At 38.1% G+C, this 131,582-nt stretch overlaps 1 protein-coding gene and 1 non-coding gene across 2 annotated transcripts; both read right to left on the minus strand.

The window, feature by feature from the left end:
• Nucleotides 1–45,822: 45,822 nt before the first annotated feature.
• Nucleotides 45,823–74,344, minus strand: Mal2 (mal, T cell differentiation protein 2). Its single transcript, XM_042673140.1, has 4 exons — nt 74,137–74,344; nt 61,533–61,703; nt 53,670–53,825; nt 45,823–48,106 (listed from the first exon to the last, which is right to left on the minus strand). The coding sequence occupies exons 1-4, from the start codon at nt 74,266–74,268 to the stop codon at nt 48,035–48,037; spliced, it is 531 nt and encodes a 176-aa protein (XP_042529074.1). The 5' UTR covers nt 74,269–74,344; the 3' UTR covers nt 45,823–48,034.
• Nucleotides 74,345–96,930: 22,586 nt separating this feature from the next.
• Nucleotides 96,931–97,037, minus strand: LOC122102507. Its single transcript, XR_006146517.1, has one exon. It is a non-coding gene; the product is annotated as a U6 spliceosomal RNA (small nuclear RNA).
• Between the last annotated feature and the right edge of the window lie 34,545 nt (nt 97,038–131,582).

Raw genomic sequence — 131,582 nt, forward strand, 5'->3', positions numbered from 1 at the left:
AAATAACCTTTTGGTAGATAAATATTCCCTTTTCATTTTTCACAGTTAAAGTCACAGCTGGAATAGAAGATCCTTTTCTGTACCTCATAGATTTGTCAGGGGCAGAGCAAATGGAGTATGTAGGAAAAGCATGTGGTAATGACAGTAAAGGCAGTACGTACATTTAGATGGCTGAAATAATGACATAGAATTGTCATCAGAGAGTTGAAGAAGACAAACAAAAGAACAAAAATATCCATGCTTTTTTAGAGGCCTGAAGTAATCTAGGTCCAGTGTAGGGAATTATTTTCTAATAGTTCATGTTATCTAAAGATAAAAGGATTTTGTGTGCTGTTCGTTCATGCCATGAAAAAAGATGACTTCCATCTTTGACACTAATTATGTACAATAAGTGATGCATAACTAATAATAGAGTCAACTAACTATATAGTAACTCTTTGATATTAATTATGACAGAGAACTTGTTGAAAAATCATCCAACTAAAGTCTTATCACACACAAACCTTTCAATAATTATTTACTTTCATCACAAGGATATTTTTTCTATTGTTCCTAGTACTAACCCAGTATCTTAGTGTCATGCCCAAATCGATAGCTAAGAAAAGGGAATGTTTATGCTAATGAGTATGTGCATACCGGTATAAAATATGTTATTTATGACCAAATTCTAATCCTTTATATAGTTAACAACAAAATTCCTGCATTATTTTGTACTCAAACGATAGAGTTAAGGAAATTAGATTCTTTAAAAAATCAGAATAGTTAGGTTCAGAGAACTGACTTGGGAAGACCCAAGCAATGTCTAAGGCAGAACTGAGAGGAGATATCACAGACACCTTCTCATGAATGACAGGCTTGTTTGTTTTCTTCCAAGCAGAATATATGCTTAGACTACGGTGTCCAAAAGGGTGAAAGTTTAGGAACCAATCAGGTCACAGATCAGGACTTAGCATTTTAGAAATGATAATGATAATCATGGAACAGAAAAAAAGATCGTTGTTTACAGCTACAGTTAAAATTCATGTGATTCTTCTCTGGGACAGTTTTTACTTTTAACAGATAGTGTCTACTTCCTACCAATAAACAGCTGGATGTCAACAGCAGATCAATTTGGAGTTCTGTAAAAATAAAATATACTAACATAATGGAATGCAAAAGAATTGCATGCAAGAGGAATCTTTGTTGAAAGGCATTTGAATTACATTTGAAATGGAAGTGAAATAGAGCTGAATTTTATGGCACTGTCTAATTTACAAATTGACCCAAGTAAGGTAAACAAGACCAGAATTAAGACCAGTTCTGGCATGTGCATTTCAAACTCATGACATTTTATGTTGATTTTTTTCTTTTCAAAAATACCTTTTCATTTTTATTTAGAGCTGTGAATTAAAAATCACATTGTGTTGGGATACCTACCATGTAATATTTTCTACTGATTACCATCCTGCTTCATTTGAATTGTAGGGTTCCTTGTAGTTTTCTGGTAACTCTATTACAGTATCCTATGTCTCATTTATCAATCCAGTATTGATAAAGTATGATTCCTAAACTACAGTTAAAAATACAACCCCAAGAGGTGAAGGAACACGGCCAGTCCATATATTTAAAAATAACGTAGTTGATCTTACCTTATTTTTGGCTTGGCGTGGTGTCTGTCATGCTGAACAAACACATAGGGCTACGGTGCTAGAGTGCATCTTCACCTAGGGGATTCATATTCCCCCTGAGGTACCAAGAGCCATTAAGACCTCCAGGCTAGACTTAACACTAGATATAACACCAGAGGGCGCCATGTCGGCTTTCTTTTTACTTCAACCCCTAGTGCCTTTATGTTGTCCTGATGGAAGACTGAAGATGGAAATGGATGGAGGTGGAGACCATCATGTTAAGCGCAGGAAGCCAGTTCAGGACAGAGTTCCACAGAAGCTGGAGTTCCTGGCACAGTGCATACCCTGACGGGACAGAGATACTTATCTTTCATTTATTTATTTTTTAATTTTTTATTGTTAAAATACCATACAGAGGGGTTACAATTACATGGGCCAGGTAATGAGTACATTTCTTATCAAGCATTGTTGCCTCCTCCTTTGTTTTGCCCATCTCCCCCTCCTCCGTGCCCTCCCCTCCTTGCCAAAGTTGTAAAGTTTGTTTCTCTACATAACGATTTGTACATCTCATTGTTGCAATGGGTCCACCTGTATCCCTATTTAAACGATTTGTTTTTTCCTTTCCCCTCCACAAATTATACCAACATCAAATACAGTGAAACCTGAACACTGGATCTAATAAATGCTTCTTGGTACTTTCTATATTCCAGAATCTAATTCTAAATCTCTCTTAACTATAAGATCCTATACATAGCAATAACTCAAAAAGTGCAATATATCTAAGGATTTTTTTGAAGCTGGCACAGTTATTTGTTGAGTATGAGTGATAGCACTCAATAAAGAGAAAAGCAGACAGTTGGCACATATGTACCCAATAGAAGGTTAACTAATAAATTTTAGTGTATGTTCTTCTTACAGTGAGATAAGCAACAATATTGAAGTTTAATGAAAGCAAAATAAATGTTCTGAATATCTTCCCCTCCACCAATGGCAATAAAGGTAATTATGGGTGGTAAGGGATTTGTTATCTAAATTGTGACAATCACAGTGTATACACTTATAAAAATCATCGTATTATGCTCTCGAATTATATAACAGTTTTGTTTGTAACTGACACTTCAATTAGACCAGAAAAAAACAAACATTTGTGATGGACCACAAAAAAATAAATAAAAGAAAGTAACAAAACAATCACATAGAACACTACATTATCATTCCTGAGAATCTCAATTATAATCATGTATCATTTCAATGATGAGATGTGGGCTGAGTAATGTCATGTTCTCTTCATCATTGTATAAAAATCAAGAAGTATACTTCCAGCCTATTGGAAGAGGCCAACTAGTTCACATGGCATCTTTTTGTTGTTGTTGTTGGTTGTGGGGCCTGAACTCTGGGCCTGGGCGCTGTCCCTCAGCTCTTCAGCTCAAGGCTAATGCTCTACCACTTGAGCCACAGCATCACTTCCGGCTTTTTCTGCTTATGTGGTGCTGAAGAATCGAATCCAGGGCCTCATGCATGCAAGGCAAGTGCTCTACCACTGAGCCACCTTCCCAGCCCTTACATGGCAGCTTGATGTAATCAAGAGACACAGTACACGGAAAAGTCTTAGGCTTCTCTAGTATAAGATGAATCTATCTAAAATAATGACAAATTTATAGTATAGTAAATATCTAAGCTGGTTACACAGTCACTATGGTCATGATCAAGTATTATGTATGCACAGCAGGTTTGTTGACAGCAACGCCACCATGTGTGAATTGTATTGCAGGACAGCATTGAACCGCTATAATGATCCTCAGAGACAAGAATTTTCAGCTTGATCACAATCATACAGGCCCATGATCATGCAAGTGGCCAATCATCGATTGAAATGTCATTGTGTGGCATCCAATTAAACATCAATGTTCCATTTTGATGTTTATGAGTCTCCTCAGGGAAAATAGTGTGTTGATGGACATTCTGGGATTTTCAATCCTGAGGCTTTCCCAGTGACTGGGAAGAGCTTGATACATAGATTATGCGTGGAACTTCACACGGCCTCTTCAGAAGCCGAATCTTCCCATGCAAACACAGAGCACACGCACCTGAAGGAGCCACACATTCTCCATGATGGAAGCGGGCAGACCAGAGCCATTTCCAGTGGGAAGTCCTCTTCATGCCACTGCTGATCTTTCACACCATCTCCTTCTATCAGACAAACAAGCACGCAGGAACACAAGCCTCACCATGACCTGCTGTGGCCTGTTTCATTTATACCCATTCTAGGTAAGGATATTTTATTTTTGCTATATTAATAGCAAAATTACTTATGTGTGAACACCTCTCAGAGTCCTACCGAAATCTTCCTGGATTTAAATCAGTCTAAGAGCTCTGTTTTTATTTTTATTTTTGTCAGTCGTGGGGCTTGAACTCTGGGCCTGGGCGCTGTCCCTCAGCTCTTCAGCTCAAGGCGAGCGCTCTACTGCTTGAGCCACAGCACCACTTCCAGTTTTCTGGTGATTTATTGGAAATAAGAGTCTCACGGACTTTCCTGCCCGGGCTGGCTTTGAACCGTGATCCTCAGATCTCAGCCTCCTGAGCAGCTAGGATTACAGTCGTGAGCCACTGGGGCCCGTTTTTTTTCTTGTTGTTGTTGTTGTTTTGGAGCTCTTTTTTTTTTTTTAAATAACTATCTTCATACCACACTGTGGATTCCTGAGACATTTGTTGAGGGGCGCTATGCATCTAACTTACACATTGATCCTGCCAACTCCTTAACTAAACTGGAAAAACAGATGGGTGTCCAAGGGGAGAATATGGAGCCCTAAGCAATTAACAGATGCACAAGGTTATAAGAACATGGAGAGTTGCCACCATTTGAGTTTGGGGAGTCTGAGCCAGGGCTTGTAGCCCAGATACAGATGATTTTGATTTCCCACTCCCCGCTCTCTTTGATGTTCTTGTTGACAGATGATGTGAAACTGGTTCCCCTGGGTCTACTTTGTCTGCATTTACAAGATTTGCAGGTGTTTGGCTTCATTCCAGTCATGGAAAATGATACAAATGATCTCTCAAGGCTCACTCAGTGTGCACAAATCTCATGTATCACAGAAAACCAGAACATCAGAGTGGGTAGTGAGTTCCAAGATGATCATCTTCCTCCGAATATTATCTATATTATAATTTTATGTGATTTTATATTTCAATGATAGAATACAGAGTTGATCACCTTGCTTACTGCATCAACATTATTTTTAGTCTTCATGTCCATTCTTATTTGATTCCCTTTTAGTATTTTTTGCCTTAGTACAATCTTCACTCAGCTCTTCCCAGAATGGGTGCCCTAATGTGCTCATAAAAGGTATATGATTCCTTGAATATTATGTTATTATTTCATATGTACAAGTGTTTTACATTTTACAAATATTTTATATTCTCAGTCCTTTTCCATTGTATATTTGTGTTGTTTGTTTCTAACTGCTGCATAGTAAGCCTCGAAACCTCTATTACTTTCTACCCACACATTCATCAATCCATCTGGAGATGCATTCCAAGTTTGTTATCAGTTTCTCACTGATATAATGCTGAGATGAACATTCCTAGATGTGTCTTCTTATGGACTTGGGGATGGATATTACAGAAGGCTTCCTTGCATTTAGTAAAACTTGATTTGATCTCTTCAAATTTCTCTCTAGGATGATTGTGTTAATCTAGGTTTCCACCTGTAAGTTTACGCTGTCCTATATTTAAGCATTACCCTTATCCTAATTTTTGCATACATGCACAAATAATATGTATGATAATTTATACATACAGATAATATATATTTAATATATGATATTACATATAGTAGTTTAGTAGCATTATGCATCAAAGTCCTCTGATTACTTCAATTTTAAGCATTCTGTGTATTTGTTGCTTGTAGGTTTCATTTTCTGGGAATTGCCTATTGAAATTCTTTGCCCACTTTTCGCTTAGCTCAGTAGTCTGTCATGTACCTTTGCAATAACTGTAAAATTTATGCTAGGTCCTAATCTTATGTTGTGTTGGACATTGTAAGTATATTTCCTAGTAGAGCTGAGTAGTTTTATTTTGTTTTGGAGGTCTTTTACTTTATAGACATTTGTAAATCTCATGTGATATTTCACTTATGGTTTTGTTTGCTAAAGTTCTTCTTCATTATATGGTCATAAAATTTTTTCTATTAGCTACAGAGTTTCTCTTTCAATATTAAGTTCAAACTACATATACTTTTCTGTATGCTGTGAGGTAGACATCTAATAGTTTTGCCCAAGGCTAGCATTCTGCCACTTGAGCCACAACTTCACTTCCAGCTTTTTTTTTTTAAAGTAGTTTATTTGAGATAAGAATCTCATGGGCTTTCCTGACTAGCAGGTATCAAACTGGGATCCTCAGATTTTAACCTCCTTAGTAGCTAGTTTTATAGGTATGAACCAGGTATGGTCCAACCTTGGTGTTTTGTTTTGTTTTTAAAACAATTCATCTATCTTCATTTTTAATGAGTGTCACCTTAAAGATAAATTAGTTCTCCATGTACATATAGTTCTATTTTGAGCTGATCATTATGTTTTATATGTTTATTACTTTTTCTTTTGTATGGCACAGTAATTTATTTCTATGGCTGATAGTAGTTTTTCTGTCTGACCAGATTAAGCTCCTGTCCTTAATTAAGAAATGGAGAATTATTAATTTATCTTTATATATACATATATATTTCTAAACATTCAAATGATTTTTTTGTGAAATTTTCAGTGGGATAGTATTAGGTCTGTAAATTACTTTGTGAAAATGTACCATGTTTGTTTTTTCCTTTTTGAACATATGGCATATTATCATCTTATGTAAATTTTCTTTTAAGTATTTTAATAGAGTTTAAATATGTCTCCTCAAGTTCTTAGTGGATTTTCATAAAAGAGATGGTAGGAGTGTTGCTATCTGAAAATAATTTGGTTTCTATTGTAGTTTTTTTTTTTTTTTTTGGTCGGTTGTGGGGCTTGAACTCTGGGCCTGGGTGCTGTCCCTCAGCTCTTTAGCTCAAGGCTAGTGCTCTACTACTTGGAGCTACAGCACCACTCCTGGTTTTCTAGTGGTTTATTCGAGAGAAGAGTTTCATGGACTTTCTTGCCCAGGCTGGCTGGAACCGGGATCCTCAGATCTCAGCCTCCTGAGTAGCTGGGATTACAGGCGTGAGCCACTGGCACCAGTTCTATTGTAGTTTTAATGGATTGTTTCTGATAAAAACAGTATTTTTTGTACTCAATTTATTGATTCTTGGGAGACAATTGTTATCTCTCAAAATTAAATCCTGAAGGTCAAGGAATGGAAACGCATATCTTTAATCCCAGCTAATATAGAGGCAGAGTTAGAAGGATCAAAGTTTGAGTCTAGACCAGAGGGAAAATATTAGCACAACCCTCATCTCAACGAAAATCTGGGCAGAGTGATATGTAACTGCATAGCAGTCTTAACTAGGTAGAAGTAAAAAACAAACAGGATCCTAGTCCAAAGCCAGCCCCAGAGTAAATCCTGCCTGAAAAAAACGACTTTGGGTGGTGCGAGTCAACTAATAGTCTGTCTAGTAAGCATTGTGTCTGAATTAAATCCCCAGTACTATATGACCATATAAGATGATATTAAGCGAAATGAACTCCAAGGTAGGAACACAAATATCTTTTTTCTTTCTTGCTATTGTTTCTAACATATTTATAATATACCATGTGATTTTTAAAATTTCTTTGTATGTTCCTCCCCCCATGGTATAACCCCTGTTTTCACTGTATTTGATGTTGGTGCCCTGCATATTGTATGTACACTTCTCTAATTCGGGAAGGGGAAGGGAAAAAATGCTTAAATGGGGATACAGGTTGACCCATTGTAACAATGAGATGTACTAGAGACACTGTTGAAAACTTTGGCGCATGCGGGGAGGGGGGGGTAGTTGTGGAGGTGGGAGGGAAGGGATGGTAGGGGGAAAACAAAGGAGAAGGTAACAATGCTCAATAGGAAATGTACTCATTACCTTGCTCATGTAACTGTAACCCCTCAGTATTTTTACAATAAAAAAGTACAAATAAAATAAAATAAATCCCCAGTACTGTCAAAAAGTAAAACATACTAAATCCTCAGCATGAACCACATCCCAATAAATACGAAATATTTCTGTCTTTATAAAGTTTTAATAGTTAATTTCTTACAAAAAGATTGCAGACATTTTTATTTGCTCAGCACTTAGATAATGCAGTTGTAAAATTAGCTATTGTAAATCATGTTGATTTCTGTATATTCTCATTGGTCACTTTTTATTGATTTCTCATTATTTCCTGTGCTATAGAGGGACACTCTCTTTGGATATGTATTCCATGAGTCCATGGGATGTTGATTTTGCTAGTTTTTTTTATGTCTGCAAAGACCACAAGTTTTCCTTCAATCTTTTACATCTCTATTTTTCTATTATATTATTCTATCTCTATGTTATTAAACCCTTCATTTCAAAATTCAACAATAATTGCTCATCTTGTTGAGATCCAGACTGACAGCTTTACAACAGCTGAGAGCCCTGGTCTCAGGAATCCATAATTTTCAGAAGCTGTGCACCCCACACTGGTCTTTTTCCTCTAGGTACACTGGGTGCTTAATTACTCTAATTCCTGAAACAAGACAGGTACTGTTTTACCTCATGGGGTCACCTGTATTTGTTTGACTTGTATCTTACAATCTACGTGTCTCCCTTACCTCAGTCTGTTCTAAGGTCTTCATTACATTTAATTTTACATCTGCCCAGAACTCTCATACTTCAAATATCTTTGTGGTTTGCTCCCTCACCCCCCTTAAAGTCTTTGGTTAGTTTTCTCCTTCTTGGGGCATTTAAAAACGGACATGACATGCCTGTGCAAATATTTCTTGTCTTGCTTTCTTGCTTACTTTTTTCATGGTAGAAAAACGCTTATTAAACAAAGCCTGTGATTTTTACATAGATATATTTCCTTTTGCAACTTATCTTACCATTAGACTATAAATACCATCCTACAAATATGTAACGGGTACATATTTGTCTATTTTCCTCACTTCCAGTACTTTCAATGCTTAGATTTGTGTCTAACACATTCAAGAAGCCCTAAAACTATTTGTTGAAATGTAACTATATGAGTGAATACATGAATAAACATTATTGGCATGCTTGTCATTTTCCAGATAAAAGAAAGAATGCATCTCATATTTGTTCAGTGAATTGTAGGTTTCCTGTAGGTCTTTGATATTCAGTCTTGATCAAACCAAGAACATTTTCTTCTATTTTTAGTTTCCTAAGAGTATTTATTTTTAACTAACATATTGGTGTTTAATTTATGCAAATATTTTTTCTTTCTATGATGTACAACATGCAATAATGTGATCTTTACGAGTTAACTCCATTAATGCAGAAAATTTCATTATAGATATAACAAAAATATGAATTTTTGAAATGCACTATAATCTTATTCTAACACATTTTTCTTGGCAAAACCCATTGCTATATCTATTTTTCAAGAAAAATTTTAAATTAGCGTGCTATTGCTTTAAATTTAGTTTGCTCATTTTCCTTAGATTCTTTAGGATGCTTTTTATTGTACCATAAATTTTCAAGGGTGAGAGAAAGGTTTCAAAAGAAGTTTCATAGTATATTGAAGATGAAATATCATATTTATAGTAAATAATTTTATTTCTATGTGTGAATAATAAATCGGTATTGGATTTTTCACTTACTCACTAGTCCATCTCTTTACCCTAGTAATGGTTCTTTGTTGGTCAGATCTTTTGTGTGTGTGTGTGTGTGTGTGTGTGTGTGTGTGTGTGTGTGTGTGTGTGTGTGTTAGTCGTAGGGCTTGAACTCTGGGCCTGGGTGCTGTCCCTCAGCTCTTCAGCTCAAGGCCAGAGCTCTACCGCTTGAGCCACAGCACTACTTCCTGTTGGTCAGATCTTTAATTTGATATAATCTCATTTTTCTATTGTTGATATTATTTCCTGAGCTACTGAAGCCCTGTTAATAAATTAGTTGAACTCTGCCTGTAGTTTCAGTTGTTATATAGCTTTTTTTGTCCATCTTGAATATATCTTTATATACGTTGAGAAATAGATACCTTGAGTCTCGTTCATGTGTATATTCAGTCTTACTGGAGCTTTTGATTTTACTCCAACATGATTTTGGCATCCTCGTTGAGAACCATGTGGCTGTAACCAGACAGGTTTATTTCTGGGTCTTATATTCTATTCCATTGGTTTAAATCTCTGTTTTTGTGCCAGTACCTTGCTGTTTGTGTTATTATGGCACTATAGTATGTATTTTTTCTTTTCTTTTTGTGGCATTGGTGACAGGACTCAGGGCCTTACCCTTGCAAGGCAAGTTCCATGACTTAAGCCTTGCCTCCTGTCCCTTTTTGTGTTGGTTGTTTCTGAAGTAGAGTCTTCTCTTATGCCTGGGCCAGCCTGGGCTATGATCTGCCTATTTGTGCTTCCTGGGTCACTAGGAATGACAAGAATGCATCTCTAAACCTAGGAATTCTCTAGTGTAAATTGAAACTGGGTAGTGTAGTACTTTCTAGTCCTGTTCTTTTTGCTCAGACATGTATTAGCATTTCAGGTGTTCTTTTATTCTTCCATATGAATTTTAGGATTGACTTTCCTATTTCTATGAAGAAAACCATTGGGATTTTGATGAAATGGTATTCAATTTGTAGATCAATGTGTTTGGTAATAAGAGTTTAACAATATTAAATCTACCAGTCAAACCCAAGCTCAATGTTGTAAGAATTGACTAGGAGGTAAAGAAGGGAAAGCAAGTCATCAAAGTGTACATATCCCTAAGTGCTAGGTTTTATAAATTGTCCTTTCTTTTTCTTTCTATTTGCTCTCTTTTCATTGAAACATAGGTTCAATTTGTTCTGCGCCCCCCTTTCGAGATTGATCACAATGTCGAACTCAGTTGTTTATAAAGGAATTTTGCTATATATTAACTTTGAAATAAATCTTATAAAATGGTAAAAATCATAGGTCTGCCATACACAATGTTTTTCTTAAGGTAAGCAATGGAAAACCAATTCAGTTAAATTCAACTTCTAGAAAATATAGACAAGAATATTACATCTAAGAAAAAGGCCTCAAAAATATGAACATTAAATCCAATAGATTAAATAGTGGTTATCTCTGGGTTGTGGCATTTTTATTGTAGTCACATATTTTCTACATTAAAAATCAATGTCAAACAAATAGAAAATAACCCCAGAAATAACCACACTGCTAAGCAATTAAAGTATCCATAACCTTCCAAGAACATTAACTTCCATTTTATTCCATTTATTCCCAGTTAACAATCTTTTATTGAGCAAAGTCTTGGGCTAGTTACTAGGAAAGATACAAAGATGAATAAAACACAAGCTGTCCTTAAAAGAGTTTCCAGCCTGATGTTACCAGTCGTACAAGAGGAAACAGCGCGGGTGTGTGTGACTAGGGAACTCCTGACCCTCTCAATTACAAATTGGAATGCTGGCATTACATTTAAGCCTTTTACAATTCCATCCTAGGAGTGAGGTTGACGTTATTCCTCCCTGGATCAAATCAGAGTTTCTGTCTAGGAAGAACACTTAAGAACGATCCCAACAAGTCTTTTTTTCAAATGGAAGAGAGAGAAAGGAAGGTTGGTGGCTTTGATTAGAAGATGACCTGACCATCTGGGTTGATGGATGACGGAGGATAGACCGATGGTTGAGGAGAGCATGCATCAGCCGTGTGGACCAGACAAAATTTAAGAGCCTGTGTTCTGTGCACAGAGGCTGAGAATGAAACTTCCTTAGAAAATATGATCAAAACTCGTGTCTTCAAAGTCATGCTATCAACACAGGCAAAAAAAATCACAGCCAAACTACAGATTGCTCACTAGCGCACTGACCAGCATTGACACAGATGTTTTTAAACAGCTGTCAACAGGTTGACTCATCACTCTTGAAAGCAGATGGTGTTCCAACTTCCATTTCTTATAGAAAGATAGTGAGACCTTAACTTGTCCAATATCACAAGCTAATAGGAAAGAGGAATAAAATCCAAACTCAAACTCAACATTTCTGGTTTCTGACATGGGAAAAATTATTAGGTGAAGTAAGTCAGGCTCAGAGACACAAAGGCTGCATGTGTTCTCTCATATGTGAAAGCTAGAATTAGTTTATAAATACATATGCAAATATAAGGAATAAGTACCTTAGTAAATATATGGTAAATAACTAAGTAAATGGGTGGTGGGAAAGTGAACATCAATGCATTAACTGAAACATGGTAGATTCAGGGGAGCTCAGTGTCCTTTAGAAAGACAAAACCAAAGGTCAACAAAATAAACATAGGAAATGGGTACTTGGAAAGGGTAGGGTCAGGCCAAGGAGAGGAGGAGATAGGTGAATGAAGAAAAGACAGTGGGAGAATGCAATGAAAAATGTGTGGGTCAGAATGGGTGAGAATGGAAAAGAGTGGCTGAGAACTCGTTGGAAGGGGTGATGGTGTTCAAGATGCACTATACTCAGAAACTGCTTTGTTGAATGGCAACTCCTTTGTGTACAATATTAATATTCATTAAATATAATAAAAATGAATCTGTGTGTGTGTGTGCGTGTGTGTGTGTGTGTGTGTGTGTGTGTGTGTGTGTGTGTGTGTGTGTGTGTTGGTCATGGGGCTTGAACTCTGGGCCTGGACACTGTCCCTGAGCATTTCAACTCAAGGCTAGCACTGTACCACTTGAGCCACAGTGCCACTTCCATTTTCCTGGTGGTTAATTGTAGATAAGAGTCTCATGGACTTTCTTGCCCAGGCTGGATTTGAACTGTGATCCTCAGATCTCAGCCTCCTGCATAGCTAGGATTACAGGAGTGAGCTACCGGTGCCTGGCTAAGCTATTTACTGCTGTACTCTTTTGCTCCTCATAAAAATGCTCCTAAGCACCACACAAAGAAAGAAAACCTAATATCCCCCCATGGACAACAGATAAACGATCTATCTATCTATCTATCTATCTATCTATCTATCTATCTATCTATCTATCTATCTATCTATCTATGTCAATTTGAGGCTTGAACTCAGGGTCTGGGTGCTGGACTTGAACTCAGGGCCTAGGCACTGTTCCTGAGCTCTTTTGCTCAAGGCTAGTGCTCTACTACTTTGAGCCACAGTTCCACTTCTGGTTTTTGAGTGGTTAATTGGAGATAAGAGTCTCACAGGGACTTTTCTGCCCAGGCTGGCTTCAACCCGCAATCCTCAGATTTCAGCCTCCTGAATAACTAGGATTACAGGTGTGAGCCACTGGCACCTGGCTAAGCTATTTACTTTGTCTGGGTCACCTCTCTCTCTCTCTCTCTCTCTCTCTCTTTTTCTTGATGCTTATATTGAACTTGAAAATTGTGCTAAGGCTACCCACCAATATTCTCATTTCTATCTGTCACTAGTTTCTTGTTTTGGAAACTAAATTGTCAGTAGGGGTGTAGGGTGTGGGTGAGTGCTGGATGAATAGTGCTGAATCAGCTCTGATAAGGGTTAACTTTCTTCTACCACCATCTCCTTCAAAATTGCTTCTATATCACAGAAGAAAAAGTGGAAACTATATTTGATACATCTTCTTCTGAAATTAGTTCCAGGGTAGAACTTTCTAGTGAAAGGCATATAGGACTTGAAAAGGTGTCTAGAGCCATTATTCACACAACGCAGATACCATCAGACTCATAGCAGACATGAGATTCAAAACAGTTCAATACAGTCCCCTCAAAGAATAATGCCATGGGACCATTTCCAACTCTGTGGCTAAAGCTTAGTCATTCAAGGACATTGCTGACATGAAGCTCACATGTTGTCTTCATTTTCACAGCTGAAGTCATTCTACTCATGCAATGCTGGGGTAGGCAATGGCTGCTCACAAGTATTAGCTAATGTCTATTGATTAAGACATTTTCTGGTCAGTTATTCTGTGTTTCTTCCATGGTGGATGCTTTATAGAAAGTGTTATTGCATCATAAAAAAATCCTCTTTAGCCAGGTGTCAGTTACTGGTGCCTTCAATCTGAACTATTCAGAAGGCTGAGATCTGAGGATCATGGTTCAAGGTCAACCAGAGCAGGTAAGTCCATGAGAATCCTATCGCCAATTAACCACCAAAAAGCTGGAAGTGGGGTTGTGGCTCAAGATCACTAGCCTTGAGCAAAAAAGCCGAGACACAGAGTCTAGGCTCCGAGTTTAAGTTCCAGTACTGGCACCTGAGCACCTCCAAAATATCTTTAAACTTAGTTCTCCCCAACACAACTCAAGCCTCATGTTTCCACAACTTTTCTCTCTCACCCTTCCTCCCTCCCTCCCTCCCTCCCTCCCTCCCTCCCTCCCTCCCTCCCTCCCTTCCTTCCTTCCTTCCTTCCTTCCTTCCTTCCTTCCTTCCTTCCTTCCTTCCTTCCTTCCTTCCTTCCTTCCTTCCTTCCTTCCTTCCTTCTTTCATTCCTTTCCCTTTCTCCCCCCTCCTCTTCCTCCTCCTTTTTGTTCTTCTTCCTTCTTTCCTTTTTTCTTTTAAAGAGATTTGGCTTACAAGAAATGTGCTCATCACCTTACTTATGTAACTGTAACCCCTCTGTAAATCACCTTTGCAATAAAATAAAATTAAAAGAGTAGATGTTACTTTTTTAAAAATCAGTTATGGGGCTTGAACTCTGGTCCTGGGCGCTGTCCCTTAGCTCTTCAGCTCAAGGCTAGCACTCTACCACTTGAGCTACAGCGCCACTTCTGGTTTTTCTGGTAGTTAATTGGAGATAAGAGTCTCACAGACTTTCCTGCCCAGGCTGGCTTTGAACCACGATCCTCAGATCTCAGCCTCCTGAGTAGCTAGGATTACAGGCGTGAGCCACCAGCACCCAGCAGATACTACTTTTCTAAAGAGATATTTTGAATTCACAGTAAAATTGAACAGAGGTGAAGAGACTTCCCACATAATCTTTGCTTCCACACAAGACAGCTTCTTCCATTATCAGAAAGCGCCATTGTTCAATTGATGAACTTGCATTCACACGTCATTATTGCTCACTATCTTTCTATCTATCTATCTATCTATCTAACTTTTTTGTCGGTTGTGGGGCTTGAACTCTGGGCTTGGGTGCTCTCCCTGTGCTCTTCAGCTCAAGGTGAGTGCTCTACTGTTTGAGCTACAGCGCCACTTCTGGTTTTCTAGTGGTTTATTGGAGATAAGGGTCTCATGGACTTTCCTTCTTGGGCTGCTTTGAACCGTGATCCTCAGATCTCAGCCTCCTGAGTAGCTAGGATTACAGGTGTGGGACACCGGCGCCCGGCCCACCATCTATATTTATATTAGGGTTTACTATTTCTATTGTGCAATCTATGTTTTTTTTTTTTACAAATGCATGGCACACATTCTCCATTGCTGTTTTATTGTTCAGAAAAGGATCATGGTGATCAAAGTTCTCTGTGTTTTGCTAATGGACCCTTCAACCTCTGGCCATCACCAATATGTTGACTGTCTTCCTATTTATGCCGTTGACAAAATATCACGTGACTGGAATTATGAACTGTATAGCATTTTCAAATTAGCATCTTTAGTAATATTCATCTAAGCTTCCCCTCATCTTTTCATGGCATGCTAGCTCTTTTTCAGCGCAGTAAATAAGCCAATATCTGGATATATCAGAGTTCATTTATTCATCCTCCTACTGGAGGACATTTTGGTTGCTTCTGAGTTTTGGCAACTCTGAATGAAATTACTATAATCATCCATACGAAGGATTTTGTGAAGTCATGAATTTTCAGCTCTTTTGGATAAACATGAAGGAGTGAAATGCCAAGTTACATGGTAGGAATATACAGTAATTGTCAAAGAAGTCACTACACTATCTTCCATTGTGGATAATACTTATACGCATCTCCACCAATAGTGGAAGAGGGTTCCTATTTGACATATTCACTGTTAGCTCTGGATTTAGCCATTCCATTAGAAGCACAATGGTATATGCCATTTCAGAATTTGCATTTCTCTGATGATAGATGGTGCGAATCTTTTGTCATGTTTGTTTGATATCTATATGCCCTTTAGGTTGCTGTCTGTTGGGGTTTGTGCTTTTGTACTTGGGCTGATTAAGTGCCCTTCTGCTTTGAAGTTTTGGGACTCAGTAAGTGAAGTCTATAAACATGTATTAGGCATTTACTTTTCACTCATTCCTCACCACTTGCTCTAATTTTCACTCACCACAGAACAAGTCTGTACATTCCATTTAACTGAATTACAAAAGCAAAGTGTAATGTATACAAAATTCTTATAGCTTCATTGTGTACTGAAATAAACATATCCACTGTGCTCATTAAATGTTAGATAATCAGACAACTGCTTCTTTGTATGCTTTGTATAATGTAAGAATGTTTGAAACATTATTTTATAAGTAGCTATTATCATTGCTAGACCAGCTGGGTAGAAGGACACATTTTAAAGAAAAATTCTGATCTCACACAAACATAATATTACAAAAATTAAACATAAATCAGTAGGGCATCAGGATTAAGTTGATTGACCTCCAGAAGTATTTTGATAGTAGTAATCCTCTTTGTCATTCTTCTGCTCCAAACAACCACCATAGAGCTCCTGGATATCATCAGATCTCCATCATGAATATATTTCTTGTGTCCTTGGAGAATAGAATTGTCTCTGAAACTGTAGGGGTGGGTCTAATGTCATTAAGGGTAGGTGAGCAGATTTTTTAGATAATTCTGATATCTATCTATTATTGATGCAGCTATTATCTATTATCTGTGTGTGTATCTATCATCTATATATCATCTAACTGTCAGTGCTAAGGATCAAACACAGGGATTTATGCATTTTAGGCATACATTCTTCTTCTGAATTACATAAGTAGATCTGATAATTCCACTTTAAAATTACAAAAACATTTTATATGCTAAAGACACAAAAGCATACCACAAATTATAGCATATAAAAAAGTCTGGCACTAAATTTTCTTAGTGTAAATGCAACTTAATAAAAAATTAGAGCCTGTTACAAGATGAAGTATAAAATAATCACTGATAGATTGGTATCTTTAATGATTTATATAATTTTTTAAAAGTTCAATGGACTATGTGCCTTATTTGTAGGCTCAGATATGTGGAACAACTTTACAAACTATATAGTGATAAGTATTTAGGATAGTAGTTATTTCTACAAGGGAGGAGAACAAGATCAGAAAGGTTTATACATCTATCATTGTATTTCTCTGAAATAAAAAATTATGTATAATAATTGAAGCAAATATTGCAAAACACTGAATTTGACAAACTTGGGAAGAGATACAATGCTTATTTATTTATTAGTAGAAATGTTCTTGAAATTTTAATTACATATATAATGCATATTTATTTTTATATTATATTTATTATAAGTCTATCTATATAAGTGTAATTATTGAGAAATTCAGACATATGTGGTATTCAGTGTAAGTGAAGCCATGAAATATTAGCTCCTTTGGGACGCAGCAAAGACAGTACTCAGAGGAAAGGTTATCGCTATGAGTGCCCACATCAACAGATTAGAGGAAGCCCTTGAAATCTCTTGAATGATTAGAAGTGTTTTTTAATTTTTTGCATTCTAATGACATAACTGATGACTGAGAGGCCCTAGGTAGTTTCTTCATAATGCTGATTGGTCATCTTAAAAATGAATGTATGATTAGACTTTCAACCCTACCTCCCAATCTCCACAAATGGTAGAGCCTGAACTTGAGCTGATCACCAATGACAGATAATATACAATCATATAATGAAGACTTCATATAAACACCAATGGATACAGTTTCCAAAACTTCCGGGTACACGGGACATAGGGAGGTTGCTGAAGCATCGTGTGTACAGAGGGCATAGAATCTTTACATTCTTGCTCTCATACTTTGCTATGAATTGTTCTCATCTGGTGACCACTGGAATCATTTGTAAACTCCTTAAAAATAAGTGTAAACAAATTATTTCTTTGAGTTCTATAATCTGCTCTAGAAAATGAATAAAACCCCAAATGTAATGGTGAGAACAGGCTGGGCCTGCTTTATGTTACTCTGTGTTATGTAAAACAGAAGATTTCAAGGCTGTGCTTAGCCTTGAATCAATCTGAATGTGTGTGGGGCAGGGAGGGGGGTGGCCTTAAACTCAGTCCTAGGCACTGTCCTGGAGTTTTTTTGCTCAAAGCTAGTGCTTGACCATCTAAACCACAACTTTACTTTTGGCTTTTTGGGTGCCTAATTGGAGATAAGAGTCGTTATACAGACTTTCTTGCCTGGGTCATGGCTTTGAACCATGATCCTCAGATCTCAGCCTCCTGAGTAGAATGAATCCATTTTTATAGAGCAAGTTTTATTCCATTTTGACTATAAATGACAAGGCAGAATGTGTCTACATCTTCCTTATATGAGCAGACAACCATTATCAGCCTGCATACCACAAGGCACAAATTGATAAATATCTGTGCCAATTAATCATAAGTATACTAAATCATAATAAACAGCAGACACATGAGCTTACCAACCACACCATATATAATCTTCTGACTTGGATCATGAAGATGGAGTATATTAAGTCTAAAACATGACAGACACCCAGACCCATCACCCTGTCATTTGTCATGAGCCACAACCAGGAAAACAGCCGTAGCCAAGGACCTCATCTCTTTCACTAGGGTCCAGTTCAAGTATAGTTTTGTCTCTATGACACATAGCCACATCAAACAGATGCATATAATCATCTGTTATCCTGACCTGCAGTTTTCAACTCTGCACTCTGAGTAAATTTACACCTGCAGCTTATAAAATGCCTTATCAGATTCCCCTACACGGTCTTATTGCTTGTATTTCTATCAGTTCTCTGTCTATGCCTTCAGTTATGTATAATATTGTGTATAAGGGATAGTCTGATAGCTCATATTAGTAATTCAGCTTAGAATAAAAGAAAGCATGTTTACTAATGGCTATGGATTCCAAATGAATTCAGGAGGACTTGGTGAATGAACACTCACGCAATTGACATAGATTGTGAATTTTTTCACGAAAAATATTCTGACTCTGTGGAAAGACACAAATGTGCCCATTTATGTTTCTGACATAGCTTGCTCAAGACATGTAGAACACTCAATCTGTAGCTGACAGAGCAAAAAAGAAGGTTGCAATTTAAGGATTGTGATCAGTATTTGAAGTGGAGGACAGATTTTGTGAGATTTGAGTCCTTAGTCTGTGAAATATGATACCATTTCTAGGTAGAGACTATGAGAATTGAAGTAAATTAGAAAAATACTCAGTAATACCCACTTGAAAATCAAGGCAGAAGAAATCTCTATACATTGTGAAGAGAAGAAATTAACTCTCTGTGTTGAATGGTATGTGTGAGAGTACAAAGACTATTCATCTCTTCTTTCCTATTTCTTTAGAGCAACTGAGGGAATTCGGACTCAGAGAGGTAAGTATGTCGCAAAGAGGAGAAATTATTTTCTGATTTTTTGAAATTCCTATTGGCTAGTTAAAGGCAATAGAGCAAGTCTGGTTCAAAACTTGTTCTTCAGATACAGACTCCTGAGCAGCTAAGATTATAGATGATGCCCTTGTGTGAACATGCATCCAGAAGGCCACTAGATCCACAAACTATTCTGTAGTATACTAGAGAAAAACTAAGCATTTGAGAGAGAGGCTTAGCCATTTTGCTTTACATTAACTGAAATTACTATCACGTGTGCCACATACTAGGGACTTAAGAGATATTTCAATTGTATATGAAGCATCTTTTAAACACCCAAGATGTGCACAGGTGCAAATATGATGACTATTTTGTCCTAATAGACACCTCAGTGTGATCTAGAAGACAGTTGAACAAGGCTCAGTATAGAGATGTTGCATGAAAGTATTCTGGGAAGGTAACCAAAGAGTAAGTTGCAGAACACATCCACTAGAAGACCAAGTTACTGCCTACTACTTTCCACAGGGCAGGAATGGTGAATAGATTAAAGAAACACAAATGTTTCTTTAAATGGTTAAGAAAATCATCAGATGGCTTAACATATTATCAGCAGCTTTCTTAAGCTTTTATTTTCTTTTCATGGTATGAAAGATGGGATAGGCAGGTGGTGGTGGCTCAGGTGTGTGTAATCCTAGCTACTCTGGAGGCTGAGACCTAAAGATCAAGGCTCAAAGCCAGCACAGGCAGGAAAGTCCATGAAACTCTTTATCTCCAATTAACCACCTTGAGTTCAAAAGCTCAGGGACAGCACCTTAGCTGAGTTCAAGCCCAAGGACTGGCTCAAAACTGAACAAACAAAATCAAAGAAAACCAAAAGGAGATAGATGACTAGCTGGGTAAACACAGAGATCGACCTTGTCTTGCTACTGCCCAAGTTTGCCTCACATTTAAAATTTCCCTGAATATATCTGTAACTAGTTATAAATCTGGAGTGGTTTGCCTCTTTCTCTGGGCTGGACTTGACCAGTGTATATGGATGGTGGTATCCCTCCTTGCAAAGGTCTTTCAAACTAAGTTATTCATACTTTTGACTTTTGTGTATCTACTGTTATGATGTTCTATGGTACAATGCACTAGGCTTAGTGCAACACAATGCCATTTTCTAGTTTGGGAAGGTTGAGTCCTTTCTATAGGTCAATTTTATCAATAGGGAAATTGTGAGGAATGGCTACAAAAATTTAGAGTTTTCCCCTTATGGAAGGTGTGCCTTTGTCTCATGTAGGTTTGTGCTGTGAGCGCTGGAATTGCCTCTGGAGTTTGCTCTGTGGAGTCATCAGTGAGTTTGAATTTTACATGCATGAATTCCTTCTCACTCTCATCACAGTTCTTGGCCTGCTTTCTGTAAGAAAGATTCATGGTGTTCTTCAGATTCTATTTGACATTCCAAACAGATTTAAAATAAAGCTCCAGATGGAGACACCTACATGAATCTACAGGATGAATGACTAAAGAAAACAAGTGAATGTCATCTCTACTTTACATGTTAAAATTCTGTGAAGAATGCCATTTATATTTTAATAGGGATTGCATTGAATCTATTGATAATTATAAAGTGGTGTGGACATTTAATAATATTTAGCCTTCCAATCCGTGAACAAAATGTTTCTTTTCAATTTGGTTTACCACTGTAAATATTTCATGTTATTTCTGTACCATTGTAAATGGAATTATTTTCTTGAATTCTTTTTAGAATGACTCATTCTTATATATAGAATCTACTTATTTTTATGTATTTGTTGACACTACACCCTGCAACTCTATTGAATTTATTTACTGGTTCTAAAGTATTGTGTGTGTGTGTGTGTGTGTGTGTGTGTGTGTGTGTGTGTGTGTGTGTGTGTATGTCCATGTATGTGTAGTCTTTAGGGCTTTCCACATATTTAAAGATTTCATGAGCAAAACAGTTTAATTTCTTTCTGTGCAATTTTGATGTTTATTTTTTATCAACTGCTATAACCAGGAATTTTTTTAATTGAAAAGGTAATGAGCAGGGAAGTTACAGTTACATAAGTAAGCTAATGAGAACATTTGTTTTTAATCATTGTCACCCAATCTCTCATTATCTCCCACTTACCCCTCCCTAATCTCCTCCCCCTCACAGTTGTAAGGTTCTCACTAGACATAGTGTTTAGTGAGTATCATTGCTGCACTGGTCTATCCTTTGTCCTGCTGTTTCTGTGATTCTCTTTCCCTTCCACATATTGAACAGTCTTACATACAAAGCACATGGTACCAAAAACTAAGAGAAACTAGAAAAAAATTACATACAGGACATATTAATAACCACTTATTTCCATTTATTGGAGTTCATGTTGATATGCTTCATTACATAGGGTCCAAAGCACATGGGTTATTGGGATCCCCTGTTAAGAATATCATAGACATATTCTAGTTCTTACAAATAAGGGATATCATGCATTCTACTTTTCTTTGGGCATAGCTTACTTCACTTAGTATAATTTATTCCAAGTTTTTCCACTTCCTTACAAATGGGGTAATGTCATTCTTTCTGATGGAAGCATAAAACTCCATGTGTATATATTCCACATCTTCTTGATTCATTCATCTACTGAGGGGCGTCTGGGTTGGTTCCATATCTTAGCTATGGTAAATAATGCTGGAATGAACATAGTTGTGCTGGTAGCTTTAGTAGGAACTTGTTTGTGGTCCTCTGGGTAGATGCCCAGAAGTGGGGTTGCTGGATCATAGGAGGCTTCTACGTTTAGTCTTTTGAGGATCTTCATATTGCTTTCCAGAATGGCTGGACAAGTTCTCATTCCCACCAACAGGGTAGCAGTGTTCCCCTTTGGCCAGCCGTATCTGTTGTTATTAGATTTCTTGATTATAGCCATTCTAACTGAGGTAAGGTGGAATCTCAGTGTTGTTTTGATTTGTATTTCTTTCATAGCCAGAGATATTGAGCATTTCTTCATGTGTCCCTTGGCCATTTGTATTTCCTCTTCAGAGAAGGCTCTCTTAAAGTCTTTAGCCCACTTATTAATGGGGTGGTTGTTTCTTTGAGGATTTGTTTTGGGAGTGTTTAAATTTTTGAGCTCTAAGTATATTTTAGATATAAGGCTCTTGTCTGTTGTATGGCTAGTGAAGATTTTCTCCCAATCCGTGGGCTTTCTATGTATCTTGCTAGCAATGTCCTTTGCCATGCAGTTCCATGCAATCCCATTTATCCAGTCTTTCTTTGATTTTTTTTTGTGTTTCTGGAACTTTATTAAGAAAGTTTTGATCTCTAGTGTTTCTCCTATTTCTTCCTGCAATATTTTCAGGGTGTCTGCTTTTACCTTGAGCTCTTTGATCCATTTAGAATTGGTTCTTGTAACCAGGAATCTTAGCACAGTGTTGTATAGAAGTGACTATGCTTTCCCTAATCTTAGAAAAGTTTTCAGCTTTTCACTATTTGGTATAATGTTAACTGAAGATATGCCATTTTTGGCCTTTGTTGTGTCGGAGTCCATTTTTTACATACTTATTTTGCTTGCTTGCTGTGCTTTTTTTTTTTTTTGCCAGTCCTGGGGCTTGAAGTCTGGGCCTGGGTGTTGTCACTGAGTTTCTTTTGCTCAAGGCATGTGCTCTGCCATTTGAACCACAGTTCCATTTCTGGCTTTTTAAAGTAGTTTTTTAGTGATAAAAGTCTCATGGAGTTTCCTGCCAGGGCTGGCTTTAAACTGTGACCCTCAGATGTCAGCCTCCTGAGTAGCTAGGATGACAGGTATGAGCTATTGGCACTCAGCTGGTACATTTTTATTTTTTAATCATGGAAGGATGTTGAATCTTGTCAAATACCTCATAGCTATTGCAATGATCATAATATTGGTTCACAGTTTTTAAAAGTTCACAATTATAGATGTGTTTATGTTGAACCATTCATGCATTGTTTGAATAGATCCCTTTTGATCAATAAAAATTATCTTTTGAACTCAATTTGCTAGTATAATATTGAGTATTTACATTTATGCTTATCAGAGACAGTGACCTACTATTTTTTTCTCTTTTTTCTTGTAGTGTCTTTGGCACGATAATGATGGCTTCAAAATATGAATTTGAAAGAATTCCCTCCTTTTCAAGTTTTTGGACAGGTTTAAGGTTTGGTTAAGGACTGATTAGGAAGTGATGGTTTAAGAAGGCTTGAAGTGTTTGGAAGGTTTAAGAAGGTATATTTAAATGGCTGGTAGAATTAGGCAGTAAAGCCACTATGTCCTTGGCTTTTCTTTTTCTTTCTTGTCTTTTTTTTTTGGTTGTTCATGGGGCCTGAACTCTGGGCCTGGGCGTGTCCCTCAGCTCTTCCGCTCAAGGCTAGCACTCCACCAGTTGAGCCACAGCACCACTTCCGGCTTTTTCTGCTTATGTGGTGCTGAGGAATCAAATCCAGGGCCTCATGCATGCAAGGCAAGCACTCTACCACTGAGCCACCTTCCCAGCCCTGGCTTTTCTTCTTCTTACTGATTCAGAATCCTTCGTCACTCTTATTATGTTCAGATTTTCTATTTATTTATGATTCAGTATTGTTAGTCTGTATGTATCTATGAATTTATTAATTTCTTCCAGGTTTTAAAATTTTTTGGTATATATTTAATTTAGTCTCTTATGATCCTTCATAAATTTTGTGTAATGTCTCATCTTCTATTCATGGCTTATATATTTAAACTCTCTTTTTTTCTAAAGGTATTTTTGGTCAATTTTGTAGGGTTCTTACTGGGAGGATGAGGCTGGATGTACAGCTGGAGTTTGGACACCAAGGTCCCTAAGACACCACACAGAATGAGGAGAGATTGTTTTCCTGCTTTTGTCGCCTTGCCATGACATCTCTGTCCCCTCTGTTGAAAAGTCTAGTGTGTCACAAGCTGATCATGAATACTTAATAAAGTCTTCTAAAGTTGAGCAGTTATATCACAGTAAGGGCAAGGAAGGGTGGATTTGAAATTGAGAGCTAGTCAACTAATGCCTAGTACAAGAATGTCATGTGTAGATACACTGATAGATTGTTCCAGTTCATCTCTCAACTGACCAGCAGTTCAGCTATCATCTGGAGAAGGCTAGGAGTTAATGGAAAAAAGAAGTGACTATTTTGCTCATCATTTCCATGAATGCAGCTTGTGTGCCTACTCTACGTTCCTTATCAGCCTAGTTGTCTTTCTCCATTTATTGTGTCCAGTTGTAAAACTGAATGGACAATTCTCTAACACTCACTTTCAGCCACATTTGCTACTCATCTTCCTCTGTCTAATATTTTCCCTTCACGTTTGCATTATTGGCTTCTTCTCGGCATCTCCCTTGATAGGGAACCCATTTCTCCAATCATCTGAGACTGTTTGTGTTCAGAGCTTCTACATTCCCATCTTCAGCATCATTTATTTTTTTCCTGAGTTTCATGTACATACATCCAATTCCCCATTTGACATTTACACTTGCTTCCTCCAAAATTATTTATGTCCTAATTAAAGGCATGAACGTCCCTGGCAAATGTCTCCTTTTTCTTACTCTGGTGAATGCTCCCTTGTGTACTCAGTTGTCCAAACCAGAGATCTGGAAATTATTTTTTATACATTTGTCCTTCTCAGCTTTTTACTTCTAGTCTATTACCAAGTCAGGATTTGTTCTACCATCTAGCATCCTTTGAATCTCTCTCTTTTTTTCTATCTTTCCACTACCATTAGCCAAATAAAAAATATTTTCATTTCCTGCTTGCTCTACAACAAGTAATGTTCTGTATTGTGTTTTATATCCTCTACGGCTCTAGCTATAATCCCATTAGCAAATGGACTGTCAGTGTAATCTTTAAAAGTCACAAATATGAACACGTTTCACCTCTTTTAAAAGCCTTACAATAAATTTCATTACTCTTCTGGTTAATATTAGCATCTCTAACCTGTCCTAAATGGCCAGCAAGAGTTTCTGATGGTTTTGCTCATTCCTCACATTCCTTATTTATGGCTTTATACTAGCATCCTTTAGTCCTTTCCCACTTTTTACTTGCTCTGACATACTCTTGTATATCAGTTCAGTCATCTAGTCCAGAATAGTTCATTCTCTTTATTTACTTACAGAATAGCGTTTCTTCTTTATGAACTCATTTGCATTTTAATATATTATATTTTGTTTACTTTCTCTAATAGATTTGAAAGCTCCATGAAAGACACCATCCTTACTATATCTCTACTGTTAGGCCATGACTGTAGAAGAAAAGATAATAAAATGCTGGAATTTAAAAAGTTTATCATCAAATATGTAAGGCATGTGCCCATTCAAATAAAAATTCAATTTATCTGTCCAGTGGACAACAGGAATCCTATTTATATCAAGAAAGTTGGAAAGCACATCTTTGGTGAAATGAATGCTTATAGAGATAGGAATAAAATAAGGCTTTATTACAAAGAATAATCTTTTTTGTCTCAGCAAGTTGTTTCACTAAGCTTTACCCAAATTAGTTATGGCCTATGTAAAATAAATAAGTAACAAGTAAAAAAGACGGAAAGAGATCTGGGGTTGGGGAAAAAGGAAAAATCTTTTTTTTTTTTTGTCAGTACAGCAGCATTCCTCACACATACTTTGTTTTCTGTCCCATTACATCCTCTGAACTCAGTTTGGTGAGGAAGACATATTTTCTCTTGCATCTGGTATGCAGAGGAAAAAACAAGGAAAATGCTATTTTCCCCCCAAACTGGGGATTGAACTAAGACCCTGCTGCTAGTTAGGTAAGTCTACTTCTTGAGCCATGCCCCTGGTTCTTTTGTTTTTAATTGTTTTTTTTTTTTTTTCAGGTTAAGGTCTCATATTAACTTTGCCTAGGCCTTGAGTCATGATCATTCCTGTCTGCTTCTCAAGTATCTAGGATTACACGTATGTACCGCTATACCCTGGTAACATTTCTTGGCTTTTATGTTCCAGGTATATTTGTATGTTGGATATTTATCCATGATTCTATTTTAATATTCATAAGGACCTGAGAGTGGGGAAGTATTATGAATATTTTTTTTCAGTTGCTGATATTTCTATGTCAGGAAGGGAAAGCAAAGTTTGATTTCTCATTAGGTTGGGCTGAACATGGGTATAATAAATAAAGATCATGTTTACTCCAGAGTTACAGAAATAATGGCAACATTGTGGGATCAGGCTGAGCCAGGTGTTAGAGAACTGACCAAGGACAGGAGAAGTTAGCCTTGAATTTTAAGAAACCATAACTTTACTCCATATTACAATATTGAATTTGAAGGTAAATAAGACCCTGAAGATCTCCGTTAAATATGCAGAAATGGGTACAATCTCAGGTTTTGCCCCAAAGTGGCAAAGAGCTGTCAGGAATACCTAATTCATATTTTACAAACCTCTTTCTTGTGATTATATTAAGAAACTCAAGATAGCAAAAATATAATATCAAAGAGACCAGTTAAATATTAAGATCCTCTAGGTTAGGGATGGTGATGTCTCAGGGATATTAAAAATAGTTGGTAAGAAGGGGCCTTATTCCTAATGGATTTTGAAAGTGCCAGTGGATTGAGGGTTGTTTATCAGAGACAGAAAAGAGTAAAATGGAACTCCCATGGCAGTGGCTTTAACTACTAGAAAGATGGAATTACTAGTTATTACAGTGTTATATTCTGGGACAGGTTTTTGAATGTAGACACCACCAATATGACAGGATCTCCCATTCTGAATTGTAACTTTTAATTTTTTGTTTATCATACCCCTAGGCATTATGTATGTTGAAAGTATACCCTGGTCTTTACCATGATTCTTCTAGTGCCTGCAAAGGTATGTGTTCAACTAGAAAAACTAAATGACACTAATTAAATGATGCTAAAATTAAACAGACTAAGATATATAGATAAAAATAGATAATACACAGATAAAATAGGTATAGGAAAGGGCTGGGAAGGTGGCTCAGTGGTAGAGCGCTTGCCTTGCATGCACAAGGCCCTGGGTTCGATTCCTCAGCACCACATAAGCAAAAAGAAAAAAGCCAGAAGTGGCGCTATGGTTCAAGTGGTAGAGTACTAGCCCTGAGCTGAAGAGCTGAGGGACAGCGCCCAGGCCTAGAGTTCAGGCCCCACGACCGGACCCAAAAAAAAAATAGGTATAGGATAAAATAGTTCAATCCATACTTACCTAAAAAATTGAATAAAGATTAAATGATCATTGGTAACTCTCCCTTGGCTATAATATTAATTATCCAATGTAGAAGTAATTAGAGAAATAGGAAAAATATCACTAGACAAAAATGACCATAATATTTTGCAAAGCAGTGATACAAGTCAAGATAGAAAAAAGATAGGAATTTGCTATTTTTGAAACTCTTCTGTCCCAAATGATGTCAAAACATAAAGCTCAAAAACATGTACATTTTTAAACTGGAATATTGCATAAGATCTTTCTGTTTTGACATCTTTAAATACCTTCAGAAGCTTTCAGAATGTGTATATGAGTTTTCCCTTTACCTAGTTTTAATTTCTGATTGAACTGCACTCATCATTAAAAAAGTTATCTGTAAGTAGTTGTACACAGGAGGTGCAGTTCATAAATACAACACACCTTGATCAACAGTTTTCAACCATGCTGCCTCCAATCTTGATGTCCACCTACTCATTTTCCAGTTGCCTTCTAATTTATGTTCTTCAGAGAGACCCTGCTGATTTATTTACAATCAGTTTCCTGCTACATGGAGATACAAAGCCTGGCAAAATTCTCATCCATGATACAGCCAGATGCCTATAGGCGAAATCACCGACAACTTCAATGTTTATGAATCTTCAACCTTGTCTGAGAGGTTTTCTTAAATAATAAAGCTAAAATTTTAATCTCTACAATAAAGCTCCTAAGAACAAAACAAGCTTCGGCTGGTATTTGACCTTTTATATGGCAGCCTTCAGCAAGGAACGGAAAGCATTTTATGGTGATGAATTGTGGTAATTAGGTTTGGCACTTGGGGCAAATACTGCAGGGCTTATGTTTTTATGAAGGGATAAAATACTGATCCCTGAACTTGAGTAATTCATCCAACACTTACAATAAACTGGCAACAGAAAAGGTGGTGGAGTCTGTCTTCTGACCTCTATGTCCCTGCCTTTATTAAGAGTTCAAACTACTCTCTCTCTCTCTCATATACATACATACACATATATACATATATATAAAATTTGTTTTTATTAACATGTTTATAGTCTAGAGGTGAATGATTTTGAAAAGTCAGAGGAAAGAAGTCTTGGCCCTCTCCAGCCTCCCATATATTTGAATGAGATGTGCAGATAGTTCATGCTGGTTACTCTCTCTGAGCAGCTCAGTTTTTCTGGTCAGAAAGTGGTTTACAAATTCATGTTTGCAGCCTGCTCGTCTCTTTCCTCAAGGACACAGCCTGTTTTTCTTTTCTCTTCCTCAACGAAGTGCATGGTATTAGAAACACTACTTCAAAGGCAATACTTGGATCAGGCTACACTAAAAATGTCCCTAGTCAACCTGTCATAAATTTCAGTACAGTCAATACTTTTAAATGCTAAAGATAAGAAATGTGGCAATGGAAAAATAATCAGCAAATGTTATTCCCTAAGGAGGACTCTCGCTTTCTCCTCACCCTTAGCCAGGCTTAACCCAAGGAATCCTTTCTATCTTCAAAATGTTGACAGTGGGAGTGAGCCAATAGGTACTAGCTCTAGTTAGAAGATGTCCATTTCTAGCTTATGTATCTGGGTAGGTCTACCTTTGTTATTTTCACATCCATTGGCCATGCTGAATTCTTCGAAGAGCTTCATTTACCAAGAATTCTGCTCTTGTTTTGTTTTTGTCAGATTGGCAACATTATAATCTAATGATTCCAAAGAAAATTTTATTATTTTTACATGCAAATTTCATATTTCTCCCTATGAGAGCAAACTGTATAGGAATGAAGTCTCTAAGATGATCACGGAAGAAATAAGTTCTTAAATCCTGACCAAACAAACTGAGATTGCACAAAAATCAACTAGAAATCTTGCTAAATATGTCAATTCATTGGTGCCAAGAGTTGGTATTTCAACTTAGTGATTCAAATGTGACAGCCTGGTTAGGAAGTGTTTATCATAAAAGCTATAAAGAATGTATTATAGTGGTTGTTTATAACGTTGGAGACTATTTATTTCTGTTTCCACTCATCTTGATTCAATATATGTTTATTAAATCACTTTCTAAATTCCTGATATATGCTAGGAATAGAGCTCTGTGATAGGTGTTACATGACTATGAATTATTGTGGGCTAGGTGTTCATGAGCACAGCAATACAGAATCATGACCCAAAGGGAAATCTAATCAGAGAGAATGATATATAAAAAATATAGGTAATCATGATATAGACCATTAAAACAATGCTAGTCAGGTTCCTGTGGCTCATGATTAGAAGCATGAGCCACAGGAACCTGACTAGCATCTAATCCTAGCTGCTCTGGAGGCTGAGATCTGAGGATTACAGCTCAAAGCTAGCCTGAGTAGTAAAGTTTGTGAGACTCTTATCACCAATTAACCACTAAAATGCTGGAAGTGGGGCTGTGGCTCACATGGTAGAATGCTAACCTTGAGAAAAAAAGCTCAGGGACAGAGCCTAGGCTCTGCTCTGCTTGCTCTCTCTCCCTCCCCCTCTCTGTCTCTGTCTCTCTGTCTGTCTCTGCCTCTCTTTCTGTCTCTGCCTCTCTCTCTGTCTCTCTGTCTCTCTGTCTCTCTCTTTATCTGTCTCTCTCTCTCTTTCACACACACACACACACACACACACACACACTGTGGGTATTGTGCTTGGTGAAGCAGATATGATAACAGCACTGAATCCATCCTTGGGAAATTGAAGATTTCTCAGTGGATAAAATCTCTAATATGGGATCTGAAGTAACAGAATTGCCTAGATGAAGAAAATCTGGTAAAGATGGATGAGTTAATTAGAAATATTTTAGCTGTATTTTTTGTCTGTTTTTTTTGGTACTGGGGATTGAACCCAGGACATTGCATTTGCTTTCCCACATTGCAGCCTGAGTAATACATTTTTTAAAGTGTAATTGATTCAGGGGAGATATGTGGTGATGCAGTATTACAAGAGTACAGAAAGAATTGAGTAGGAAGGGTGAAGTTGTTAAGAACAGGCCTGAATGTGTGCATAATAGGGTGGTTCACATGTCTCTACTTGTCAGCTGTAGTCCAGGTCTCTTCTATACAGCTTAGTGGCTTCCCTTTTCATTCTCCAAAACCGAGATGTTATGCTTGGATAATGTATCATATACTCAGCCATTTAAAGCTAATGCTCAGGAGTTTGTCTTCCTGACTAGAGGAAGACGTATTGTCTATGAAAGAATCCAGCAAGAGGATGGAGTGATGCAGTACACGGGATAGAGGGTTGAGGGCCAAAATTAGCCAACAGGTCATGCCACGGCAAATTAAAGCTTTCCTTTGAGTTTTAAGTTCACAGTAAAATGAAGCAGAAGGTAGAGAGATTCATTTCAGGAGTTTTGTTGTTGTTGACTCTTTTAGGTTTTTTAAAAAGAAAAGATGAGGGTGCTATGAACAAGGCGTTTTTTCCTTTTCCAATGTGTATACTTTCACTTCTTTATTTCATTATTCATGCATAGTGAGAAGTGACACTCTTTCTCTATTCCTGGTCATAGTGGGGAAGCTTCTATTTCTCAGTGACTTCCTCCTCCTCTTCTTCCTCCATCCCCTCCTTCTTTTCTTCCCTTTTCCCAGTTTTGATGGCATGGGAATTTGAACTCAGAGCGTTATGCTTGTTAGGCAAGTATTTGATCACTTTAGCCATGCCTTCATCCTATAATATTGCAATTATTAATGGAAATTAATAGAAGCTAAACCAATAAAGCATAGCTTTCTTCCCAAACCCCACCTAGTGTAGCTAATAGTCGAGCACATTAAGCTTCCCTTTGTAAAAATAATATTTAAAATAAAAAAATCTTGGTGAGAAAGGAAGAAAAAGGATCATGCTTGTTCAGTTGCATATGTTATTTCTTCACTCTCTTATTTATTACATAGGTACCTAGTTGCTATGACAAACAGTAAGTATTTATGGAACAAGTACTGTTTAGGTTACTGTTCAATATTCTGGAGATAACATCAGTGAACGAAAAAGAAAATTATCTTTCTCCTTGTACTAAAGAGGGATCATAGACAAAAAAGCAAGTAAGATATGTGTGCATATTATAAACAATTCTGAAGGAAGTTAGCAAGGTGATATGCGAAAGAAAGAGTAACAGGATATAAACTCCACAGATTGTATTAGCAATAAATGTCACTCTGAGATTATCGTGTAGACCATCGTGTAGAAGAGTCATCAATATAGAACTTTCTAGGCAGAGGGCATGGCTTGTGCAAAGACATTGAAATATGGAAGCATTCAAGCTCAAACTACAGAAAAGGTTATGGTATACTTCAAGAGGAGTTAGGACAAGGAGAATAGCATAGGTAAAATCAAAGATGCAGCAGAAACAAGAACAGAAAAAAGCCGGCAGATGATTTGGAAATGGAATACAAGAAGCAAGGTTTCCTTTCACCTTATTGAAGGAAAATGATGACGGACTCAGTCACTGCTGATGTCTTACTAATCCTTGTGCATTTCTCTGAAACCTCCAGCCATTTGATAACCTGTGGTTTGCCTTCAAACAACTCAGACAAGTTCCCTAATTGGAGCCCAGGGAAGGCATTTTGCCTTTGCTAATCAGGTAATTATTTAACAATGTGGACTACTTTAGTTTAGGGAAAAAAACATGTTAAATATTATCTACTTTCTCATGGGATTTTTAAAAATCAAATCTTTCTCTTTGGTTTATAAACTCGAGTGGGTTTGAAGACAAACAATCTGGCTGGTTCTGGTTCATTTACATTTAATTCATTTCCATGTCATTCTTTCACAGTGGTTTGAAGTTTAAGAAACCTCTTGAGATTGACTTAGAAAAAAAACCCACAACTAATTAACATTAAAAGGCCCTTTCAACTTTTTCTTCTCAAGAACAGGAAATTATGATTTCATAAACACAAATAAATGAAAACGTCCAATTCTACAGTTCAGTTTGAAGATAAAAATTTATGATGCTTGTGTAAATTTTAAATGAGCCAAATAGATTCACACATCCATGACAAAGAAAAATCAACTATGGTACCACAACCCAGGGTGCGGTTTATGTACAGTGGAAAACTGTAGCAGAGAACTAGGAAGCAAGCATTTTACCCGCCTTCATTTCCTCACTTAATTTCAGTGCAGTAAGTTATTGCTTTGCAGACGTTTCAGACCTTTGGGGGTAGAGGTGCGGGATCATCTAATCATAAACTGACACCATCTGAACAGTTTTTATGAGAGTTCATTTTATTGGCTAAAGCCCTGTGACTGCAAAAGAGGTTGATTGATGTGACTGAAAAAGTCAAAGGTGAGAGAGGCCTTTAGATTCGGGAGACCTTAGCCCCTCAAATGAGAATGTCAAATGCAGAGATTCAAGCAGAGTCAACAAAATTCTGCAACTCTACAGCTTTAAACTTTGGCTTCCTCTCCTGGTTTCACGCGATGACAAAATGGTTTTCTGTAACTGGAGGCTAGGTACTGCCTGGTTTAGTGGAAATCTAATGAGGGAGTAAACCGATGTTTGTGTGTTTCTCTCCCAGTCATTATAGTGAGAACCCCCCCCCCCATCTCTGATTGGCTCTGGGGATGATTTCTGAGCCAATCACTGTGCTTAAAAGGTCGTGATGCTCTGATTGGCTGGTCTTCCGCTATGTGCTTCAATGGAGACTGAATGAGTTTTGCCTGACCTACCAGGCAATGGACACGTGGCCATTTCTTAGGCAACCTGAGGTGTTTAGTGAAATAAACAACCCAACAAACAGCCAAATGAAAGTCATTACCATGCTTGACTGTTCACAAATAAATACCTAAATATTCATACTGCCTCCATTCTTCTGATGTCTGAATCTCTTTGTGGGGACAATTGCAACAGCAGCCTGGATTGTAGTCCATACTTGGTCATAAATTACCTTGCTGATGTGGCCAAGTCCCATCACATCCCTGCACCTCAGTATCCTTATTTCTAAAAGGAGGGGATTGACCTCAATGTTCTCTCCAAGGGTTTTTTTTTCTTCCAACTCTGAAATGGTAATGATCCCAAGCTTGCCAAATGAGAATGGGAAGATTCTCCTGGCCTAGAACTTCATGGAAAACAAAACGGAAGCGGCCCCAGGTGCAGGGCAGAAAAGGGAGCCAGCAGACCCTGGGCCATAGAGAGAAGGAAGCGCAGGCAATGCTCTGGGGAAGGAGGTCAATCCTAGGACAGGACGGCTCTGCAAGCCGAGGAGCGCCCTCCAGCCCTGCTGCTCTGCAGGCAGCACACTGGAGCAGGGTGATAGTTGCCATAGAGAGGGACAAATAGACGGTTGTTTGGTGCAAGAACTTGGCTTCTGCCACAAAGTTTTACACTCAAAATAAATATTATATATGGCTCCCATCAGCACTGCCTAATCAGGAAAGAAAAACATATATAGTGTATTTCTGAGGTGTTGTAAATGTTGTAAGAATTCTACATGCTTATAATTTCTCATCTGGAGTCCTTGAAATCATATGTACTTTGGGATTTAATTTTTTTGGATATCATGCACCATATATTACTAAGTACATGGTATAGCAGAGCACACTGCAATCACATACACGTATATACACATGTATGCACATATACACACAGATATGTATATATACATGTTCTTGTAGACATATACGCACGTATATGTGTAAAGTATTCCTGCAATGAAATGTATGAATATGACTGTTTTATTGAGAGAAAGACCAACAATTAGTCTCCCTTTAGATCAGTTCAGATTGGATTTTTAAAAAATAACTTTTCAGAGCTTTTAAGTTTTACAGTGGTGGTTAAGAAACTATGAACCTTTAGTAACTAGCTTTGGGATGGGTTACAGGAGGAGAATGAGAGAGTGAGGGAGAAGAGAGGGAGAGAGAGAAAATATCTGAAACATCATTGAATAAGTTAAACCTTTTTCTTGACATTAGTTAATGTCAAGATACGTGCAGTTTACCTCATTATCTTTTCCCTCTGTGCAGGTATGGTAGACATTTAATGGCTATTTGTGAAAAGGATCTGTTCCATCTATTTTTGCCATATTGTTACATATGTGTTATCATTCCACGCCTCCACCTCTCTGAATGGCCCATAGCAATTCAAAGAATGACTACAGCGTATGCTTCCTTGAGCACTTTCCCTGGGTCTCTCTTTTGATTTTCATCAATTCACATCACTCCCTTCTTGATCTGCTCTAGCTATTCTTCCTCTTCCTCTTGTGTTGTTGTGTTTCTCTTCTCTTACACTTCTGCCTATTTTCCATTGATGAGCAAATAGACCTCTGATGGTGTTTGACACAATCTCTGAGATGATCAACTAGAAGAGAAGAAAGGTTCATCTTGGTTCATGGTTTGCGAGCTTTCGTCCCATGGTTGGGTGATCAATGCTCTGGACCTCTGGCCAGGCAGCACATCTTGGTGTGAGGGCTTAGTGGAGGAACTTTCTCACTTCATGGCAGCTAGGACAAAAACAGGGTGAAAACAAGGGATAGGATCTCCATAATGTCTTCAAAGGTGTGTCCCTAATGTCCTAGATTCCTTCCAGTAGGCTCTACCTCTTACCATCTCCTAATCTTGCTACAGGCTGGGACCAAGCCTTCAACAGAGGGGCTTGGAGGTCTCTCCTTCTACTTGCATTTTCACATTCGTCTAACCTGTACCTCTAACTCATATCTCATCCAATCTCTAACTTTGGATCTTGACCTATACTTGATAAGACATTTATCAAATCAACTGTGTTAACTTGGTTCAAAACCACCCCTTCTGGAGAGGTGCTGGTGGTTCACACCTGTAATTCTATCTACCAGGAGGCTAAGATCTAAGGATTATGGGTCAAGCCAGCCCCAGCAGGTAAATCTGTGAGACTCTTATCTCCAAATAACCACCAGAACACTGAAGTGGAACTGTGGCTCAAAGTGGTAGAGCATTAGCCCTGAGCAAAAGATCTCAGGGATGACTCCCAGACCCTGAGTTCAAGCCTCACAACTGACAAACAAACACAGTTCTTCTTTCTTCCTACCTCTTGTCCAACACACACATACACATACACACCCCCCCACAGCCCCCTCACACAGCCCTACCCCTACCTTATCTTACTGAGAAAACACCATTTATCCAGGTAACTAAAAGAGACTCCTGAATTATTATGCTCTATTAAGTATATCTCATTTTAAATCATTACCATGTATTTATCTTATCCATCATTTACCTTGCTGCTAATATTTGGAAACTCACCACCTAGATTACTCACAAGCCTCTCAACTCCTTTGCTGTTCTCACCATTTTCCACAATCATTCTCTCTATGGCTGGCAGAGAAGTCTTTTGCAAACAAACATTGGATCAAGTTGTGGCCCTGCTTCAATCTGTGCCTTTCTTCATTCTTACGATTGAGTCCAAACTCCTTACATCAACATCATACTTCAAGCTACATGGATCCGAATTTCTAGAATATCATTCTGTACAGCAATCACAGGAAACCATTTGTAGTTCCCCTAGCATGCTAAAATCACATTTTACTTGTCCTTCTTCTCTGGTCTTGAAAACTACTTGGTCTCTCAAATAGCCAACTTATTTATATTTATGACTCAAATTTACTCTAGATATCTTTTCCTCCAGGAAGTTTTCTGTTCATGCACAGTTCATATTAAGTACCCTCTCTGTACATCTATAGAACAGTTGATGACATCTATTCTAGCTAGGAACAGGGGACAGGAAGTTCATATCCTCATTATTTAGAACAATATCTGATTTAAAATATCCTCAATAAACTTGTCTTGAATGAAAGAATGAACACACACACACACTCACACACACAAACACACACACCGTTTACATATTAAGGCTCTTATAAAGCATTTAATATCTTCCTAATTTCTTAAAATTCTGGTTAATGTAACCTGTAATCTCCAAGTTCATCTGGCCTCAGTTTATTCTATATGCACATCAGGACAACTTTATCAGTGCCTACAGCCATGGAGCATTTATAATATTCAGCAACCAGCAGGCTTTTTGATTTGGAGACTTCCACTTTGCTTTTCCACATAGAGAACTGTACATTTATGAGGAACTACAACATGGTTTACAATCACAAATTAGTTTGTAAAAATTACCTTCTAGCTTGTCCCACATCATCATCCGAAGGCTTTATTCTCTGAGCCCCTACATATTTAAAATATTATTATGTAATAATATACAGTTTTTATGTGCATTGTGATAATCTGATATAAGGATACAACATGAAAAGATCCAGCCAGTTCAGTTAGTATGTTCATCCCCAACATTAATTGTTGATTAAGACAGAGTAATTGAATATATTTATGAGATACAATGTGATAGTTCAATGCATGTATACATGTGTACTGATCAAATTAAGGTAGTTAATATTTGAATTTCCTTATCATTGTTTTGTGTTTAGAGAATATGAACTCCTCTGATCTCAAAATACATAGATTATTTGAACAGGAGAATATATCGCATCTGTTGGGTTTCAGTACCTATTGGCCAGCTTGCATTCCCCTCACCTCTGCCTCTGAGCTTCTAAATCTAGAGAATTCTCTCACTGCCATTTAATCCACCTTGATGGAAATGTTTCTTTTCCCTTCTCTCCCTGCTCCTCTTCCCTTAGCCACCATCTTCTCATGTCTGGATGGTAGCTCTAGGGGGCTGCTGTTCCCCTTTGTTCACCTGACATACGACAGCCTGGATAATTCTACAAAAGCAGTCCCTTGGGTTGCAGTTTCTCTGGAGTTTGCAGGAAGAAAATTTGAACCTCTAGTGTATCATCTAAGGACTGGGACAGGTTGTTTCCTGCTTCACTGAGATCTTGATTTCTCATGATCACCTCATGAAGATCTTTGAAAAGACATCCCCCATGTACCTTCTCTTCCTTATCTGACCTTGTGTAATAGTAATGGTCACTAACTCCTAGGGTTGTTTGGATGTCTGAATGAGACAATATATGAAAAGCCGATGTGATGTAGCCATGACATGCAGTTTGGCCCCGATATTAATTTGTCATACTGTTAAAAATACACATTATACCCATCTGAGACTCTCATTAGCAATTCCTTATTAGGTTACTGACAATAAAGAGTTTAGTAACACATGCACAAATGCCTGTAATTAATACTGAAAAATGAAGTAAATAACTAGAACTCAGTTCTTTGCAATGAATAACTCCAGTTCTTAACATTCAAATGACGATATGCTCTTCTGGTCTTTGTTTTGCTAAATTCACTGTGATTCCCAACAGTTAAGCAACATTCAAAGGTGGGAGGAGCTTGAAAATGGAACTATCTGCTTCTGGATCTCTTCATAGACTAATAATTTTATTTTGACATAAGATTTTTGTTTTGTTTTGAGTGTGTATATGGCTTTACCGGGGCTTGAGTGTAAGGCTTTGCATTTGCTTGAAAACTGAGACAAAAGCCAGAATTATTTGAGCTAATATCTGTAATAGTGGAGCACAACAAAGGCCTAGCTACTTTTGAAGGGAAGTCTGGCTGAAATGCTCAAAATGAATGACACAAACACCAGCTGCAGTTGTAGCTCCTACTTCAATTCCTGATGTACAATAAAGTCTGAACACACACACAAAAATAAGTTGACCTAGAAATTAAGAGACTTAGCCCAAATTTCATCACTGAGCTAACACATCAAATAACTTCTACCTTGTTCCCAGATGCATCATATTTCTTTCCCCAGAAGCACCTACATGAGCCAGTTGAGGGCATCATTGTGACTTCCATCCACGTGACAAAAACAGCAAAGAGACAAACAACTTTACCATAAAATGTAGCATTTTCCCCCTTGTTTCCCTTGAATGCATGGCAGCCTTAAGAGTGTGTTAGGAATAACTCAGTGTCTGTGAATGTTCTTAGTGAAGGATGAAGACAGTGGCCAATCTCAGCAGAAGGGAGATCTAAGCTTACAGAGGGAAGCCAGTTTACAAATTGCATCTGGAGTCACAGTAAATGATACTGGAAAGTGTTGAAAAGGTAGCTCTTAATTATAGCATAGCATCTCAAGGTCATGCAAGACACTCTGATTTTCAGTCTTCACATTCTCCCCAGCCTTTCCCCTGACTTACAGAAAGTCTGATTTTATTCATTGCTCTTCACTGAGTTTAATGATTGAACTTTGGCTTTAGAAAGGGCCAAAGCTCTCAGTTCATACTTAAAGCAGCATGCTACATATGGCCTTTAAACTTGGGTTTTCATGTTCCCCGGAGGAAAGGGACTCAAGAATACATCATATTCTAATGGAAAGTATTTCTGAACTTTCCCACCCTTGAGCAGCTGCCTAGAAAAATCTCAAAAACGTACTTTGATCGCCCTCTTCTGGTGGGATGTAAGAAGCGCCAAAAAGAACAGCTATAGTATTGCACATTCTTTGATGAAAGAATTTAAAAATATGGAATTGTCCTGGGTGGAATTTTATGGGCAAAATAACAGAGAAACAACGGGCTGATAGAATTCTCTTCTGTGACATAACACAAGTATAAGTCCTGATTAAACGAATTTTTTAAAAAGCTACATTGTCATATAGGTTGGTAAGAAGGCTTGGTCAATGTTCCATGGCTATTAGGAATGACCGTGCTCATCTGCATTCTGGTTAGGGTTGACTTTGACCCCACAGAATTCAAATGGAAGCTAGCAAAAATGGAAACACGAATGTTACATTTGTGTCCATTTATTTATATACTACATATCTGGTGCTCATTGGGGACAGTCTACTGGAAGATAAAAAGCCACAGATGGATCAGACTGAAGTGTAAGAAAAGAAGTGGCTGGAGATCTATGGAGAGATCTTCTTTTTCAATATGAAACCATCTGGCATTGATAAGCCAATATTTAAGACTGTGATAAACCCTAAAAAGTGTGTATGTACTTAGCATCTTGCCTCTGGTTCAGAATTGTGACTTTTAAAATTCTTCGGGCAAGTTGGCTTGGGTTTGATGTATGGCTGTACTCTTAGCTTACGTTCCTTTACACAAGACCCCCAACTTCCATAAACACCACTTAAAAGAAGGTTCACAAGAGTGTGATCATGACAGTATGTGATTATGAAGAGTAAATCTGCTGCATGCAAATTTCTTAGCTAGATTGGTGATAAGCACATGATAATTGCTCAAAAACGTTAGTGGTTAATGCTGTTCTATATCCAAAAAAAGGAGTGGTCAAATGCTCTATTCCCTAAAGGATCCATCAAGTCCTTTACTAAAAATTTTGCCACCAACGCATTCTGAATATTCAGACAGTAGAACTACAGTGATTTCAAAACACCCTGCATATCTTGGCTACTCTTCTTGATCTGCATTACAGTTTGTTTCCTGGCTGAGACTAACATAACACAGGAATAATTTTTCTTTATTTTGAAATAGGGCAAATTATTTTCTAAGTTTTTTTAGTACAGATTTATGGGGTCTAGTGTGATATTTCAAAATATGTATGTGGTTCATGATGATCAAAATAATTACCAGATTTATCAACTCAAATATTTGTCATTTCCTTGTAATGAAAGATTCAAAACCCCCTTTTAGCTCTTTGAAAGTGTATAATACATGAATATTAATTATTGCCGTCTGCTTACTGTGAACTAGACTACTGGAATTTATCAACCCTATCTAGCTGTTACTCAATATCAATGACCAACATTTTCTTACCTCCCCCATCCCAATCTCCACAGCCTAAAGTAATTACTATTCCATTATTTAAATAAATTCTTCCTTAAAATGTCTTCAGGTCAAGTATTCAATAGGTAGCTTGAAATGTCAGATGTGATTTGAATTTTATAGGTTAATGAGAATTCTTGTGAAAGGCTTAGATTGCTATATGCTATAACCTGTGATGAATAGGAATTCACCATTCACACTGAGGGAAAAACACAAATTGAAAATGGCCAGACAATAATGATCTCAAGTTTCCATATTTTCTTGCCTTTTATGTAGCATCAATGCAGTAACTGTGCACATGACTATACCATACAGAAGACGAGTCAAAAAATTGTAGAGGGGGGCTGGGAAGGTGCTCAGTGGTAGAGTGCTTACCTTGCATGCCTGAGGCCCTGGGTTCGATTCCTCAGCACGACATAAGCAAAAAGAAAAAAGCCGGAAGTGGTGCTGTGGCTCAAGTGGTAGAGTGTGAGCCTTGAGCTGAAGAGCTGAGGGACAGCGCCCAGGCCCAGAGTTCAGGGCCCATGACTGGACACCCCCCCCACCCACAAAAAAAATTGTAGAGGAAGATGGACTTTTGATGAGTTAAAATTTTAGAAATTAAAAAGAGGAGATCATTGTGCACCGAAGTGTTAGAATACTAGGCCCCAGAACACCTTCAAAATCGATTAGAGGATTATGAGTGTGAGCTGGTAAAAGAGAAAGAAAAGTGGTGTTAAAAAAGATTCTGCCCACTGAGTGGCTATGGATGAATTGCTGTATATGCAAAATGAACTACTAGAGTTCTATGGTTTAAATGATGGATCCAAGACTGGTGGATAGACTTACAGGACAGCTGAGAAAACTCCAAGATCATAGCCCTTGAACCAGGAAAAAAATCCACTGGTAAACAGACAGCAATTATGAGAAGATGGCTGGACAGATGCAATCTAGTTTTGGAGCAGCCTGGAACCTCTTAGGACAAAGCCCTGTTCCTTAGAACAGTGAGAAGTGTCTTTGTAATGAGTCCCTGCAAGTACCTGAAGCATGAGCCCTCCATCACTTTCTTATTCTTTGTGTGACAGCTGCACAAACCCACTTTGCTTCCTGAATAGATCTCTTCCTGAATACACTTCTTCCTTTTGAGCTTTTGCCACTGGATCCTTCTGCTTGGAACACCATTCTTCTTTCTTGAAGGACTCTAATGAATAGATATCTCATATCTATTGTTTACCTCACATTCTAGCAACACCAGAAACATTCTGCTATTACTCACTTCAGTACCAGATTGATAAACCTTCATAACATTCTATGCTTAGTTCTAAAAATCAACTGATCTCTGTTAATCATATGTTTTCTTGTAGGTCCTTCTCTTTAAGAACAGTGGCTAGGTTTAATTCACTACACTATCACATTCCCACCTCTGGCCTAAAACAGGTGCTCAAAACATTTAAAATAGTTGAAAAGACTTCTTGAATTTTGCTAGGAAGCATGTAGAACTTGAGGTGACTCTTTAGATATTACCTCAAGAAAAAACCAATACAAAATTTTCAAGTCAACCCCTAACATTCTTCTAAAGAAGCTCTACCAATCTATAATATATCAACTGTCTCAATGTAAGCTTACATTAGCTTAAATATGGTAAGCTTACATTAGCTTAAATATGTGATATACTAAGTACAGTATATTCTACAAGCATTTGTGACAACTATTTGATAGCTGAACTGGGAGCCATAGACAGTCAGAGGAGCTTTAGTTCACATGGTTGTTCATACTTCCTACAGCAACTTCCCATTCGGCACTCACAGCTCTTCAATTTGGGCAGGTATTGCATTTTCCAGTCTTATAGAGAAGAAAATCATGATTTCTTTGTGTTTTCTCCCAGGTTTACCCAGTAAATAAATATTTAGAGTTCATAAACAGTAAATATTTAAACTCAGATCTTTTATTTGAACTGCAGACTTGCTTCTCAATTCAACCAGTGTGTGAGTGCAATGCATCTTGATCAATGCCACCCTATCATCATTCTCTCCCAACCCCCAATTTTCCTACTTCTATTTTCACATATATATTGAATACTATGACTACATTCTTCCACATTCCTTTACTCACTGAGACAGATCTTTCTTTTTAAAAGCATACATATCTGACCAGGTAGATACAACCATTCTAACATGAGAACACCAACATTGAGGGGGACTGCTCTGGCAGGCGTGATGACACAGGCCTTAGAAAGAAATGTACTCATTACATGACTTATGTAACTGCAACCCCTTTGTCTATCACCTTTCCAATAACAATAAAAAAATGAAAAAAAAAGGTATGGTTAAAAAAAATAGTACTGAACAAAGAACACACTATCAACCTAACAGCAAACACTGGAGGCTAGTTTCACCCATACCCTCCAGAAGGATAATGAGAAACTCAGGGTTGCTAACAAAGAAAACTAAATGTACCAGTTTATATGTTCAATTGTAAGGAGGACTTTATCTTTTGCAATTAAAGGGAAACACAGATGAAAGAACACACTCAAGATTTGACAGGTTTACTGAACTTCTAAGATAGCATGTTCAGCCAAAGCAAATATATAATACTAAACTCTGTATCCTGGTGGAGAGAATGAAGGCCTGAATCACAGGATGGGGCCACTTGAATGATTCCTTTGAATCAGGAATCCATAATTCCCTTTACCCTGCAAAAATGTTTCAAAGAACTGTCAAAATATTTTCTATTGTAGCTACACCATTTTACATTCTCACCAGCAATGTGTAAAACGCCCAACTTGTTCTCCTTAAAAAAGGATAGCCATCTATGCCATAGGAATAAAGTGGGAGATCATGTGTTTTTTATTTTTTTATATTTTGTTGGTCATGGGGCTTGAACTCTGGGCCTGGGTGCTGTCCCTCAGCTCTACAGCTCAAGGCAAGCACTCTACCACTTGAGCCACAGCACCACTTCCGGTTTTCTGGAATTCTTAAAGATAAGAGTCTCATGGACTTTCTTTTCCTGCCCTGGCTAGCTTTGAACCATAATCCTCAGATCTCAGCCTCCTGAGTAGCTAGGATCACAGGTGTGAACCACCGGTGCCCAGCTGATCATTGTGGTTTTGATTCATGTTTCCCTGATGGCTAGTGATGTTGAACATTTTATTCCTGCATTTGTGAGGAATCTATATTTCTTCTTTGTAGAAATGTGTCTAGAAGTCCTTAGTCCATTTTTAAATCGAGTTATTTTTTGAGCTGCAACATTTCTTTATATACTCTACACAGTAAACCTTTATGAAATCTGTGATTTTTTTCCCATTCTGTATCTTGTTTTATTTTTTCCTACTTGCTTTATAGCATCCTTTGATGCCTAGTAGTTTTTAAAGTCCAACTTGCCTATTTCTTCTTTTGTTGTACTTTTAGCACAGCACATAAGAATCCATGGCTAAGTCCAAAGCCAAAGTGTTTATCTTTATGGGTTGTTTATTTTGTTTCTGAGTTCATCTCATGTACTGTTGGTAGAAGGAAAATACCTTGAGGAAGAATATGCACACAGGGGCTGGGAAGGTGGCTCAGTGGTAGAGTGCTTGCCTTGCATGCATGAGGCCCTGGGTTCAATTCCTCAGCACCACATAAGCAGAAAAAGCCGGAAATGGCACTGTGGCTCAAGCGGTAGAGGGCTAGCCTTGAGCTGAAGAGCTGAGGGACAGTGCCCAGGCCCAGAGTTCAGGCCCCAAAACCAACAAAAAAACCAAGAAAACATAAAACAAGAATATGCACACAGGTTCATGCACAGTGGATTTAGGAATTCTTGATTTGCAAGCCTGACAGCACACTCAACTCAGCATTCAGCCATAGAGCTGTCCCCTTGGCTGGAGATGGATGGTATCACATGGTACATCGCCACAAGCAGCAGCCTGGCTGTTGGAATGGCATGCCGAAGCATGGCTGAGGCAGCAGCATACAGGCAAGACTATGAGATTGAGGGCTGCTAAATAATTCCATATATCCATTGAGCCTGGGATTTCTTCTATAGAGCTTTGGGTCCTCACCAGGAAGAAGTCATATGTGGCTGTAGAAAAAGTGAGGGAAACAGGAAAGGCCCCATCAACCATGGTGAAGCCCAGAGTTGGTAGACATAAAAAAGTAAGGCACAGCACTGCATATACATTTTAGAACAATGCCCACCACTATTTATGTCCTGAAACTATTATCCATAGTCCTGTCGAGTTACAGGGAAGTAACAGCTGTAGTTCTCATTTAGAAATGATCTACAGTGACATCTTTACTTACAGAAAGGATGGAAATGATGACCTGTGTTCAGATGAGATGCCTAATTTTTTATCTGTTCAGTTCTTACAATATAGAGATTGATCTATCATATTTTTACAACACATACATTTAATTACCAGAGACTCTGTAAAGCTAAAGACATCCTGGCCTAGGTTAAAAATAGCTAGCTATTTCATCCTGGAAATTTTCAGATGCTACCAAGATGAATTTTGACAGAATACATTGATTGGAACTCAATAGGAAAGTATTGCCATTAACATTCACCCACACACTCACTCAATAAACATGGAGTGCCTGCTGTTTTCAGCGCTGGGTTTTAGTATTAGGGGTATGGCAGTTCACCAAACAAGTGATTCCTCTGTACAGACTTCACATTCTAGTGCAGAAGGGAACAAACTAAATATATAAATTGTACATGAACAAATTAAAATATCTTCATTGTATATATAGTAATGTCATAATACCTTGGAGGAAAATTCAGGAGGACAGATAGTGCTAGTGTGAGATTCAATTTTTAACTTGATTCTCAGGTGGGGCCTCACTCCAAAGGAGTCAGCTAAAAAAACCGACTCAAGGAAGGCGGGAGGGAATTGAGAAGAGTCCACTAGAGATCGGAATTAGGTACATCCCTTTATGAATGTGCTCTTTGTACAAAGTGGTACATTGTAAATATTTTAAAATAAGCCTATCCTAGAGATGGTCATCTCTCCCCATAGTCTCGTCCCCTCTGCCATGAATATTTTACGGTGCCCTCAGAACCACTCGCTCACTTGAAGTATAGAATTTTTGTGACAATGACTTAGAATTTAGATTCTGCAAGATGCAAAGATGGAAATTCATAGACCATGTGTAAAATCCCGAGGAATCTCAGACCAAAGAGCCCTTCTGAAATCAGAAAGGATGACCAGGAAGCCTTGATAATCTGACAAAGACTGTCTCAATGTAAGACAATGAGGCAGAATAAAGCCCCAGAGTCCACGCCAGAACTAACAGACTGGAGAACGAAACAGCCAAACACTCTGGGGACATTTGTTCTCTAATCCTCTTCATGCAGGTTTGGCCACATTCCTATAACTATCCCTGGTTATGACAAAACAATATTCTAAGAGAAGACATCTACCATAAATAACTAAAATAACTATGCTGTTAAACATTCTGCTAACAAGTCACTGGGGATAAGAAAGTTCAAGTGTGAATGTGTATATGGAGGAACTGAGGCTCCCACAGAAATTATGAGCCTGAATTTTAGAGGCCACTTCTCTAACGTCCAGTTTCCTCACTTAGTTAGTGGCCTGGGTGTCTTTAAAGGTGTAAGAGTTAAAGCAAAATAATAGTATCTATTCCTTCAGCTGTTCTGATAAAGAATAAATACTTAAAAAATACTTAGAACATAACCCAGCACGTATAAAATTATATATATATATATGCCTTGAAAATGAAATATGATATATTTCTCATTTAAATTTCTTTATAATGTTACTCCCCAAACAACTTCTTTATATTCACCAAAGCGAAAAAGATTTACTGACATTTTTGAGAGTTCTTTTACAAAGAACTATTTTAAACAGTTCTTTTATATGAGCCTAGAAGTTCTATCAAGTTTATATCAACCTTTAAATGAATTTCAAAGTGAACAGTGTAAAAAATTAATGACAAAAAGATTATCAAATGAATACTTTATTAGAGTCATAACACTTATAAAATAAATTTCTTTTCATCATGGAGTTACCAGATTTTTAAGACCAACCAACACTTTCTCATTTTTACAGCTAAGATATGTCAAGAAATTCTTAAATGTCATAATTCTTGTTCAAGTGCTTTGTCACTCAATTCACAAATCTAGAATGCAATTAATCTATAAATCTAAGTATTCACAGTTAGGTGAGCTTTAGGTTTGGTTCTCAATGATATAGAAGCAACCCATTTACAAAAATGTCACCAATACATTTTAATGAAATCAGTTAATGCCACCAAGCATGTCTTGTTTGCTCCTTGTGGGAAAAAAAACCAAAATAAAAACTCACCAGTAAATTCTAGTAGAATACCTTTACATGATTCCAAGTAGAATGCACAATATCTCTTTATGGCACATTTATAACTTTATAATATATAATTCATAATACAGGGTTAGGTGTGTGGTATGGAGCTAGAAAAACACCACGGGAGTCAGATATGATAGAAGAGAAAGAAAAGAAACAAGTGGGTATAAAGTCGCAAGACTGATTTCTTTAAGCCACATGTTTATACATGTCTCTTGTCTTTAATGTTACCACAAACCAGGCTCTAACAAATTTCTTCTTCATAGGGAAGTATTAGACAATCAGTATTTGATTCTTGGATATTGAGCATGATACTCATTCATAGTTTTTGTATGTTCCATGAAGTCCAATAGTTCAATTGTATATGGCTTTCTTAGGTGATGATTCACCCTGAAATCAAAGCCATGTAAAACCCTCTTTTCCTACAAATAGCCCTGTTAGGGAAATAGGAAATACCTTGTGTGGACAGTTGGGTGTGGGAACTGCAGCCTAACCCCAACTTGTTCTTCCATTCAAGTTATGTGGTATGTTTCCACTACCAGGGCTTCTACAAAGGGTTAACATTGTTCTACTATTTGGCAAGACACAGGTTTTTGTGTTAGCTCTGCTTTTAAACTGATTTTGTCTATCTGTCATCAAATTACAACAACGGCAACAACAAAAACATCCCATAGACTTTTTGACTATTATCAAAACATAGAAGAATCTATAGCTTTCTGTTATATTTAATAATGTACTCAAATTTAACTCAGAAAGTTAATTAGAAGTTACCTCTTTAGACAGCTCTATTTGGAAAAGCTTCATATACATAAATATTCATCTATTCATGCACAGGGCAAACAACTGTGTTCTGAAGCATAAATAAACCAAAATAAGACATAAATAGCTAGATTCCAGTTCCAGTAGTGATTAATGATCTTGGAGGATCCTGTTTTAAGAACTCTCCAAGGAGAGTCTTGCACAGCTGTTAAGATACCATTAGTTTAATTAAACAACTAGGGCTCACTTCATAAATTGCCTTTTCCTATACCCAAGACATGCTGGAATTAGCTTGAGAAAGTATGTATATGCCCTTCTAAGGCTAATTATTTGATAATTAACAAAAAAGTGTTATTGCAGAATGATACTACATATGATGTGGCTTGTCTAATGAGGTTTATATACTTTAATGATCAGTTCCATAAAAACAGGATATTTAAAGTTTTACACCAGAAGTTGACAAACTGTAGACTGTAGGCTAAATTCTGTCTGCCTCCTATCTTTGTAAATAAAGCTTTATTAGAACACATCAATACTTACTAGTTTACATATTGTCTATATAGCTGCTTCCATGATGCAACAGCAGAAGTGAATGGCTGTGACAGAGACTAGATGGCCTGTTAAGCTTAAATAAGTACCATCTGTCCCCTTTGTAGAAAAAGTGCACCTGTATCCTGTTGATATTAGAAATTCAGTGGGAAGTCCATTTGAAATGTGTTAAGATACTTATTAAGATCCTTACTAATTTTAAGGTTCAGGTCACTTAGCAACCAAACAAAAGGGATACTATTTTTTTCATGAAAAATATCTATATTTTATGAACATAGAGGGGAACTTCTTTTTAGAAATAAAGAAAAGAGATAAATGTAAAATAAAAGACTACATCTCTAATATAATAAAGTTAGAATCCCACCCATAAAATAATCCCAAAACTTCACTTAGCTTCCCTCTTTGTCTCTACCAGGTTAATTACTTATGGAATGTGGTTCCATCTGGACAAAACACTAAACAAATGGGTAAGACATATAAAGTTGACAAGGGAAACTGACAAATAGCTGTTAGTTTCCAAGGAGTGTTATGGCCGCCATCTTCGTAAAGCCAGACCCAAACTGCAACCATAACAAGCTGTTGTCATGAAGGCAAAAATCTAAGAAAAAGAAAGAAAAACCGGCATCAGACTCATGACACTGACTTGAGGAAAACTCGTAGTTTCTAAAGAGAAACTATGAAGACTGACCAACTTAGCTGAAGATAGTTTAATATTTACAAAACTGTTTTGTATTGATCTTTTTTTATTTTAATGTGTTTTATTTTTTATTTTCTTTTTTGGCTATTTTTATTTTCTTTACGTAGTTGTATAAAGAAATTGCCATTGAACGGAAGAGTTTATGAATGCAGTGTGTCTTGATTGATATATCATCTCTTCCAACCTTCTCACCCATCCCTTTCAACTCCACTGTTTCTCTTACTTTTCTTCATTTTTAGGCTATGTATGGAATTTTTTTGCCATTTAACAAAGCAATTTATGTATACAATGCATCTTGATGTGTGTCAGCCCTTCAACATTTTCACCCCACTTTGACCCACCCCTTCCCTTATTTTTCTCAGTTTTGTGGTGTATATACAATGAATTCTTCCCTGCATTCTACTCCTTTCCCCCATTCATTCTTCTACCGCCTGTACAAAAGAGTTGCCATTTAACAAAGCAGTTAATAAACACAATATATCTTAATCAATGCCACCTTTTTCAACATTCTGACCCATCCCTCCCCTACCCACTCCTCCTCTCACTCTTCTTAATTTTGTAGGATGTACACTGTATTCTTACCTGCATTTCCCCCCTCTTCTCTTCATTCATCTTCCTCTTTTCCCTTGACCCCACTCCACCCCTTTTCAGTACCCACTATCTGGTGTTTTATTTTGTTCAACTTTGAGTTTTGCCTTTCTAAGGAATTAAACTGAGATCTCCCTTTCAGTTCACACATTTGTATACACTTGTAAACCATCGACCTATTTACTTATCAGTGTGTAGGCTAACTTTGGCTTCTACATAAAAGGGAAAACATGGATCCTTTATCTCTCTGGGCCTGACTTACTTCAGCTAGCAAAATACCTCCCCCAATTTTTCCATTTCTTTACAAATGGCACAACAGCATTCCTTCTAATGAATGAGTAAAATTCCCTTGTGTGCATACACCATATTTTCAGATCCATTCATTCACTGAGTGGCATCTGGACTGATTCCATACATTGGCTTTGGTGAACCCTTGATGTGGGTTCTAGGGTTTGAACTCAGTGCCTGGGGGCTGTCCCTGAACTTCTGTGCTTAAGGCTAGCATTCTATAATTTGAGCCACAGTTCCATGTCCCCCATTTAAGATGGTTAACTGGAGATAAGAATCTCATGGACTTTTCTGCCCGACCTAGCTTTGAGTCATGATCCTTATATCTCAGCCTCCTGAGCTGGTAGAATTATAGGGATGAGCCACTGGTATCCAGCTGAGTTTTTGGTCATTTGTACTGCTTATTTTATCCCTTTACACCATTCATTGTACCTTCTTTTAAACATACTGGCTCATAATAATTTTCTCTCTGAAGACAGTCTTCTGTTGAACATTTGCTTATATCCTAGACTCAGTTATTAAGTATTTATAAATCCCAGGCACTGTATTAAAAATTCAATATGAGTTATCTATTCATATTGTGGCTTTATAGCTAACGAAGATAATAACTATCAAAACCTAAAGATGCAGCAAATCATTTCTGTGACTTTCGAAGTCAACAAATAAAACTCAAGAGATGAATCACAGGTCTGCTCTTTCCTAGGTGGGAAACAAGCTTCAAGCACAAGTCTGCAGCCAGCTTGTAATGACCATCCCTGGTGTTCACTGAAGATTCCTTTAGATCCAACTGTGTAGGTATCTACTATAAGCAAGAGCAGATAGTGACCATATCCTTTTGTGTTTATAATCCATAAAGAAATAGTTCAATATGGAAAAAGGTTATGATATAGTATAAAAATTCTTAGCAGGAAACTAGTACTCAGGAAAGGAATGTCAGAATCACCTGTAGAGTATTTTCCCAGCTTAATTACCTATAATTAAACTACTATTCTTTCCACTTTCTTTTAGTGGATGCTCTCTGATGTTTTTTAAAGTAATGCTTGGGATTAGACCCTTGGGCTCACAAATGATGGGCAAACTATCACTAAGGTACATTCCTAGCCCACTCTGATACACCTCTTTAAAATAATTATCTTTAAGTAGTTGTACATAGGAGGTTCCATTTAAAAAAGCAGTTTATGAATACAATGCATCTTGATCAGTGTCACCTCCTTCAAAATTCTTACCCCTCTCTGCTGTACCACTTCCCTTACTTGTCTTAATTTTGTAGTATATACAATGAACTCTGAAAGACCACATATTGAAAACTTGAAATTGAAGAAGATTTAAGGAAATGGAAAGACCTATGTTCCTAGAAGAATTAACATTGTAAAAATGGCAATACTTCCCAAAGCAATTTACAAATTCAATGCAATACCCATCAAAAATCACAACATTCTTCAATGAAGTAGAGAAAACATTCCAAAAATTCATATAGAGGAACAAAAATTCTGAATAGCAAAAGCAGACCTTAGCAGGCAGAACAGTGTTGTAGGACTAACAACACCAAACTTCAAACTCTATTACAAAGTCATACTAATGAAAACAGCTTGATACTTGCACAAGAATAGGCCTAAGGACCAATAGAACAGAATAGAAGATTCAGAAATGAACCCACAGACCTACAGCAACCTAATATTTGATAAGGAGGCCATAAACATAAACTGGAAGAACGTCAGTCCCTTTAACAAATGGTGCTGGCAAAACTGGATATCCACATGCAGAAATCTTATGTCTATTTTCCTCTGAGTGAGAACAATTGCTTTTGAGATCTATTACTAATGAAGAGGAATTTTCCTTTTTTTCTTAGACATACTAAAAGAGAAAGAAAAGTGAAAGATTTTAATGCAATGTCAAAAATGAATGGTTGACCAAAACTCAGGTTTTAGAGACTTGCCTAGACTTGAGTATATGGATGAAATGGGATTTAATATTGAAGCATGTGGAGATTTTTTCTTTTCTTTTTTTAAAAGGCATCTAGGAAGGAAGGACAATAGAGACAAAGTCAGAAAAGAGGTACAACCAGAAATGAATTTCCCTATGAACAGCTCTGAAAATTGGGTTGTTGGGGCAAAAGTGTGCTGTAAGCAATTAGTGATATCAGCCCATCAAACAGAGTACCTTCTATTCTTACAAAAGCAAGAAGTAAGGGTGACTTATCAGTGGACAAATTTGTGGCTACTTTCAATGGTCTAAGCAAGTGAGAATCTAGTTAACACTGTAGAAAAGGATGAGTTAGACCTTAAAAAACCCCAGGGAGAAAATTTGGTGGGAATTTTGATGGGAAACTGTCAACTCTAGTCCTTCTGTTTTGTAACATTGATAAAACAAGCATTTTTTTCCAGCTGAGATCCTTGGATCACAAGACTGAGAAAAATTTCATTCTGTCTGACAGGATGACAAGATGGTAGAGGTGGTTTCATGAAAATGAGAGAGGTGAGAGTTGAGACTCAGTGCCCCCACCTGTAGGTAGGGCCTCTATACTTTTATCTTGAAAATAATTGGGTATGACATACATTTTTATTAAATAAAATGATTTAATTTCTTACAAGAGAATGTTAAAAAATGACCCATCAGAAACATAAAGCTTTCAGAGCCAGAAGGAGACTGACTGTCTACCTTCATCATAAGTCTACCTTCAGTGTAATTCACTGTAGACAGACAATGAGTTCTGATAAGTCTAACAGACTTGGATGCTTATCAGAGGTGTGCAAATCATCTGTCTTCTGCCTTTGCAATGCAGACTCAGTCCTGTGCTGTCCAATGTAATAATCACCAACCATAGATGGCTATTTAAACTTAAATTTATTAAAATTAAGTAATATTGAAAATTCAATTCCTTAGTAATACTAAGACATAAGTGGCAAATGAATACCATCTTGGGTCACAAAGATAGAGTGTTAACTATGACTGTAAAAGTCTTATTGGAATGTACTCTTCTAAACAGATTTTGATGACTACCTGGGGAGTATAGGCTATCTATAGGCAACCTTGATAATATAGCAGAACACTAGAGTCATTAACATGCTAGCAAAGCATTTCAAAAAGCACTTTAAGCTTGTGATAGTTAAAAAATTATCTGTAAGGAAGCTGGGTGATGGTGTAATTATGCCTGTAATCCTAGCTACTAAGGAGGCTTAGATCTCAGGATTGTGTTTCAAAGCCAGCCTAGACAGGAAAATCACTGAGACTACTATCTCCAATCAACTGCCAAAAAAGCAATATTGGATCAAGGAGCTAGAGTGCTAGCCTTGAGTGAAAAGGCTGAGGGATAGCACTCAGGCTCTGAGTTCAAACCCTAGTACCTGCGGACACCCACACCAACACCCACATTCATACATTATCTGTAAGACACAAAATACGTCATTTCTTCATATTACCTATGCTGATACAAACTGACAGGTTCACTCTAATGTATGCATCCCGGAGTCTGAACAGTTTGGTAGCTTTCCACAGACCCTGTCTGTTGCAATGGCTGGCACTTTGTCCCTCCTGCTCCCTTGCATTCTCCTCAGTATTAGGACCTGCACCTTGCTCACCATATCCCCAGACTCATATGGAGGCTGCGGTAAATACTAACTCAATGTAAATAAAGTACAAAAAATGACACAGAGTACTAAAAAGAGCAAATTTTCTTTAACATGTCTGAAAAGCAAAAGAAGACCAACACAATTAGTTCTTTTTCTTTTTTTTCACGAAGCAGACTTTGCTGTCCAAGTCAACAAGCACTGACTTGCTATTATCTTACATGGCTGTCAAATGCTTTGTGCTTAGTGTTCAATAATGATTATTGTTTAAGGCTAATGGATAATATATGTGTATACACACATATACATGGACACACGTGTATACAGATACATGCTGGTCTTTGAGACAACAGTCCACCAGCTCTCCAATAAAGTGGTGGCTCCCCTATTTCTTGTAACTGAGTTCCCTTACCACATTTGGAAACTGAGTTCCCTTTAGAATTACAGATATATGCCTGTGTACATATTCATATATATTTACATACACTTATACAGATATTTTTATGTATGTATATTATCATTATAATTTTTTTTTCGGGTGTGGGGCCTGAACTCTGGGCCTGGGCACTGTCCCTCAGCTCTTGAGCTCAAGGCTAGTGTTCTATCACTTGAGCCATAGTGTCACTTCCGGCTTTTTTCTACTTATGTGGTGCTGAGGAATCGAATCTAGGGCTTCATGCATGCAGGCAAGCGCTCTACCATTGGGCCACCTTCCCAGCCCAGTATATTATTTTTTGCATGACTGGGGTTTCAAGTCAAGGCTTCACTCTTGCCAGGCAAGCACCTCAGCTCTTTTTGTTTTCATTATTTTTAAGACATAGTGTCTTATAGTTTTGCCTGGGCTGGCCCCAGATTACGATTTTCCCATCACTGTCTCCTGCATAGTTAGGATTACAGGTGTGTAGCACAATGCTCAATGGCTACATTAAAAGAGATCAATGCTGCCTGGGGAGTTGTTGGAGACCCAGAGAATGGAGGAGCAGTGCTGGTGAGCTGGTGAGCTGTACCCTTGGGATACTTACTGTGGCCGCCACATTGATGTTGTATTGGTTGTCATTCAGGAGAGGCTGCACAGTCACGGTTGCATTGCACTGCAGGTCATGCAGGGAGGTGGCTGCTGCTTCCAATAAGAAGGCTCCAAAGTAGAAGACAAACACTATAAAATGGTAGGCAAAATCCTGGGAGACAGAGGATTATTTTTTGTTGGTATGTTTTCTGCACTTTATTTCACTTGATGTTTAGAGAGCACAGAAGATGTCATCAATCAACCTTAATAGTATTCATTGCTTATTTTGGTTATTTCTATCATATCAGTGCATTGAATTCTAAGTGGAAATCAATGAGCCCATTGTATTTGGTATAGTGGCAAACCTAATGTAATAAATGTTTTAGTAAAATATATGATGGTAATTTGGATTAAGATGCACAGATCATATTAATTAACATAGGATTAACAAGGAATCACATGCTGTCTTTAAAGTTCAAGAAATATATCATGTAAATTATATAATTTTATTATAGTTACATATAGCTACACTTCATTCTTATGTAGCACATTTTAGTTACCCATTCATTCGTTAATAGACAGGTTGATTTCATATCTTGGCTATCGCAGTCACTTGGACATGTTGATTTCATTTCCTTTGGATGCATACTCTGCTGTAGAAGGCTGGATTAGACTGGTGATCTATTTTTCAGTTTCAGAGAAACCTCTATACTGATCTCTGAAACACCTGTACTAAATTTACCACCTCACCAATAGTGTCCAAAGATTCCATTCAAAGTCTACTTTTCTCAACATTAGAGACTGCCTTTATTATTGATAGGACATTATAAGAAGGAACAGTGTACTTCCTTTGTTAATGTCCCATGCAGAAAACAACTTTGTCCACGGAATTATTCTTATGCCTAGAATCATGAGTGAACAAAGTTATCTTATCACAGGTGAAAATGTCAAAAGCATAATGCTATTAATGCTTTCTACTGAACACTTCATTTATGAACTGATTCACTGTTGCCTTCCAAAGACTGAAGAACACTGGCCACATGTCTAAGTCACAGGAGATGCTCAAATACATGTGGCTGTGTAACCAATGCTTATCTGTGCAGGTCAAACTCCAGATCATTAGATTCGGATCACTGCTTTTGGAGATTAAATGTAATAGATATAATTAGTTGAAATAACTGAGAACTGGGGCTCATTAAGCACTTTAACATACCAAGGAGCCTCTTACTCAATACATATCCTTCCATCTTAAAGATAAATTCTGGTGATGTGGCCTCCCACTGTTGCATGATCTGGCCCGTATCTTTTTCCCTAGCTGACATCTTGAGTGTCAACCATTTTGGCCTCATTTTGGGTCCTAGGATACAGTCTTGAGGAACACCTTAAGCTTCAGTGGACAGGAGATAAGCTACAGTCTCTGAGCTAAGGCTACATTCTTCCTGGGCAGCCCCCAAATGAATCAGCACAGTCTGGCAATCAGTAGTTGCTGACTTGTGCCCAACACAAGACCTGAAAGGGAAGGCTATGCTCTGGGGTTTTTCACTCATGAGTTGGCTAACATCATACCCAAATCTGCCTTATTCTACTTACTTCTGCATTATCTTTTCTGGAGTGCTCTCTTCTCCCTCCATGTAATACAGGAAGAACAACAACAAAAAAAAGAGAACCCTCTTGCATTTCTAAATGTTTCTTATAAGGCCATCTCCTCTGCAGTGGGCTTGAGATTACACAGTGCTTCTCTGGTATGTCTTTCCTTCTTGGTCATTACCAAAGTCTAATCAGCCCTAGTTGAATGATTATTCCTTTACTGCTGTTTTTACTTCTAGACCTGGTGTACCATTGTATATCTAGGCAGGATTTCCAGTAAATATTCCCGACAGGTGGAGAGCTAGACCACATTGATATCCTGGGTCTTTTATTCCAACTCCTACTGTGCATGAAGTAGGCACACACAAAAAGATCTTCTGCCTGACACACATTTTTGGATAGGCCAGGTCTTTATGCTAAACTGGAGGTTGGCAAGTAATTCTATGCCTATGAACTTCCTGTGGAGCTTAGTCAAACAGATGACTACACTGTAACTCTGGAATTTCTGACTTAATAGACTAGATTAAACCCAAGAATGTGTATTTCTGATATGATTCCAGTTGATGGTGATGTTCTAGTCAGAGGCCAATCTCAAGACTTATGTACCCTAGAGCACTACCCTCTTGTCTTCAAAGAATTTTATTTTTATTTTGGGTCCGGTTGTGGGCCTGAACTCTGAGCCTGGGCGCTGCCCCTCAGCTCTTCAGCTCAAGGCTAGCGCTCTACCACTTGAGCCATATCACCACTTCTGGCTTGTTTTTTGCTTATGGGTGCTGAGGAATCGAACCCGGGCCTCAAGCATGCAAGGCAAGTGCTTTACCACTGAGCCACCTTCCCAGCCCTCTTCAAAGAATTTTAGCTTCAAACATTGCTTGGATTTTTTTTTTTTTTGTCAGCAACAAGTGACAGCTTGCACATTCTAATCTTTAGCCCATGTTGAAATTCTGTTCAGGGTAAGATTTTAGCCAAGTAGTCAGGATAAGAAAGACAGCTTCACTGTATATGGGGGAATCCTGGTTACATAACAGCGGTGTGGAGAAAGGGTTGACAACACTGTGATAGATTTTTCTCACTGTCTATCAAGAATGACAATAAACACCTGTCACCAATTTCAAAATATTGTGACAATGATTGACAAGTAAAGTACTCATTGTCTTCCTCATGTAACTGTAACCCCTCTGTACAGCATCTTTACAATAAAAATTTTAAAAAAGAAGTGGATGGGGTGGGGCGGCAAACACAGATCAGGATGTTTACAGTGTTAAATGATGTCTATAATAGGAAAATAATCAAATGTGGATCAGTTACACCTTTGAGGAATAAAGGAAAACATGTTTAATTATACAGCATTTGTCATCAGCTCTTAATTTTCTAGAAGACCTCTTCCTTAGCATACTTACTCCTAAAAAGGGGGAAGATATAAAATATGGAGTCTTTTCTTCAAAATTAGGCCAAATACTATTTTTGTTCGTTACAAAACAAATAATAACAGCACCTGACAATTTCAACATCAAAAAGCTTTTCTTCTTTTGTTTAGAATGGGAAAATTTTTAGCTTAATACTGAACATGGTACCTACTGCTGTGAATATGAACTTAGTTGAATGATCAATAAAACAAAAATATTATAGTAGGTATTCTTTAACAAATACTTGTAGAAAGTGAATCAGTAAGCCAGGCCCAAAGAAACATAGGTCCCATGGTTTCCCTTATTTGCAATAACTAGTATATGTCTGAGTCAAGCAGAAAAGGTCAGATAAGTTGATGTTAGGTGAAATGAGCCCCAAGATAAATATTCAAATGTTTTTTCTTTCATGTAATTGTTTCTAACATATTTATAAGATGATTTCTTTGTTGCTTTGTATGTCCCTCCCCCACAGTATAAGTCCTGTTTTCACTATATTTGATGTTGGTATAATTTGTGGAGGGGAAGGGAAAAAACAAATTGTTTAAATAGGGATACAGGTGGACCCATTGCAACAATGAGGTGTACAAGTCATTATGTCGAAAAATGAACTTTACAACTTTGGTGGGGAGGGGAGGGAGATAGGAAGGGATGGGAAGGGGAAACAAAGGAAGAGGCAACAATGCTTGATAAGAAATGTACTCATTATCTTGCTCATGTAATTGTAACCCCTTTATACAGTATTTTCACAATAAAAAAAAGAAAAAAAAAGAATATTGTTCTGGGCTGGGAAGGTGGCTCAGTTGTAGAGCACTTGCCTTGCATGCATGAGGCCCTGGGTTCAATTCCTCAGCACTACATAAGCAGAAAACCCAGAAGTGTTGCTGTGGCTCAAGTGGTAGAGCACTAGCCTTGAGCTGAAAAGCTCAGGACAGCACTCAAGTCCAGAGTTCAAGCCCCACAACCAACAACAACAAAAAGAATGTTGCTCTGCTCTTAATAAACATTTGTTTAATCAAATGACTTTAAGGAAGAGATTTTTTTACTTAAGCAAAATAATTACATGTATCTTATGACTGGGTAAATAAACAGTTATTATTTTCTAAAAAAAGAAATACTTTAATGTTATAAAATAGCTTTAAAGTATTAATAATTAATTAATTTTAAATTAATTAATCTTAAAATTAATATATTAAATTAAATTTAATTATCTTATAGCATTAAAGTATTACTACAGGAGAAAATAATTATTTTTCAAGCAACTGCTCAAAAATTTCTAAATAAGGAAGTGGTTAATAAAAACCTTGAAGGCAGGAATTGGCTCCTGGAAAATAGGCTTATTGTATTCTGAGCCCTGTATGTGACAATCACTATGGCACACAGTGCATGGCTGCTACAGGTTGAACATCCCTAAACTCAAAAGCCAAACTCCACAACGCTTCACAATCTGAATATTTTTGAGCAGTAAGATCCTGCCAAATATTCAAAAAATAAAAACAAACCAATAACCTCTAAAATCTGAAAAACTTCTGGTGCCATGACTTTTGGATATGACATATTCAACCTGAACCAGTTTTTTTGACTCACCAAGAGTAGTCTATTATAAGTTGAGTATATATGATATATATGATAGTTTTTATCATATAGTTATGTATACTATATGTAGTAATATTTTTCATATGTATATATGAGATCATTTTTGCAGATGACCTGTAGGACAGACTGATAAGTCTCCCAATTTTAAATGTCACTTGCATGTGGTTGTATGGTTGAAACAGCAAAAATCATTTATATTTCACTGAGCAGATGGAATGTAGATAGAATGCCATAAATTGGTGAAATACTAATTAAATTAAATTATGAAGGATGTTAATATTTGACTCAATTTCAAAGGTAATAAATACTTTATACAAGCCCAATTGTGTGTGTGGGAAGTTGGGACATATGTCTACTCAGATCATGAGTAATATTCAAAAATATATACATGTTAGTGCAGACATGCATTGAACAACTGAAAAAATGCTAGCTACTGTAGGTCACTGGAGACACTGCTTCTAGGGATTAACACCTTAGTTGTCAAGCTACGAGGAGATCCAGGAAGGTCACAGGAGGAAGGCCAGGACAGGGGGTGGTACGGCATTATGGGAGAAGTAAGTTATAGAAGGGATTATTGAGTAGTGATGCACCAGTAGGGCTACAGAGGTTCAAACTGGTCTAACAGCATTTTTTTTTAAGACTGATACTAAAAGTACCTGGTTTCCCTCAACAATAACACTACTTTATTATCACAACTTATGGGAAAGCCTAGCATTTAAAAAGAAGTGATTTGGGATCGATCTGTAACCTAATTATAGATCTTTGATCTTCATCACATGACCAAGTAATTTAAGGTGTTCTCTCTCTTTTTTTTTTTTTTTTTTGGGTCCGGTTGTGGGGCCTGAACTCTGGGCCTGGGCACTGTCCCTCAGCTCTTCAGCTCAAGGCTAGTGCTCTACCACTTGAGCCACAGCGCCACTTCAGGCTTTTTTCTTTTTGCTTATGTGGTGCTGAGGAATCGAACCCAGGGCCTCAGGCATGCAAGGCAAGCGCTCTACCACTGAGCCACCTTCCCAGCCCCAGGTGTTCTCTTTTTTTAAAGCATATTTTGATTATATTTTTGAATTGGCATGCATACTTTGGTAATATGAGAGGGTTCCATGTGGAGGGTTCACATATGCTCACAGTGCACTTTGAATAAATCCACCTCCTCTGCCATCTTCAAATTCCTCCCCTCAATCCTCCTCTTATTCCTTCCCCTTTTCAAATACCATTTGGCAGATTTCTCTCTCTCTCTCTCTCTCTCTCTCTCTCTCTTTCTCCCTCTCTCTCTCTCTCTTTCTCTCTCTCTGTAATGTCATTTGGTCCTCTCTGCTCCTCAGTATTCCTTACAGAAATATTTTCTCATCACTAATGAGAAAATAGGAGAAAATTTAGGAATATACTATTAGCAAATTAATACAAGTAAAAGGGCTATCAATGGTCTAAACTATAAGTCTTGGTGTGTTTAAGGAATTAGGATGATTATTGATTATTGATTGCTTATTATAATCCATTCCCCAAATCACTCATTATTTCCTTTATTCTTCAATGGTATCAAGTAAAGAAAGTATTAAAATTCAGAGATCCCACTTATTTGGCCTAACACCACCCAGAAATAAGAAAACAAATATAAAGTCTGTGAATAACTGTAACCTTTGAACTCTACTTCCTTCTTAGCTTTACATTAAGCTGTGCCATTGTTGAGAGGCTGGCTTAAAGTACAATCACCTTTGCTACAGTTCACTGAGGACAACATTTGAGATTATAGGTCTTATGCTGTAGAAATATACTTAATTCTGCCGAATAAAAAGCTAGTATAGTTGGGAGAGCATATATAAAGCCTTATAAAGGTCAGATTCAAGTTTCTACATACTGAACTGTGATTAGCACTCAATGGGAAAAATCTTCACGAACTTCACTAAAACACTCCCCACCATGGCCTGGCATCATGCTCTCGTGAGCCTGTCTGCAATAGGCCCAGAGAATTAATAGCCACAAACTTGAAAGACAGGTGTCATATATTACATGGAAAACAGGAAGTTGATCCAATTGAATGGTGTCATAATTTAAAATATGGTTTTGATTGCAAATGTACTGCTTCAACACTCAGTTTTTTTTTAAAGTCAGTTCTTACTGATTCGGGACAGGGATTGAGTATAAAATATGCTCCTTTCAAAGTATCTGGAGAATAGAATATAGAAAAGAATATGGTTTTCTATTAAGAATATGGCCCTGAGGGTCTATGGGTCCTGCTTGTAAGGAATCAATCAACCACGTATAGAAAAAGTTTAAAAATGATCCCTGTATAAACCATGTTCAGATCATTATTTTCTCTTGTTTCCTAAGCAGTAGAGTAAAACAACTATGTACAAAGCATTTATATTATAATAGGTTATTGTAAGTATATTGTAGTATATATTGTAAGTATTTATATTATATTGTAAGTATATTGTAGTATATATTATATTGTAAGTATTATATTGTAAGTATATTGTAGTATATATTGTAAGCATTTATATTATAATAGGTTATTGTAAGTATATTGTAGTATATATTGTAAGTATATTGTAGAATATAGAAAAGAATATGGTTTTCTATTAAGAATATGGCCCTGAGGGTCTATGGGTCCTGCTTGTAAGGAATCAATCAACCACATATAGAAAAAGTTTAAAAATGATCCCTGTATAAACCATGTTCAGATCATTATTTTCTCTTGTTTCCTAAGCAGTAGAGTAAAACAACTATGTACAAAGCATTTATATTATAATAGGTTATTGTAAGTAATCTACACATAGCAAATGTCTGTAGGTTGCACAGACTACAGATCCTGTCTGTAGGTTCTCTGAGGAACTTGAGCATCAATGGAGTTAGTACCTCTAAGGGTACTGCAAAGACCTGGGGGGACAACTGGACACATGCAACTGTCTAAAGAAGAGTTCAGCGGAAAATTTCAAAACAATATGATAATAGGCAGCTCTCAAAGGCATGCGTTTACATACTCAATTAATATAACGAAATTCATTTGTTTTGCATGATGTGAAAGTTTTGCAAAAAAACTTACGATTCAGATCGAATCATAACAGAGTAACAGAATGACTTCTCATTTCTACTAGTGCAGGTACTTTACAACCTGAGGCTCTGCTGTCTGGAGAGGCAGCCACGGGAAACCACAGTGGCTTCTGTGGTCTTACTTCTCTCCCATATGGAACAACAAACAGAACCACTACATAGACATTTCAGAACAGAATGAGGTACTCACGAATTTCTAATATTTTATTACAACAGATATAAAACAAATAAAAGTCCCTTACCAGGAAGTTCCAGTTGGCATTGATTTGAGTCACCATACCAGAGAGGAACATGGCCAGGAAGAGGAGGGAGAAGAAAAAGGCTGTCACAGAGACAAACATGACCCATCCTTGTAGCAAAGGTAGAGGGACATTGGAGGAGGCAACCAAAATCCAGACAAGACCTCCAAACAACTGAAAGAAAAAAAAAAACACAAAGAAAGGGGGTAATCAGCTTGTGTAAAATGGCTGCCTTTGGTGCCTGGATCAATTTCAGTATTTCTTTTTCTACAGAGATTCCTGTCCACATTTTTTACCATTCTGTTAGATACCATTTCTCTAATATGATGCAAGATACCTCCTTCCCCAAAGGACTGAATCTGACCATGGACCTGACCTTCCAGTGGAGTTCCCTTTCTCCAAGAGGACATCTGGCATTCAGTAATCACTTTCTTTAAAAAAAAAAACCAAACTTTCATTTATTTCTTATTATTGTTAAGTAGTTATACAGAGGGGTTTCAATTCAACATGTCAGTTTCTGAACACAATGCATCTTGAAGCAATCACTTTCTAATTTCCCATAGCCAATCATCATTTTCAGGTTTTTATCACGGCCTACTTGTACAACTCCGTACCATTTTGTACAGAATTCATAACAGCAATAAAAGCAATCATTGTAACCTACGATGTACTGGACATCTGATAGATAGATTGGATAGTTAGCACACAAAATTATAAGTTGAGCACGGTTCTAGGTGCTGGAAATGAAATGGTACTCGAGCAAGCTGCGCTTGGTCACTGCCAGCTCAGAACTCAGTTTATTACAGGAAAGGGACAACTGAGAACATGATTAAACATAAATGTCACAACCGAGCGATTATTGTGCACTGCAATTCCACACAGTTATGTTTAGCATCTAGATACATTCTAGAAACGATAATACCAAGGACAGGGCAGGAGTAAAACAGACGAAGGTGAGAATGATCCAGGGTCAGATCGCAAAGTCTAGCCCAGGTGAGGACCACAGATCGGCAGTTGCGAACAACTTGTGCCAAGTGCCAGCAGTGAGAGAGCTGGCTAGGGACTGAGCTGAAGCGGCATGGAGATGAATTTCTGCTGAGAGACTAGGAGGTCATGATCAACTTCAGCAGGAAGTAGGGTGTCAAGCTTACATTTCCCAGTGTTTTGGGCAGGATTGTGAGAATGGACTCGAGAAGAAGGTACACCGAACTGGAGATGACACCAGAGACTGACTACAACGATGTGTATTTATTAGCACTAGGTTGCTGCGAACACAGAGAAGTGGATGGATTTCTGGCGTGGGTAACTTTTTCAGCACTGGGTTTGAATTGAAGGCCTTGAGCTTGCTTGGCTAGGACTCTGCCTCTTGAGTTATGCTTCTGGTCCTGCTTTTTGCTAGTCATTTTGGAGCTGGAGTCTAGTAGATTCTTCTTCTTGGACTATCTTCAAACCATGATCTTCTATATCTCAGACTCATGAGTAGCTAGGATTATAGGTGGAAGTCTTAGCACCCAGAAATTGGGCAACTAGTTATAAGTAGAAGAATACAGAAAGAGAAATAGGGGATAAAGAAAATGGGTTTTCCACTCAAAAAGAAATGTACTTAATTATATAACTGTAACCCCTCTGTACATCATCCTTACAATAAAACAAAAAGAAAATCTATGAGGAAGTGGCGCTGTAGCTCAAGTGGTAGAGCGCTCGCCTTGAGCTGAAGAGCTGAGGGACAGCACCCAGGCCCAGAGTTCAAGCCCCATGACTGACAAAAAAAACAAAAAAAACAAAAAAAAAAAAAGAAAATCTATGAGTTATGAATCTAAAGCCTTTGGTTTCCTCTAGGCGACTATAAAAGCAATGCAAAATATGCATCCTTTGCAGGGCATTAAAGGCCTTCAGTTATTCAGTTATTTGTCTTATGTTATTAAGTCCATCACATTTTGTATTATAAAGGAAAAAAATCTACAGCTCAAACATAAAGCTGTTTCACAACTATGTGGCCTGCTATTTGCTGTTCCAGAATGCCATTCTTCCTGTGTGTATTTGAGAAGCTCCCACTCATATTTATTCTTGAGCCCATCACCTAAAATAATCTTTCCTGCATTTCGCCTCATGCTCAGGTACCCCTCCTTTTCCCAGCCCCTCTCCCTATTAGGGATTGCTCACACTGATGGGTAAGACATACAGTAATCAAATACCCCCAACTTCCATTCAATCTGTACTAATAGACCTTCTTGGCAGCACACTAATTTTTGTTTCCACATCCCAAACCATTTATTAATTGTCAAGTACTCTGCTAGATTTGGTAACACCAAAACCTCAGCTCTATACTGGCTCTGAAGATGCTTCAGGTAGGCTGGAATATCTCCCTCCCCCCTTTCTCTCTCTGTTTTTCTCTCTCTCCCTCCTTTTTATCTCTCTTCCTCTCTCTCTCTCTCTCTCTCTTTCTCTCTCTCTCTCTCTCTCTCATACACATCCAGCACTATCAAATGCATGTTTAGCGAAGATTAGTGTTCACATAACAGTTTGAGCTTATTAAGTATCTATATACTTAATAAAAATCACAAAAATCACTGGAAGCCAAAAATACAAGTTTTAATTAAAGATTTTTTTTTAAAAAAAGGCTCAGTCATATAACTTGCTACTACTTTGTAGAAACATTTTCAGACATAATAAATCATTGCTTGACTGGTAATGTAATGATAATTAAAACATCAGTTTAACAAATTTATAGTTATAGAAATATCTCAATTTCAACTTTCAAATGAAAAATTAACAATCAACCCAGAAAGTTTTAGAAAATAACTCTGAAGTAATGAATATTAATGCATATTAAAATTTAAAATTATCACTATCAGATATTATTAAAGAAATAAACTTGCTCCTATTGATAGACTGTATAATTTTTATGCCACTTGATGAATATTTTATGGTAATTACAATGTCATTAATGGATCAGTCTAGGACTGGAGGTATGTCTTAGTAGAAACCTTGAGTAACCTATGTAAGGTCCTAAGTTCAATTCTTAACAACACAAAAAGATGCTGTTGTTTTTAACTCTGCCACTACGGATGTACACTGCATTAAATATAGTTTAGGAAATGTTCATCATTATTTGATATCAAGAACCATTTACTGGGAGCCTATGTGCAAGTCCAACAGGTTATAAAGAATAACTGGGCATGGTTTATCAGGCCAACTAAATAGATAAACACAAATAATTCTCTGGAATGAAACAGCATTTAATAAACCTAGACTATAAATAAAACAGACCAGCCTCAAATCTACTTGGGATTGAAGAAGAACTTTTAGGAAAAAGACAAGAAGGTGCAAAACACCAGAATCAAATGCAGTGAAAACAGGGGAGGGAAAGGGATCTAAAGGAATGCTTAAATGAGGATGCAGGTTGACCCATTGTGAGCTGTACAGGGCATTGTGTTGAAAATGAACTTTACAATGTAGAGGGGAGAGGGAGGAGATGGGGAGGTGGGGAGGGAAGGGAGGTAGGGGGAAAACAAAGGAGGAGGTAACAATGCTCCAATGTACTCAATACCTTACTCATGTAACTGTAACCCCTCTGTACAGTGTTTTTACTATACATCTATATCTAGATCGTGTGTGTGTGTGTGTGTGTGTGAGAGAGAGACTCAGCACAGGGTGCTCTGCAAGCTTGGGAGCAGAGAGTAGAAATATAAAGCTGGGAGTGGGGTAGGGCAGGGAGGCAGGAAGGCTGGTGTACAGTCAGCTTTCAGTACAGACCCATGTTTGGCCAGAGGAGCTTACAATGTACAACAGTATGGATGAAGTGAAGTGTTCAGTCATACTCACTACTATAGCCCTTCCCACACCTCAAAGGCTTGGAGAGGAACTCAGCGCTTACACGAAAAGCAATCAAACTCACCTCCTCATTTGTGATGTGTGTGTGCAGTATGACAAGGGAAAGAGGAGAGAATGTGTAAACGGCCTTCCCTCTCCATTAAACCGGGGTCCAGTCCTGTCAGAGACTAGCTTTGGATGACAGAGGATGAGCAGAGAAAAGAACGAAACCCATGTTGGAAAGCCATCTTCCTCATTCAAAAACATCACACTAGCTTTCTGAAACAATTATTTCTTTCCTATTCCACAACTTCCTTTTGACAAAGGCTACTTTTCCTCCCAATTTTCCTAACGTGGCTCAAGATTAAAAACTGAGTTTAGGAGAAAGCAAATACACAGAACATTGATTATGCGTGTGTGTATAATCAATGTATGCATACACATGTGAATAACATTACATATGTCTATTTATATACAATCAATGTTCTGTGTATTTGCTTCTCTCCAAGCTTTGGAAAGTTTAGATATTTACCAGCCATAGCTATCAGACGCCTGTTTAGTATAAGTGACTCTGGAGGGAGTCCTGTTTTAGAGGTGAAAACAGAGATTCAAATGATTAAAACCGAAGGGAGAACAGTTGATAAAGTGTCATAGCAGCAGCAGAGTGCACACAGCACAAAGAAAGGCACTCAGAATGCCATTCTTCACCCACATCGCGCCGCCTTGGACCTGAGTCCACACTGACTGCTGTCTACCTTTCTTACATTACTTCCCAGGGTTCTGAAGAGTCTGAGAATTATGTACCAAACAGCCAACTACACTTCAATTTGGAATGTCCCATAGAACCTAAGTCAGGGATCAGGACTCCACACCTCCAAATGTGATTTCCTTCCAAGTAAGGCAAAGGGAAAACCCTCCTAGAAGTAGGTACAAGCTTCCCCTGGGATTGTTTTTCCCTTTTCTTCTTGGCCCAACATTAGATAGACTAGCACATACATCACAGGTACTCAAATGTGCATGTTCTGAACTGCAGCTACTACACTGATACCCATTCCCAAAAGGAGTCTTTTTTTTTTTTTTAAGTTTAATATATACTTGTCACTTTAGTTTGGCTTCTGTAGATCAGGAAGGAATGGCTTTTCCATATCTCTTCCATGAGAAGACCAGGGGAAGTATTCTTCCACAAATCTCAGCAAGTTGGTGGTAAAGATACATCTATGCCTTCTCTCCCCCCCCCTCCCCCCCTGGAAAATATGCCATTGGGGAGCAAGTAAGGCTTGATATTCAGACTGTATTCTGCCTTAGATATCTCAGTTTGTCTCCTACATGAATGGCCTGCTTCGTCTCTCCAGGTATTCCTTTCACAAATACCCCTTTGCTTTTCAACTGCCACTTATTACCCAAAGGACTGCTATTAAACGTACAACCTGACTTCCGCAAATACTCTGCAAACCAATGTAACACCTCTGTCTTTTGTATACATACATTATAGAACTGAGTAAACATGTTAATCCCTGTTCAGATCTTTTTTTTTTTTAGTTAATGGTTAGAATGAGACTATAAAGAAGTATGTGAATTTGAAGAGATAAAATACCATTTTAACACCCCCAGAGAGAAAAATACTATTTAGCTTTTTCTGTGTACAACATACAATTTCCTAATTGTCTTGCCATTTATTACACATTGGACATTTCAGGGAGAGAAAAAAACAGAGGAGAAAATCCAGCAAAACAAAAACCTGGTATGACTTGTAGAGTTTTTTTTTTTTTTAACAGTATGCCAAACGTAACAAGGATAACCGAAATATTAGCAAACATTTCTTATGTTACGAGCATTCTTTATGCTCCAAGCACTCTTCCAAGGATGTGCCAATTTGATACCTATAATCCCATTTTACAGATAAGTTAATTGAGGTACAGAGTCAGTAATGACTTTTTCTAAGACACACACTTAAATGTTAGACCTAGGATTTGAGTCTGGTAATAGGTTTCCAGAGTTTATGAGTACATATTCATTTTTCTAGGACATAGTCCACAACTTTCATGTCAATCATAATGGGGTTTGTGGTCACTTAAAATTTCAGAATACCTTATCTATTAAGCATTCTTATTTTAATGAATGCTTACTTACTGGGTACCTACTCATAAACTACTATGGTATACAAGTGTTCAAGATGCCCAGAAGTTTCTTACTTTCTATAATTTCTATAATTTAGCTTCATTTTTATCCTAAAGGACTTTTTTTTTTAAGAACTAGAAACGTACTTCAGACAACAGATACTATGTTGTAACTGGTGGGTACGTTTTTTTAAGGCAAGCCATGGGAGTAGAAGTTCATTCACGATGTAGTGCAGTCCAGAGGGAGCAACACTTTGGAATACTACAGCCCGCCTTCCCCAGCAAGGCAATGCTGCTCTCCCTCCCATATTCTTCTCCACTCTAGCTCCTGCCTGTCATCCTATATCCTGCAAAGTCTCCCTTCCATATTCTTCTCCACTCTAGCTCCTGCCCGTCATCCTATATCCTGCAAAGTCTCCCTTCCATATTCTTCTCCACTCTAGCTCCTGCCCGTCATCCTATATCCTGCAAAGAACGGATCACATTCATTGATGTTTCTGACAACCATCCTTTTTCCCTTTTTTACTGTCTAACTAGGCTTTAGTACCATATCTTCCAGTAAGACTCTCTTGGCTGGATACCATACTCAGTGCTTACATGTTTACTGATATATGTATCCTTCTTAACATTTACACATTCTACACTAAAATGATAAGACTCGCATGCCTTTCACCCATGGATGGAGAGGTCAGAATTGGTGACATTGTCTTAAATGTCTTGGATACCTCAAAACTCAAGACATTTATGTACTCCTTGAAATGAACAGAAGCCAATCGGCATGGGTAATGAATGGTTCCACAGCAAATGGAAGTGTAGCTTGGAATGCTAGGAACACAAGTCTTCTGGAGCCCAGCTGGTTCTCTGGCACACAAAAGTTGCTCAGAAGAGAAGTAGTGAAGTAAGAAGTCCCTCTCAATTTTCAAGTAGTTATTGACAAGACCACCTTCCATAAGATCTTAGGAGGTTAGAATGGAAAATCAAGAGTAAGTTGGCATCTCTAGAATGCTTCCTTCATTAACAGCACTTTAACACCTTCTTAAGGCCCTGGATTTGTCCGGATAACCTACTATTACAGACACTGCCTTTGGAATTTTTTTTTGGGGGGGGGGTCAGTCGTAGGGCTTAAACTCTGGGCCTGGGTGCTGTCTCTCAGCTCTTCAGCTCAAGGCTAGCGCTCTACCACTTGAGCCACAGTACCACTTCTGGTCTTCTGGTGGTTTATTAGAGATAAGAGTCTCAAGTCTTTCCTGCCCAGTATGGTTTGAACCTTGATCCTCAGATCTCAGCCTCCTGAGTAGCTAGGATTACAGGTATGAGCCACCAGTGCCCTGCTGCCATTGGAATTTTTGACCAAGTTGTCTTCTTTTGTCCTACCCATGCTCTCTTGATCCTGTAAGTCTAGCTCAATGGCTTACATTTGAAGTATGTCTCACATATAAGATTATACTTACGTCCTCACTATCAGACCCAAACTTTCACCTTTTTTTTTTTGCTAGTCCTGGGGCTTGAATTCAGGTCCTTGGCACTGTCCCTGAGCCTCTCTCGTGCAAGGCTACAACTTGACCACTTTAGCCCAGTTACATGTCTGGCTTTTTTGGTAGTTTAGTGGAAATAAGAGTCTCACAGACTTTCCTTCCCTAGGCTGTGTTTGAATGCAATCCTCAGACCTCAGCCTCTTCTTACAGGCATGAGCCACTAGCACTTGGCTTCATTTCAGTTCTTTAAATACATGATGCTCATCCTAAAATGGGAGGCACATATCATAAAGAAGAAATGTGTACAGGCTCCTTTATGTTCTTCTTTATATTTTCTCTTGATTTTCATGCTTATAAGTAATTAATTGTCATGTAGGTTAAAAATATCCCTGCCTTATTTGTCTATGAGCTGTACAAATCCCTCTGTTTATTCTCTTTGCCTCTTTCCTTCTGAAAGTCATTATATAAAATCTGCCTATGAAAAGGCTTGGTCCTCTTTCATGAAATAGGACACATGAGTCAAAGTGTAGCTACCAGGAAGAATGATTACATGTTGACTTGGGTAAGACATACAGAGTGTAACTACTCCAAAGTTACCTTTATCCACTCTAGCCAGTCCTTCTAGAATATTTTCACACACCATCCATGCTGTACCATAGATCATAGAACATTCATCAAGAACTGCATATAGGTAATATCTACTCAGTTCCTGTCCTTTGCCACTGTAGGTCCTTTATTCAGCCATATCTCTGTAGGAATACCGTATCTACTGCCTTTAAGATCAGGTATATTTCTACTGGGCTATATAAACCAAATAGAAATCTCACTTCTTTGACCTTTTCTGTTGAGGCTCAAGGTCAACCTTCCCCTCAACTTGGTTTAAGATTTTCCGAATTTTGTTTCTTCATTTTTCCTATAGGTCTATGAGTCAGAACAAATGTTTGGTAGGAAGAAGCTTAGGTGAAGGCATTAATGTATTTTCTCTCATGAAAATTGAAAGGTTGTTTCCATGTGGATGGAGATCTTTAATGAACAGGCCCAGGACAAATCTTATTTATGGGATTAAGATCTACTTAGTGAGGAAAATATATTCATGGAAACCACCCTCTTGCCCACTGCAAGCATACCAGGTCCCTTTGCAATCAAGATCTCACTTTCTGGCCAAGAAAAGAAAACTGTATATATCAGAACATTTATGTGAGTCTAGTCTCTAAGATTTTAGTTGAAAATATCTTGAAATGCCTTCAGCTGCATGATAGTCACCTTCCTCCTATACAACCTCAACCCCTCACCATTAGCCTTTAACATTCTATTTTTTTGTGTGTGGGGGGCAAGGTACATGGTTCAAGTTCTTACCATCCCTCATCTCCAGTAGAGTAATTAGCCCCTTAACCAATCTACCTGCTGTTAGCTCTGTGTTTTTCATACAAACTTCACTAAGGATTCCTGAGGCAAAACGCTAACTAGGTTTATCTCTGTCCTCCATAGAGGACATCCTCCATCCCCCATCATAGACTCAAAGCTGTGACTCTCAGTGAACCACAACCTCAACTCTGGCTGTACAGTTTCTTGACTTTTCTGTCACCCCTGCCAGGCATGTCAAGAAGGTCAACAGTCAATAGAAGCTTCCTGCCATGCTCTCTCTGAGGTTTGTACATGCCCTCATTTATCCCTGGAATTGTCCTCCTTTTGTGTGGTTAAGGAACTCTTGCTCATCCTATGTGGCTTCACTCAAATGCTATCTTCTTTACAGCTGTGTCCTGGTTCTCTGTCAGATATTCTGTACCCAGCTTTCCGCTAACATATACAAGAACTTATTTTAGCACTTCATATATGATCATGTATTTCTTTTTTGACTTGATATTCCACCAGACAAATTCTTCTAAGGACAGGAATTACCCTATTTCCAGGGTGTAAAAGTAAACCTGGCTAGGCACCAATGGTTCAGGCCTGTAATCCTAGCTACCCAGGAGGTTGAGATCTGAGGATCTCCAGTTTGAGCTAGCCCAGGTAGGAAAATCTGTGAGACTCTTATCTCTAATTTAGCACCAAAAAAGCCAGAAGTGGAGCTGTGGTTCAAGTGTTAGAGTGATATCCCTGAGCAAAAAAGCTCAGGGACTGCAACTAGCCCTGAGTTCAATCCCCAGAACTGGCATGTATGTGCATGTGACACTGACACACACACGAACCACCTGTGGCCATGCCACAATTTTGGAAACACTGTGTAGTTTTACGAGGGAGAAAAGCAGGAAATGACTTACTCAATATTCCCTAGCCACACCCCTACCCCCTCTCCCACAGTGGTTAGTTCTCAAATCTTGCTGAATTTAATAAATGGGCAGCTTAAAAAAATACTGTTGCCATCCCATACTAATTAAATCAGAATCTCTGGGGAACCACCTAGGGTCAGCTAAGTCTTCCCCTGTAGATTGAAATGCACAGCCAAGGCTGGCAACCACGGGAGGCTTGTCCAGCCTCTGTAGAGAAGACAGTTCTATAAATGCAAATTATCCCTGTGCTGGCAGAGAGGGGATGGTCGGATCCAGTCGATTCCTGTCATTGTTTTCATGTCCTCTGGCACCTTACCACCTTTAAAACCGGTCTCAGACGTATATCACTTCCCAGAGCTATTTTACTTTACCTCCTTTACCTTTTTCGTACATCAGCCGCCTTGTTAGTTTATAACAGAAGGTTTCGCTGCGAAGCCCAGGCTGACATCTACTCAAGATCCTCCTGCCCCAGGAGCTGCAGTGCTGGGATTACAGGCACGCACCAGCACTCCTAGTTTAACTACGTACTTTTGAGGCACTTTACCCCAGCTAGCTCAATTCACCTTCGAGAATCCTTTCTGATTCTTAAATCATAGTCTACTGTGGCTCTTTAGACATTCTTTACTCCGTTGGTTAAACATGTGAGAGTTTGTCATGCATAGTTCCAAATACTAAGCCCATTTTGAAGACCAATTATTTTAGCCTCTGCCAGTGTATCTGATGTCTTCAAATTCACTCATTTTGACCTTCCATCCAGATTCATATGTCTCCAAGATTTCTTCATCTATGTCCAATTGTCCAGTAGGAATGGGTTTGAGTATTAATGGAAGACTACGCTGATGATCTTGGAGTTTCATTCTCAAACTAACTCGTTAATTGTGCTCAAATCGTTCAATTCTAATCTCCCCAGATATACTACACTCACAATGTCACAGGTATAAGCCATTTCTTGGAGAGATAATACAAGAGATGCAAATAGTGATAGCCTATCAGAACTAGGTAAAATGACCCTGGATTCTTAAGTGGAGAATATTGGTATGTGCCAGACGTTTGGATTTGGACCTCAGCTGTACTTACCAGTTCATCCATGCCACAGAGTAAATGTTAAGTTAGTATTGCAAAGCCAAGCCTTCCAGTTTAGGATAGAAAACACAATCCGTTTCTAAATCTCTTGGTGTTTTACTGAATGGATGTTTCCAAATCACTCACTGAATACCTACTGTGTGCAAGGCATTCTTCAGGGAGCAAAGGTTCTTGATCAACTTTGGGATTTCACAATGGCTAACTTTAAAGAGGAGTTTAAATTTAAAGATTGCATGAATATTTTGCAAATTCTGGCACAGGTGGAGTGTAGATATGAGCGTGAGGTAAACTTCTAAAAGAGGCAGGCAAGCACCTGCCGTCTGCCCAACAGGGATGGAAGAGAAGCCCAGAAAGTAGGAAATCTTTCTGTGAAGATCTTCCTGTTCTGAAGGTGTGTCCCTCACAGCTGCACAGCTCACCCAATACCACCCTTTCCTTGTTCTACTCCTATGGACATGGGCTGCTCATCCTGAGCTCTGTGACTGGGGCTCACACTCAAAACAGCCTCTTGCCGCTTTGCAGTCACCATCCAGCCAACTTGCTCTTGTCTTTCTTCAGATTCAAATCTAGGCTAACCTTAACTTAGGGTGCCTTGGGCTCCCTTGGCATAATAGGGCAGAAAATCAATGCCCGCAAGGTGTTCCAGCCCCACAGGTACAAAAGTGAAACCGGAGTGACCCAAATCCAGGTTATGCAAACTCACTGGAGAGGAGACAGGAAAGAGAGATGGCAACTCCAAACCTAGCAAACAAAAATGAGCCTGCTCGCAGCAAAGTCACTGCCTTGCTAATATTTCACTCTCCTTGTCATTCCCAGGGCATGATGCAACGCTGGTTGCCCAATTCATATTTGCACATCCCCACCCCACCCCCCTCTTGTCCATAAATAAGGAGCTTCAAAAGCTTCCAAACTCCAGAAAATTCCTTTTTAAAAAGCTCAAGTGTCTAGCTGGAAGAAGGGAGCCAGGGGCAGGCGGGATGACCTCCCCCTCCCCGCCCTCTTCCCCCTGGTGGGTCTAACCCGGTTGCCGGGGTGGTTTGGGATTCGGTTAGGTCAGCTGGGAAGGCAGAAGGTGTAGAGATGGGGAGAGAGGCAGGCGGGAGCTTGGCCACCACCTTTCCCCCACCGCTCTCAGCCGTTTGATTCGAAGCTGCCAAGCGCCAGGCGCTCACCTCACCCTTCTTCCAGCCTGCTCCCTGCCTGGCGTTTCCGTTCCCTAAGCCAAAGGGCACTCCGGATGGCAAGGGTGCGTGGAGGGGGTGGGGAGCCAACCGTGCCCAGGTCTCCAGCCTCCTCTTCCTGGTGCCTCCGCCCCGGTTCCCTCCCTCCCCCTGCCTACACACACACACACACACACACACACACACATCTTGGCAGTGTCCTGGTCACCCCAGGGCACGGGGAAGGGGGGGCTTAACACACCTTTGCACCAACCCCAACAAAATGGCAGGTTAGCAACAGGCCAGCCAGGCCAGGAGCGCCCGTGCTTCCTCCAGCCCTGCGCTGCCCCTGGCGAAGCCCCGAAGTCCCCGAAGCCGCTCCCAAGTCCAGTCCTCCCTGGCCCCCCCCCAGTCCCCTCCAGGTCCCTCGGCGCCCTCGGCCCCCCGCCCCCCGGGATCGCTCTTTAGGGGTGCTCCCCATAGCCGGCGGCCGAGCAGGTGCGGGCGTAACAGGTGCCAGGCCGGAGGCCCCAGGCGGCGGCGCCCGGGCCGGGAGAGGCACCGGACCCAGGAAAGGTCAGGTCGAAGGGAAGGAGGGGGGGCACGGGGGGGGTACGGGGGGGTGCCCGGCCCTCGTCCCCCGGCCCCCGGCCACACCCGGCACGACCCTCGCCCGGAGCCCCACTTACAATCTCCAGGCAGACGAAGGCGCCCGAGTAGGTGCGCAGGATGTCGGGGCCCGCGGGCAGGGTGACCCGGGGCGACGGGAAGGACACGGCAGGGTTCGGGGGCGGCGGGATCGGCGCTCCACCGGCCGACATGCTGCCGACGCCGTCGCTACGTCTCCGCGCGCCGCTGCCGCCGCCGCCGCCGCCGCCGCCTCCCGGGGTTTCGGGCCGAGGGCGCCCGCGGGGTCCCGGGCGAGGCGCGCGTGCGGGAGGGGGCGTGGCCGCGTGGCCCTCCAGCCGCCAGGCCCCGCCCCGTCACGTGGGTCCGGCCAGGTGAGCTGGGGGGGCGGGGGGTGGTGGAGGGAACCTCCCTCTGCCCTCCCCTCTGCCCTCCCCAGATCATTAGTTCACCTGCTTCAGAATAGCCCGGCCCACCTGTTCCCTCTACCTGTCCATCCCCCCCTCTCCCTCCTCTCCACTTCCTCTCCCAACTTTCCACAGCTGGGTAGGAAGATCTTGATGCTGGGATTCAGAGGCTAGCTGGAGATCACGCGCCCCCCTGCAAAGTGGGGTGCGTATGTTAGACTCTAATAAAAGAAAATGCTGTTGCAAGTTGGGGGTTCAGATGACTGGGCTCTCATACTTCAGTGGCCTGGGTCTGGCTGCTTTGAGCCCTGTGGTCACCTCTTCCCCAGCGCGATCTACCACATGCATGTAGCAAACACGATGTAACGGGGTTGGGTCCGTGGTAAGTGCTCTTCATGTGGTAGTTGAAATGATGACAACTCTTTTTCTAGCTCTCACACACGAATCACTGCTCTGTGGACATGCATTTGTAACATAGATGATGTATTCCGCAGAGAAATTGAATCTATGTTGTGTGTGTGTGTGTGTGTGACTTGAACTCAGGGCCTTGTGTTTGTTGGGTTGGTGCTCTTGTACTTGAGTCATGACTCCAGCCTCGCTTTTTGCTAGTTAAAAAGTCGAGGGGACTTTTCTACCTAGATTGGCTTCTGAACATGCTACTATCAGCAATCAGTCTCTTGAGTAGAACTACAGTGTCCAGCTAAGAACTTTTAATTGTTGATTTCACCCTTCAGAAATTTACCTCTTTCCATGGCTATTTAAATATTTAAAAAAGGATTTTACCTTATGATTTAGGTCCATACTTGGATTTGTCTCTGTGTCCCTGTGTTATTTTTGACTTCAGTGTCATTGCTTTATAAGTGAAATAGAAAATGATATTCGTTTGCTCAAAGATCTGTTGGAAATAATACACACGTAGCACTCGCACATACACTAAGTTTGAAAAAAAAATTAGCTAATATCAGACATTCTCCAAATTGAATCCTGTTCTTGTCATTCCAGTTTTACCTTTGAGGAACTGTGTTTGCTCTATGCAGTAAAACCTGACTGTCAGCAGGGTTTACCCTGTCTCTTTATTATTTTAATAAGCGAAACTCCTAGGTGTGGTAGTGGCTACAGTGTAAAAAACCACAAAACAAGGTGTGGAGGAAACTTTTTGTGTAATACCTCCTGTCATATAAACCTGTTGCTCATCACTTTCTGGTGTTTGATGTGTGCTGTTTGATGGGAAATTTTAAGTTTTCTACATTAATATGTTTGACCATTCTTTCATCAGACCTGCTTGGCCAAGAATTGTCTTTCTGTTTAATTTTAAGTCTAAAAGTTCTCCACAATCAATTTTTTAAAAAACCTACAAAGGGAGATCAAAGAATTTATTATGAAGATGTTTGGTACCAGGATGTACCCAAAACATTGTAGTAAATGAACTTGAAATGACCTTGGGGGTTTTAAGAAGTGCTAATGATTCAGCTTTAAATGAATTTATTTTTAAAAATGCCACCAAAGAGAAAATGTGTCATAGTACTCTTTTTGTTCTGTGCTCACAGATGCCCTGGATCCCTGTTCATACCTACTTTGTCTCTGCTACCTGCTTTCAGTGATCAGTACAATGAAAAAGACTGACCTGGACATGAACTTTTAACACCTTAACCTTTTACTCTTTTGTCATCCATGACTGTGGCTCACTGAGCTCCAACGTGGAAGATATTCTTCGAACTTCTTTTCTTGAAGTGTTAGATTGGCACTTTCAACCATCTTGCTATACATCTTGCCACTTGCCACCTTTAATGCAATGAAATCACAACTGGATCCACTGTATATACCTGGGAATTTTGCTGCTTCAGTTCTTATTGGTGATTTTCCTTTATTCATCTATTTCTCTTTCATGACCAGTTCTTTGATCTCTAGCTGTTTATCCTCTTCCTATTCTCTCATTGGTCCCATTCTAGAATTTTCTGGCTGCCCTATCTAGCTGATTCTTTGAAGCGGACACCTTGATGATGCTTGAGTTAGCCCCAAAGGCTGCTTTCCATCATGTATTTAACTGTGATCTCACCTTTGTGGCTCCATAGTCTTCAGCCTGAGTTCAGCCCACCGTGAACATCACTTCTAACTGATCCTGTCATTGTCCAGAGTTGCTGGACAACACTGAAATCCACTCCTGATCACATTAGTTAGCATTAGTTGGACCTGAAGAATTGCCAGGTGTCATTTTCCTCAATTTCCCTTCCCTTATTTCTCTTCCTTATTTTCATACCTTTTTTCATTGCACAGTCTTTGCACCTAACAAAAGCAGACAATATCTTGAATGAATGAAAACAAAGCCAGACCATTCCAACCTGCTCTCCTTTCTCTCTTTTTACAAAGGACTTTCAAACATCTAACCAGTAATACTTGTAATGTTGACGTTCATTCAATTTTCCAGGACAAACACCTGGGTGTTTCCTTTGGTACCACCTTCTTTTGTCACATATCTAGCCATCTGCCAGGTTTTGCAGTTCTGCCATTTCCATCCTGGAATACACCCACTTCTACACTCTGCATCACAAAGTACTGTCCGTGCTCACAACGAATATACTCCGTGTTTTCTTCCCTTGGATTCTGTCTTCTGACATAAAAATGACTTCTAGACCCAACCAACTTCTGTTATTCTTCTACTTGAAACTCACCTAAGACCCCCTTACCTTTCTTAGGTTCAATTCCAAACACCATAGCAGGCATTTAAAGTATTTCTTGGGTGTGACTTTGGATCAGATTTTCCACACTCATCAATCCACTTACAGTTTCAGCCCTCTTCAGCTTTTAACCTTTACACATTCTCCTCCCTTTGGTTGGTGATTCATTCTTTTTACTACTTCCATACCCCATAACCTATTTCCTGCCCAATTCCTTTGGTTCAAAGGGCCTGTGCTTTTTATAGCCTATTTCTGCCTATTCAAGATGGCATAGGTCTCCTTCCAGCCTCTGTGTTTCCATTTATGCCTTGTTCACACTGTCATACCTTATCAGATTGAAGTGATATTTTTATTTATTTCCTGTCTCTTAGTGTTCTGTAACAGGACAGGAAATCTCAAGGTTCAGTAGAAGTAGTAAGAAAGGACAGATATCAAATATGAATGTCAACTGTATATCAGACCACAAGAAGTTTTAAAGTGGGATGATTACAAAATTGTTAGGCAATCTATAACTCCTTAAGTTCTGTCAAAAATATGAAAATTTTGGGAATGAGAGGATTGGAAAAGGGGATTGGAGGGAGTGGCGAGGGATTCAGACTGCACTCTCCCTCTCAGTGCATGAAGTAGATGAACTTTAGTCACATTACATAATACAAATCCAAGTAACAAGTGAACTCTAATTTCTCTGCTTCACCACTTTCTCTCTGTCTTCTCTGTCTCTCTGTCTTTCTTTCCTTCCTTTTCCCTCCTTCCCTCCCTCTCTCCCTCCCTCCCTACCTCTCTCCTCACTCCTTCCTTCCTTCCTTCCTTCCTTCCTTTCCTTTCCTTCCTTCCTTCCTTCCTGCCTTCCTGCCTTCCTGCCTTCTGCCTTCCTGCCTTCCTGCCTTCCTTCCTTCCTTCTTGCCTTCCTTCCTTCCTTCCTTCCTTCCTTCCTCTTCATTACATGTCTCTTTCCACATGCAAAGTTCAGCACTATTTCATTTTGTTATTATTTCTCATTTTAAATATTCTTGGGTGGTACTGGGGATTAAACTTCGCTAGGCAAGTGCTCAACCCCATTTTGCACTGGTTGTTTTTGAGGTAGGATTTCAGGAGTCTCTTGAACTTCTTTTCCATACTAGGCTGGCCTTGAACTGAAATTCCTTGATCTCCAAAGTAGATAGAATTGCAGGCATGGGAGAGCTCATCAGCTCCTTTAGTAAACAAATTCACAGATTTTTCCCTTTTTTCTCTCTCTTCACTTTTTAATTTCTACTATAAATTCAATTTTTGCCCCTCTATAGACAGGTATACATTTTTCTTTATCACCTAAACCAGAAACACCTGAATTCTGTTTCCAAAAGAGTAACCAAAATTTGTTATTCTCTATTTACCTTTCTTGCACAAAACATTCTAAAACAACTATCTATGAAATAATAGTTTTCCAATATTGCAAATCAAGAAATACAAGAATTATGTGATCCACTGGAGATGGGAAAGTAACAAAGACCACTCCCTGTTCTTCCCAGCTTGGAGGGAGTGTTTAGAGCCTAGGGAAGGGAGATGCTGGTAGAATCCAGCAAGCCCAACAGGTTGAGGAAGTGAAGATGTGAATTAAGGGAGTCACAGGAGGGGAAATCCACAGAGTATGAGACAGGGAAGAGCCACATCCAAGTAAAACCTGAGCAGTGAATAAAGGGCCCCACAGATCTTCAGCTGGGTACTGACTGGTACACAAAGGAAAGTAGCTTACCCAGGGCTAGGGGAGAACACGCCAAAGGAGCAGATGTACAATCGAGTTCATAGAGGGCCAAGAATACTTCACCTCTCCATCATCGAGTGAAAAATTTCCTAATTAATGGAGTACTGAATAGAGTATTCAGAATGTTTTGCTTTCCTTTCTAGGGGCAAAGTCAAAAATGTTAGACCAAGGCTGCTGCAATTCTGTACTGCAAAGCATTACAACAACCATAAGCAGGGCTCAAATGACTCAGATAGATCACAGAATTATACCCACAAATATTACGGGAACACAAAATTGTCTAGCAATCAACATAAATTTCACAGTGTCTTGAATCCAGTCATACAAAAAAAAATCAGGAACTGGGAATCATGATGACAATGTAGGGAGTTACTATAAATAGATGCAGAAATAACCCAAATGATTTTTTCAGTAGCAAGACCATTAAGACAATGATGCATAGTACATGCTCAGAATAAAGAGTGAACACATCATGCAGAACATAGAAGATATAAAATAGACCCAAATTAAACTAGCAGCTATCCATACTGAGAGATAAAAGTACTCTGCAGAAGATTAACAACAGCTTTTAGATGCTGTAGAAGATAAGATTAGTTAACTTGAAGTCAGAGAAAACAATATGAAATTCATGCGGGGGGCGGGGAAGATATACAGAGTGAGCAGAACATTCTGAAAAGTAGGATAACTTCAGTACTTTAATATAATTTTGATTACACTATCAGAGGGCAACAAGCAAGGAAAAGAATGAAAAATATTTGGAAAATCAATGACTGAAGTGTGTCTCTTTTGGTCAGTTATAGTCATATACGCAACCTAAAATTAGGAACATGAAGAAATCTAAGCCAAGGAATGCCATAAATTACTTAAAAGCAATACGAAATAGAAAATCTTTAAGGGAATTAAAAATAAAGATTCATTTAAAAGCCAGACATAGTGATGCATTACTGTAATAACAGCATTTAGAGGGTGAGGCAGAATCCTAAATTCAAGGCCAGACTAAGATGCATAGCAAGACCCTTATCTCAAAACAAATCAAAACAGAACAAATAACACCCCATCAAGCAAAAAGCCACATTGCCCACAGAACATCAAAGATAAAAGAAAATAGTAATGAATTTCCCAAAGGAAGAAATTTAAGAAGAGAGTAGAATAACACCAGTAAGCTACTGAACAAAAGATATAGAAAAAACACAAACATTGTAAAGAAAAGAGTATGCAACAAATGCTTTTGGTAAAACTGGAACAAAGAAGAGAGGTTAGCACCCTGTAGCTCACCCTGTGCAAAAGTCAATTGCAATTGTATCAAATATCTTAATGTAAGGCCGAAACATTGAAACTCCTACAGGAGAACATGGTAAGAGGCATAGGTAATTACAACAAGACTCCATTTGCCCAGGAAATGAGAGTAAGGATTGGCAAATGAAATTGCAGCCAATTAAAAACCTTCTTCATTTTGTAGTAATCACTTATGAAAATAAAGAGACAATATACAATAAGAGAAAAAAATCCTCTGTAGCTATTCATTGGACAAATGATTAATATCCCCACTATATAAATAGCTCAAAAATGGAAAACCAAATGTACAGATAATACAATTAGTAAATTGGCAAATGAACAGTTTTCAAGAGAAGACATACAAATCTCTAACAAATACATGAAGAAATGTCCAACACCCTTAGTCCTAGAGAAATACTGGGATTTCATCTCACTCAAATCAGAATAGTAATTATCAAAAAAACAACAGCAAATGCTGGCAAGAATGTGAGGGGTGGGAGGTGGGAAGGAACATGGTTGGTGCAATGTAAATTAGTTCAGCCAAGATGGTAATCAGTTGGAAAATTCCTCAAGAAACTAAAAATAGATCTTCAGGATGAACCTATGTCATTTTTTTGGGAATATATCTGAAGGAATGTTAAAACAATGTCTAAAAGAGATACCTGCACACTCGTTTATAGCAGCACAGATGCCTGGGAATCTTTGGAACCAATCCAGGTAGCCAACAGTCAATGACTGGGTAGAGAAAATGTGGTAAATATATACATTATTATTCAGATTATCATATTCACATTATCATTACATATGCACAGTATTATTCAACACTAAGATTGAATGGAATTATGTTATTTGCAAGAAAATGGGTGGAATTGAAGATTAATTATCATGTAAACAAGATAAATCCAGATCAGAAAGGGAAAATACCTCATATTTTCACACATATGTGGATCTAAACCCTTAATATTATTATTATTATTAAGATTAGTATTATGATATTCTATTCTCTTCCTCCTTTCTGTTGGTTCCCTCAATCATCCTACTTTTACAATTATGTCATAGTATTTACTATGATGTAAAGTCCAGGCTCCATTTGGATCCCATTGACTTTCCTGTTGCTGTCTTCTTTCTTCTGTTCCAGGATCCCATCTGTACTACCTCATTATGTTTAGTCATTCAACTTCCTTAGTCTCCAGCCTGGGACAGGGACTCTAACTTTTCTTGGTTTTCATCATCTTTGACAGTTGTCAAAGATTTGTATAAGGTCTGAAAATTCAGGTTTGTCTGATAGATTCCCAGTGATTAGCAAAGTCTCCAATATTTGATCAGCAGAGACTAACCGACCTCCTTCACAGGATAGGTGGAACTCAATGAGCTCCTATAGTTTAAGACTCTGTCTCATCTTCACTAATCCATGGATTACTTGGCACATTAATTATAGTCACTTCCAGCAACTTGAGACTTTTGATCAAAATTGACCATTTAGTTACATTTAAGTACATAAATTTCATACTCCTTCTTTCATAGAAAACTTGTATATGTCACAGTTGAACTTAGGATTTTTCAAGAGTAGAACAGATGACTAAAAATACAGTTTTTGAAGTAGAGAGAATAATTTGCTGGAGAGTTAGATAAAATGACAGATGGCATATGTCATACTACCCTTTACCCCCATACCTATAGCAGACATCAGTAATTAATCATAGCACTCTTCCTCAGAACAGATGGCACTTGGGTTTCAGGTGTTCATACAGGGGATTTACAGGATGAAGAGCTGAAGTTTTGACAGAGGAATGAGATATTCTACAAGGCAGAAGGAAAGGCAACAGAAGGCCTACTTGATTAAGAAAGAAATCCTTGAACTATTCCATGCCATGGACACCAATTAATCTGGGTTGATTAACTCATCTCACAACTGGGAGTCTCCAAGAGATTCTTAGAGAATCCTGGTATTATGTCAATGCGTTATAAGGATAAACTTGTCTAAGACAGGCCTCCCAAAAAAGTAGCTGCCCTGTGCACAGTCCGTGGTATTTGGCTGTGTCTCCATTTCTTAGGCTAAATCCATTCCAGGCTAATGTAAGCCTTGGGCTCCAGCCATGATTACAGCAAAAGAAGAACTGATGTACCTCCAACCATAAATCTGTTGTGATGATGCCACCTCTAATTTGACATATCATATAACAAGGCATACACCCCAATGCCCAGTGCAGACTTGTCTTCCACCACCATGATTAAACTGGAAGGGTACAAATGGAGCCAAGTGTCTGCCACATCTTAACAGGTTATCACACCAAGGAGGGGCCAGTGTTTGTCAAATTCTGCAACTTCAAAGTTCACAGTTCAAAGTTTGGTTGTCTTCTGAACAACCTTCCACAATGAATGAACAACTTGGAACCTATGCATATACTACTAATTCTAATAGTACTTCCCCAGGAATGCTAGTCTAGTCAACCTGGTGTGTGTGTGTGTGTGTGTGTGTGTGTGTGTGTGTGTGTGTGTTGTGGGTGCAGGCATGTGAACATGTATTTGTATGTGTATGCCTTCACTCCGACTTGATGGTATTAATCATACGGCAGTGTAAATTGCTCTAATTTAGTTTCCTCACTTTTTATTTATTGTGACATCAGACATGAAAGGGTGAAGAAGAGGGAGAAGAGCCCATTTTAGAGAAGCAAAGTTTGTTAAGTGTGGAAATTAGTGCTTTTCCTTTTTAGTGTTCCTTCCTTCCTCATACCTGCTATCTGCCCTATCATACCTGTTAGCTACTTTTGTTGAATACTTTTCTGTTTCACTGCATGTCTTCTACTCCATGTGCTCCTGCTTTTGTTGGTTTTTAAAACTCTCATTGCAAACTCATAGCCAGAATCTTGGTATCTCTGCCTCACTTTCTCAGTGGGACAACTCATGGAGATTGCCTCTGATGGGTTTGTTATGAAGCTCACCTCTTCTCATTCCATCCAAAAGCAATCAAAGAGCTGGTGTCATTTTCCAGTCGTGGGATCTATACAGCATGGTTCAGCTCCCCATACTGACCTCTATTCAATGATATCCTAGTGACGAGTCAACAACTACCTAGAGTAGAAGGAAGCTCTCCTTTGTAGCATGTGCTGATTTCCATGATGTAAGTATTTTCAGCACAGTCAAATTCAAGCTAGTAATGTGAGCTCCCTGCAAGTTGCAGTGTGTAGTATGATTTGTTCCATGGATATGGTAGTTCTAGATACCTCGTAGAGTATACATAATAATCACTGGGAAGTAATTAGCAATTGCTCAGTTTGAGTGATTCTGTCACCTTTTTTTTTTTCTTTTGCCGGTGGTGGGGCCTGAACTCTGGGCCTGGGCGCTGTCCCTCAGCTCTTCTTATGTGGTGCTGAGGAATCGAACCCCGGGCCTCATGCATGCAAGGCAAGCACTCTACCACTGAGCCACCTTCCCAGCCCCATGGTCATTTCAACATAATGTATCTACTTTATGGCTATATAATTTAAATTATAGTAATGGTTCTGCATAATAAGTGCTCAAAAAATTACTTAAAAATTTGATAGTAAATTCTTGCAAGCTGGGAGTGGGGGATTCAAGGCCCAGAAAATGTATTATTATGTGTTTTGCCCAGATTGAATTTTTCTCGAAGATATATACGAGAGTAATCAGAAATAAAAAAGAAAAGCATATACCAAAATTCACACATACACACATGGTTGACACAGTATGTAAACATACTGTTACACAACACACAGAGACAGAAGGAAGCATATTTTGGCATCTCTGTACTGCAATTCCTGATTCTTCTACTCTTGGTGATGCTGTAGGGTCCCCATTTATTGGGACTCTAGTAGTGACTGGGGGTGAAACCATGCTTTATTTACCCTTTTCAAGTCATACCACAGACTACAGGTGCACAGTCTTGGTTGATATGTTCACTTTGTGAATAGATTATGGCACTGATTACCTGAATGAAATTTGCTATAATTCCACATTTTGAGTTTTAACAAACTCAATATTGAAAACTATCTTTTCCAAATTCAAATTTAAGCATATTAAAATGCTTCTCCTGGGGCTGGTAAGGTGGTAGAGTGGTAGAGTGCTTGCCTTGCATGCCTCAGGCTCTGGGTTTGATTCCTTAGCACCACATAAGCAAGAAGAAAAAAGCCAGAAGTGGTGCTGTGGCTCAAGCGGTAGAGCGCTAGCCTTGAGCTGAAGAGTTGAGGGACAGCGCCCAGGCCGAGTTCAGGCCCCACAACCGGACCCCAAAAAATAAAAAATAAAATGCTTCTCCTACATCTCTCCTTCTGCCCTATTTAATAAGACACTCCCTTAAAAAGCCAGGGGATCTTATGCTAAAATGTAAGCTATCCTTGGATTGCTAGGATGATAACTGTAAACCATAATGATAAATTCATCTGTCCTTCTGTAAATTTCCCCTGCAACCTTTGTATGTGTTGTCTTTAAGTATCATTGGGGTTTTACAAACTAGTTTACAGTCCATATAATCATTAGAAAACAGACTTCTTTTTAATTAACCATATTTCATGACAATAATTAGTCTGCTATGTACTCATTAAGTGGAATTACCTATCATTTTCTCCTCAACATTGCATTTGTTTCCAGGCTTGAGACTGTCTCAGAGCTCCTCCCACGCTGGTACTCATTAACCTTCTCTCTTCAAATACACTCTCATTTGAACATTAATGAGCTGTCACTTTACCTCCAAAGAAACACTATCAAGAGAAGCAATGGCACCTATAGTTTTGACTCATCTGATAATTGAGTTCTAGCATTCTATAAGAACTGGCTTTTCAGCTGTTATTACTGGTGGATGTGAGCCAAGTTGAGAATATTTATGTATCGATATCCTCACAATTACTATTTTGATATCCACTAATAAAAACAGTTGAAAAATAAATTTCAATGAGACTCTGGGACTAATGTTCACCAACAGGGTCAACATTTACATCTATTATTGATAATCGGCTGTAAAGTTTATGCATAAATGTTCTATTTAGAAAGGGTATGCTATATAGTGTATAGGGGATATATAGACTATATGCAAGCTACAAATACAGTTATGGAATTTTACAAAATGACACTCTCCTCTCTCTGTGCATATATAGATGCTGTCATGTAAATAGCCTGTTGTAGTTAGGCCAACTATTAAATTACACCGAGTTTGAATCCTAGTGCTACTAATTATCAGATGTGTGGCCAGGTACTTGCCACAGCAGTGTCTTTCTCTGTAAAATAGGAATAGTAATGGTACTTTCCTCTAAAAGTCGTAGTCAGTATTAGTTAAGCATTTAATGAGGCAAGTAGAAAATTCATGACTGTTATGAAATAAAGTATGTATTTTAAGCAATCAAATTTATACAACTGTGGGAGGAATATGGGGAAGGAAAGTTCTGGAAAGAATCAGGAAAAGTTGTTAACCAGCCCTGGCATGGGTGAATGAGTAGGCAATTTCCAGAAGCTGAGTAGATCTAGCTGCTGCAGAAATCTCTGAAAGGTGATTGGCTCTTGATAGGTACTGCCTCTGTGAGTTCTTAGTAAAGCATCTAAGTGTGTGCCTGTGGTAGTTAAATTAATAGTTTGACTCTAGGTTTCCTGCTAAGTTTGAGTTTTAGATAACACATAATCTTTTTGATGCATGCATTCCAAGTATTGCATGAAACTAATACTGTAAAAACAATGGCTGCTTATCTGAAATTCACATTTAGCTGAGTGCATCTATATTTTCACTTGCTAAATCCGGCAGTCAGAGCCTGTGATGAGTTTTGGTCAGCAGGAGCAATAGGATGGAGAATGAAGCATGGAAAGGGAAAACAGCAAGCCTGGAATAGATAGATCACGCCTGTAATCCAAGCTCCTCAGGGGGCTGAGATCTGGGGATTGCAGTTCAGAGCCAGTCCAGGCAGGAAAGCCCTTTGAGACTCTTATCTTATTGATTAACTACCAAAATCTGTGCCTGTGGCTCAAGTGGTAGAGAGCAATCCTTGAGCCAAAATGCTCTGGGACAGTTCTCAGGCCCTGAGTCCAAGTCCTAAGACAGGTGCAATGCATGCATGTACACACACACACACACACACACACACACACACACACACACACACACACACAGTGGAAAACTTAAAAAAATAACCCAGAACCACCAGAGAATTAATCTCTCAGAAGTTTGTCTGCTACTCCTTAGGCATGCACCTGTTTACTTGCATTAGGGAGCCTCTTATAGCCTTGTAGAAGGAGCCTCATAGAAGGACTGCTTTGGTCTCTTCTTGCAGGGCAAGGTAAGTCATAGTACTATGACATGGGGAATATGCACAAGGATGTGGTTTTTCTGGCTTTCTGTTTCTCCGTCAGTTCTTTCCTATGCTTTTCGTGGTTTCATGTCCAAACTCAGCCATTACTTTTCCTTTCTCATTCCTGTAAGTTTCCCTACAACATCCAGTGTAATCAGGACTTTGAATTTCCTATAATGAATCACAACTCTGCAATCTCAGTCCGTGCAGCCTGTGTGGAAAAGACCATTCCTGATGGCAAGGGAAAGAACGTGGAAAAGGCTTGACCAGTCTCCATATTGCATTCAGAATTCAAATCAATTTTGTGAGATTTCATCTTATAGTTGCCGTTGAAATACTTGAGAAAGATAAACTGTTTTCACTGCACTGTAGTTCTGAGGACTTCTTTTTTTTCTTTTCTCCACCACGAAGGCTTGAATTCAGGACCTTGACCTTCCTAAGCCTGGCAATCTATCACTCAAACCATTTCTCCCTCCCTGTTTTTTTTTTTTTTTAAACTGGTTATTTTTGAGATAGAATCTCACAAGCTTTTCTGCATGGGCTGTTCTCTAACTGTGGTCTTCTGGATCTCAGCCTCTGGGCGGAGAGGAGTATTGGAGTAACTCTGGGGATTTTAGAACTGGGATTTTCTAGGTATTATCTTGGGGAGATAGCCCTGCTGGAAAGCAAAACTAAGTATATGGGTAGAGCAAAACATCTGTTCTTTATTTCTTCCTTCTATCCCTTAAATGGTGGTGACATCAAGATTGAAGGTAATCCCTTAACTTTACCAGATTTACTTTCTTCTCACATCTTTTGCCCACTGGCACTCTTCTGTATTTCTCTATATCTGCCTGTCTTTTGATCTCTCTTGGTCTGTCTCTGTCTTTAACTGTCTAGTCTATCTGTCTGTTTCTCTTAATGTGTAAGAGAATGCTGTTCTTTGCAGTAATTACTTTGTAGCCTGAAACATGAGCTTTTAAACATTCATATCTTATCTCGGACCAGGAGATACATTATGATTAGTTAAAAAGTTATTCATATTTTTAAAAATAGCAAGAAAAGAACTATAGCCTGTAGTTTGGACCATTGCATACTGAATATTAGAATTTGATTAATTACTGCTGGACAGGTTCCTTTCCTTTACAAAAATTATTCCAGCTCTTTTCTATAAGATATGATCATCTTTTCTTAGATATGATCATCTCTAGCATGAATGACCTAAATAGAAGAAAGTGCTTAGAAAAAATTGTTCTCTCCCACATTTTTTCTTTCTTCTTTTTTGTATCTTTAAGGAGTTGTACAAAGGAATTGCCTTTAACCAAGTGGTTCATGAAGACAATGTATCTTGATCAATGCCGTCCTTTTCACCATTCTCAGCCATGCCTTCTCTACCTACCCTTTCCCTCCACGCTTCTTAATTTTGTAGGATAGACATTGGATTCTTGACTGCATTCTTCCCTTTTCTTTCTTCTTCCACCTCCTCCTTCTCCTCCTCTTTTCCCATCTTTCTCCTCCTCCCTCTGCCTAAAGGGAATATAAGTCAATACACTTTTTTTAGTGTGCAATAGTAGGCATGGAGAAGGCAAGACACTCTCTGTGGACCTGTTTCACTTAAGGATATAGTGATGGCAAGCCATAGATGGGAGGGTACTTCATGTACTTGGAAACTAGAAATAACCTGGGTTCTACCGGGGTGGCCATTCCAAGAGGGTTTTGGATTTAAGAGTGGAATTAAGATATTGAAGCCAGGTGAGCAGTTCATAGCTGGCTACACACCAAAGAGGAAATGTATCCAGGTGGGCAGTCAGGCATCAGGAGGCTGCAGACACCCAAGGGCAACGTAATATGAGGACGCCAAAGTCTGACTGGGCAGGCAGCCATCAACTGAGAATGCCAGGGAGGGAAAGGTGGGGACAGCCAAGGAACCAGAAACTTGGCAAGCTTCTCGAACACCAGCCCTAGTAACACAAGACCTTGATAACAAGAATCAAGCCCCATTTATGATGTAGTTAGAAAGGCATGAGCCAAAGAATCTGACCTCAGATCCTGCCCCCACCAGGATCTCTGACCCAGGGCCCTTTCTATAGCTCATCTTCTAGCCTAGGGCCTGTCCAGTGCCTGGCACAGAGAGAAGAAATGAATCACCATGAAGCACAATGTCTTTCACCTAGAATAGGGATTTTCTACTTCACTTTGTAGAGTTAAAAATGAATACAGTGAACGTACCAGGAAATGCCTAGCATGCCTTGTAACAGGTGCTCCATAAAGAATAGTTCTCCTTTCTTCTTTTCAGGACCATTGTACATGTTCACTCTCAGTGAGGAGGAAGGCAGGGCATGATGGAATCCAAGTGAAGGCTGCGATTCAGACAGCTTGAGAGGAAAGTGAGAAGCAGGAGAGAAAGACTCCTATCAGCATAGATGTAAGAAGTAGTCATATCAGCATAGATGTAAGAAGCGGTGTTTTTAAAAATATATATACTTAAGTAATTGTACATAGGAGATGCCATTTAACAAAGTAGTTTATAAATACCATGCATCTTGATCAATGTCACTTCCTTCAACATTCTTACCCCACCTCCCTTCAACCCACCCCTTCCTTTTCTCTGGAACCTATTTTAACCTGATTTTTAAGATACTGCATAATGAGTTAGGATTTCTTTTGTTTTGATGATCCTCCAAAGATGTCCAAGTACCAAACCCTTAAAACTATAAAGGTTACCTTGTGTGTCAACAGAGTTGTGATTACGGTAAAGGTCTTAAGTATGGAGATTATCTTGGATTATCTAGATAGGACAGAAATCTGATCATAAGCATCTGTATGGTTGTGGGGGACATAAAGAGACTCAGTACACAGAAGAAAGGAATGTGGTGACAGGAGTAAAAACAGTATGTTGTCAGCTTTGGAAGTGAAGCAAACTGCATTCAAAGCTAGGAGAGCATGGACTGTAACTCTAGATGCTGCAGAAGACAAGAAAACAGATTTCCCCTTAGAGCCTCTGGAGGGACCTGGACTCTGTCTAACCTGTGATTTTTGTCCAGTGAAATTAACCTTGGACAGCTGACTTCTACAATAATAGGCTAATTAATGTATGCATGGTTATAAATTAGCAATCTTGTGGTGACTTGTTACAGCTGCTGCAAGAAACTCATACACTATCTAAATCACTTATGACCACTTATCTGGTTTCTATGAGAAGAGACTTTCCCTGGCTTTTACCCTACTCTTACCCCTCTGAGTCTGGTTGAAGAGGACAGGTGGATGATATTTACTAAAGTAGCTTGTCAACCTGGATCATTAGCTTTGTAAGGACATGATTCCCTTGGTCTTATTTATTTAGACATCTTTTACTCAATTGTATGGAACTAATCCCATTAGACCATTGCTAATTCCATACAATTCAACCTAAGAGGTTCTTAACAAGGTGTGTTGATCACATACATTCAAGTAAAAGAAAATTTTAAATATTTAGGGCTGCTCCTAAGCCTTGTTGTTGCCTCCTGCAGTTCTTGAATCAGGGAAACAGCGTATCTCAGATACCCCTTGGGATATCCAAGGGACTCTTGCTGCTTCTAGAAGTTATATCGCCTATAACTTCCTCTCCCTATATTGCTATAACTTCCTTCTTCTCACACCCAGAAGGTTAGCAAAGCCAATTATTCATAAAAAAAAAAGTGGAGGGAGAAAGAGTATGGATCTCATCCTATAAGGTAGGATTAGTTGATTAATCTTGTCAACAGCTACACAAGTAGATGCTGTTTTGATTCTCATTTTACAGATCAGGAAATCAAGGGAGAACTTAAGTAGATTCTCTAGGGTCATGTTTCTTGCTAATGATAATGCCCAGATTGAAGCTCATTGTGGCTCCAACCTTTACCCTCTATTGTCTTTCAGAAACAGCAGTCTTGGTCGGAGCCTGGGAAAACACAGGTAACTTAAAGAAAATGTGTGTGTCTGCCTGATCTGTTGGAATGGAAGGTTCTGAGGTGTGGCATGACACACACACAGTTAATATCTTAAAATTCATGAAAGGATTCATGGTGCAACTGAACACAGTGAGACCCACATTTTGTGACAGAGACATAGCTGGTGATTATTACTGGTGATAAGTTTTTTGTTTGTTTTTTTTTTTTGCAAATTTCCTATACTCGTTTTCTGCAGGCATATGAACTGAAACATTGATATTGTAGAAGACATATAAGTGTAAGCAGTTTATGAAGCTCATAGGAAGTAAGAAGAAACAAAGAGAATGGGTCTGCTTAAAAATACAAGTTAACGGGCTGGGAAGGTGGCTCAGTGGTAGAACGCTTGCCTTGCATTCATGAGGCCCTGGGTTCCATTCCTCAGCACCACATAAGCAGAAAAAAAAAAGCTGGAAGTGGCGCTGTGGCTCAAGTGGTAGAGCGCTAGCCTTAAGCTGAAGAGCTGAAGGACAGCACCCAGGCCCAGAGTTCAGGCCCCACGACCGGACCCCTCAAAAAATACAAGACAACCATATGCATATATTAGTACTTTGGAGTATTAATATTCTATAAGTAGTGCTAGAATATTGAATCTATCATTGTGTTTGTCAATAAGTTTTGAGATTTCTATACTACAGAAAATTCCAGGAACTCTATTAATTTTGTAAAACCCAACCTTTTCAGTGTGAATATGAATAATAATACAGCTTGTGGATCTGTTCTTCCTTACTTGCAATTTGAACACAGCAGTAGAAAACTAAGATTTCTGTTGTAATGGAGCTTGTGGATCTAGTCTTCTAAGACAACATGCATGGTGCTTGTATTTTTCACACCATAAGCACTGGGAGAAAAAAAATGTTGAAGACATTTATTATGGTGTATTTAGCTGAACTTCTAAATATCCAAAGATCAAGTTTACATGACAAATGAAAAAAAATGCCAAAGGTAAGGAAGTCTGCTTCATCCCATTTCACACAGTGTGTTTTTCCCAGAGTAATGTTCTTATTATTGAAGGCTCCAGTGAGGTTTGGGTTCTCATTGCACTGCCCATTTGCAATTTCCTTTCCTATCACTCCAGAAAATGAGACAGATGATGAAGAATTCTCAAGGATCTACATTTCCAAAATGTGTAATGGTACATAAGCTAAATAGAACATTGGATTCAATTTAGTCAAAAGTGATATTTGTTGGAAAGCAACTATTTACAAGATACATTGCAGGTCACTAAAAGCAACAAAGATTGATTATCATTCCTCAGTGGATTACCTGTGAACATTAATACCTGGAGGTGGGGGTTGTCTTCAAAACCTAGAGGAGTCCATATAGATTCACTGGAATGAGAATTTTGCAAATATTTATTGTGTCACTATTCTGGGCCAATCTCCAAACACAGGTTCCAAATATTTAATTCAGTGGTCATTTGTCATGTAATTATGGAGCTCCTGTGAAGTACCAGGGGATTCAATGAAGACAAATGCTTTTTTGCTTAGGAATGCTCACTGGTGAGAAGAAAAAGCAAAGACAGCAGTCACAGACCCACTTGATTTCCAGGGTGGGATACATTCTCCTCCAGTCTCTCTGTCCTCTCTCCTCCACTCTGCTCTGCCCCTACGAGGTTGTTCTGTAACTGAACTATAATGTACACTGTTCCCCTCTGGCTGTACACTCCCCAGTTGAGCAGATGGTGGGAGGTAGAATACAGTGAGCTCAGTTTTCTCCCAGAAGGTTGCTGATAGAACCCCTCTTGAACAAATTCTACAGCTCCTTTCATGTACCCATCATTATTTTCTCAGTCCATTGTAGTTTCATCCTTTAGCTTATTTAGACCTTCTAGTGGAAAGCTTAATGCTATTAGCTCTAAGATTTACAGTATTTTAACCATTTCCTTAGCCCTGCCCATGCCTTGAAACAGAAAGAAATTTGTTCACAGACTACAATTTAAACTCCACAAGGCTACAGCTTAGGTCCAGCTAATCTCCATCTCCTATAGTGGCTTTCATAAAATAGGTCTTTGAGTAATAATCACTGAACTATGAAAGAATGCCCACGTTATCACGAACTGTCAAAAATATTGCCAAAGAGTAACAGAGGGTGAACAAGGAACATTCATATTAAGAATAGATCATCCAGGCGCTGGTGGCTCACACCTGTAATCCTGGCTACTCAGGAGGCTGACATCTGAGGATTGTGGTTCAAAGCCAGCCTGAGCAGGAAAGTCCGTGAGACTCTTCTCCAATAAACCATCAGAAAACCGAAAGCGATGCTGTGGCTCAGGTGGTAGAGTGCTCACCTTGAGCTGAAGAGCTGAGGGACAGCGCAAAGGCCCAGTTCAAGTCTCATGACTGACAAAAAAAAAAAAAAAAGAATAGACCAAAGATGACTGACAGTGAAATTGCTGAGTTCTAGAAAAGCCAGGACAAGTTTTCTTAAGTCATGTTCCAACACCACCACTTAGAAGTTGTATGTTCTTAAACTCAACCCAGCTACATTAATCCTTATTTGCATAATACAATCATCTTGTTTTAGGCTAAATAAGGTGAAATAAGTTTGACCAAATGTCTATACACTCAACATACGGTAATTAGGATAAGTAATATTTTTTATGAGCGGTTTAATGCGATTATGGTATTTTATTAAAGGGACACTTGTTGTTGGTGGATTTTGCCTGCATAAATTATAGTCAAAGATAAAAATATTAATAAAAATATAAAGAAACTAAAATGAACAAAATTGGTCAATATAATAGTACAATAATGGTAAACATATTTTGAAGAGGTATTTGTTAAAATACAATAGACCCATGATCAAGAATAAACATCAGAAGAAAAAGAATAAAAATCAGGGTACTGTTCTTGCAAAGAGGACTCAACAACCAAAAGTGCCTTTGAGAGCTGAAAGGGACCAATACAGGCTGGGAAGGTGGCTCAGTGGTAGAGTGCTTGCCTCACATGCATGAGGCCTTGGGTTCAATTCCTTAGTACCACATAAACAGAAAAAGACGGAAGTAGTGCAGTGGCTCAAGTGGTAGAGGGTTAGCCTTTGAGCTGAAGAGCTGAGGGATGGTGCCCAGGCCCAGAGTTCAAGCCCCATGACCCACAAGAAAAAAAAATAGGGACCAATGCTCAAAGTACAGCTAGAGAAATTCATGTAATAATTAGAACTAAGTAGTATATGACTCTTTTGTGCCTTACTCTTCTAAGTTGGTCTTTTTGTTTATATATCTCCATTATATGCATACTTATGTTTTTGTGTCTTTGCTGAATGCTTAAAACTGTATCCAGTGCAACTGTATATAAAATACAAGAAGTATCCCATTTGTCTTATTTTCTATTTGTCTGTTTCCTTTAATTTTGTTTTCATGTAGATTTCCCATGACATCAATTTCATATTTTCTAGGCTACTTAAATTGGGCATGTTAATACTACTAACTTAATTCATAGTTTATGTCATAATTTGCTGTGCCTTAAAGCATTGTAAAAAAATAACTCAAGCTGTGGTTTTGGATATCTCTGTGATGCAAAGACATATATTGCTTTATCAGCGAGAATATTTCAGTTCTCTAATTAGAGAGCTAGAACAGCTCTTTACAGCCACAAGTAGTATAACAAGAAAGGCCTCCAGGGCTGGGAATTTGGCTTGGTGGGGGGAGGGGGCTAGCGGGGGGGGGGGGGGGAATTGAAACTCTGCCCTGTTTCTTTACTCATTGCATGGATCCTTCAGGTAGATTCCTTCAAATAAATCAGGAATTGATGTTAGCTGCTTTATGAATTCCTGTCAGAGCTGGCCTGTGATCTCTGCCAATGATTCTCTATTCTTGATACTTATATCACAAAATAATCTTGAGAATTGAGGTAAAGTTTTAGGCTAAAGAATGCCTCAAAGTATATCCACTGTACTATTTAGCCTCTTGAAACCAAACACAAGACTACATATAGTCAGTGAGAAGTACTTGTATTTTGTGAGTACAGAGTATCATATTATCTTCATGTTCTGTATGTGTAGCCATTTCTTAGCAGCTCTTACTTAGAGAATAATGGTGTTTGACAAAGAGTTAAGATCCAGGAATCTTCCAATGGCTGTTTAACACCTCTGTGGATTCAAAATGTCATGATGCCAAGAAATAATCTTGAAAACACCATTCTGTTCATTTCCAAAAGGCTTTCCAGCAAATCTCCATAGAATTGTTATATGATAATCATACTATGAGAAAGTCTTTATCATGAGATTTACACTCAGCAGGACAGCTGGTCTCCTTGGCTCCATTTCTCCATGTCCACACCCTAATCTCCACTTTCCTTCTTGATACTGAGACGACAAGTTAAATAGATCTCAAGGAAAAGAAGGGAGAGCACGTATTTATTTATACGTCTTGTACTAAAAACTCAGTAATGTGGCCTGAATTATTCTTGGATTTGATCCCTACAAAGTAAGGGAGATGATGAGCCCTAGTAACCAAGTACTGTTTCCTCACAATTTCCCCTATAATTCTTGCCTGTCCCAGCCACATTGAAATCTCCCCTTTTCAAGTGCCTATGCACTGATTTTCATTTCTATTGCAGTCCTTGCTAGCTGTACCATCTTGATGCAGATTTTGTTTAAAAAAAATTTCTAAATACTAATTTGTTTATTTGAAGTGGAGATATCTCACTTTGGGCTTGTTTACAAGTCCTCTTAAAATATTAATTGTCTGACAAAACTTTTTGCAGGTTCTTTTCCCCTCCCTCTTCATTGATCTAAACAATTTGATATAAACAAAAGGCAGAGAGCTAATGAGGGAAAATGAAAAACTAGAAAGACCAAAAATTAATGGGCCAGCTGGATAATTATGCCAGTAAACAGGCATTGTTTTGTCTATTTAGCAATTCCCACTTTCTTGTTTTAGAAATGGATTCCCCATCTTCACTCTTTCTAGGAAACGGTCTCTGTCCCATGCCCAATGGTTTTATCTTTGAGCAAAGAAATCCTGAGTGACAGAATTTAACTGTCAAATCTTGGTTGTCCAAGTTGAAGATCTCCTTGAATTTTTAACTCAAGGAACAAGACAGAAATGGTCACTCTCATTCTGGGTATGGTACTCAGTGACTGGAGAGTCCATGTTGCCTGTGATGAGAAAATCTTTCTTATGAAAGTAAAGCCAAAATGTGGAGAAAAGATCTGTTAACATTCTAGAGACAATGCAGTTTCGATTCTCATTTGGACCCCGGACTGTATTTGTTCCTTTTGTGGTTATAACCCTTTCAATAAAATTTTATTTTTCTTTCTTTCTTTTTTTTTTCTGGTTTGGCTCAACTAGGTTTTTGTTGGTTTGATGCCAGTTGATTTCAATTAGAGAAATCAACTTGACATAGGAAATCCTTTTAAAAAAGTAAAGTCTCATAAGCCATCACTCCATGGAGACACGAGAAAGACAGAGAGAGAAGGAGAGAGAGAGAGGGAGAGAGAGAATGAATAAGAGTTCCTAGAGGTGCCTAGATAGGAAATCTTGAAGTTGGAGTTGATTGAGGAATGAACATTACTCCTACCTGCTCTAGAAAGGGTTGAAGTCAAGGACAAAGAAGTTGGCAACTAAGAAGACATACAAATGAAGCTGTTGACCCTTATGAGTCAATCACAGAAGAAATACAAAGAGCCAAAATTGGTTAATAAGATCCAACAACTGGGTAATAACCAAATTGCCTATGATTAAAGAGAACACATATGCTAGAAAGGTAGTTAAGAGTCAACATCTATCATGTAAAAGTTAACTTTCAGATACTAATGATACTCTGAACCAGTACCCCAATGAATGGATGGTCATGTCTGTACATGAAGAAAAGAAGATTGTTAAATGGTGGCGTGGATTTAAATAGAAAGCTCCGTCACCCAAGACAATGAGTTCACTAAACACTTATTCACATAACAATACTTGTCATAATTAATTTGTATCATCTCATGATCCAATGTAGATACTTATTTTATAAGCCTCTGTATGTTAAACAAGCAAGCAAAAAGCTAAGGAGCATGGTGGCATCTGCCTGTAATCTCAATTGCCTCAGCAAGTAGAGTTTAGAAAGATCAAAGTTAAAGGACAGCCTGGGCAAAAGTTAGCAGAAATTTTGATCTCAGTCAACAAGCCGGGCAGGGTACTGCACGTGTTGTCCCAGCTACAAAGAGGATCTCAGTGAAAGGCTGGCCCCAGGCAAATTTGGAAGGCCTTAACTGAAAAATAACTGAAGTAAAAATAAACGACGCTGAGACTCATGTGGTACAACATTGGCCTCGTATCAAATGTGAGACTCTGAGTTTTAACTCTAGGGATAAAAAACACCAACAACAAAACTTCGCTAATGATAGATCCCCATGAAGAAATCTAAGTATACAAAAACTCCAGTTTCTTTTATTTATTTTTTGGGGGGGGTTTAGAGGGTGAAAAACATCTTTAATACAAAATATTTAACAAAAGATTTTTTGTTCACCAAGAAGCAGAGCACTAATAATTGTGATCATAGTTATAATAATAAAGCATTCAATTCTTATTTGCATATAAAAATACAGACTGCTTCACGAATTTGTGTGTCATCCTTGCTCAGGGGCCATGCTAATCTTGTCTGTATTGTTCCAATGTTAGTATATGTGCTGCTGAAGCGAGCACAAAAACAACCCCAACTCCAGTTTCATCGATGATTGTGCTCAACACTGAAGGATCCTTTATTCTGTCATATATTTACCAAAGCATTCTTCTAATCCAAATAATAACCTCCTTACATTTATATTAAATACAAGTCAATTTGCATGTATGGTTCCAGAAACATCTCTTACCTGAAGAAAGACAACCAATAAACACTAAGTTGCCTAAATCTAATTTTCTAAAGTTTAGTTTGCTGTATATGATACATAGGAGTTCATAGCTCGTAGCTAAACTCATCATATCATATTCCCCATTTGTATCCTATTACTTTATTATTTTATCATTTTTAAAAGATTTTTCTCTATGTTGATTTGTTTATACTTACAATCAAATTGTAGGCCTCTTTATGTTGGTTTTTAGCATTCAATGTCTAAGGTCATGAATCCGCTAATGCTGTAGCAAGGACTGTTGTATGGAGAATAAGAACACCTCCTCTTAGATGATTAGAGCCCTAATTCAGAACAGGGAACAATTTTCCTTTTACTATTTTACATGAGCTTTATTGTAATCCATTGGAGAAAGTGTTCTTGGGGTCTTTTTAAGGAGGATCAAATTGGAAAGGGGGAAAGGGACATTAAATGATTAATGATTAATCATCATTAATCAATGGAGCCATTTGCTTCCCCACATAGTACAGTGTTTCACAGTAAAACAGCACATACGCCCTTGAAAGAGCTTTTTTATAAATGGCAGTCACATATTCCTCTTAAAGCAGTTTCTTAGTTTCTAAACATGACACTAGGCATAACTGGCCAAGGACTGAATTTCTTGAAAATGGTTCAGAAATCAAAATCCAAAATGTATTCAGACTCTTCCTCCATACTTGGCACCAAGCCTTTCTTGGATCTGATCCTGCTGTCAGATAACTGGCAGACATGCTCCAATTCCTACCTGGTAAATTAACTACTGCTCTTTGTCTGTGTTACACGGCTTTAGCAAAAGATATTTCTTCTACAGCTAGTTGCAATATATGCTAGAGTAGAACCTTGGAGCTCTTTTTTTTTTTTTTTGGTCGTGGGTCTTGAACTCTGGGCCTGGGCGCTGTCCCTGAGCACTTCAAGATGTGCGCTCTACTGCTTAAGCCACAGCGCCACTTCTGGTTTCCTAGTGGTTTTGTTGGAGATAAGAGTTTCACAGACTTTCCTGCCCCCGCTGGCTTTGAATCATGATCCTCAGATCTCAGCCTCCTGAGTAGCTCAGATTACAGGCGTGAGCCACCAGCGAACCTTGGGCCTTTAATAGACATGGTAAAGTCAGAAAACTTAAAAAATTTAGACAATACCTTTAAATGTTTGGGCTATTTAAAACATTTTTACATGTATATATAGTCTCTTTGAAATGCAGACATTATTTTTTATAGTGTTATGTTTGCTTTATTGAGCCAATCCCAGCTAAACATCTACTGGGACTAAGGATAATAATATTGTATAATGAGATTGCTCTGTTTCAGATATTGATAGACTTGGGAAAGACAAAATACATACAATCTTGTCAGAAATTAAAATTTTGAACCAACCAGGCATGGCAGTACATACATGTCATCCCAGCACGAAGGAGGCTGATGCAGAGGAAACAGGAGTTTTAGATCGCATATCAAGCCCTTGAATCAAAAAACAAAACACAACAAAAATTCTGAGTTGTTGCATAACATTAGAGAAAGTTAGAAAAAGTTACGAAGTAGAAAAATAGTTGATTAGCCACATTGCTTAGTAACTAGAAAAAAAAGAACTTTCTCTAGTCATTGTATCACTCTTCTTCCCCATTTGAGAAGTTTTAAATATGTATTAGAACAGTTTGTATCAGGAAAGGAATATTATTAAAGTTAACACTGTCTTGGTACAGTTTTATATACATATGTATAAGCTAATAATAGTGCCACTCAGGCACTACACACTAGAGAATTTTGAGGGGCTGAGTATTCAGCTGCAATTCATCTCTAAAATCCATGAAAACTCAATCAGAATAATTTTGGTAATGCTTAAGAGAGTTCTTCAGTAGCTATATTCTACCTCCAGCTAATCTGAATCTGTGAAAACATAGTTTGAATAATCTTGTTGCAGTAGTTGCTTCCAATTTAAAACCATTGTCTATAAAGTTATTTGCTTAGGCCTTTTTGTTCAGTCAAAGTATGTATGCACAAGACACTTGACTTATTGCTTCATTTTAGATTTCTTTATACCAAGAATTTCATGCTTTGAAAAGTCCTCTTGAAATGCCTACTTGTTTTGCTTAATTTACGGTATTGCGCTATGCAGGCAGCTTTTCAAATAAATGCCACATTGCCAAGATAATTTCTTTTTACATCTTTATCACACAGTAGGAGAATCCAAGTCTTTGACCTGCTATATCCCATACTCTTGCATCACATAATTGAGGCAAAAACATTTTTGCTATACATACTTAAAGTGTAGGTTCTTATGTTTGTTTGTTTGTTTTAAAACCTTTTCACAGACTTTTAGCCCATCTTTGTGGCCTTAACGAGGGTGTCTCTCAAGAGAAACCAACTACTTTTGGCATTTTATTCTGTCTTGGAATGAGATTTGTGTGGGTTGGGCTCCAAATGTTATTGAAGTTGCCTAGTTACCACATTGCAGTAGAGAAGAAATTGAGAATTTTGACAGCAGTTAACCATGTAGCAAATTTCCAAGGCTCCTTCTTGATAGCCGGGTGGTGAGGAGTTTTCCCTTTTCACCTAGCACATCTTCTTTGAGTAAGACTGACACTGGTGCAAATGCTAATGTGAATCATGCTTCTCTGTCATTTGCCAAACCACACCCGTTTTAATAGTTTTTAGGCTACAGTATGGAGCAGGAATAAGTTTACAGTCAGTGAATCAATACTTTTGAGCTTTGATGACATGTTAGGGTCACATGGAGAGCTATGTTCCAAGGTTATGTGTAGCCCTATCAGAGGACACAGTGAGGGTGAGGAAATCACACACACGTGTGTGCGCACACACACACGCACACACACACACACACACACACACACACACACACATTAGAAGAAAGTCATTGATCTGGGACTAAAGAGTGTGGTGGCACAGAAAACAGAAAGAGCCATGCAGATATATGATTCAAGAGAAAAAAATTAAGCCAGGTGCCAGTGGCTCATGCCTATAATCCTAGCTACTCAGGAAGCTGAGATCTGGGGGTCACAATTTGAAGCCAGCCCAGGCAGAAAAGTCTCTGTGAAACTTTTATCTCCAATTAACCACTCAAAAACTGGAAGCAGTGCTGTGGCCCAAGTGGTAGAGTGCTAGCCTTAAGCACAAAGAGGCTCAGGGACAGAGCTCAGGCCCCACAACCAATGAAGAAAACCATTAGTACAGGGTGTTATCGAAGGGTTTAAGATAGTTTAAGAAGGATGCAGAGAGAAGCAAGAATTTCCCCCAGATGAATTCATGCAAGGGCTCAAAACAAATATTAAGAAATTTGGATTTTATCCCTCTAGATAATAATACATTATTCAAAAAGAAATTAGTGAAGAACCTTCATAATCACAGTTACCATTTTAAAGACATTCTACCAACTACTACAAGAGGAGAAAATAATTTGTGATACAAAAGAGGTTCTGTTGGATGCAAGATATTAATTATTCCATATTTTCTTTGCACCGTCTATTGTTGTGTGAGATCATGAGAGGTCATGAATCCACATTCATAAGCATGAGTCCACATGCTTATGAATACATTTGGGAAAAAGGAGCAAACATTCTCTGTGAAAGTAGTATTTTAGGTGCTTATGAGAATGCACACAGAGATGTATTTGGGTCTGTAGGTCAGTGGTTCAGATACAAGTTTGGGCTGAGGATACATATGATCATGGAAACTTGAGATACCAGGAATATCTTTGAAAGAAAGTGGACTTGAACCCCGAGGAGCTCAAGTATTTGGTTGCTGTTTGGAAGAGTGTGATCAAGTATTTGGACTAATTTGAGCAGAAGGATAGAAGAGAGAAATCAAAAGCAGAGGCATCAGGAATTACAAAGGAAAGGATTATTTCAAGAAAGAACACTTGAATGAGGCTGTGAGATAAAAATAAAGTAAGGGCTGAAAAGAATGTTTTAGTACTGCTTACTACAGAAAAGGTATGACTTTTAGAATGTTTCGATGGTTAGTGACATGGCAAGAATTATGGTAGGAGAGTAGGGTTGAAGATTGAGGTATAGGAGAAGTGAGAAATGAAAGTGACTGGAGCCAACTCTGAAATTTGACTAGAGAGGGAAAGAGTAACAGAGAAGGAAGAGGGAAAGTTACATTTGAAGGAGAATACACATACATATGTACAAGTAAAGAACTGATAGAGATCCACTGAGGCTGGGGAGAAGAGATAAGATATTTAAACATACTGAGCCACTAACCATGTTGTCGAACTGAAGGGAAGAATAAATTATGGAGTATATATAGTTGTAAAGCATCTAAGATCTACAGGTAAGGAAAATTTCATCCAATGATTTTTGTCTTTCTCTGAATTCAAGGGATTGTGTCAGTTCATCTTCTGAGAGGAAGCAGGAAAAAGAGGAAATCAGAGGTTTAAGACATTCAGAGAAAGAATTTTTTTTAAAAGGTGAGCATCTTAGTTCATTCATGCTGCCCTAAGAAAATATCAAACATGCGCTGATTTGTACAGGATAGATTTTTCTTTTTCTGTTGTAGAAGCCAGAAGTCCTAAATGAAGGTGTAAACACTGTGTGTCTAGCAAAGGTCTCCTGACTATGTTTTCATGTAGGGAAGAGAAAGAAGGGCAAATAAAGGTCAAAGGAGTTCTCAGAAGGCTATAAGGGCTAAGTCCTAGGGATATAATCACCTTATCATAAAGGCCATGCCACTTAATGCTATCTCACTGGAGATGAAGTATTAACCAATGATCCTTGAGGACAATGATCAGACTGGGATCAGTCCTCCAGATCCATATTTCTGGCTCAGTTGAGAATGCTGGGCACAAATTTGGTGGTATCAACTTGTCAAATAAGTCCCTGAGCAGTATTCCTTAATCTTAGGCTACCACAGGAAGAGACGGAAAGCTAATTTCTTGGGCTTTTGGAACTAAGGTGGTGAAGCAAGGCTTCCTTAGATTTTTCTCTTGCCTTCAAAGGGCCACATCGACCCTATGTTCCATGATGACAAGGTTTCTGTCTAGAGAAATACTGAATATCACTTTCTGCATTGCTTTGAAAATGTTACGTGGCTCCTCTTTTATTTTCATAACAGCTTTGTGGAATAAACTCCTGGCATAGGTACCAGCAGGAGATTTTGGAGAAAGAAAAAAGAATATATACAATTATTTCCCTATCTTTATTTTCTCCATCATCTATTGCCTTTAAGCCACTCACATGGTTCAAGTCTTTGCTCTGAGAATAATTTGTTTCCTTGAAGGTTTATCTGTGTACAATTAGATTCCTTTTGAGGGCACCTAGCACTGTAGACATATGTATGCACTGTATTTCTATGACAAAAGTTTCATGAGCAAAATCTATGATTACCTGTATATATCTTCCTGTGTGCACACCAACCAAGAGGCTCAATACTTTTCTCTCATATGCTCAGTTCTTCCCAATCGGCTCTAAAGACTCTCCCTATAAATCAATCAATCAATCAGTCAATCAATCAATGAGATGGTGGAAGCTACTATTATGTATTTATGTGGAAGAAAATAGAACCTTTTTTTCTTATCACCTAGTTTCTGGCTTCATGGAGCTTATACTCCTACAGTGTTTCACAAACATAATACAGAAACAAATCATTATAAGTTGTAATATGTGACAAAAAGCAAATAACTCATTTGTATGGGGTGATCATGAAGGCATCTCCAAAGAGATGACATTTAAAGAATGCAAAAAGGAGACCATTTGGTTAGGAAGGGAGCTTTGTCATGGAGATCAGGAAAGAACTTTATTTGCTGAATCCAGGAGGATAAAGCTAGCTGTGTGTCAGCCGAAAGGCAGAAAATGAGCCTGAACAACAAGTAAAGGGCATCATGAAGGGAATTCTGGGCTAGGGTTAAAAATGTTGTATTTTGTATCATGAGCCATAGGAAATCATTGTGCAGCTTTTTAAAAAAATTATTTTTAATTGTGAAAATACTGTACAGAGGGGTTACACTTACATGGGCAAGATAATGAATACATTTCTTATCAAGCATTGTAGCCTCCTCCTTTGTTTCCCCTTCCCATCCCTTCTCAGCCTCCCCCCACCCAATCCTCCCCCCGCATTGCAACAATGAGAAGTACATGTTGTTATTGTGCAGCTTTGAAGCAGAGACGTGATCTCAGGGTGTTTATTTTTAGTGCTGTATGGATTAAGAACAGGTTGGAGTGGAGAGTGCAGTGTTGAACAGTAGTTGTTTGGTTGGGGTAGGGCTAGTGAAGCCAGGAATTTATGCAAGCTGTAGTTATGAGTAAATACAGTGGAGCTGATGGAAGCTAGCGAGACCTGAGGGAGAAGAGGAAGTGGAATCATGCCGGTGACCTAGGCCTCTGGCTACCAGCCTAGTGTCCCAGCCACACTGCACATAGCAATGAGGAGGCACAACAGGAGAAAATAGGGAAAGTCTGAGAAAATAACATCAGTAGCTCTTTGTAGGGCATATCAGCTTTGAGATACCTTGAGATAAACAAGAATCAGGTACTCTATCCCAGAATGACAATGAGTAGATGGTGTGCATTATTTGCAATCATCTCAATAAGATTAGCATGTGGAATTCTGTCAAGAGTACTTTCTTACCAAATCTTTATTGAGGACCTGAGAAAATCATCAGTTATTGTTTAAAGAGTTGGACATTGTATTTTAGCTACAAATTTTATACAAATTGAGTACCATAGATGGATGAGTTCATTGTTTCAAGTTATTTCGACAAGAACATTTTTGAACACCCAAATAGCACAGTATCTTTCCCTCACAATCTAAAATATGTAATTTAAATTAGCAAATGGATTATTAATTCAAATTGTAGCTTAAAATAAAGATACAAAACCCAAAATGAAACAATTCAAAGTTATTGTTCCTTCAGCAGTCATACATCACCTGATATTTCTAATGTGATTAGCTTAGAATTTGGTAGAACAAGAGTGAAATGACTTTTGAAAAGATTATCTCTGAGAACTAAATGATTTGAACTAAATGACTTGATCTCTAGAAGGCCTTGGATTTTCTTGTTGCCTTTTCCAAATAAAGAGATAAATAGCACTTGGCATTTATTCATAGTTCACTGTATGAACTGTGTGTGGTATGTATATTTGGTGTTTCTAGTTCTTAGTAGTTGCTCTATCAAAAGATCAAACTTAGTTTGAGAAGTTATTACTTAACACAGTAGTATTTGTTATTTATAGCAAAGGGTAAGGCAGATTGCAGAAACTTTACTGAGTGTTATTTTTTTCAATGTAATTAAATTTACAAATTAAATTTGTATAGATTGAGAGGAATTTCAAGGCTTGAGGGTTTGGCTTCAAAACTAGCAGTTGTTCTGAAATTAATCTGATTTACTTATAGTCTTTAATTGGAGGAAAACTGTTATATTGAATGTGTATTTTTAAAAAAATTGGTAAATTCCCCTAAAATCATTTAAAATTGAGTATTTTGATTGAAATCTTAAAAAATAGATATTTAAAAATCAAGAATAATTTTTGTGCTCTTTTTAAAGTAAGTTTCAAGTTAGGCTATATCTTACATTTTTGGCAGGACTCGTCTCTCAGAAAAATGCACATAGTTGATATTTTATAAATATTGACTTAACAGGGTGGTGAATTTTTAAAGAAAATACAAATGGAATGCAATCATCACCATATAGGGTTTTCGTTTCTTCCCTTGCATAACAGATTCTCAAATTTACATGAAAATGAAAAATTATTATGATATATGCTTTATAAGATATTTTCAGGGAGAAAAATGTGTGGGAACTTTTTAGTTCCAAGACTAAACTTTGATACAGAAATTTATATGAGCCAAATACAATAGTTTGGTAATAAAAGTATTTTCTTAATAAAAATAGAGTTTATGGAGTACAACAAAGCCTTATTTTAAGGCCATTATTTCTCATTTTCTCCTTCCTAAATAAAGCAACTATTTTTACATGAATTTTTCAGTGTTTCACTCAAGTATCAAACATGGAGATTTTAATGAAACTAAAATTAAGGAAAACATTTGCTTTCTGTTCCTTTCCATTAAAAATTTCAAAAGTCCACAAAACTAATCAAACCAGTTAGACTACATTCTTGGTAAAGCCTTACCTGTTTCTTGACACAAGGAAGTAAAAATACTATATATATATATATATATATATATATATATATATATGCCACACATTTTATTGTGTATGCTGTCATTTGAGAACAAAGATCAGAAAAATAAAACCTCTCTCTTCTTTCCTACAAATTCTTTTTCGGCCATGAGATTGAGTCAAGGAAGGGAATAACATCTATGACTATGGGTCATATTTTAGGGCAAATTAGAAAAAGCAGCCTTGTATAAATATGTGTTGTCCTCTATAGCCTTTAAAAATACGAACACCCAAGTGTGGTGGCTCACACCTGTCATCCTTACTATTGGCAAAGGCAGAGATAAAGAAGATTGAAGTATGAGACCAGCCCAGGAGAGAAGTTAATGAGGATCCATCTCAATCAATAGAATCTGAAGATGTTGGTGTATGCCTATTACCCCACTCAGAGGGGAGACATTAATAGGATAGATGTCCAGGCTGGCTGAGGCATAGAGGAGAGAGTATTCAAAAAATAACTTGAGATAAATCTAACAAATATGACTACAATTGTGGCATGTCTAAACTGAGACGTCAAAAATTAAAAGTTTAAGAAAATATTAATAAGGTGTCAACTATTTTTAAATTGACCAGGGGAATATATTCACCATAATTCCAGCCAAAATGTCAGAAAAAAATTCCTTCTCTATTTTTGGAGGTTTTGGTCTTATTTTATTATTTCATTTTCATTTTATTTATATATGCTATTAATTTATGCTACTGGGTTAGTTGCATTTTTATATTATTTTATTTACATATTTATAGCATTTTACTTGGCTCATATTATTAATCTATGGTGAAATTTTATATGATATGCATACACACTATGATACATATTGTATCAGTAATTGCAGTAATTGCTATCACAGTTTTATATATTTGTATTAGTATATTTATTTTTATTTGGTCACATAATGTTTTATTGATTGAAGTCCAAACATATTAGTATTAAGGTTGTTTACCAATTAAAAATCAAAAGGATGTCCTGAAGAAATCACTTGTTGATCTGGAAAAGTGTGGCAGAATCCCTCAGGGTTGGTGATTTCTCAGGTTATTCTCCTGGTCTGTAGGTTTTCTTACTCCATTCATACTTTTTCCACTGTATGCATACCTGTTTTACTCCTGCAGTCTCTCTTCTGCATATCTTCAACTGCACCGCAAGTATCTCAAACTCAATTTTTCTTTTTATTAGAAATAAGTAAGCATGATCATGATCCTCATTTCATCTTTCTGAATTTTTAGGGTTCACAGTTGGTTATTTCTTTTTGTGGGGGGGAGTCCAGTTGTGGGGCCTGAACTCTGGGCCTGGGTACTGTCCTTCAGCTCTTCAGCTCAAGGCTAGCGCTCTACCACTTGAGCCACAGGGCCACTTCCGGCTTTTTTCTTTTTGCTTATGTGGTGCTGAGGAATCGAACCTAGGACCTCATGCATGCAAGGCAAGCGCTCTACCACTGAGCCACCTTCCCAGCTCATACACAGTTGCTTATTTCTGAAGCCAGGGACCCAATAATTCATTTTTATTTCCCCCGTCACCACCACTGTATGCCTGATACTGTGTGCCAAGTTGTTGACATTCAGCCTCCTGAAAAGGTGTACTACACAATCAGGGTTGGGCCTCTCATCAGGTCATCCCTTACGGAAGTTAGTAAGATGTTTAGTTCTCTGTTCCCACCTTTACCTTTACAGAGTGCACATTCGGGCCAGCTGCCAATGCTTCCTTATCAAATTGGCTTTGAAGAGGGTAGAGAGGATAGAGAGTGTGGGTATCAGAGGCAATCTGCCCATGTCAGGTGACACTGTATAACCCTGGGCAAGTTGCTAACTTGCATTTCCTGCTTTATGCGGCTATCAAGAGCCTTTAATGATGGTCCATGAAAAATCAGCTCCACGGCCTGGCTGGCTTACTTATTTGAGGAGCTCAATAGGTTAGTTTGATTATTTTATATAAATATATGTTCATATATATTATAAAGTATATGCATACTTACACACATATAAGTTACTTGCAACAACTGAATACTTCTCTCTCTTCAGGATGGCATACAAAGCTGTTGTTAACAGCTCTTCCCATTAACCAAACTTATTTTGCTTATACATTAATTGCCACCAAAACTAGATTTCCATTTTATATAAAGAGAAACTTGTAGTTTTTATTTCATAAAGGGATATGCATTTGTCATTTTCTGTGATAGGAACTTTTATTATTCCTTACTTGATCTTCCTAAAGTTCATTTGATTGTGTGAAATGTTTTTTTTTTTTTTTCAGTAGCATATTTGAATTCTTAGATGATTTAGTGCATTTGATCTTTTCTATTGGCTACATTGTTTCTCTCCACTCTGTACAATAGAAAAACAAGCCCAAAGTTCAAGATGACTAACTACAATGGAATATACTGCAACATACGTACTATAGAACCACACCCAACTAAAGTAGTTTGTCTTCTTTTAATAACCTAACTGCTATTTGAGAAATTGGTACTAACATGTATTTAACAAGTTCAAGCCAGAATTTTTCTCCTTGTCCTTCCCTCCTCCATCCCTCCCTTCCTCTTCTTCTTTTCTTTCCTCTTCTCCTCTTCTTCCCCCCCCCCCCCCGTTCCCTCTGTTCCATCCTCCCTTTTTCTTTTTTCTCTGTAGCTATCTGAAAATATGATTAATGGTTAACACTGTTTTCCATTTATTTTATAGCATCTATAGACTAGACCCTATTTCCTTCTCTGTAAAATGAGGATAAAACAAAACGATCAACTAGAGCAGTTGTGAGAATTAAATGAATTAACACCTAAAATAGTTACGTGAGTCATATAAAATATTTAACTCATGGATGTTTTATTTTTGTTTATTTATTTATTTTTTGGTCATGGGTCTTGAACTCTGAGCCTGAGGCGCTGTCCCTCAGCTCTTCAGCTCAAGGTGAGCGCTCTACCACTTGAGCCACAGCGCCACTTCCAGTTTTCTGGTGGTTTATTGGAGATAAGAGTCTCATAGACCTTGTTGCCCGGGCTGGCTTTGAACAGCGATCCTCAGATCTCAGCCTCCTGAGTAGCTAGGATGACAGGCATGAGCCACCGGTGCCTGGCTATATTTTGACTCTTAAATGTTTACTAAATGCATGTGTTCAGTGGCTTGGTCCCTAGACCATAGCATTATTGGGAGTTGGTTCCATGGGGGGAAGTTAGATCCTGGGGAACATGCCTGTGAAAAGGATACAGGACCTAAAGATCCTCCCTCCCTCCCTCTTTTTCTCTCTCCCTCCCCCCTCTTTCTCTCTCCCTCCCTCTCCCTCTCCTCCTCCCCCTTCCTCTCACCTACTCCCTTCCTCTCTCTCCCCTCCCCTCCCTCCACACCTCTCTCTCTCTCTCTCTCTCTCTCTCTTTCTCTTTCAGCTTCCTACTCCCATAGGTGGGCGGCATGCTGTGACAAACTGGCCATAGACTGAGGCCACTAAATCTGGAAGTCAAAATAAATTCTTTTCTCTAATCAAGTTGACTTATCTTACACCTTTAATTACAGGATGGAAAAAGTGACTGAAATATAGTCAGGGCTTGATAATGCGTTTATCTCTATTTTATTACTGCCATTCTGCTAACATTTTCAGGACTCAAAGTCCACAACATTGTAGACTTGACTCATATTTATATAACTGCATTGTGTACACATAGGATACATCATTAAATATATTAAAGTTCCTTTTATGTAGCTTTGGTACTGGCATGCAGTACTTACATTAACAGATTACTATTATTATATTATTCATTACATTATTTAGTTGATTTCCTGTGTCTTAAGCTTTTTATTATGTACAAGGATCTAAACTCAGGTCCTTGTGTTTGTTAGGCAGGTGCTCTACTACTTGAGTCATGTCTTCAGCCTGTTTTTTTGCTCTAGTTAAATCTTAGATAGGAGCTATTGTTTTTGCCTGGGGCTGGCCTCAGATCAACATCATACATTAGTCACAGTACACTGTGTCATCTTGGTTGTTCATTCTCCTGACTGCTCAGTACTGCTCCATCTATTGCTAGCTTGGGAGAAAATTGAAATTTAAAATTTGAAGCACAGTTACAACTGGATGCATATCAATTTCCCACCATTGTAAAGAAAAAAACAGTTGTAACTTAAATCATCCTAAATTGAAGACTCTCTGTACTTCAGAGTTTACAAAGTATGTCACCATTCTGAATGCAAGTAAGTAGTACATGGGAGAAATCATGTTATAAAATTTTAAGATAGTGGTTTTATTTGACATTGTGCATATCTTTGCTGCCAAATATTGCAGAAATATACAAGCCTTAGATATTATATTGATCTTGCATTCTTCAAAGGAACCATAATCTTCAGGCTATGCATTCTTGAAGCATTTATCTCAAATATTCAATAAATATCCTTGGAAGAAATGAAGTGATTTGGTTTATAATTAATTGAATATGACAGGATGTATTTTTTCTTACACATTTATCTATTCATATATATATATTCATCTATTCAGCCAGGCATAAAGGCATGTGTTGGGGTTTTTGCAAGGCTGGTAGTTATGTTTTCAACAAGCCTTTTCTGGACATCAGATATATGCAATTTTAGACCAGATGTGCCAAGGGCCAACAAGGTTGGGTTCATACAGTCATGGTTATTATCTAGTGGTAATTCTCTGGATATAAAAAAAAGTATTAACAGACTGATATTTCCTAGGCATGTAGGTTTTCATGGTTGATAACTCTTATTCAACATAATTTGGAAGAACTTTGATATATGATTTGAGACAAGAATTTCTGCAAACTATTTTATATTTTTACATGGAAATTCTTTCTTGATTGAAATTTCAGAATTTGAGTTTCAGTACTACTATTTTAACATTACTTAGGTTTTCAGTATTAAAGTATTTGTCTTGATATCCTTTTCATTCTCATTTTGATAAATATTTAACTATATATAGTTTCCCTATTATTAAATCATGTATGAGCTAACAACTCCTTCCTTTCACTAAAGTACAGTATTTACTTTATAGTTTGATTTATGTGTGTGTTTGTGTATGTGTTCTCTCAGTGTGTGTTGTGATTTGAATGTAAAATATCTTCTACAGGCTTAGGTCTTGAGAGGTTATTCCTAGCTGGTGTGTTATTTGAGAAAGTCTGAAAGCATTAGCAGGTGGGGTTTAGAACACAAAAGTATGTTATTGAAGATTGTCCTTAGAGATTATACCTTTTCCCTAGTCTGTCTATCTGTCTGTCTGCCTGTCTGTCTGTCTGTCTCTCTGTCCTTCCTTTCCCCATGAGACAAGGCGCAGCTTCATCCACCATGCATCTCATCATCTCAGGCTTAAGGCAGTGTATTCACTTGATCTTGAACTGAAATCAATAGATATATGAACCAAAATAAATCTCAGCTCATTTTGTTTCAGCAACCAAAAGTTCACCACAATAGGCACACACATACACACACACACACACACACACACACATGTGCGTGCGTGCGCGCGCACACACACACACACACAAACACACACCCCAACCTCATATATAATACTGTATATACTTTAACATCAAACACAAAATTATCTTTGTATGTAAGATAAAGTGGGATACACAAAGATGACTAAGAGAGACAGAGATATCAGAATCTGGGGCTCTAAAATTGTAGCAAATTGCACAGCTTAGAAGCCATGAACTTGATTCCAACTTACACACCATTCCTTTCATTTATCAGAATCTTCGTTTTGAATCTTCCTTAGTAATGCGATATTCAGCTGCTGAGATCCTAAATATATCCACTCAATAGGAAGAAATAGGAAAGAAAGGAAGACAAAGAATAAAAATTCAGTCATTAGAATTCTGAAAGCACAGACATCTGGGATTGGTAAAAAAAAAATCAAATGCTTTATAAGTCCCCATGGCTTTATTTTATAATACAATGCAAGAATTCATATTCAAAATAGCCATGTCTATCATCAAAATGTTTTCTTACTTGATATGTTCCTTTGAATGACTGAGTATAATTAGGGTTATAAAATTGTCTTTCAAAAATAACTAATACTGCTTAAGAATTTGTTCACTCTAAGAAAAGTTCCATTAGTCTAGGCACCTTTCTGTGAAATGCTTTATTTCCTAATAACTTTGGGCAAATAAGAAAGCCATTTATTTTTGCTAGGATCTAATTACACACATTTGTTTCTTGCTGGATTGTCCATTAAATTTGCCTCCTCTTGGTAACAAAATTTCTCTTGAAGTGCAATTTTCAGTATCAATTAACAGAAAGATGACATAGTGGGGTAATAATTTAAGTTTGTCATATTTTGTCATCTGTAGTAACAAAGTTCTTAGACATTTTTCTTTTTACCAAAACATAGTATTTTCAATGTCACTCCACAGTTCATAAGTCGAATTCATCATAATTGTCTATTTTTAGTGTGCAATTGTATTTATTTACCTGCAGACTTTATTTTAAGGTACCTAGTTTCTCTGAATGACTAATATTTCTTGTGATTGGTCTCATCAGCTCTTTTGGAATCCTGAAATTTAAAAGTGTAAGTCTTCTTTTAAAAAAAATCTACCATCTGTTTTTCATCTATTTTAATTCCTTCAGTAAGCACCAAGTTTTATAATGATTGAGTTTTCAGTTTAGATTTGGTGGTTTATTGCTTACTATTTTAATTTTCACTTTTTTCTTTGTACTTATTTCTGGTTTTCTTTCCTATTATTCACATTCCTTTTTCCTTCTGTTAACCTAATTTTTCTTTCTTTGTAAAATGCTGTCGTGGGAAATCAGAGTTTTTTTTTTAAGGCTTTTTAAACTAGGAGGTTTCTAAAGCTCCAAACAGAGGTTAAATTAGAACACATGAGTCACACAGAAATACAAGGAAGTTCTAGACTTTATACTATCCAGCGGAGAAAGAAGTGCTTAAGGTAGGTTTTATTCCTTTATGTGATAAATTAAAGTGATTACCTTTACTATGAGTTTTTCTTTTTTTTCTCCTACTGAAAATGGCTTCTATCCTGTCAAAAGTATTATATCTGTGACAGCTTCATCAGCTTTATGGTATTTAATCCTGGATACACAATTACTCCCATCATTTATATACTATATTTTGAAAAAGAAATCTGATTGGCCTTATGCTTCTATTACATTCCCTTTTATGAACCAATCACATTGGTTAGGAAAAATAGCCTGGAGCATGTCTCTGCCCATGGAGGGAGAGTATCCAAACAACCTCTGTGTGTGTGTGTGTGTGTGTGTGTGTGTGTGTATGAACTTAATTGCAACCATAGGAAGCAACAACTAAAACAACAGAACTCTGTTCCTTGTGGGGAGGGCTACAGAATACTCCCCTTTTAGTGCTGATCTAGCACAAATTTGTGATATTAAGAAAATAAATTCTACTTTTAAAATGCTTTCTTGTGCTGAACGCCCACTGCACAGACATGTTTCTTTGTACTCTCTTGTCTTCTCTAAATGGAACATGATAAATTGTCACCTTGAATATTGATTGCCTTTTGTTAAAAAAATTAAGTTGATAGTGCCTAACAATGACAAGTAACAGCACATAAACAAGGAACATGGAAATCGAGATTGCATAAGGGCAGAATCATGTTCACAGTAGTGAAATCTATTTTAAATCCATTAGAAAAGCTTCAATAGGTACCAGTAATGAGTTTTAAAGCACTCAGGTCACAAACACCACACAGGAGCCATTAATCATTTCTGGTACCTGCAAAACTGGTCTCTTGAAATGGACCAGAGGTACAATGAAGGAAATGCTGATGCTCCAATCTTTCAGGCAGGAGGACTGCACAGATGTTAACTGCCACTGATAGCTTTGATACTGAAGGTTGTTGATACTGAGCAGAAGAAAAGAATTAGGAAAGATGACTTAGAATGTTCTGGCACATGTTTCTCCATTTATGGTAATAAGCAAAATCACCCACATGTTCAGTGCAAAATTGCACTAGAAACTCCCTTGTGCCCTCTCAACCTGATGTGCGGAGTCACTCATATCTTCAGCACTTGGTTGGCTCAGTGGCGGTGTTCAATGGTGCGGTGTTCAATGGCTCTGACATCTATGTTCCACTTGTATGATCCAGCTATCATCCATTCATGTGTGTGCTGAGTCAGTGTTGGTACCCAAACTCCCTTCTGCCACTTGACTTATTACTGTAATAAAATAATTAAATATTAATAAACGAAGGTAACATTTATCATGAAAAAGTAGATGGTTTCTGAGAAATTTAAATTGAATCCATTATTAAAAATATCTCGACTAATATAATTTCTATCAACAAGTTAAAGTATCGGGTGAATGCACATCTTTTAGAAGATTCTTTGTCTGGTGGTTCTTTTAGGTGTTATTTCAGAGACTTTTCTCTCCATCTTAAGCGTTGAAGTTCTTCTAATCTGCCCTTCACACACAACATCTTCTTCCATTCTCATGCTCTTCGTTTGCTCAAGAGGCTCTATTAGGACGATGTATTCATCAAGTTTCCCTTGGTGATGTGGCTTCTGCTTGCTTTGGCTAATGAGATCAAGGAAAGGGAAGCTTTGAGTATTTATTACCCTAATCCTTTCCTTTGGAGTCACTTGGGCTGGCTACAACCTGGAGCAAAGAGCACATTTTCTCAGGGGGACCCTTCTTTCTCTGGCTTTTGGGGACCACTCCTCTGTCTTTATCTTTTAGGCTAGACTCAGTGAACTCCAATATATCCTTGTTCGCCTATTCTTTGTCCTTGGTTTTGTTAACCATCTATTTTTAAATATTTACCTTGACTTACATATTTGGAAAGTATTGACTGCTTTCTCCCAGTGTTTTGATCATCATGGTGAAATGTAAAACTGTGAATTTTGCATGTGATAGTACTAGGTGCAGATTTTGACTCTATTGTGTCCTATGCTAAGTAATGAAAGTAGAGTGCATAGGCACCTTTCAAACTCTTTATATCCATAAGACTGTGGATAATAGTAATACATTCTTTCCCACCAGCACAGTCTGCTCCTACTGCAATAAAAGAATCAATTATTTATAGTTTTTCTATTCAGTTCTGCATCTGGCACAAACGAAGTGCTTGTTAAATTTTGGTAAAACAATATATTAGTTTGTGAAGAAAAGGCAATATGTTATACAAATGTACTCTCTGATAAATTTGGTAGTCATTGGTCAGACAAAACCTTTATTGTAGTTATTAAAATATTCTTAGGTGAGAACCAGAGAGGCTCATATGATAAAGAACTTTCTTTAAGGTCACTTTCCATTGACTAAGCATCCAATGCAAAGTAAATCATGCAAAATTTAAATAAGCTAAGATAAAATGTGAAAAATTCATTCAGGAAAATTGGTATTATTTTGACTTAGAATTACATGGACATAGACATAGAGATATAGATAAAGATATACAGCTATATTTGACTTTCTAGTTAAACAAATTTAATAGAAAATAGCACACTTTAAATTTTCTGGTGTTTTCTGTATTGGTATTTCAACACTTCTCTATGTGACATTTTTATAGCAAACTTCTTTTATTGTATGTGTATTTGTGTACACATACATACATAATACATATATAGAAATGTGTATACAGACACAGTAAGATATACATGTACATATATATGTATATAATTTCCATATAATGTAGTAACATCTGTTTTGTTGTTTTCATCTTTTTTTTTTTTTTAATCAGTTATGGGTCTTGAACTCTGGGCCTGGGCACTGTATCTTAGCTCTTCAGCCCAAGGCTAGTGCTCTACCACTTTGAGCCGCAGCACCACATCCAGTTTTCTGGTAGTTAATTGGAGATAAGAGTCTCACAGACTCTCCTGCCTGGGCTGGCTTTGAACCACAATCCTCAGATCTCAGCCTCCTGAGTAGTTAGGATTACAGGTGTGAGCCATCAGCACCTGGTGTTATTTCCATTTCTTTAAAAAGAAAGGATGCCAAATCACAGTGGTTAAGTAAAGTAATCTGGTTAAAGTTCCATCACATGAGGAGGTTTACAAGCTTTAGAAGCTTACAGCTGTCTGTAGCCAGTGAATGTTATATGTTCACTACATTTCCTCTTCCAGAGACCACAGGAGGCTGTGTTTCCTGGAAAAGGAATTACTTGTTTGCCATTTTATTTTAATTCATTTAAATTTTATTTTAGATTGTATGTCAAATCAACCAGAAGGGATCCTAATGAAAGTTTTTTATATGGGCTCAATTTGGTTCTCACCTAAGGAATACTTTGCCAGTGAGCCTAAAAGCTGAATTCTGGTCAGTGGATTGTAACAAGGGTAATATCATTTATCTTCCAGGCCCAACCTTTATAATCATCCTGTGCAGTCTTTCAAATCTCTGTTCCTAAGGCAATCTAGGAAACCAGGGGTTCTACATTGGATCCCTTAATAGATGGGGGGGAAAAGCATATGACCTGTTTTCAACTCTAAAGTGAATCAGAAATTAACATTTATTTTGTCATTTATTTAGACATAACCCAGGGTGTATTTATTTAGACCTAGCCCAGCATACCCTCACTATAAAAAAGGTAATTTGAATCAGTAAAGCAATAATTTTGCATTGGCTTCATCCATAGGCAATAGGGGGTCCAATATCAGAGTTAGGCTATATGAGAAGCTAGTTTTTCATTTTATTTTGCAAAGACCATTTAGAAAACTTGCCAGCAGTAACCTGGGAGGCAGAGCAGGTATCTTCTGCTTGAAATTTTCAGGGAAATGGCTGAATAGAACAAGAGCATTAGTGTGTGTTAGATATAAATGGCTGCCTTTGGTTAGGCTATTATGGATACATATCTCAGAAAAGAATTGGACAGTATGGAAGCATAATTGTATGGAAATAGAGAGAGCATAGAATTAGGGGTTTTGCCATGTGAACAGATGCTAAATTGTTAAAAAAAAAAACAGAGAGGTCTAATAAAAATTCTCAGGTTGGTTAGTGTTTTGAGGCTAAGATACAATAAAAAAAATGTGGACTTTGCACCCATAGTTCCAGATAGCTATAAAGAAGCAGCTATTGACTTGAGAGAGAAGAGAAAAGAATAGTGGGGAAGGCAGTAGGTGCTGAACAAGAAAGTAGAGAAATGCATAATGAATCTTCTGATCAAAGAACTTGGCATGTGGTTGCTGATATAAAATGGAACCCAAATCAAGCAGATCAGAAGCCTATCATTTTTTGAATTGTTTGTATTGGTAAACAAAACAAAATAACTCTGGTCTAAAAGAGCTTTTAATTGTATAAGATCTAGAATGAATCTGAGGTCCTCAAACTTTTGAAGGAAAGGAGCTAGGCTACAAAGAGTGTTGAACCCCAGTGAGCATCATGGTGTCCAATAGGCACATCCAATGTGTCTATTTGAGAAGGATGGACACCCATGCAGCAAGCGAGAGTGGCAGAGCACAGTGGTCAAAGTTATTCCTTCCAAAGATCAAAGCAGGGATGATGGATCAGCAGAATGAAAGACCACAGTGCATTTACTCTGGTACCCTGAACAATTTCATGTTCTCACATTATTTGATGGGCTGTCAAACCGCCAGCTCTAACATGTCACTTTAACATCAATATGTGGTTTTGAATTATAGAAACAAATATTTTTTCCCTCAGAAAAGTGTCAGCTTGGTAAAACCACACATTGACAAGAAGATCACCATAGGTGTCACAACAATTTGAACTTGTCTCTTGGAGGACTCCAAATGCTAGTTCCCCACTTAAGAAGACTGAAGGGGGAAGAGGAGAGAATGCAGGCAAGAATTTATTATTTATACCATAGAATTGAGAAATATAAGGGAAGGGAAGGGGATGAAGATGTTGGAGCAAGGACAGAGATCAAGATGCTGTACACAAAACTACTTTGTTAAATGTCAAAAATTCAATATATAACCTAAAATTAAGAAAAGTGAGGGAAGGGGTAGGTTGGGAAGGGTGAGAAATTGACAGGAGTCACATTGATCAAGATGCACTTTATTCATAAACTGCTTTGGTTAATGGAAACTCCTGTGTACAACTCATTAAAGATAATCAAAATATTCAAAAAGAGAGAAACTTCCAATAACTGTCAAAACACTCAGGGAAATGGACATTTCAATGAATACAAAAGTGATTGTGATATAGTAAGATTGATTCCACTCTTGAGCATTTGTCCAACATAACACAAATAAGACCATACCAAAGCTACCAGCACAACCATGATCACTGAAGCATTGTTTACCATAGTCAATATATGGAGTAAGCCCAGATGCCCCTCAGTGTGCAAATGGATCAAGAAAATGTGGTATGTAAGAAACAATAGCAAGAAAGAAAAACCATTTGAGTCCTTATCTTGGGGTTCATTTTGCCTAACATCATGTATGTCCCTCCCCCATTGTATAACTCCTGTTTTCACTCTATTTGATGTTGGTATAATTTGTGGAAGGGATGGGAAAAATAAATTGCTTAAACAGGGATAGAGGTGGACCCATTGCAACATGAGATGTACAAGACGTTATGTTGAAAAACGAACTTTATAACTTTGGTGGTGGTGGGGGGGAGAAGGGAGAGGGCAGGGATGGTAAAGGGAAACAAATGAGGAGGCAACAATGCTTGATAAGAAAGGTACTCATTACCTTGCTCATGTAATTGTAACCCTTCTGTCCGGTATTTTCACAATTAAAAAAACTTATTACTTAAAAAAAAAGATCACTAATCACTAGGAAAGTGTAAGTCAATGTAGAAAATTACCACTTCATATGAATTAGGGTAACTACAAAAAATAAAGTAACAATATTGACAAAAAAGAAAATGTGGTATGTGTACACAATGGAATTCTACTCATCCATCAGAAAGAATGATATTTTACTATTCATAAGGAAAAGGAAAGATGGAAAAATTTATATTAAGTGAAGTAAGCCAGACCCAGAGAAACATAGGTTGCCTGTTTTCCTTCATTTGTGGTACCTAGAGTGTGCCTATAAATCTACAAGTAAACACACTGGATGATTAAAATACAATGGGACATGATAAATTATATACGTTTCTAGACATTCATACAGAGTGAGATCAGAGTAGAATTCTTAGGAGAACACAAAGGCATAATACCTATGTGCATGTGGTCATATAAAATAATCTTTATCGAAATAAACTTCAGGAAATGGGAGCAAGAGGTTTTTTCTTTGTTGCTGTTTTTCTTTTAATTTTGTCTTGCTTGTTCATTTATCTGTTTTGGGGAGGGCAATAGGAGCACAGAAATGGTGGGACAAAGGGTGAACTGATGTAGCAGTGATGCTCACAGTGGGTGCTCACTGGTGGTACTAACTTGTGGGTGGGGTGGAGGGAAAAACTATAACCCCTCTGTCCATCATCTTTAAAATAACAATAAAAAATACAGAAAATGTCAATGCTAGACCACATTTATGTCCATGTTTGGTTTCTGTGTGACAAAGAAAGCACAGTTTTGCTGTGTGGATTGAGCTTCAAAGTAGCGTTGCAAAGAAGGGCAAAGCAAAGGAAAATATAGCCCATCCCTCTTTACTATCAGCTTATTTTATTATTTTCTATGAAAACAAATATGTGCTGTGCTGTGGAATAGACTGAAGCATTTGGAAGAATTTCTAAGATGAGATATAGAACTGCAAACAAATTAATTGTTGCTGCAGTCACATGCATCAGCTTCCTTGGGCTGAATCATTTGGCAGGAGCAAGTTTGCATGCCAAAGTTAACTGAGAAACTGGGAGGTGAGAGGAACAGAAGGGAAGGAGCAGCGTAGGAGGCAATTTACAATTTAACGCGATGAGTAGTGATGCCTCATGGTATTTATATATAAAATCTCACGGATATTAAGACACCAAGTAGACCAACAAGATTTTAAGCTAGAATTTCTAAGGTGAAGCACTTTAGGTAATCATGATGGTAGAGTTATGGCATGCCTATTGCATATTAACCCTTTCTACATATTTCAGCCCTTAAGTTCAATTCAAATCACTATAACTAAAAATAACATATTAGTACTTCATTGAAGACCTATCTACCTCTGAGTAGATATATGTCAGATGATAGATAGATAGATAGATAGATAGATAGATAGATAGATAGATAGATAGATAGATAGGTAGATAGCAATTGTGTTAAAAGGCACACTGAATTTTCCCTGGAACAGATAAAATGATAGAATCTTGCCTTCCCTCTAGCTATAATATGATGAAAAAATCATTTGTATTATTTTTGTCATCTTTAAGCACAGAGGAGTTGCCATTCAGCAAAGTAGTTTATGAGTACAACACATCTTCATCAATGTCACCTCTTTCAACATTCTCACCCATCCTTTCCAACCCACCCCTTCCTTCACTTTTCTTAAATTTTTAGAATATACATTGAATGTTGATTGCATTTACCTCACTTCTTCTCTTCTCTTTGTCTTGATAAATGAGATTGTGTCAAACTTAATGTTTCTGCCTGGCAAAGGATATAGCCAATAAGCTAAAAAAGACATCCTAAAAAATGGGAGAAAAATTTTGTCAGCTACATATCCAGCTGGCCCAATATCCAGAATACAAAGAGAGCTTAAAAAGTTAAACCCTGAAAGAACCAATAACTAAGTTGATGAATGGGTTAATAAGCTAAAGATAGACTTCTCAGAAGAAGTGGAAACAATGACCAACAGATGCAAGCAGAAATGCTCACCATCTCAGGTAAGATTCCATCTCACTACAGTTAGAATGGCCATCATCAAGAATACATGCTGGCAGGGATGTGGGAACTCTAATACACTGTTGGTGGGAATGAATTCTTGTTCAACAACTCTGGAATGCAGTATGGAGATTCTTCAAAAAACTAAATATAGAACTACCCTGTGATCCAGCAATTCCACTCCTGAGAATTTATCCAAAGGATTACAAACAAGTATACAGTGAACCCACCAGCTATTCATAGCATCTCTATTCACCATAGCCAAGGCATGGAACCTGCCCAGATGCACCTCAATGGAAAATGGTTCAAGAAAACATGGTATGTATTCACAATGGAATTTTATTTATCCATTAGAAAGAATGGGATTGCATCATTTTTCAAAGAAATGACAGTACCTAAGAAGATTGTATTGTTAGTCAAGCCCAGAGAACCAAAGGTTGCACATTTTTTCTCATAAATAGAAGCTACAATTAGTTTATAAATATGTAAGCACTTTGAGTGGTATATGAGTGTATACAAATGTGTTAACTAAAACAGTTGACTCAGGGGGGAAAATCAAACAGTTCAATTCCTTAGAAAGGCAAAGTCATAGCTCAATAAAATAAATACTAGGAAATGGGTACTTGAAAAATCTTCAGCAACTACTAAGAGAATCCACAAAAGGCAGAATAATTTTAGACCTTGATCCAGTTGTGCTACAATTCAGCTATATTGTGTTTTCCAGTTTCTTTCTCAGCTTTCTTTAGTTTGACTTTGGGTTCTGTCTATTGTCATTGAGAGATTCTGAGTTGAAACAGTGTTATAGGATAGCTGGAAACTGAGAGCTGGTATTATACAAGGAAGAAAGAAAACTGTTTCCAAAGTAACCATTATTTATGGAAATAATTCTTTTTCTTTATTGAAGTGTTAGTGATCCAGATCAAAATTTTAGGTCATGCTCAATGTGTGGGCGATTAACTTAAGTAAAACACACTATCCAGTTTGATAACTTTTAAAATTTTTCATAAATGTTTTGCACATATATATTTATATATTCATTTTGTAAGCATGGTGCCTAAAGTATCAAAGACTATTCAGGGTTCTGTTATGTAATTAATGTTAAGATCCTTATTAAAGAGACTACAGGCTGGCTCAGTGGTAGAGTGCTTGCGTTGCATCCATGAGGCCCTGGGTTCAATTCCTCAGCACCACATAAGCAGAAAAAGCCAAAAGCGGTGCTGTGGCTCAAGTGGTAGAGCACTAGCCTTGAGCTGAAGAGCTGAGGGACAGGGCCCAGGCCCAGAGTTCAGACCCCACAAGCAGAAAAAAAATAATAAAGAGACTAGAAAAATCTCCCCCTATCTTACTGCTTGCACCACATGGAAGCTAATGAAAAGTCAACCATCTAAGAAACAAGAAGGCATCTCTCATCGGACATGGAGTCTGTGGACACCTTGACCTTGGATTTTCAAGCCTCCAGAACTTCAGGAATTCAATTTCTGTTGTTTACAATAACCTGCACAAATAAAGACAGCAGACAATGATGATACACAAACTAAAGAAATGAACTGATTGTAAAAACTGCTAGTATATAGATATACAAGTTTAGAAGTGTGTACCTAAGAGAGAATAGGAACTGACAGAAAAGGAAATTTTGGCTGATTACATATTACAAAGAATGTGTATTCATTAATCAAACAAACAGTAAGCTATAAATTTGTGGCTTTATTCTGTGGGGTTATAACAGTAAAAGACTTAAGACTCTTAAGGCAAGACTTCTGGGCCTATGCAACTGGCTGTAAAATTGAGGAAATTATTACCATCATGGATAGATGAATTGCCTTTTCATTTGAGAAATCATAACCATATGCTGCTATATACATCATAGCAAGAAGAGAGGAAGATAGAAGAGTCATTTAGTCTCATTAGTTCCTTTGTGTAAAATATTTCCACAGCACAGGGTCCTAGATGCTTCTAGAATCCCCCCAAAAGGACCTAATGTTCTCACAACTATATACCCACAAGACCATTTCCCTTCACTCTTTAAGAAGACCCTGTACCCTTTGCCTTTCCATCACACTTCATCTTGGGGTTTCATAGCTTCAGGACAGAGTACCCCAATATTTATCATTTTTCCCGCTGTCTGTCAGAGTAGTTGCTTCTCAAGTTCTTTTCCGGAACTTTATCATGTCTGACTTTAAGTGTTTTCAACTAGATCCCCGTGGAACACTCTATCTCTATTAGAATCATTTCTTTGATGTAAGGCTGTATATTTTCCTTGCCTTCTGAGGGACAGAATTCTTGAAATATCTATTTGTTTCATTTGAGGAATGGATGAAATATTCCAAGGTTTCAAGCTTATTCATGGTGGATGGAAATGTTATGAAATAGCAATATCTTTATACAGTTTTTTTCTTCCCCATAAATTTATGAATAGATGAGTTGTACATGCAAATAACAAACTGAGAAAAGTTAGGTTGAGCTGGGCATGGTGATTCATCTTAGTCATACCAGCTAATTGAGAGGTAGAAATTGGGAGGATTACATATCAAGGCTAATGGGCCAATTAAAGCAGAAGATCCCTATTGGAAAATAGCCATATCAAGTTGTAGGTACCTGCTTAGATTACACAAACGCTGAGATTAAACCCTGGTAGCCCCAAGAAAAGGAAAAGGAAAAGTTGAGTTACAGAAGCCACATAAATGTAAGTAGCAAAACCGTTAGCACACATTCTAAACTTTCCAAATAAGCCATTATCACACGGTATGGCGGAACTACGGCGTGATCAAACTTACAAGCTGGGTTGAGCTTCTGCATTGAAATCTCACCAAGAGGACCTTAAGGATATGACTTAGTCTCTGTGACTCAATTTCCTCCTCAATTAAATCGAGATGATCATAGTATGTGTCACAGGGAGTTGATTTGGGGCTTAAATTAAAAATCATTCAAAAGTATTTAGCATGACGTTCAAGTTATAAAAAGTTATCCACCCAAGTTCCCTCCTCATCTGCACCTTCCCTTTCTGTCATTTCAGCCATCTGGGGCTGATTGTGTTTCAACAACTGTAAATGAAAAAAAATCCTAGAAATAAATAATTCTAAATAAATAAGTGAATCTTAGAAATAATAAATAAATAAATAAACTCGAAGTCTCCTGCCATTCAGATTAGTATGATGAAATCTTGTGTACTCTCATTTGATACCACCCAGGGCATGGATAATTCCTTCATCTTTGGTGTTCACCCTGTATGCACTGCCTAGCTAGTAGTTATTGGGCAGCCCTGTTGGTTGCAGATATACTGTTAATGGCATTCCACTACTTGTGTTCACATCACCCTTACATTACTGGTAATGATTCTAAAGCCCAAGCTTAGTGATAGTGGCCCTTCATATATGACAAAGAGGAGCAATAAGAAACTTCCTTTCAGTAAAAAAAGGGGACATTCTACACGTAATAACAAAAAAATACACTGCATGCTAAGATTACTAAGATCTGTGATTTAAATGAATCTTCCATCTGTAAAATTGTGGAAAAAGAAACAGCAATCTGGGGCATTTTCTGTCACACAGCAACGTGTAAAAGTTATGGTGACTGTGTGTGATAAGTGCATGGAGAAGGCATTGAGTTTGGGAAAGTGAGTGAAGATTTAGAATACAGAAGATTTGGAGCTTTCCTTAGGTTTAGCCATGAGGTCTGGGAATGTAACCTTCTTCACAGCTAAGAGGCTACTTCACTCCTTTCAGATTGACACATCCAGCTATCATTCTTGATCTTGTTAATTGCTTCTTTATAGACATGCCTCCTGTCAACATTTCCCATACACACACTCTCTACTTAGTCACCATTATGCAATCAACTCGATTTGGTCTTCTGTTTTTATCATGTGGTAGCAAACTTGATATGTTCTAATCACTGCTTTTCCTATGTATTCGCTTCCTAACTCTTGCCAGAAACATAGGCTCCATTGTTTCCCTCATACTAATACTTAGTATGTGTCTACATAGTCCTAGCAGATGATCACAATAGCTCAAAATGATGCTAATTGAAATGAACTCCAAGATAAGGAAACAAGAGGGCTTTCTTTGTATTTTTAAAAAATGTACTATGTGAAGTTATTTCTTTTTTCTGTCATTGTTTTCCTTTGGTTTATCCTCCTGTTGTCACTATTTTTGATTTTGGCACCCTGTGTCTTGTATATACATTGATCTAATTTGGGGAAAGGAAGGGGAATAACAAAATGATGAGAAAAAGGATGAAGGGTGAATCAATACAACAACGATACAAGACACTAAGTTGGAACTGAACTTTACAACTTGGGGGAGTCAGGAGGAGGGAAAGTGGGAGAAAATGAGGGAGAAGTAACACTGACAAGAAATGTACTCTATCTTACTTATGGAACCCCTTTGCACATTATCTTGACAATACAAAAAAATAAATCCTGTCTTTTCAGCTTTTAAATATTAGACTAACTTAGATCTTACAGATACCTACTTTCCTCATTCAACAACCTTACTTTAAGCAATCTAACTTATTTCTTGTCCAATTCCAGTCCTATGTTCATGGCTGCTATGGTACTCTCTAGCCAGAACTGCTGGCTATGGAAAATGCCTGAAAGAATATAAATAGCAGACTCGTGTAACACAAGGCTGCCAACTTGTTGGCAAAGAAGAATGTTAAGGCCTGGAAATTAGTCTGTAGGTGTCTATGATAGGTTTCCTGAGTAAAGAATTATTATATGGTAGCCTAAGTTGTTTCTCATTAGGTCTTTTAAAGAAGAAGAAACTTGATTGTGCAGGAATTCTCCAACATCACATGCTTTTCATCTCTTTGGGGCTTCGAAACAAGCACAACTATCTTGAATCAACCCTAATGAGAAACAGAAGGATAATAGCTCAAAAGTATAACTTTGTTGATAAAACTTTTGATTAATCAACTATGAGTTTTATGTCTTTAGTCCTTGAAATAATTTCTGGTTTTCTTTGACTTAGGGGTCAGATATTTTCAGCATATGAGAGATTAGGTTGAAAAAAATAATCAAACAGCCTATGCAAGAAGAAAGGAAACAAAGCTAATGCAGTAGAGCCACATGTCAGAGTGGGCAAAGCCTGAGGGTGTGTGATGCTAGAGAAATCAGACTACTGGGCACATCTCAAGACAAGAGGACAGAGGGGAATTTATATTGAAGTGTATGAAAAAAAGTGGATTACTAACTGACACCTAGAATGGATCTTCACTGACCTAGAATGGATCAATAAAGAGGCAGGACACTTAGAAAGGAAAAGCCAAAGCCATGTTTTCCACAAGTGGATCAGTTAAATAAAAGGGAAGTATTATGAAATTGTTGCATACCCAGTGATAAGGTCATGATCCCAAAAAGCAACACCCATCAGTCATCTGCAAGATCTAGGTGACCCAAGATGAATTTGCTGAGCAAATCCCCAAAAGAGGTGGGATAGAAGAAATGATCAAATATGACAAACACAAAGGTTTAATCCCCTGAGATTTCTGAAGTTCCACAGTGCCGGAGTGCTCCTGGTGTCAATCACTGACTGAATAGAGTATGTGCCACGTTACAAATCACTGTAGCCTCAGCATGGGTCATCCAGTAGGAGTTTGATGAGATATCTGAGAAGGAAGTTAAAAGGACTCACTCAAAGCATCAATTTATCCAGTCTGGGTGATTTGAGGAAGATTTTATTAAGCGTTATGAGAACTTGAAACACTTAGTTCAAAGGTTTGACTAATAATCCCTTTGAATAAGGAGTGATGGACCTTACTGGTTCATTCTTGTAATTCTAGCTACTTGAGAGGCTGAAACTAAGTGGAACATGGTTCTAGGACACATCAAGGAGAAAAGTTATTGAGAACAAAATGCATAGATATGCCACAGTGATGCACACCTGTCATCCCAAACTATGTAGGAGAATAAGATTGGGAGGACTGCAGTTCCAGGCCAGTCTGGAAAGAAAAAACTGTGAGATCCTCTTTCCCCTCCTCAGCAATAAGGAAGCTGTACATGGGAGGTAATCATGTGATTCTAGCTGTATGGGCAGCCCAAAGTAGGAGGATTGTGATGCAACTCTTGAGCAGGTGGGAAATGAGACACTAACCTAAGTATAATCACTGAAAAACAAGGGCTGGAAACAGAGCTCAACTCCAGTGTTGCCCCACCTCAAACCAAACAAAACCAAGCCCACTAAAATAAAACAAACAAACAAAAGTGGAATAAGAAATGGTATAATAAACCCAAAGAAGGAGGATTAACTTAGCACCCACTTATTATGGCACATGTCTTTTACTCTTGGTCTCTGGGTCATGAGGTGTCATAGAATTTACTGGACAAGAATTCTTGTCCAGTAAAAGAATTAATGTTTTATAATCCCAAAACTATGTGTTAATTACTATAAAGGGTACAGAAAACAATGTAGCCAGTAATGTGCAAGAACTAATGCCCAAGAAATATGTTAAATGCAAGAATATTTCAGAATCCCAGATAAGTAAATTATTCATGAATACAAACCATTTGATGGTAGAGACTCCAGAAGGTTTGCATACATACCAGACCCCAAATCAGTTCTGTCCATTTGGAACTGAGGGCTGTTGATGGTTATCAAAGATATGCATCCTTTGAAATTCATGTGTAATTTCACCCTGCAAGGATCATCTTTATAATTCATAGCTCCTGAATCAGTGAAACCAAAACACTAGTGCATATCAAGTGAGTAGATTTTCTGAAATGTAAGGATGAGAAAAAACTTACTACTTACTACTACTTACTTACTTATTTCTCGAGAACAAAATTGGAAATGGCTTCTTGTGTTTGTTAATTCTGTTCTTCTTGTGTTTGTTATTTCTGTTCTTTAAGCTTTAACCATCTGTAAGACAAGGACAATATCTCTCTGGTGATGGAAGGGTGAGTTGAATCATCCCTCACTGATCTTAGAGTCAGAATCCCTGAAAAGCCACAAGGTCAGTAAGATAAAAGAGTCAGAATCCCTGAAAAGCCACAAGGTCAGTAAGAAAAAAAGTAAGCTTTGAAGAAAGTATGTTTTAACATAAACATTCCCAGAAAGTATCAGCCCCACTTCCCAAAGCTATCAACAGAATTTCCAAAAGAATGATGATTATTGACTAAGATGTTTATGATTTCCCTTTATACTGAAGGGATATATATCTTTAAAGTTGTATGGACACCCATGAATATGTATTACCTCCTAAATTCTGTATTTGGTGTCGCAAAACACACAGTTGAATAAACTTTAACGGATTTGACACATTTCTGCTTTCTCCTTCTCTAACCTCCTCTCCCCCTTTACTTCACCATCAAAATAGCCTATAACAACCACAGTCTGAATATTAGCTATAGATCACCAGGGATACAATAAGGCACACAAGGCACTTGTCACTCACCACTGTTCATTCAGGCACAACCAAAGTTATGAGGAAACAGTGGGCGAATGCACGCATCTGTGTGGGATCTTGGTGTTCGCATCCTAACGAGTAAGCCCACATAGGCTTGTTAATGTACTCCAACAGATGTGCCAAGGTTGCTCTTCCAAGTGGGTGATGGAAGTACTCCTCCAAAAAAATCATTTTGCCCAACTTATTTTCGTATGTCTTTGGAGTTACATTACCACATATCTTAGATATAAAAATAGCATACATTTATATAACCCTGAAATGCACTGACTCTTGAGGCTCAATGTCATCATGGTGATATACGATGAGGTCAATGGAATGTGAAGTGCTCCCTATAAGGCCATAGATCTGACCTGCCTTCTCCCCTTTGTCTCTTCCCTTTATCAGGCTGTCCACTAACACACATTAGACTCCATAACTGTTTTTAATGAGTCAAGGAAATCAGACTTTCTAACTGGGTTCCATGCATAATTCCATGGCTCTGATTTAGAAGTCATTCTCCCTATCTGTTGTGAAAACTCTCAGTGGTGCCTTACCAGCCATGCACATAATCACAGCCTCCTCTCCAGGAGTTTGAATCGTGGCCACCATATTTTCTTTCCTAATACACAGCTCATGGTTGAGACATCTCATTTGACTTTATTACTATTACTACTCTACATCTGTACCTTCTCTATATCTTATCCTCACAATTCATTTCATCCAAAAAATTCAAATGCATCGAAGGTGTGCTGCACCTCAGTTAGGCTTTGAGTAAGGTGTAGTTCTGGATATGCACCTGATGATGCATGCCTACCAAATATAGTTCTTCCTACTCCCATTTGTCCTTCCCTTCAAAGTTTCTGATTGGTGGTTCACCTTGTCTCAGCACCAGACTTCTCAGAGGTATGAACAGGAAAAGGACAATGAGTGAAAATTACAGTGAAATATATTTTAGTTCACTGTAAAGAAAAACGTTCCAATAGGCTTATCAATTTACCAAAAAACATTTAAATACAGACTGTATGACCATCTGTTAAGGAAACAGCAAAATAAAGTCCTATATTCACAAAAAAGATTCATGTGTACAATATCCATGGCAAATGGTTCCTTTCTTTCAATGCTTATTGGAAAGAACATAATAAATGTTTCCCTCCTCAACAATGAAAGGACTCAGCTATTATATAGAAGGTGTATAACTCTAAGGTAACACAAATCAATGGTTTCCCTTTTAAATTGAATATTTAGTTACCTTTATGTGGCAGACCTAGGTTCAGGTGAACTGCATCCTTGACAAAGCATAGCTGGCTTCAGAATCAGTCATGCCTAATTGTGAAGCTCAGCTCTAAATCAGTACACAGTGCAATTTCTGATAAATTTATTCACTGCCTTGAAGCCAAAAGTTCATCTACATATAAGGATAAAATAGGCTATCTTGCTGTTTATACACACAAAAATCTAGTATATGTATATATATATATATATATATATACATATATATATGTTGTGCATATACTATATATACTGTATAAATGGGATACATATATTCACTTAATTTTTACACAAATATATACTTCATTCCTTTTCAACAGGAAGCTTGTAGTATAAGCAGCTATCAGTAATGTTTAATTACAGCCATATAACAGGTCTAGATAGTCAGCTCCACTTCGGAGTTTTTGGTTGGAGATGAGAGTCTCACAGACTTTCTTCCTGGCCTAGCATTCGATTTTGCTATATGTGTATGTTTAAGATTGTATTGGGGTTATTCTAAGTCACCCCCACATTACCACTGCCATATATAGATATTAGTGAATCCAAAACTCAACAAGAAAAGTTATAAGTTGAGTTTCTGAATCTTCCACAGCTCTGTTAGCTATCTTTTATCTTTCACTTTGGAATGTAGTAGAGATAGATTATTTGAACTTTTGCTATTACAAAGTACTAGAGATGAACTTCCATTGAATATAAGAGCAATGGAGAGGTTGGAAAGAACACTACATGGGCAGTTTCCATCAGTGGGAGGAAGGGCTAACTTTGTTGTCAGTGAGTTGACCATGTTAACTCTTTGCTTATTTGGGGCCTCAGTATTCTCATTTAGAAAATGGCAGGAAATGTCATTCTGATGGAGGCATAGAATTCCATATCACATTTTCTCGATCCATTCATCTACTGAAGGGCATCAGGGTTGGTTCCATATCTTAGCTATGGTAAATAAAGTTGGGATAAGTATGGTTGTCTTGGTAGCCTTGGTATGACCTTGTGATCGTTTGGGTAAATGCCCAAAAGTGGGATTGCTGGGTCATTAGGGAGCTCTATGTGGAGTCTTTTGAGGAACCTCCATACTGCTTTCCAGAGTGGTTGAACAAGTTTACACTCCCACCAACAATGCAGTAGGGTTTTTTTTGGCCACATTCCCTCCAGTATCGGTTGTTACTAGATTTCTTTTCTTTTTTTTTTTTTTAAACCAGGGCTGAGAACCGAACCCACGGCCTTGCGCGCGCCAGGTGGGCGCCCTTCCGCTGGGCTAAACCCCCAGCCCCTTACTAGATTTCTTGATTATATCCATTCTAACTGGGGTGAGGTGGAATCTCAATGTTGTTTTGATTTGCATTTCTTTTATGGCTAGAGAAGTTGAGCATTTCTTCATGTGTCTATTGGCCATTCTTATTTACTCTTCAGAGAAGTTTCTCTTTAAGTCTTTATTAAACAGGCAGTTGTTTCTTTGAGGATTTGTTATTGGGGGATTTAGTTTTTTGAGTTCTAAGTATATTTTAGATATAAGACCTTTGTCTGTTGTATGGCTAGTGAAGATCTTCTCCCAATCTGTGGGCTTTCTATTGATCTTGCTAGCTCTGTCCTTTGCTTTGCAGAAGCTCTGCAGTTTCTTGTAATCCCACTTGTCCAACCTTTCTTTGATTTGTTGTGTTTCTGGGTCTCTATCAAGAAAATTTCAGCCTGTGCCAAGGAGCCTTAGAGTTTCTCCTATTCCTTCTTGTAATGTTTTCAGGGATTAGGAAATAGAAAGACTTGGAAAAAATTATATTAAGTGAAGTAAGCCAGAAACATAGGTCCCATGGTTTCCCTTATTTGCAATGACTAGTATTTGTCTAAGACAAGCAGTGTAGGTTAAAGGCTCTGTACATATGACCACATGAGACAATGTTAAGCAAAACGTACCTCAAGACAGGAACACAAGTGGTTTTTTTTCTTTCTTGCTATTGTTTTTAATGTATTTATAATGCACTGTGTGATTTCTTGTTTCTTTTGTATGTTCTTCCTCCATGGTATAACCCCTGTTTTCACTGTATTTGATTCCGGTGTTCTGCATCTTCTATATACATTTTGGCAATTTGGAGAGGAAATGGTATAGCGGAATGCTTAAAAGGGGATGCAGATTGACCCATTGTGATGATGAGATGTAAAGGAGACTATGTTGAAAAAGAACTTTACAATCCCGGGGTCATGGGGTGGTGGGCAGGAGGAGTTGGGGAGATGGGGAGGGGGAAGTGATGGTTGAGGGAAAATGAAGGAGGAGGTAACAACGCTCACTATGAAATGTGCTCATTACCCTACTCATATAACTGTAAACCCTCTGTACAGTATTTTTACAATAAAAATATACAAAAGAAAATGGCAGGAAAATGCTTGTCTCTCATACTTCATACACTTTATCAGGATCAAATGAGAAATGACATGCAAAGGCATTTTATGAAACATAAATACTTCATATTATGATAAGCAAATGTATTTTATAAAACAAAAATACTAAGGGATGTGAAGGGTAAACAAAGGAGGAGGCTGCAATGCTTGATAAGAAATGTATGCATTATCCTGCCCATGTAATTGTAACCCCTCTGTACAGTATGTTCACAAAAATAAAATAAAATTAAATTAAAAAAAAACAAAAATACTGAATTTGCACAGTAATTTTAATTAAATGTAGAGTGCCTTCAAAATTTCTCCCAAGCATTTTTTTAATCCAAAGACTCAACTTAAATAAAGTACTCCTTTTTGTTGTCCTAGGAAATTCACTGTAGTCAATTCTGATGTAGTAAATGCATTTTGGTTTTGTAGTGTTGGATTTTTGTTAATAAAGAAATTTAGAGGGCTGGGAAGGTGGCTCAGTGGTAGAGTGCTTGCCTTGCATGCATGAGGCCCTGGGTTCGATTCCTCAGCACCACATAAGCAAAAAGAAAAAAGCCGGAAGTGGCGCTGTGGCTCAAGTGGTAGAGCGCTAGCCTTGAGCT

The sequence above is a fragment of the Dipodomys spectabilis genome, unplaced genomic scaffold (assembly GCF_019054845.1).
Source record: "Dipodomys spectabilis isolate Male_0828 unplaced genomic scaffold, ASM1905484v1 ptg000783l, whole genome shotgun sequence".
NCBI lineage: Eukaryota > Metazoa > Chordata > Mammalia > Rodentia > Heteromyidae > Dipodomys > Dipodomys spectabilis.

Coding starts and splice junctions, on each gene's coding strand:
- Mal2 (XM_042673140.1), bottom strand. CDS start 74,268: ATGTCGGCCGGTGGAGCGCCGATCCCGCCGCCCCCGAACCCTGCCGTG. Junction 61,704..74,136: donor CCTTCGTCTGCCTGGAGATT/GTAAGTGGGGCT, acceptor TTTTTCTTTCAG/TTGTTTGGAGGTCTTGTCTG. Junction 53,826..61,532: donor ATGCCAACTGGAACTTCCTG/GTAAGGGACTTT, acceptor TCTGTCTCCCAG/GATTTTGCCTACCATTTTAT.